At 42.4% G+C, this 116894-nt stretch overlaps 1 protein-coding gene and 2 pseudogenes across 4 annotated transcripts; 2 read left to right on the top strand and 1 right to left on the bottom strand.

Moving 5' to 3' along the window:
- Positions 1 to 49105: 49105 nt before the first annotated feature.
- Positions 49106 to 102229, top strand: XIAP (X-linked inhibitor of apoptosis). 4 transcript variants are annotated; one of them, XM_054709386.1, is made up of 8 exons: positions 49196 to 49388; positions 64162 to 64191; positions 77262 to 78170; positions 79694 to 79793; positions 80971 to 81049; positions 81960 to 82002; positions 91063 to 91263; positions 97685 to 102229. In XM_054709386.1, the coding sequence occupies exons 3-8, from the start codon at positions 77294 to 77296 to the stop codon at positions 97876 to 97878; spliced, it is 1494 nt and encodes a 497-aa protein (XP_054565361.1). In that variant the 5' UTR covers positions 49196 to 49388; positions 64162 to 64191; positions 77262 to 77293; the 3' UTR covers positions 97879 to 102229. The 4 variants fall into 4 exon arrangements, with proteins under 4 accessions (XP_054565330.1, XP_054565361.1, XP_054565284.1 ...); XM_054709309.1 differs by having other exon boundaries at positions 49323 to 49388; positions 64162 to 64232; XM_054709355.1 differs by lacking the exons at positions 49196 to 49388; positions 64162 to 64191 and adding an exon at positions 49106 to 49191.
- LOC103301906 (partitioning defective 6 homolog beta-like) lies at positions 70976 to 72309 on the bottom strand (annotated as a pseudogene).
- Positions 102230 to 115550: 13321 nt separating the features above from the next.
- LOC103301897 (40S ribosomal protein S17-like) lies at positions 115551 to 116034 on the top strand (annotated as a pseudogene).
- The last annotated feature ends 860 nt before the right edge of the window (positions 116035 to 116894 follow it).

Here is a 116894-nt window from a genome sequence, read left to right as displayed (position 1 = left end):
AGAGGATGGACTGTTGCCTGTGCCACTGAATTGCCCTGGCGGGGAGGAGACAGGGGCTCCGGACCATGCTGAACCCCAGCTCCGACTGCACTGAACCCCAGTTCCGGGCAAGACCCTGGAAAGCCAGGCTAATACTGGGGGAATAAGGGCTGTAAGGTGGAAATGCAGAGAAGCGGCGAAAGGCAGAGCACCGGAGGCGCGCACGGGAATGCGCACAGAGGATGGTCTGTTGACTGTGCCGCTGAATTGCCCTGGTGGGAAGGAGACAGAAGCGCCAGACTGCGGTGAGCCCCAGTTCCGACTACACTGAAACCCAGTTCTGGGCGAGAGTCTGGGAATCCAGATTCATTGGGGGAGAGACTGGACTGTTTGGCAGCGGGCGAAACTCCAGGGCTCTTTTCTCTCAGAGGTGTTTGCAGGGAGTGCGGAGGGACACTGGGATGCAGGAACCTCGTGGGGCGGGGCTGACGGGAAGCCAAGGCTGTAGGCTCCGCCCTGGGACTCCGCCCCATCCAGGCTGAGCACAGAGGCTTTTACAATTTTGCAAGTCTAGTTGAATAAGGCTGTCTCCCAGCATGGACGCGGCTGATCCTCACGGCCGGTTGGACTGGAGGTCAGGTCCTCCCAGTGTGCCAACGGCAATCAAGGCTTAACAACACCAAGACTTTGCACTCAGCCCACAGAGGGGGGTAACAGGGGCGACCGCCTGGGGAGATTGGGGAAACTGAGCTTGAGGGAGATTGAGGGAGGCAGCCAAGGGGTGAAGACACCAAGGCAGGTCACGAATGGAAGGGATGAAGGAAAGTAAACTAATGGACGACACAGTGTTTAGAACCACATTTGTGAGGTTACTTAAGAATCTTCTGGAGGACCAAGATGGCGGCATAGGGCAGACGCCTGATTGTTGCCTACCACAACAATTTTGAAACTACAACTGGAAAACAGAGCAGACACCATCCAGAACAATGGCCGGAGGAATCGCTGAGAAGGAATTGACCGATGGGAGTTGGGATCGGGAAGACGAGGCCCCGCTGGGTCCCGGATCCAGGTGCGCTCGCCCAGCGACTGGTCGCCCCTGCAGACCCGAGTGCCGCCGCAGCGACCTCGGACCAGCCCGCCGCCGTGCACCGGGTGCACCGGAGCTTCGCTGAGCCCGCTGCCCAGCGAGTTCCGCGGCAGCCGCCCCGGAGCTTTGAGAAAATGGCCAAAGGAATTGCTGAGAGGGAATTGACCAACAGGAATTGGGAACAAGAAGACGAAGCCCGCTGGGTCCCGGGTCCAGGTGAGGCCGTGCCCCTGGGTCCAGGCGAGACCACGCGCCCCTGGGTCCGGGTGAAGCTGGATCCTGGGTCCGGGTGAGGCCATGCGCCCCTGGATCTGGGTGAGGCTGGGTCCCGGGTCCGGGTGAGGCCGCACGCCCCCGGGTTCAGGCAAGGCCGTGCGCCCCTGGGTCCAAGAGAGGCCACGCGCCCCGGGGTCCGGGTGAGGCCACGCACCCCTGGATCCGGGTGAAGCTGGATCCTGGGTCTGGATGAGGCCGTGCGCCCCTGGATCCGGGTGAGGCTGGGTCCCGGGTCCAGGTGAGGCCGTGCACCCCTGGGTCCAAGAGAGGCCACGTGCCCCGGGGTCCGGGTGAGGCCACGTACCCCTGGATCTGGGTGAGGCTGGGTCCCGGGTCCGGGTGAGGCCGCACGCCCCCGGGTTCAGGCAAGGCCGTGCGCCCCTGGGTCCAAGAGAGGCCACGCGCCCCGGGGTCCGGGTGAGGCCACGCACCCCTGGGTCCGGGTGAAGCTGGATCCTGGGTCTGGGTGAGGCCGTGCGCCCCTGGATCCGGGTGAGGCTGTGTCCCGGGTCCGGGTGAGGCCGCGCCCCTGGGTCTGGGAGAGGCCACGCGCCCCCTGGGTCCGGGTGTAGCTGAATCCCGGGTCCGGGTGAGGCCGTGCACCCCTGGATCCGGGTGAGGCTGGGTCCCGGGTCCAGGTGAGGCCACGCCCCTGGGTCCGGGAGAGGCCACGTGCCCCGGGGCCCGGGTGATGCTGGGTCCCAGGTCCAGGTGAGGCCACGCGCCCCTGAGTCCGGGTGAAGCCGCGCCCCTCGGTCCGGGCGAGACCAAACCAGAGGGAGTCGGACCTGCATTACCACCATTTGTCCACCATCCAGAGCTGAAAAGTCAGTGCCGACATGTACACATAAGGAACTGGTGGTCATTGAAATTGGGTCTCAAAAGAACTGTTGGTCCAGAAAGAAACTTACTACAGACTGATTCATTTGCCTGTCAGCATAACTATTATTGCTCGTCTCACATTCGGTTCTTATAAGTATATTTCTAGTAACACATGATCTCACTCACCTAGGGGAAATGATGAACAACATAGACTGATGAACAAGAACAGAACCAGAAACAAGGAGGCATCGATCAGACTGTCGGGCCTCAGAGGGAGGGTAGGGGAGGGTGGGGGTAAGGGGGAGAGATCAACCAAAGGACTTGTGTGCATGCATACAAGCCTAACCAATGGTTAAGGACAACAGGGGGTGGGGGCATCCATGAGGAGGGGTGGGGAATGGGAATGGGGGGATGAGGACAAATATGTGACACCTTAATCAATAAAGAAATTTTAAAAAAAGAGAGAATAAATTCACATAACATAAAATTTGCCATTTTAAAGTGTATAATTCAATGTGTTTTTTGGATATTCACAAGGTTGTACAACCATTGCCATTATCTAATTCCAGAATACTTTTATTACCCTAAAAAGAAACTTTATGGCTCCTAATTTTCCCCTCCCTCCATCCCCTGATCTATTCTCTGTCTCTATAAATTTTCTTATTTTGGAGGTTTTGTATAAATTGAACCATACAATATTTTGGCCTTTGTGACTGGTTTCTTTCACTTAGCAAAATGCTTTCAAGATTCATCCATGATATGGCATGTATCAGTACTTTATTTCTGTGTATGGTGGAATAATATTCCCCTTATGGATTTACCACACTTATTTATCCGTTCATCAGTAATGGACATTTTGGTTGTTGCCCCCTTTTGGCTATTATGAATAATGCTGTTTATGAACATTCACGTACAAATTTTTATATGAACATATGTTATCAATATTCTTGGATATATATACCTAGAAGTGAGATTACTGGGTCATATAGCAACTGTATATTTAAATATTTTTTTATTTTTATTTTTTATTTATTTTTTAACATTTAAGGTACCATATTCCTTTTTTTCCCCATTTTTTTATTAAGGTATTATATGTGTTACATATCTCACCATTGCTCCCCCCCACCCCACTCCCATACATGCCCTCACCCCCCAGTGTTTTGCGTCCATTGGTTATTCTTTTTTTTAATATATATTTTTTTATTGATTTCAGAGAGGAAGGGAGAGAGATAGAGAGAAACATCAATGATGAGAGAGAATCATTGATTGGATGCCTCCTGCACACCCCCTACTGGGGGGGGATCAAGCTCGCAACCCAGGCATGTGCCCTTGGCCAGAATCGAACCTGGAACCCTTTAGTCCACAGGCCGACCCTCTATCCACTGAGCCAAACCGGCTAGGGCATATATTTAAATTTTTTAAAGGAATTGCCAAACTGCAAAGTGACTGCACTATCTTACATTCCTACCACTGTGCCTGAGGGTTCTAATTTCTCTGGATTCTTGCCAATAGCTATTTTCCATTAAAAAATTGTAGCCATGTTAGTGGATGTGAAGTGATATCTTGTCATTTTGCTTGGCATTTCCCTAATGACTAATGATGTTAAGCATCTTTTCAACAATATGTATATTTTTTGTTGTTTGTTAATTCTCATCAGAGGATATTTTTTCCCATTGATTTTTAGAGAGAGTGGAAGGGGGGCCAGAGACAGAGAGAGAGATACATCAAGGTGAGAGAGACATATATTTTAGATACTAGAGCATTTATTTTCATTAATAGTGAGATCAATAATTTGCACCTGATCTTGATGCCACACACCTTACTCCTGCTCAGTGCTCTTGCCATGGCCCTTATAGAGGATAACTGGAGCTTGCATCTGCCCTTTCTAGACTCCTTTCTATGAGACAGCCTTTACCTGTGATCCATATCCTTACTTTCTTGCTGTATTGTACCCCTCTTCTGTAATAAACTGTACATTTGTAAGCATAGTCATGTTGGGTACTCAGATATTTTTCCACTGATTTTTAGAAAAAGTGGAAGGGAGGGGGAGAAACATAGAGAGAGAAACATCAATGTGAGAGAGACACATTGATTGGTTGCCTCCCACAAGTGTCCTGACCAACTAGGGCTGGGGATTGAACCTGCAACCGAGGCACATGCCCTTGGTTGGAATCAAACCCACGACCCTTCAGTCTGCAGGCTGACACTTTATCCACTGAGCAAAACTGGTCAGGGTGGATGTCTTTGCATTTTATAGCTTTGTCTCTCTTCTGGGAACTGATGCTTAGAATGTTATTTTCCTTCCTCCTCTCCTCACCTCCCTCTCCTGCTCCCTACCTACCCTTAGTCCCTCCTCCTTCCTTTCTTCCTTCCCTCTCTTCCTTGTTTCTTTCTTTCCTTCCTTTTTTCATTTATTTCCTTCCCTCCTCCTTCTCTCCCTCCCTCCATTCCTTCCTTCCTTTCTTCCTTCTTTCCTTCCTTTCTTCTTTCCTTCCTGCCTGCCTGCCTGCCTTCCTGCCTTCCTGCCTTCCTGCCTTCCTGCCTTCCTGCCTTCCTGCCTTGCTCATCTACCATTGGGTTTCTCTGATTGTCTATGCTGTCATCTTGCAGCCCTGGGTTAATCCCACTACTTTACAATATCTGAAAAAATTGGACCCTAAGATTCATATTAGCCTCCTGCCAGCAACATTGCTGGAAGGGCATGAAAGACACTCCCTAGCCACCTCACACGTACCTGGCAGGCAGAGAGAGCAAACCAAGAGCTCTGCCCATGAGAGGAAAGAGATGGATATTTTTCTTTGGATCTCCTTATACCCCACAATCCATGCTTCACCTTTTTCTGCCTTGTCCTGTGCCCAGGAGGCTGTATCACATGGGCTCCCTTGCCCTCTGGTTTCTGGTTGTGTTTGGCCAGTGGCAGGCACTGACATGACATTGAATGGTAGGAAGAAAGAGAAGTCCTTAGTAGGGCAGTGTGAGTATTGGGTGTTTCCCTTGCTTTCACTGTTCCCAAGCTAGTTATATGGCATCCTTCATGACCTTCTGGAATGACAATAATCAATTAAGAAGATGACTATTTCGGGTCTCTTGGTTCGTGTTCATTGTTCCCATCGCTGGAATTCAACCACGTCTGGGCTTGTCTCATAACCTGGAGGGGCAAGCAACACAAATATATTTATTTGCATCAATATCAAATTGCTTAGGGCACCTGCGTAAAAGAGGTTTGCATGGGCACCTGGGGAAACATGAAAATAAAGAAGATGGTACCTTATTTTTCTTGGGTGTTGATTTCCCTGCCCAGCCTCAAAGACACATATTTGTGCCCTACAGAGAGAGAGGCTAATGGCACTAGCTTATGGATCTAGTTCCAAGCTGAAGTGTGATAGTGTGGGAGGGAGCACGCCCCTGACACCTCAATGATTTGCAATTTCAATGACATAATGAGGCTACACCCTTGACACAGATGTTTTTACGTGATGGTAAGAAAAAGTATGCAAAACTTGGAAATAAAACAAAAAGATGTATTTTTCATGTCATATTGGAGCATTGCCTAACAGGCCTACCCTAAGATGATTGTATTCTTTTTTTACAATATATTTTATTGATTTTTTTACAGAAAGGGAGAGGGATAGAGAGTTAGAAACATCGATGAGAAACATTGATCAGCTGCCTCCTGCACACTCCCTACTGGAGATGTGCCCGCAACCAAAGTACATGCCCTTGACCGGAATTGAACCTGGGCCTCTTCAGTCCACAGGCCGACACCCTATCCACTGAGCCAGACCGGTTAGGGCAGATGATTGTATTCTTGAGTAAAATACATTTTGTTTGATTTACTGTTGTTTAAAGCCAAGTCTCTATTAACTTTCAGACTTTAGTTGATAGACATGCAAATGATTCTGTTCAATAGAAAAGATGGCCCCAAAGGAAACATTTGTATTTACCTGTAAGACATTAACTGGTAGTGTATCTAATTTAGTAATCTTATTCTAGATCTAGAGGCCTAGTGCAAGAAATTCATGCACTGGAGTGGGGGTTCCTCAGCCCGGCCTGTGCCCTCTCACAGTCCAGGACCCCCTCGCTCCTCACCACCCGCCTTCTCACTGCTCTTTACTGCTCAGCTCGCTGCTCCTTAGCGCTGCCATGGAGGTGGGAGAGGCTCCCGCCACCACCGTTGAGCTCGCCAGCCGTGGGCCCAGCTTCTGGCTGAGCGGTGCTCCTCCTGTGGGAACACACTGACCACCAGGGGGCAGCTCCTGCATTGAGAGTCTGCCCCCTGGTGGTTAGTGTGCATCATAGTGACTGGTCGTTCTGGTTGTTCCGCCATAATGGTCACTTAGGCTTTTATTATATAGATTCTTTCTTTCAGTGCCTATATGTATTTCTTTTAAATTCTCTTTTGAACCAACTTACCACGCTGTTGTTTCCTCATTAATGAGTTAAATGAAATTTACAGGGGCTCACTTTACATTTTATATGAGTTACATTTTTAGCTTTCTAAAAGTAATACTTGGACAGTGGACACCTACCTGTGGCAAGGGTGAGATACTCTTAAGGTGTTTTATTGAGTGATAGATATTAATGAGAGGGCTGAAGCAAAGTGAGAAGGAGAATGGTGGGTGCTATATGTTAACTATAACTAACAAATAAGTTCATGAGAAGTTTAGAAACACCTGTTAGGGACTCCCAGGTATCACTTGGTAAAATATTTTACCCAAAGTTCCTGGATTCATCTTGATTATGGAGGCAAGGGGGAAGCTTCTGGAGTGGTCTGCCTTTTTTCTCGGACTCTTCTTGTCCTCCATGTAAGGGGGCCAGTTTCAGATTTCAATGGGAAGCTCCCAGGTTTGGAACCAACAAAAGGGTATACACATGTCCTTTATACTATTCTGTACTCTAGCACTTTTTTTGTTGTTGTTAATCCTCACCCAAGGATATTTTTTCCATTGATTTTTAGAGAATGGAAGGGAGGGGGAAAGACAGAGAGAAACATCAATGTGAGAGAGACACATTCGATTGCTTGCCTTCCGCATGTGCCCTGACTGGGGCCAGGGATCAAGCCTGCAATTGAGGTACATGCCCTTGACAAAAATCAAACTCGAGACCTTTCCATCCACAGGCTGATGCTCTAACCACTAAGTCAAACCAGATAGGGCTTATTCTAGCACTTTTTTTTTTTTTAAGGTGAGATTTCCTTCTTTTTTTAAATCTTTTTTTAAAATATATATATTTTTTAAAATATATATTTTATTGATTTCTTACAGAGAGGAAGAGAGAGGGATAGAGAGTTAGAAACATCGATGAGAGAGAAACATCAATCAGCTGCCTCTTGCACACCCCCAACTGGGGATGTGCCCGCAACCAAGGTACATGCCCTTGACCGGAATCGAACCTGGGACCCTTGAGTCTGCAGGCCTACGCTCTATCCACTGAGCCAAACCAGTTTCGGCTTAAAATATATTTTTACTAGAGGCCCGGTGCATGAAATTCATGCACTCCGGGGGTTCCTCAGCCTGGATTGCGAGAGGGCGTAGGCCAGGCTGAGGGACCCCACTGGTGCACAGTTGGGGCCGGAGAGGGATGTGGGAGGCTGACCAGCTGGGGATGGACCATGGGAGGGTTCCAGGGCGTGTCTGGCCCATTTTGCTCAGTCCCAATTGGCCAGACCCCAGCAGCAAGCTAACCTTTCTGGTCAGAGCGTGTGCCCCCTGGTGGTCAGTGCACGTCATAGTGACTGGTCGACCGGTCGACTGTCTTCCCCCTGGTGGTCAGTGCATGTCATAGCGAGCAGTTAAGCAGCCTTAGCATATCATTAGCATATTACGCTTTGATTGGTTGAATGGACAACCAGACAACCGGATACTTAGCATATTAGGCTTTTATTATATAGGATTAATTTCAGAGAGGGAGATAGAGAGAGAAACATCAATGATGAGAGAGAATCATTGATTGGCTGCCTTCCACACAACCCCTACTGGGGATTGAGCCCACAACCTGAGCATGTGCTCTTGACTGGAATGGAACCCAGGACCTTCCAGTCCGCAGGCCAACACTCTATCCACTGAGCAAAACCAGCTAGGGCTATTCTGGCACTTTTGATGTAAGTTTGAAATGATCTCCAAACAAAAAGTTTAAAACAAAAAACAATACCTCCATTAGAGTACTTACCATATTATGTTGTGATTGTGGCTTCACTAGTCCATGAGCAGTCATAAACATGGGCTATGTCTTATTCATTATTGCTACAGAATGGGGTGGGAGGGTGCCTTCACAAGGCAGGACAAATAATAGGTGTGCTATGAATGTTTGTTGATTGATCATAAGCATTCGCAAATGAATACTCTGCAAAGGGTATTCTGATGAGTGTTATTTCCTGGATGATGTGTTAGATAGGGGTTCAAGCAAGTTAGGAAATCTCTGCTGGTGCTCCTAGCAAAAGCATTTATAGGTTTCTTGATGTTATTGCCTCTTCCCTTCAGGGATGCATTTGATATTATAGTCATACCTCTGCAAAGCACGTGTTATGGATTCCTCAGTTCTGATTATGCTCAGGCTTCCCTAAAGTAAAGCCCAAACAATTCTGTGCAGACTCTTTTGAAGTTTACCATTTCCTATTATCTCTATAATTGAGCAGAAATGGAAAAATTTGTGAACACTTCCATACCACCTTCACAAAAAGATATGATTGTAAGCCACAAAGAGGTCCCGATTCAATGAGGAATCTATCCAAACAAATACCTGCCTCATTATATCTGCCTCTACTTAAGGGAATAACTCATTAGTATTCCATAATGGTTAATTATTTTTACTACTGCTTTTAACTATTTTTAAGGAGTCATAGTTCACTCACCATTAAGTAAATAAATAAATACTTGGTGAACACCTACTATTTGAGGGGTACTTTCTTGTTTGCTGAGAACATATCAGTGAACCAAACAGATATGTCCCTGGTGTCATGAAGTTTACAGTCTAGTAGGGAAGACAGACATTAGATAAGTAAATGCATCAGAGATGACCTTTGTAAAACTCAGCATTTCAGAAAAGATATGTGAGGGTTTTGGGGGGGTTTTTTTGGCGTAAGACTCAAAGTTCTTGGAAATTATTTCTTTAGGAAGTTTACGTGAACATATTTTGTGGTTTAACAAAATAGTTAGAGAGTTTTTCTATATATCTCCTCCTTGAATTAAAAGTTCATGCTGTTGACTTGTCATTAACAGAAGTAATAGAATTAACTTGTTAGGAATTTTCTCAGTAACATAAGAATGAGCCTGTATCAGTTAACATCCAGCGGGAACAGATGGCACACTCAGATTAAAACACACACACACATTTAATACAACAACTATTTACAAAATTTAGGTAGTGTGTAGGGAATCCACAAGTGATATTCCAAACCCCTGGCTAGTAAGGCTGTTAACACCCTGATACCTGAAGCAGCAAAGGGAGGGAGTGGTTTCTTGAACCTGGGTTGGGGGCGGAGGAGCAAATATCACTTGACAAGGGCTACCTGACAGGAGGAGCTATGATTTTCAGGTGAGGGAAACAGCTAGCCAGCCTACAGAAACCTCTCAGGGGAAAAATCATAGAAATAAGTATCCAAATTTTATTCTCTGCCATCCCTGCAATTTTTTACCTGTCCTCCTCATTGGCCAAACCCAACTAGAGGCAGTGGAATTCACTGATGTATGTATATACAGGTCAGTACAGAGCAGAGTGGAGAGGGGATCTAGAGGAGCAAATCAATGACCGCATTATGCAGCACTGGTCCCTATTACGCTTTTCTCACCACAGCCTAGGTCTTGAACTGTTGGCCTCAACCTAGCTTACATTTTATTTTCTGACCTTACCATCTTGTAATCCTCTTTAAAATTAAGACTAAAGATCATCTTGGAAAGCTAATGCTGTCATTGTGTCTTATTTGTGACTTAGAGGTTCCTTCCTTCCTCATCCTTTTGATCAGATGTTTTCATCTTTAGCCCTGGCTGGGTAGCTCAGTTGGTTAGAACATTGTCCTGATATGCCAAGATTGCTGATTTGATCCCCGGTCAAGACACATACAAGAATCAACCGATTAAAAGAAAACTAAAGATGTTTTCATTTGCTCTAGGTAGCCTTGCTCAGTTCAACAGACACTTTAGAACACTGTTGAGCAAGGACCCTCATAGCAAGTGCCCCTGCTGTATTTGCTTCGTCCCTGTAAATGGCAATTGGATGTGACAATGAGATGGGAAGCACTGATTTGTGTCAGACTAAGTCAGTCATCACTCCAGTTCTGTTTACAGCCACACCCGTGAATAGATTAGGATCATGGAGAACAAAGACACTGGACTAAAAACAACCAGGTTCAAAGGATACCTCATCAGAGGAGGGATGCAAACTACATGAACCTGAAGAACTAGTATTTCTTGTCCATGCTGGGTGATGAAATTTTTGAAAATTCAGGCTACTAAAGAGTTCTGGTATGCATGGGAAAAATAAACTCCATTTTCAGTACAGTGGATACCTCTGGAGCAGGAAGGAAAAGAGATCCGGGCAAAGTACAGAGAGAGCTCCAACTGGGGCTGTACTTTATTTCTTAATAACTGAAATTCTGAAGCATATATAAGAAAATGCTAGAATTAAATAATGAATGGTGGGGTGCTACTTATGAACTTCTTTGTACTTTTCTCTTTGTGGAGAGTATGGTTGAGGAGAGGAGAATGGGGGGACCTACACCAAGGAAAGCAGGCAGGCCCTCACCAGTTTGGCTCAGTGGATAGAGCATCGGCCCACGGACTGAAAGGTCTCTGTTTCAATGCCCGGTCAAGGGCACGTACCTGGGTTGCAGGTTGGATCCCAGGCCCTGGTTGGGGCGCATGCAGGAGGCAACCAATGTGTCTCTCTCACATCGATGTTTCTCTCTCTCTCTCTCCCCCCCACTCCCCTTCCCTTCCACTCTCTCTAAAAATCAATAGGAAAAATATCTTTGGGTGAAAATTAACCAAAAGGAGGAAAGAAAAGCAGACAAAATGTAAAGAACAGTGAAATAATATGTCTGCCAAGGTCCCAGTGGTGTTCTGGGAGCATGTTGCTTCAGTCCAGCCACAGGCTGAGGGTTCATGGGCTCTGGAATCATGATAACACTAACAGTTTGGAGATGCAACTAAATGTTGCATTCCTAGTTCTACCCTACAAAGGAGGTACTTCCCTGTAGTAGTTAGGAGCCAGTGTGTGGAGCCAGCCTGCCTGGAGTCAGATCTTGGTTTCAGCGCTCAATGGTTATGTCCTTCCACCTCTGTGGGTCTCAGTTTCTCCATCTGTTAAATATGATTAGACTGTCAACCTATATCAAAGTGTTGTTGAGATGATTATGGCCACAGACTGAATTTTATGCTATTATTCTCCCAGACAGGCTGACCTAATGGGAACAGTCCTCCAGCACTGGAATTGGCAAACTTTTTTCTGTAAAGGGCCAGATAGTAAACAGTTGAGGCTTTGAGGGCCTTATGGTCTCTGTTGCAACTACTCAACTCTGGTGTTGTAGTGAGAAAGCAATGATAGACAATACATAAACAAATAGGTGTAGCTGTGTTCTAATAAAACTTAATTCATAAAAATAGGCACTGTGCTGTGCCAACTCTTTCCCTAGCATTTTATTTTATTTTATTAATATTTTTATTGATTTCAGAAAAAAAGGGAGAGGGAGAGACAGAAACATCAATGATGAGAGATAATCATTGATCGGCTGCCTCCTGCACGCCCCATACTGGGGATCGAGCCCACAACCCGGGCACATGCCCTGACCGGGAATCAAACCCTGACCTCCAGGTTCATGGGTCGATGCTCAACCACTGAGCCACGCTGGTCAGGCTCCCTACCATTTTAAATACTTAGATGCTCCACTTATCTGTCAGAATGGTAGATGACATAGGCCAGTAGTCGGCAAACTCATTAGTCAACAAGGCCAAATATCAACAGTACAACCATTGAAATTTCTTTTGAGAGCCGAAAACCGACTTCTGCGCATGGGCCATGAAGTTTCAATCGCATTGTACATGCGCGCCCGCATGTGGTATTTTGTGGAAGAGCCACACTCAAGGGGCCAAAGAGCCGCATGTGGCTCGCGAGCCACAGTTTGCTGACCACTGACCTAGGCTGTTTGGGATGAATGGCACACAATCCTAGGTGCTCGATGGACCCTTACAAAAGAGGAGAAATTGTAAATTCTCAACACAAGCTGAGACTACATCTCAACCTTACTGAGTAGCTTCTACTTGTGACCTTCCAGTTGAATTATTCCAAGACTCAGGACTTACTCCCTAGTGAGAGGCTCAAAACAGTCTCTTTATAGTCACACTAGAGGCCCGGTGCATGAATTCATGCATGGGTGGGGTCCCTTGGCCTGGCCAGTGATCAGGCTGATTGGGGCTCATCTCACCCAGTCCCGATCAGCTGATCCGGGCCGGGGATCGGGGCCCATAGGGGTCGACTGGCCAGGGGGAGGGACTGCAGGAGGTTGGCTGGGGAGCACACTGACCACCAGGGGGCAGCTCCTGCATTGAGCGTCTGCCCCCTGGTAGTCAGTGCGCATTATAGTGACCAGTCGACTGGTTGTTTGGCCTACTGGTCGTAATGGTCACTTAGGCTTTTATATATATAGATCATTGGTACTTGAGAAAATTCTCCATCCTTTTTGAGTAATTATGGGAAGCTTTTAACTGGGGTACTTAAAACCTTCCCACAACTCAGGGTACACAGTCTACATAAATTCTACCCAAGATAATAGCATGAGTCAACCATTAGGTAGAGGCTAGATACACACTGAAAAGGCCTCTATCTTTAAAAGGGCCAGTTTTAAAAAATCTTTAAAAAAATTTTTTATTGATTTCAGAGAGGAAGAGAGAAGGGGAGAGAGAGACAGAAACATCAAATGAGAGTGAATCATTGATCGGTACCTCCTGCACACCCCACACTGGGGATTGAACCCGCAACCTGGGCATGTGCCCTAACTGAGAATCGAACCATGACCTCCTGAGTGGTTGATGCTCAACCACTGAGCCATGCCAATTGGGCAAAAGGGCCAGTTTTTAAATTTTTATTGATTGATTAATTTTAGAAAAAGAGAGGGAAAAAGGGATGTGAGGAAGGAGGGGGCAGGAGGGAGGGAGAGGAGAGAGAGAGAGAGAGAGAGAGAAAGAGAGAGAGAGAGAGATTGAGATTTGTTGTTCTCATTTATGCATTCATTGGTTGCTTCTTGTATGTGTCCTGACCACGAATTGAACCCGAAACTTTGGCGTGTTGGGACAACACTCTAACCAAATGAGCTACCTGGCCAGGGCAAAAAGATTCAGTTGAAAACTACCACTTCTGCCCTAGCCGATTTGGCTCAGTGGATAAAGTGTCAGCCTGAGGACCAAAGGGTCCCAGATTCGTTTCTGGTCAAGGGCACATACCTCAGTTGCAGGCTCCTCCCTGGCCCGGCCCCTGGGCAGGGCTCGTGCAGGAGGCAACCAATCAATGCGCATCTCTCACATAGATACTTACGTCTGTCTTTCCCTCTCTCTTACACTCTCTCTAAAAATTAATGGAAAAATATCCTCAGGTGTAGATTTAAAAAAAAAAAAGAAAGAAAACGACCACTTCTAAGTGTGCCAGGAGACAGGCTTAGTTCATACCATTATCTCCAGCAAATACCTCAGGAGACTTCACCAGCCAGAATTACATCATCGCTCAGCATCACTGCCAAGGACAGGACCTACGTACATACCCACAGACAGCACTTACCAAACCAGTTTGTGCTCAGACCACAGTTTATGGCCAATGCTCAGCTAGACACACTGTGAAGACAGCTGTCCCACAGAAACCTGTTCATGCTCCTGCTGAAAGGGCAGGCTTTGCCGAGACCTTCCCACGCATCACACTGTGACACTGACTGAACATGGGCCTGAGCACACATCCATGCCTAATCTAGTCCATAGTGCAAGACTATGAACTATCCAAGACAGGCATAGGCCATATCCAGATTCACAGACCCCAGCTCAAGTCCATGCAGAATGATCTTAGCTTACTTCCAGCAATTTAAGCATACACCTATCAAGCACAAGGTTCCCAAACCAGAACTCGGACCCTGCTCAGTCTGAGGCCTTCACAGCATACATCTACTAAACACAGTGACTCCAAACCAGAGCTGAGACCCAACTCGTTTAGGATAAACTCTCAAGAAGAGGGCCCAACCCATGCTACCTCTCAGTAGCCCTCCCTCACAGACTGGATGCAGACTCATTGTCCCACTGGGTACATCCAGATGGGGCTGTGACTCACACCAAGGCCCCCTTAATTTCCACTAAACAGCAGAAGGGAAGAGTGCCCTGCTTTAGACTGACACTCCCTGCAATGCCACCAACAGTGACCAACTGTCCAGGACTCTGTCCTGGTTTGAAAACTGCAAGTATCAGTTCTTGAGAAATCCCCCAGGCCCAGGAAAGCTGGGACGGTTGGTCACCCTGAAGGCCACCCTCCTTACTCCTGTGATGGAATGTGTATCACCCACTACTGTGGAGAGTGCTCCAGCTCTGAGTGCAGGGAAGGGCCTGGCCCCTCTCAGTGCCCAGAAGTCATCGGAGCCCCGCACTTGACCTGAAACTGTAGGGCCACTACTGCTCATTCTGTGGCAGCTGGGCACTTCTCCCTACAAGCCGCTGATGCCACCTCCCTCTCTTCTGCCTGCCAAATTATCTTTACTAACATTGGGAATTCAAGGGCCCTTCATGCCTCTCATGATGACTAAGTCTGCACCAACACTTCCCAGCTGATTCTACACACAATTACTGAAGCCTTACAGGGTCATTAGAGGTGGCCCTTGCTGCCATTTGCTGGGAGCGAGCCTGATTCAACAGCTCCTCCCTCCTCCTCAGCTGCTTTTCCAGCAGCAATAGGCAGGCCAGGCTGGGGTCTCCTCTCCCACCTGTTCCTGGGAGTTCAGGAATCCCAGGTGCAGGTCCCAGGGCTCCAGGCTTTCAGAAACACAGCCCTCCAGCAGGAGAGGTGCCCAGCTTTATTGAAACCTGTCGTGGGGACCCAGAGGCAAGCAACAGGGGTTTCCTGTCTGTGAGGACTTAAGATCTAGAGGGGTTGAGGTGTGCCTGGGAACACCGGGTCACACTGTGCTAGAGGCAAGTCTGGGTAGCACGGGTGGGATTAGCCAGGGCTTGTTGAGGAGGGGACACTTGAGAGGAGACTCATAGGTCAGTTGTGCAAAGAAGGGGATCTTGGTGGAGGTCTGCTAGGGCCCAGGGAACAGAATCCACAGGGACAGGGGATGGCAGAGTGGTGAGGGGGAAAGTAGGTAGAGGCAGGAACAGAATCCAGGGGCCTCAGGGAGGAGAGAGTTTCACAGAGAATGTTGGGACCCAGTGTCAGATCCCCCAACCAGGTCCAGTTGGGGAGGGCTGGAAAATCAACCTTTGGATGTTGTAACTGGTGATCTCAGGAGAGGTTTCACAGGTATGATAACAGAAGACAGCTTATAAGGGTAAAAGAGCCCTAGCTGGTTTTGCTCAATGGATAGAGCATCAGCCTGTGGACCAAAGGGTCCCAGGTTCAATTCCAGTCAGGGCACATGCCCAGGTTGTGGCCTCAATCCCCAGTGGGGTCCTGCAAGAGGCAGCTGAGGCAGCCAATCAGTGATTCTGTCTCATCACTGATGTTTCTACCCCTCTCTTCCTCTCCCTTCCTCTCTGAAATCAATAAAAAATATATATATATTTTTAATTAGGGTGAAGGAGTGAATTGAAAGTGAGGATGTAGTTCATCAAATGGTGGCATAGGCCCCAGTTTGGTCTGAGCTATCTCCTCATGTGTGAAGTACTGATCTGGAAAGGAAGAAATGGCCTTTCTCTGGGCAGATAGTGCCTCTTAAGTTGCATAGTTATAGAGTGACTATTGACCTTTGTGTGGGAAAGATTAGGCACCAATAGTGCTGAGGAGATGAGGGGATGTGCCCTAGACACTGTGTTAGCTGAGGGGCGGAGGTGTCTCTATATGGGTTGAGTGATGGTATAGATTTAAGTGTTTGTCTTTATTGGGGCTTTGTCCTGGTGTACCCAGTTCTGGTGGGACCACAAAGTGTACTCAAGGAAGGGTCTGCCTTCTGTTCCTGGTGTGTGGATGAGTGGTATGGGTAAAGGTTCTGTTCTAAGTTGGTACTGTCTGATAGTGAGCCATGTGGTTTGGAATGTCTTTATGCGCCCATCTGTCTGCTGGTGTGGGGGAGGTACTGCTATGTATCAGGGCTCAGTTCTTAACAGGGACACATTCCTTCTCTGGTCTACATATAGGCCCTATTTGGGTCCATGAGACCTTCCACTATGCTAAGTGGTGGTATGGGGAATTTCATGGTCTAGTTCAGATTTCTTTTTTTTTTTTAATATGTTTTTAATGATTTGGGGGCGGGGGGAGAGAGAGAGAGAGAGAGAGAGAGAGAGAGAGAGAGAGAGAGGAGAGAGAAACATCAATTGGCTGCCTCCTGCACGCCCCCTGCTGGGGATTGAACCAGCAACCCAGGCATGTGCCCTGACTGGGCATCTAACTAGTGACCTCTGGGTGCATGGGACAATGCTCAACCAACTGTGCCACACTAGCCAGGGCCAGATTTTGGTTTCATTATTTATAATGATATAGATGTAGGATCTTATCAAAGTGAGGGTTTTTTCCTGATGGGATCAGTGTGAATATAATTATGACAACTGGTCAACAAAGACTTTCTGTTGTGGTATATATTACCCCTTTTTTGTACAGGGCTTTTTCTCTTGGTTTGCTGAGAAGTGATCTGCAATATAGAATTTAGTCTTGTTAGGGAAGGTCTCCAAGTGTGATGAGTATTGGAATGGTTCTGGATTATTGTCCTGGGTGTGAAGTCCCTGATAATTTACTGAATGATGGGATATGTGTTCCTTGGTCTCTGTTTTGTAAGTTCTGTAGAATACTGAGATCTGGAAGAAGTTCAGATAGGTCTTGGCCTTTGTGCTAACCTTCCCATGATGTGCTAAACTTTGTCGCAACCCACAGGTTGAGAACCGCTGTTGTAGAGCCTAAGACCATCGGAAAAAACAGATACTTACATTATGATTCATTAACAGTAGCAAAATTACAGTTATGAAGTAGCAACAAAAATAATTTTATGGTTGGGGGTCACCACAACATGAGGAACTGTATTAAAAGGTCGCGGCATTAGAAAGGTTGAGAACCACTGTGCTAAAGCAAGTAGGTATATAGAATGACTCTTGCTTTTATCTGGGTTTGAACCTGTTCACTGGTATGCTGCACACTGGTATGAGTATGAGTTCTAGCCTGCTGGAGGGCCATTTCTTGGAAAACTTCAAAGATATGTGGATGGAGGACAAATTCTCAGGTAAGAGCTGTCTCCTGATTTGCTGAACTATATGTGGGTCTGAGCAGTGAGCAGTGATCTGAGCAGCACTCTGTCAAGGTGTATTGAAGGTTGGAATGGATTTAGGCTCTCCTGAGATATGACTGTCCCTTAGTGTGTTGAGAGGTGAAATATGCTCAAACTGTAGCCTATGCACAAGCTTTTGCTTAGGCTTGCTAAGTAGTGCTAGTGATACTACATGACCTGTCTTGGCGATGTATTGACTAGCAGTGAGATATAGGGCAAGATTGGTCCTAAGAGTTAAGTGATGTTATTTTGTCAGCCTTGGTCTGAGTTTGGGTGAGGTTGGGCCTTATCCTACCTAATAATAGACAAATATGCAAATTGACCGCACCTTCACTATGCAAAAGCCACGCCCACCAGCCAAGCCACACCCACCAACCAATCAGGATGAGTATGCAAATCACCCCAACAAAGATGGCGGCTAATTTGCATATCAAGACAGCGTAGAAAGAAGCCAAGAGATGCTGAAGGGAGCAAAGCTGCGGATAAGCAAGCAAGCCGGGGGGGGGGGGAGAAGGAAGGAGTGGAGGCGGGGCCGGGGGAGCAGGGAGGAGCGGAGGCGGGGCCGGGGTAGAGTGCAGCAGGAAACCCTATTGCAGGATTTTTCCTGCAACGGGAACGCTGGTGGTTTTATAAAGAGGAGTGTAGCTATAGGCCCAGTTCTGGGAAGGGACCATACTGTAATATGCTGAGTGGTGGCAGGGTATGGTCCATGTCTGGGTGGGTGCTACACATTCCATCAGTAGTACAACCAAGCTACCCATTTCCACACCCTAGATTTCCACCAGAACAATATTAACCCAATCCTCCATAAAACTAGCCCACTCTGAAGCAACTATGGTTTCCACACAGAATACTTTATTCTTCCCACATCGGTCGCATCAATAGCTTCAAGTTGAGGGCCAGGGAATCCTCCTAAACATTAATTCTTCTCAGATACTAAGAAATCTGAATAAGTAGTGAGGACATTTCCTTTAACCACTATCATTAACTTTTTGCCCTTCCTCTTTAGCTTCTCTACCAGTCACTTCTCTGCCATCCCCATTGGTAGCTTCAGAAATCCATAGTATACTTATTGTCCTGGTCATACCAGTTCTCAAGACAGTTCATTTTCCCTGTGTACTGAATAATGTCCCCCAAAATTCATGTCCATCTGAAACCTTAATGTGACCTTATTTTGGAAATAAGATCTTTGCAGATGTAATCAAATTTAGATGAGATCATATGGATTAGAGTGGGCCTCAAATCCAATATGCCTGGTGTATTTATAAGAGAGAAATTTGTACACAGACAGATGGAGAAGAGAATGCCATGAGAAGACAAAAAGGGATTGGAGTGATGGGTCTACAAGTCAAAAAATGCCAAAGATTGGTGACAACCACCAGAAGTTAAGAAGAGGCAAGGAGCCTAGAACCTTCAGAGGGAGCATGGCCCTGCCAAGACCTTGATTTCAGATTCCAGCCTCCAGAACTGTCAGAGAATGAATATCTGTTGTTTTAAGCCACCTAGTTTGAAGTAATTTGTTACAGAAGCCATAGGAAACAAATTCTCCTTGTTTCTATTTCCTTTCATTTTGTATAGATCTTGTTTAAAGGCCAAGGATTCCTTTTTATTTCTCTAGTAAGTTCCTCTGTGGACAAGTGAGTATAATTTAGCCAACTGGATTTCATCAAATATCTTCATCTATCAAGCAACTGTGGTTGTTAAAATATTACCAGTGCATGTTAGCCAAACAGTACCTATTTAAAATAGGGCCACATTTTGTATAGCATAAAGAGTGAATTTTAAAATTTCCCACTGATTAAAGTGCAGAAACATCTCTTACTCTTTGAGAGAAAGAACTTTAAAAATTCCTGGGGAGATGTCTTTCATCAATATTACTTGCTCTGGGTTTTTTGTTTGTTTGGTTTTTTGGTTTTTTGTGGTTTTTTTTTGTTTTGTTTTGTTTTTTATTGTTTAAAGTATTACATATGTCTCCTTTTTTCCCCCAATTGACCCCCCTGCAACTCCCACCCCCGAGGGCAAGCCCCCACTGCCCCAGTGTCTATGTCCATTGTTTATGCTAATATGCATGCATACAAGTCCTTTGGTTGATCTCTAATCCCTCCCTCCCCTGCCTTCTCTCTGAGGTTGGACTGTCGGTTCAGTGCTACCTTGTCTCTGGATCTATTTTTTTTTATATATATATTTTATTGATTTTTTACAGAGAGAAGAGAGAGGGATAGACAGTTAGAAACATTGATGAGAGAGAAACATCGATCAGCTGCCTCCTGCACACCCCCTACTGGGGATGTGCCCGCAGCCAAGGTACATGCCCTTGACCGGAATCGAACCTGAGACCCTTGAGTCCGCAGGCCGACGCTCTATCCACTGAGCCAAACCGGTTTCGGCTCTGGATCTATTTTTATTCATCAGTTTATGTTGATCATTATATCCCACACTAGTGGCCCGGTGCACAAAATTTGTGCACATTAAAAAGGGATTAATTAGAGGAAATATTTTAATATTGCTATTTGCCCTTTCTTTATAATAGAAGTGTCAGAGATGAAAGAAAATTAGTAAAATGTATATGAAAATCTTCCTCCTGTCAGAGTCTGGGGTGTGCCATGGGACCCAGAGTCAAGTCCCCGCCCACCCACTGTGCCTCAAAATCACACAAGACCCAGACCCAGCTGGCCCCACCCCATCAAGCCCCACCAGGCAGGGGGCGCAGCCTCAGGGCCCCCATCAAGCCCTGCTAGGCAGGGGGCGCAGCCTCAGGTCCCCCATCAAGCCTTGCTGGGCGGGGGGTGCAGCCTCAGGTCCCCTAGTGCACCCTCAGGTCCCCCAGCCCGGCACTGGGCCGGGGGCATGGCCTGAGGTCCCCTGTCAAGCCCCACCAGGTGGGGGACGTGGCCTGAGATCCCCTGTCAAGCCCCACCGGGAAGGGGGCACACCTTGAGGTCCCTCATCAAGCCCCACCAGGCAGGGGGCGCAGCCTCAGGTCCCCCGGGCCTGGCGCCAGGTGGGGGGCACAGCCTCAGGTCCCCCAGCAAGCCCCACCGGGAGGGGAGCGCAGCCTCAGGTCCCCGTCAAGCCACTCTGGGTGGGGTTGTGGCCTGAGGTCCCCCAGCCCTGGGTGAGGGGAGCAGCCTGAGGTCCCCCAGCCCAACACTGGGGTTGGCGGAACACCTTGAGGTCCCCCGTCAAGCCCTGTCAGGCGGGGGACGTGACCTCAGGTCCCCTGGCCTGGCGTTGGGGTGGGGGGCACGGCCTCAGGTCCCCTGGCCTGGTGCCAGGGTGGGGGGCATGGCCTGAGGTCCCCCAGCCCAGCACTGGGGCAGGGGGCACACCTTGAGGTCCCCCGTCAAGCCCTGTCGGGTGGGGGATGTGACCTCAGGTCCCCTGGCCTGGCGTTGGGGTGGGGGGCGCGGCCTCAGGTCCCCTGTCAAGCCCTGCCGTGTGGGGGGCACAACCTGAAGTCCCCCGTCAAGCCCCATGGGGGCTGGGGGGGGTGCAGCCCCAGGTCCCTGCTGATTGCTCATTAAGGCTCGTTAGGGGAACTCGGCCTCCACTGTGGGTGCAGCCATCTTGTGTTATGGAAACCCCGCCTCCGCTGTGGGCACCACCATCTTTGTGGCAGAGTGACTGTCAATTTGCATATTCCCTCTTTATTATATAGTATGTGAGTGAGATCATGTGATATTTATCTTTCTCTGACTGGCTTATTTCACTTAGCACAATGCTCTACAGTTCCATCCATGCTGTTGCAAATAGTAAAAGTCCCTTCTTTTATATAGCAGCACAGTATTCCATTGTGTAGATGTCCAACAGTTTTTTTGTTTTTTGTTTTTTGTTTTTTTTTTTAATATATTTTTTTTATTGATTTTTCACAGAGAGGAAGGGAGAGGGATAGAGAGCTAGAAACATCGATGAGAGAGAGACATCGACCAGCTGCCTCCTGCACACCCCCCACCGGAGGATGTGCCCGCAACAATGTACATGCCCTTGACCGGAATCGAACCTGGGACCTTCCAGTTCGCAGACCGACGCTCTATCCACTGAGCCAAACCGGTTTCGGCTGTCCAATAGTTTTTTAAACCTCATCTGCTGATGGGCACTTAGGCTGTTTCCAAATCTTAGCTATTGTAAATTGTGCTGCTATGAACATAGGGGTGCATATATCCTTTCTGATTTGTGTTCCTGTTTTCTTGGGATATAGTCCTAGTGTTGTAGGAATATATAGAAATGTTTAAAAATGCTTTAAAAATGCCTAAAAAATATATATATATTAAGAAAATGTTTAAATTAACTTTCCTTGAAACTCAAAGTTTGATATTAAGAACACATTCCCCACTTCCCTGAAGCGTGTGTAACTCATAGATAAGGATTTGAACTTCAGTAAATAACTCGGAGTGACTTGTCAAGATAACCACTTGAGTGAGTTAGATAACCACAATGAGCCCCTCGCCCTGTTTGAGATAAACATGTGTGCATTGACATAATTCATTGATAGCCACCGGGCTGCTTCAACTGGGGTACAGGCTTTGAACTGGGGACTAGACCAGCCAAAGTGCTCACCTGTCAAGACAGCCACAAAGGCACGTCCTTTTGCCAAGTGACGCTGCTCCACTCTCCTCTTCCTGCCAGACAACAGAAGAACGGCTAGTAACCCCCAATCGAGATGTGACCAAGCTCTCGGGTGAGGAATGCCGGCCCCCTGCATCCGGACAAGACCAGCCTAGCTGCCGGACCCCAGAGGACAGCACCAACAGGAATCCCATTTAAGCCTGTACCCACAGCACCAGGAATTGTGTGAGTAATAAAGTGCTGTGTGATTTGCAACTACATATGTTTCATGTGGTGTAATTCCTCCAGCAGTTAATTGAACTATTTTGTGTACATTTAAATTAAAGCTTCTGGTCCCTCTGGTCCTAAGCCTGCCCCCTTGGTCCTACTTGCATAGAGCAGCCTCTTTGCTAGCAACTACTTGAATGTCCCACACCTGCACAGTTAAAGTTTATCTCAAGGGACGCCTTAGATAAACACCCCAGATCCTTTCCCAGGATCTACTTGGGACACCTAGAAGTGGGATTACTGGGTCAAATGGGAGTTCCATTTTTAACTTTTTGAGGAAACTTCATACTGTCTTCCACAGTGGCTGCACCAGTCTTCATCCCCACCAGCAGTGCATGAGGGTTCCTTTTTCTCCGCATCCTCACCAGCACTTGTCATTTGTTGATTTGTTGATGATAGCCATTCTGACCGGTGTGAGAGGGTACCACATTGTTGTTTTGATTTGCATTTCTCGGATGATTAGTGACTTTGAGCATGTTCATGTCTCTCAGCCTGCTGTATGTCCTCCTTTGAAAAGTGTCTATTTAGGCCCTTTTCCCATTGTTTTATTGGATTGTTTATCTTCCTTTTGTTAGGTTGTATGAGTTCCTTGTAAATTTTTGAGATTAAGCTCTTATCTGAAATAGCATTGGCAAATATGTTCTCCCATGCAGTGGGCTTTCTTGTTGTTTTGTTGATGGTTTCTTTTGCTGTGCAGAAGCTTTTTTAAAATATATTTTTATTGATTTCAGAGAGGGAGGGAGAGGGAGAGAGATATAGAAACATCAATGATGAGAGAGAATCATTGATCAGCTGCCTCCTGCACACCCTCCACTAGGGATCAAGCTTGCGACTTGTGCATGTGCCCCCAACTGGAATCAAACCCGGGACCCTTCAGTCCACAGACCGACACTCCACCCACTCAGCCAAACCAGCTAGGGCTGTGCAAAAGCTTTTTATTTTAATGTAGTCCCATGTGTTTATTTTCTCCTTAGTTTCCATTGCCCTTTGCTCTGTTTTTTCATCTTACTAATTTTGATAATATACTTTTAATCCATTTTTAATAAATAAATCCATTTCATATTTTAGAGATTTATTGTGTTATTTAGAAATTAATTTCTCGCAATTACCTATTTGGGTTCTGGGTGCTAGAGGCAAAAACTAACAGTAGTTAGCATAATAAATTCGAGAAGTTTGTCAGAAAGCTGATGGACATCTTCAGCAGGGCTGAAGATCTGCATATTATTACCTGCTGCCAAACAGCTGAGGGCAACTCCCCCAACCTGATAATCCTTTATTGTTTACCAAACCTTACCTTTGATATGTATATCTGCTTTGCTAAAGGGAAAAATGTGTGAATAAAAAGCTGTGGGTCTGGAGATTCGGAGAGCTTAGTCACTAGAGCTAAGTTTCCATCTGGCTCCCCCAAAATGCCTTCCAAATTTATATTTCTTGTCTAGTCTCTATTCATTTATGCATGGTCCTTCTCCAGATTTCTGAACCCTAGCTGCGGAAAGACTCCAGCATCTGGCTACCATGTTTGACAGAGGGAAACCAGATATATAGCATTTTATACCATCTTCTCTCTTCTTTTTTGTAGTCATATGCTATCTTACAAAACACTCTTCTTTTTGCTTCATTCATTACCAAACACTTCAACAATATGCCTTCTACTATTCTAAATTCCCCAATTCACTTCTCCCTTTGCTGGTCTCCTGCCCTGACCCAATTTCTCTACTCCCTTTTCCTACCACATGCTATTAAAGAAACTCTCTAAATCAGACTGCCTAGATTCAGTACTAAGTCAGGCTCTCAAGCCTCCATAATGAGTCATAACAGATGGCCCCCTGGCTAGCAAATGGTTTGCCAACTTAATGTCTCACTTGAAACCCACTGTTTAAGGTTATACAATGTGATGGAACCTCAATTTATTCCTTGAGATTTAATAGCTTGCTGGCCTCTCCTTGATTAGATCTCAACTCCTGTCTGTTCACTCATCCATTGCCTAGTGCTGCCCCACCCCACCCCATTTCCCCAGTTATTGAACCTTGCCCAACCCTTGTCAGTTGCTTTGACTACTGCCATGCCCTGCCAGGACTTTGACTTCTCTATAGGGATCTTTTAAAAAAATATTTTTTTTATTGATTTCATAGAGGAAGGGAGAGGAAAAGAGAGATAGAAACATCAATGATAAGAGTTAATCATTGATCAGCTGCTTCCTGCACACCCCTTACTGGGGATCAAGCCTGAAACCTGGGCATGTGCCCTTGACCAGAATTGAACCCGGGACTCTTCAGTCCACAGGCCAACACTCTATCCACTGAGCCAAACCAGCTAGGGCTATAGGGATCTTCAAGAAAACTTTTATTGAGCCACATACTGTGCTAATTGCTTCATGTCCACTATTGCATTTAATACAACAACCCTATGAGGTATGAATTACCCTTCTCACCTTCAACCAATGACCATACTTTCCATTATGAGGATATCAACATAACCTTACCCAAGTTCCCTCTTCTCCACATCTAATAGGAAGCACCAAGAGCCTACCAACCAAGTTAAGAAGGCTTGGTTAAGAAAGCTGTTATCCAAGAAAATGCTGAAATCAAAAGACAAGGAGGAAGCCCAATAAGGTTTGGGGTTAAGAACATAGCATTTCTTGTAGGACAGCTTGCTGATTTCTGACAACACCCTTCTTTTTCATATGGAGTCAGCCAATGTGTACAGGTTTTACCCTTCAGTCTTTTCAAGGCACTACTCACTTTCTGTTCCCTGCTTTTCTACCTGCAAAGGTTAAACACTCAGATGGTTTTGATTTTATCTCTGAAACCACCCATTATCAAACACTTCAACAATATGCTGATGGCTCCACACCCCTCCTTGATCAGTTTCAAAATAATGACCAAGTGTTCCAGTTCCCCACCACAGCCTGCCTTAGGTTTGAGGAAAGCTAATATAACCCTTCTTTATATCATATCACATTCCAAGATGAAGCCCCTCTGATAACTAATCCTCTCTCTTCTTTCATCTCCACACTGCTCTGTGCTTCCTCACCCACCAAATTCCCACTGCACCTCCTCCTCCCCCCCCCCAGATTTTCAATTGGCCCTAGGTAATTTTAATTCAAAGACAGACAAACTTTCTTCCATGGAAACCCTCCCACTTTCTGGCTTTAAATGAAACACAGTTCTCCCCTCAATACACAGCTTCCCTGCATCTCCCTCCAGTGAAGGTTGCTTATTCATTTATTCTCCACATATTATAGGACCTAGAGATAAGGTTGGTATTCTCCTACTACCTTATCACTACTTCCAAGCCATAACTCCTTCAACACTGCATCTTTGAGGTTTATATCATCCATCTTTGCCGGGGCTGACCAGAAGCAGACCCTGAGCTAGTGAAAGATGAACAGATTACTCTGATACACATTTCTGCAAAAGAGAAGGCTAAGGGACTAGTTTGCTTTAGTAGCAAATAGCCCTGATTGCCTGCCTTGTTGGCTTTTTACTGTAACAACAGCTTGAACTCAATTAACCTCTAGATACAATCAGCAGGGTAAGTATCCTTGCGAAAGTATATGCTTCTACAAGGTCTGGTCTTTAACCCTTTGCACTCGCTTGCTTTTTTCTCGATTCCTTTATTCTACTCGGGATTTAATTTTTTAAATACCCCAGATTTTACAAAGCGCGGCAGCAGAATAAAAAACTGGAGTTTCTTTTCATACAAACTTATTTATTTGGATTTTTTTATATTTCAAATTATTGATACAATCAAAGAGTATAAAAAGAGCTGCTACCGATGCTAACCGTGTCGAGTCACACTCGACATCCGAGTACAAAAGGTTAAAGACTAAGCATAGAGATTCTAGCAAAGCACCCTGGGGGATCAGACTTCTTTGGAAAAGTCAAGGTAGGGGCTGCCGCCTTCGGCAAGGTCCTCTCAGAGGCCCCCAACCCTCCGGAGAATTCTCGTTACAGACATTCCAACCAAGTCCCATGCTTCCCCGCACATCTCTTCTTCATTATGATCATCTAATAATCTCTCTCTCTCTCTCTTTCTCTGAATATATTGCTGCTTGACTCACAGTCTCCCTCTCTAACAAACTGTCCATCATACTGAGCAACTTCAGTGTTCCTATTAATAAGCATTGCTCTTGGGCACCTAATGTCCAGATTGGGAAGTCTAATAAGGCAGCATTTGAATAGCCTCAGTTGACTGAACCTTGTGATTTCCTAGTGGTTTCTCAATGTAAAATGGATGCATTTGAACAGAAACTCAGCCTTGTGGTATCCAGGGTGGAGATTCCAGGATGATTGTAGTTTAGTAGACTTTCAATAGACTTTAATTTTTCTTAGCAGCAAATTTGGTCTCCAAGTACCTAATGTGGAGAGATTTCTGGGAATGGATATGCAAGCAAGACTTGCAACAGATTGAATCTAGGTTTATCTGGCTGGTGGCACTGTATTCACATTAGCTCTATTACAAAGAGACTTCCCTCTGAATTAAAGTTTCACAATGTTGATAAGTAAAAAATACTATTTCAACAAATATTTCCTGAGAACCTACTATGTATCAGGTACTGTCCCAAGAACTGAGAAAAGACAAAAAAAAAAAACCCTTACCCCACTGATTAAATAAGCTTATATAACATAAATCATTTATAACCAGATTGAAATAATGATACTTCACAGGGTTGTCACAAATATAAAGTGAATTGCTAAATAAATGGTAAGGGGCTAGTATGAACTCTTCTGCACTTCCCAAGGGCGACCACCAGGTGTCAGGCTCCCCTATGTAAACCCTACTAGGCCAAGGGTGAGCAGGTTGTCCACCAAACACCAGAGGAAGGAGCAAAGGACTTCCATGCAATTATTTGCCCCTCACCTACTCCTAATCGGAACTACTTGGCTGAAGAAATTTCTTAGTAGTGATTTTAGGCGAGAACTTGTGTGCCTACTGAATAAGCCCAGTTCAAAGTGTTCTGCAGTAGGCCTAGGCACAACAATTTGGAAATGACCAAGATCAGGTCAAGGAGAAACAGGAAAAGGACATTCCTGGCAGAGGAACAAAGCAATGCCAATTCAGGAACAGGCCAGAGAAAAAATGAAATAGAAGGAAGAAAGAAGAAACTGAGAGAGAGGAAAAGGTGAAATGTTTCTTACTCAGTCACCTCTCTAGGGCCTCACCCAAAGCTTTGCCAAAGCCCTCTCATTTAAACCACCAGCAATCTGAAACCCCCACCTCCCAGGCTCCTGCCACAGTCAAATCCCTTTTTAATCCTTGTAATCCCTGATTCTCTAGCTGGCTTTCTCCTGGATATATTTCAGAGAGGAGCTTTAGCGTCCCTAGCAAAGAAATTCTTTCTTAGTCCATGTAATTTCTTTGTATTTGCGCTGCTGTGTTTTCCAGACTTCCCTGTTCCCCTATTAGAAACTATATTTCCATTTTTTGAAAGACATCTTTTCCCCCCTTACAATATCCTCTTTGACTTTGCCAGTTAACCAAGCTGCATATTTTATTTCCCAAGTATCTAGTATTTTTTATTATTGGCATACATTTTCTCAGGCTTCTAATATGGTAGTTTCTAAGCAGTCCACAGGCTTCGTGTGGGTTATTGACTTTGTGAATGTTAGTCTTAATTTTTCCTAATGTGTTCTAACATGTGGCATACCCAAACAGGAATAAGCCTTGTTCAGATACCATCCTGAAGTAGAACTGTTGACTTAGTCAGCTCTCTCTGGACAGAAACCTGGCTGCAATTCTTATTCAGGCCCAACCACCCATTAAGAGCTCTTTCTTTAACATAGAAAGAGATCTTTGCTCAGGAATTTCTAAAGAAAACCCCCAAAATTAATTGAGAAAACGAAGCATATACTCTATAAAGAATATAATAAAAAGTAAAGCACATTGCAATTAATATAAAGGCCAAACTTGTACGCTACCACTAATTCCTTCTCTTCCTTAGCAATGTGTGGCAAAGGGAACTGAATCAATTTCTAGGACAACACAAGGATTCTAAGAACTAACATATCCAGTTACTTGAAAACTCTGAACTTGGATTTCCTCCAAATCATGATCAATCCAGGACATTGCCAGATCACTCAAAAGAGGCCTGAGTCCTTCCACTTACCCAAGGCTGCTGCTGCTACTGTTTCTATCCATTGTCAATAGAGAAATAGCTTTATTAAGGAAACCGCTCTGTCATGGCAGACATTGCATATAACCACATAGGCAAAGGCTTGAACTATCTGAGTTTTGGTGGAATGCCTTGTGATCCTCCAGGAACATGAGATGGGAGGCCTGTGAAAGCTACTATGAGGCCATCTCCCAACTTGCCTCCCTTCCTACCCAGGAGGCTGTCATGAGACAGCTTCATGTCACCTTCCCAGTTCTGATGAGGCCTGAAGCTTTCTGTCCTACTCCAGAATAGAACTGCAGAGCATTAAACTGCAGTCTAGAATGGCTACTCAGCAATACTGAAACACTATTGTTTCAGTGTTGTCCCTTTTACTGTGTGGGATAGGGATCACAGGGAGTTAGCACCTTAGGCCTATTCTACTTTATGCTGTCTACTTAAGAAATACAATCTCTAAATCTGGAAGAGACTCACTGTATCTTTACTGGCCAAATCAGTCAGGCCTAGACCTTGGTGTTGTCTTGTCTCATGGGCAAACTTGACAAACCTTGGGCCATTCCACACAACCAAGCTGTGATTGCATCCAAAGCATGAAGGGCTGAGGCTACAGTTGATGCCATTGACAAGTTCTGAGTCCTCCTACCCACTGAAGGCTGTTGTTCTTTTTTAAAAAATATATTTTATTGATTTTTTTACAGAGAGGAAGGGAGAGGGATAGAGAGTTAGAAACATCGATGAGAGAGAAACATCGATCAGCTGCCTCCTGCACACCTCCTACTGGGGATGTGCCTGCAACCAAGGTACATACCCTTGACCGGAATCGAACCTGGGACCTTTCAGTATGCAGGCCGATGCTCTATCCACTGAGCCAAACCGGTTTCGGCTGTTGTTCTTTATAACAGTAAATAAGGGGCCTATAAATTAATTTTTTCCCCTTCTGTACAGTTCAACTAAGATTGCTTCTGAGACACAATAACAACTTCAGCATTTTTCCAATTTTTAAATTGAGATATAATTTACATAAAATTATATGTAGCTTTTAAGTGTGGTGCTTGAAGAGTTTTCGACAAATAAATGTAGTCACATAAACACCACCCCATGTAGATATAGGACACATTAATCAATTAAACTTGCAACTAATAGATAAATAAGTCTTGAGAATCTAATACACAGCATAGTGATGATAGTCAACAATATTGTATTATAAATTTTAAAGTTGCTATGAAACTTGATCTCAGCTGTTTTTACAATAAAAAAGAAGTAGTTATGTGACATGATATGGAATTGAAGATCTAGAAGTCGATTCCTTCAAAGTTATCCATAGTCTTAAACACCTTCAAAAGTCTTCACATACCCCTAGAGAATGTGTGTAGCCTACACTGAAGATCACTGTCCTAGACTAGAGGCATAACGTACAAACCTCATGTACACTAACCATGACGATGCACATGATAATAAGTATTTCTATATGTAACCATCAGTATTTACATTAAGCTAAAGATGAGTTCATACTGATGTCTTCAACTCTAATCTATCATCATATGGATCATTCTAGCCTCTTCCTCTTGCTTATCTGTAACCTCTTAGTCTAACAGTGAGAATCATGTCTTCAGCCGTCCACTATCCACTTATTTATTGTTCAATCACAGTATACATGTCCAGCAGTTTCAAAATTGTTAACCTTTACCCCAATAGGAAACAATTTTGCCAACCAGAGTTCAGTGTTAATGTACAGTTTATTTTGCCTTTAGTCTTACTAATTTCCAAAAGTACTTAGATTAGCACCTCCCCCCACCCCCCGCTCTTTAGTAAGATTATGTCACCTATCCTACCTAATAATAGACAAATATGCAAATTGACCGTACCTTCGCTATGCCCATGATTGGCCAGGAGGCGCGGGGGGGGGGGCGGGACTCAGGGGGGCTGGGTGGCCGATTGGGCCGGCGGGACGCTGAGCTCACGTTGCCAGCGGTGGCCCGAGCTCAGCGTCTGCACCATGGCTGTGCTGCGGCACAGAAGGGGCCTCTGGGGCAGCGAGTTCATGTCCCGCCGCGGACCATCTAAAGCGTGGGAGCTGGGTGCCTGTACGCTCAGGCACCAGGCCTTTCATAAGCCTTCGCCGCACCAGAGGCTTCTGAAAGGCCTGGTGCACCAGTGGACAGACACCCAGCTCCCCCGTGATCAAAAGCGAAAGCATGATTTAATCATGCACTGGGCCTCTAGTATATATATAAAACCCTTAAATGCAAATAGACCAAATGGCAGAACAACCAAACAACCGGTCGCTATGACCACCAGGGGGCACATGTGGAACATGGCAGGCAATGGCTGCGGTGGGTTGGTGGAGCAGGTGAGCTGGGACGCCAGATCAAAGCGGGGCCCTGGTCACTGTCATCAGGGCGAGCCTCTGGAGGTTACTAAAAATTCTTTGCTCCTGCGCGCCATGTTACCACCAGTACTCACACCCACTGCTGGTGCCAGCCCCAATTGCTCCATGCTATCAGCACGTGGGAGCGGCAGTAGCAGGAGTGGGGCTGCCAGCAGACAGAAGACCAGGGGCTGCAGCAGGAAGGGCCGGGCAGGGGGCGCAGAGGATGGACCAAGACCCTCCCCTATGCCCACTGCAGCCTCGCGGTCCACAGTTCCTTTCAAGGTGCACGAATTCGTGCACTGGGCCCCTAGTACATTTATAATAAAGTTAGAGTCTTTTGTCATAGTCTTCAGTCCATCAATAATTGGAGAAATTTGAATATGGATTGTAAATTAGATTTAAAAAATTATAACAAATATTAAAATGTCTTGAGTGTTGTCCTTATATTGTGGTTATACAGAAGAATGTCTTTGCTTTAGGGAAAAACATGCTGAAGTATTTAGGGATTAAGTGCAATTTACTCTCAAGTGACACATAGATAAAGCAAATGTGGGAACATGATAACAACTGATAAAAGGTATATGGGCATTCATTGCATTATTACAACTTAATATTTTTTAAATAAATCTTTATTGTTCAGATTATTATAGCTGTTCCTCTTTTTTCCCCCCATAGCTCCCCTCCACCTGGTTCCCACCACACCCTCTGCCCTTACCCCCTCAACTGTCCTCATCCATAGGTGTATGATTTTTGTCCAGTCTCTTCCCGCACACGCCACACCCCTTTCCTCCTGAGAATTTTCAGTCCACTCCCTTTCTATGCCCCTGATTCTATTATATTCACCAGTTTATTCTGTTCATCAGATTTTTTATTCACTTGATTTTTAGATTCACTTGTTGATAGATATGTATTTGTTGTTCATAATTTTTATCTTTACCTTTTTCTTCTTCTTCCTCTTCTTAAAGAATACCTTTCAGCATTTCATATAATACTGGTTTGGCGGTGATGAACTCCTTTAGCTTTTTCTTACCTGTGAAGCTCTTTATCTGACCTTCAATTCTGAATGATAGCTTTGCTGGGTAGAGTAATCTTGGTTGTAGGTTCTTGCTATTCATCACTTTGAAGATTTCTTGCCACTCCCTTCTGACCTGCATAGTTTCTGTTGAGAAATCAGCTGACAATTGTATGGGTGCTCCCTTGTAGGTTAACTAACTGTTTTTCTCTTGCTGCTTTTAATATTCTCTCTTTGTCTTTTGCCCTTGGCATTTTAATTATGATGTGTCTTGGTGTAGTCCTCTTTGGATTCCTTTTGTTTGGAGTTCTCTGCACTTCCTGGACTTGTAAGTCTATTTCTTTCAGCAGGTAGGGGAAGTTTTCTGTCATTATTTCTTCAAATAGGTTTTCAATATCTTGCTCTCTCTCTTCTTCAGGCACCCCCATAATTCAGATGTTGGTATGCTTGAAGTTGTCCCAGAGGCTCCTTACACTATCTTCATATTTTTGGATTCTTTTTTCTTTTTGCTTTTCCAGTTGGGTGTTTTTTGTTTCTTCGTATTTCAAATCTTTGACTTGATTCTTGCAATACTCTACTCTGATGTTGGATCTCTGTATGTTATTCTTTATTTCAGTCAGTGTATGCTTAATTTCTAGTTGGTCCTTTTTCATATCCTTGAGGGTCTCACTAAATTTATTGGCAGTTTCTAGAAGATTCTTGAAAAACCTTATAACCATGGTTTTGAACTCTATATTCAGTCGTTTGTTTTCCTCCATTACTGTCATTTGTGACCTGTTTCTTTTGTCTCTGCATTTTGGCTGCTTCCCTGTGTTGATAGAGTGGCTTTGTGTGCTAGGTGTCCTATAGGGCCCAGTGGCTCAGCCTCCCCAGTTACCTGAAGTGGACACTCTTGGTGCACCCCTTTGTGGGCTGTGTGCACAGTCTTGTTGTAGTTAAGCCTTGATTGTTGTTGGTCTCACTGGGAGGAATTGACCTCCAGCCCAATTGGCTGTAAGGATCAGCTGTGTCTACGATGGGAGAACTTCTGTGCTGGAGACACCCTTATGGGGCAAGACTTGCTTCAGTGGGGCTTTGTTGCTCACTGAGTCTGCCCCTTGAGTGTGTACCTTATGGACCTGAGGAGTTGTAATCTGGATGGTCCTACTCTGACCCCTGGGTACACTGGCTCTTGGATCTCCAAGGAGGTGCAAATTTAGCTCTGCCTGAGGTCACCCAGCAGGAGCTATAGAGAGATCTGCAGATTCCTCTTCTTTGTTTTGGGTTTGGAGGTGCCCAAATGAGGCCCAGCTGTGAAGCAATGCAGGCTACTGTGGAGCCTTGGGCCTTCTTTTGGAAGTTCTGGGGCTCTCTGACCCAGCTGCAGTTTTTTAGGTAATTTTAGATTGCAAAGGGCCAGGCCATTCATATGCAAAAGCCTCTGCAATAGCTTGGGTGGGGCGGGGTCTCAGGGAATCAACAGGGCGGAGCATACAGCAATGGCTGACCTTCAGCCCTGCCCTAAGAGGCCCCCAGGTCTCAGTGTCCTGTGGTAATCGTTGCAAGCATCTCTGAGAGAAAGCCGCCCTTGAATTCCACCCGATGCCAGACAGTACAGTTTCTCCCTGTATGAGTCTGGATCCCCAGAGTCTCGCCCAGAACTGGAGTTCAGAGCAGTTGGGAGCTTGTGTCTCCCTCCTGATTGAAAAAGACAACCGCGTCCTCAGTTGCCAGCCCTTTCTGCGAGCACACCTCCGTACCTCTGCACTTTACTTCCACACCTCCCCTGAGTCTCAGTGTGCTTTTCTCTTTCCTTCTAGTTATAGAATTTCCACTCAGCCAGCCTTCCTGTGGTTCTGGATGATGTCTGTTTTGTCTTTTAGTTGTAGTTTTGAAGTGGTTGTGCGAGACAGCAATTTCAGGTGTTTACCTATGCCGCCATCTTGATTTCTCTCAACAACTTAATATTTTAATCATCTATATATATAAAAGCCCAAGTGACCATTATGGCAGAACGACCAGAACAACCAGTTGCTATGACTCACACTGAGTAGGCAGGCAGGCAGGCAAGCAGTTAAGGGTGAGCAGTCCTGGATTGCGAAAGGGATGACAGACTGCGGGGATTGGACCTAAACCGGCAGTCGAACATCCCCAGAGAGGTCCTGAATTGTGAGAGGGCACAGGCTGGGCTGAGGGACTCCTCCCCTTGCATGAATTTTGTGAACCGGGCCTCTAGTCCTATATAATAAAGAGGTAATATGCAAATTGACCATCACTCCAAAACACAAGATGGCCACCCCCATGTGGTCAAAGATGGCCATCCCCATGTGGACACAAGATGGTCACCACAATATGGCCAGCAGGGCAGGGCAGTTGTGGGCGATCAGGCCTTCAGGGGAAGACAGTTAGGGGTGACTGGGCTGGCAGAGGAGGGCAGCTGGGGGCGACCAGGCTAACAGGGGAGGGCAGTTGGAGGGGGGACCAGGCCTGCAGGGGAAGGCAGTTGGGGGGGGACCAGGCCAGCAGGGGAGGGCAGTTTGGGGGGACCAGGTCTGCAGGGGAGGGCAGTTAGGGTCAACAAGGCTGGAAAGGGAGGGCAGTTAGGGGTGACCGGGCCAGCAAGGGAGGGCAATTGGGGATGACCAGGCTGGCAAGGGAGGGTAGTTAGGAGTGACCAGGCCAACAGGAGAGGGCAGTTAGGAGCAATCAGACCAGCAGGGGAGCAGTCAGACATCGATCACGCTGGCAGGGGAGTGGTTAGGAGGTGATCAGGCTGGCAGGCAGAAGCAGTTAGGGGCAATCAGGCAGGCAGGCAGGCTAGAGATTGGGAGCCAGCAGTCCTGGATTGTGAGACTAAACAGGCCTAAATGGTGGGATCAGGCCTAAACAGGCAGTTGGACATCCCTCGAGGGATCCCAGATTGGAGAGGGTGCAGGCTGGGCTGAGGGACACACACACACACACCCCTGTGCATGAATTTCATGCACCGGGCCTCTAGTTTCCATATAAAAGATTATTAGAGAGAGCCATGTTGCAAAGAACATTCTTGGACATATCTTCTTGGGTATAGGAAATTCTAGGTTATATACTTAGAAGAAGAATTTCTGAGTCATAAAATATGAGCATCTTCAGCTTTACTAGGTATTGTTAAGCTACTCTCCAAAGTGGTTGTACCAACTTATGTTTTCACTATATTTCACCTCATCTTCACACATCACTCAGTTATTTATGCCAATCTGGTGGATGTAAGATAGTATCTTATTATTGCTTTTTCATTTTATTATGAAAAAAATATATAAACATATAGTAAAAATTTTTAAATTATGCAGTGAATTCAGGTGGTAGCTTCATGAGCATTTTGTCCTATTTGCTTTATCACATGTCCATAAGTCAAAATCAATCATATTTGGAATATATTACAAAAAAATTGAAAACATCAGTACTGTATATTCACCTCTAAACACTTCAGCATGCATATCATTAACTAGAGTTGAACATTTGCTTACAGACTTTTTAATATATATTTTTATTGATTTCAGAGAGGAAGGGAGAGGGAGACAGAGTTAGAAATATCAATGATAAGAGAGAATCATTGATCGGTTGCCTTCTGCACATCCCCAACTGGGGATTGAGCCCACAACCTGGGTATGTGCCTTTGACTAGAATCGAACCTGGGACCCTTCAGACCAATGCTCTATCCACTGAGCCACACTGTCTAGGGCATGCTTACAGACTTTTAAGGTAAAATTTATACACCATGGAATGTCCAAACCATAAGTATATATTCACTGAGTTCTAACAAATACATAATACTTGTGTAACCAGAGGAGAAACCAAGATGGCAGCATAGGTAAACACCTAAACTGCTGCCTCACACAACAAGTTCAAGACTACAACTAAAAGACAAAACGTCTATCACCCAGAACCATGGGAAAGCTGGCTGAGTGGAAGTTCTACAACTAGAAGGAAAGAGAAGAGAGCATTGAGACATGCACAAGCGCTGAAAAGCTGAGGTACGGAGGCGTGCTAATCGGGCTGGTGGCGGGTGATTGGATGTGCTACTTTTTTTTAACCCGAAAGGAGACAAGCTCCTGATTACTCTGAAATCCAGTTTCCAGGTAGATGAGGGGGACCCAAACTCCTACGGGGAGAGGCTGGACTGTCGGCCATCGGGTCAGAAAGTGAGGGTGACTTTCTTGCAGAGATGCACCCAGCAAGCATTGTTTATTGTGCTGGAGCACGGGACACGGGGACTTGGAAACACAGAAACTCAGAGATGGCTGACTGGCAGCCATTGCTGTTTGCCATACTCTAGCCTAGTGACGCCCTGAGACTCCACCCCGCACAATCTACAAACCCACCCCAGCTCCATGCAGCAGCTTTTGCATATAAATGGCCTGCCCTGTTGCAGCTTAACCAAACTAACTACAGCTCCGGTCAGACAGCTCCAAAACCTCCAAACCCCAAGCAAAGAGGAGAAAACTAGTTCTTGCTGTAGCTCCTGCTGGGTGGCCTCAGACAGTAGCTGACCTGCACCCCATTGGAGATCCAGAAGCTAGTGTATCTAGTGGTCTGTGTGAGACGACACAAGATTTCAACTGCTCTCATAAGGGACACATTCAAGAGGCAGTCTCAGTGAGCACCAAAGCCCCACTGAAACAAGTCCTGTCTCATAAGCATGTCTCCAGCACAGCAATTCTTCCATTATAGACACAGTGGGTCTTCACAGCCAATTGCCCTGGAGGTCAATTCCTCCCAGTGACACCAACAGCAATCAAGACTTAACTACAACAAGGCTGTACACACAGTCCACAAAGGGGTGCACCAAGAGTGTCCACCTCAGGTAACTGGGAGACTGACCCATTGGGCCATATAGGACACCTAGCACACAAAGCCACCCTACTAACTCAGGGAAGCAGCGAAAATGAGGAGACAAGGAAACAGATCACAAACGAAAGAAATGGAGGAAAACAAATGACTGGATCTAGAGTTCAAAACCACGGTTATAAGGTTTTTCAAGAATTTCATGGAAAAAGCCGATAAATTTAATGAGACCCTTGAGGATTTGAAAAAGGACCAACTAGAAATTAAACATACATTAACTGAAATAAAAAATATTAAACAGAGAACTAGCAGACTAGAGGAACGCAAGAATCAAGTCAAAGATTTGAAATACAAAGAAACAAAAAACACTCAACCGGAAAAGCAAAAAGCAAAAAGAATCCAAAAGGTTGAAGATAGTGTAAGAAGCCTCTGGGACAACTTCAAGTGTAACAACATCAGAATTATGGGGGTGCCAGAAGAAGAGAGAGCAAGATATTGAAAACCTATTTGAAGAAATAATGACTAAAAACTTCCCCCACCTGGTGAAAGAAATAGACTTACAAGTCCAGGAAGCGCACAGAACCCCAAACAAAAGGAATCCAAAGAGGACCATACCAAGACACACCATAATTAAAATGCCAAGGGCAAAAGACAAAGAGAGAATATTAAAAAGCAGCAAGAGAAAAACAATTACCTACAAAGGAGCACCCATACAATTGTCAGCTGATTTCTCAACAGAAACTATGCAGGCCAGAAGGGAGTGGCAAGAAATCTTCAAAGTGATGAATAGCAAGAACCTACAACCAAGATTACTCTACCCAGCAAAGCTATCATTCAGAATTGAAGGTCAGATAAAGAGCTTCACAGATAAGAAAAAGCTAAAGAAGTTCATCACCGCCAAACCAGTAGTATATGAAATGCTGAAAGGTATTCTTTAAGAGGAAGAAGAAAAAAACTAAAGATAAAAATGATGAATAACAAATACATATCTATCAACAAGTGAATCTAAAAATCAAATGAATTAACAATCTGAGGAACAGAATAAACTGGTGAATATAATAGAATCAGGGGCATAGAATTCGAGTGGATTGATAATTCTCAGGGGGAAAGGGGTGTGGAGGGTGCGGGAAGAGACTGGACAAAAATCATACACCTATGGATGAGGACAGTGCGGGGGAGGTAAGGGCAGAGGGTGGAGTGGGAACCGGGTATAAGGGAGCTATGGGGGGTGGGGGAGAAGGAGAAACAATTGCAATAATCTGAACAATAAAGATTTATTAAATTTAAAAAAATACTTGTGTAACCAAAACCTCCATAAAAAATAAAACATTACTATCTCCAATCCCTGTTCCTCACCCACCTGGAAACCACTATTCTGTATTTGTTTTTCCATGAGAGATTAGTTTTGTCTGTTCTAGATACAATGCATAATCTATTGTGGAAAATTTCTTCCACTCATCATAATGTTTTTTTAATTATATTTTTAATTTATTTCAGAGAGATAAAGGGAGAGGAAGAGAGAATTATCAATGATGAGAGAGAATCAAAGATCAGCTGCTTCCTGTACACACCCTACTGGGATTGAGCCCACACCCAGGCATACGCCCTGAGTGGGAATTGTACCGGTGACCTCCTGGTTCATAGGTCAATGCTCAACCACTAAGAAACACCAGCTGGGCCACTCATCATAATGTTTTAAGATTCATCCAGGTTGTTGCATTTATCCCTACTCTGTTTCTTCTTATTGCTGAGTAGAATTCCATTTTATGAATTTTTAAAGTTTTTGTTATTTTTTAAAAAAAAAGAAAGAATAAAGTTTTTGTTATTTGTTTTTCTGGTGACAGATAATTAGTCTCTTTTCAATTTGGGGGCATTATGAATAAGGCTGCCAGGAACAGTTTCATTAAGTCTTTTTTGTGAATATATGCTTTCATCTCTCTTCATTCTTATTGTTTTAATCTACAGGTTTCTGATTACTAGTGAAATTGAACATATTTTCATGTTAACCACATTTCATTTTATATGTTGTCTACTTGTATCTTTTGTTCATTTTTCTGTTGAGCTGTTTGTCTTTAATCCTTTTTTGAAGAAGAAGCTCTTTATTCTAATCATGCATCTTTTACATGTAAATAACTTATTGTATCTATTCTTATGCATAAGTTTTAAAATTTAATATAGTCACATTTACTAATTTTTCTTTTACAGGTTGTACGTTATACCTCGTCTAGGACAGTGATCTTCAGTCTAAGGTATACACATTCCCTAGGGGTATGTGAAGACTTTTGAAAGTGTTTAAGACTATAACTTTGAAGGAACCGACTTCTAGATCTTCAATGCCATATCTATTCTTCACTAAAACTGAAGGTGTGGTAGCCTTACTCTGGCTCTCTTTTTTCCATCTTTACTTGCATAAATGCCTGCATAACTTTCCCACAACCTGAATCTTAGTATTGTTATTTGCCCCAAGTATAAACCTCTGGTGACCCAAGCAAAGGGATAAATCAACATATCAGTGTTTAAAGAGTACATACTGTATTTATATGAAATTATAGAACAGGGAATCTGAATTTACAGTGAAAAAAAATAACAGTGGTTGCTTTTGGGTGGGAATGAAGATTGACTACCTCAAGAAAATAAGAGCAAATAATATGCATGTTGAAATATTTAGGAGTAAAGTGTACTAATGACTGAAGCTTTCTTTGAAATGCATAAAAATATAAGATGGGTTAATGGATGGATAGGGAAATGGATAGATGGAAAGATTGGTAAAAAAGTAAACATTGCAAAATACTAATTACAGAATCTAGGTGCCTAGGATATGGACATTTGTGTATAACTGTTAACTTCTCTATTTGTTTAAATTTTTCTATAATAACATGTTGTGGTGAGGAAGAGACAAAAACTACTGATGCTGAAGAAGCCTCCACTAATCAAACTCTTGTGTCTTTCTCTGCTCCTGAGAGACAGGTCCCTGACAACAAGGCAATGAGATTTTGGTAAGAAATATTGAAGGGCCAATGCCTGATTTCATCTAGACAACAAATTCATAGCAAGATTCTCTGACTCAGCTATCTGAGAATTAGAATTCAGAAATGAGATAGTTGTTACAAGGAATGCATTAACACAGTTTAAGATATTTTTTTAAAATATGTTTTTATTGATTTCAGAGAGGAAGGGAGAGAGATAGAAACATCAATGATGAGAGAGGATCCTTGATCAGCTGCCTCCTGCATGCCCTACCCTGGGGATTGAGCCCACAACTCAGGCATGTGCCCTGACCAGAATTGAACCATGACCTCCTGGATCATAGGTTGATGCTCAAGCACTGAGCCACACCAGCTGAGCACACATTTTATTTGAATTGAGAAACAAGTCCAGACTTTTTAAAACAGAGTAGGACTGACTCTGCCAATTAGATTATATGGTGGGCATTTTCCATAAATTAAATAAACTTAAACCAGGATGGTAGGGCCACTAGAAGCCCAGTTGGTGGGGCTAGTGGATCGCCTATGAAGGTTCAGTGCTGGTCAGGTTCACAGGAAAGTGGGGGAAATGAACCCTGACCCTAAGCCACATAACTCAGTCACTGACACCCCACTGAGCCTGCCACCTGGGCCCAGGCAGATGATTCCTCAGCAGGGTGTGATCTCCACAGTGTAAGGTGACAGGTATTCCAGAGGGTAGGACTATTGCATTCCTCCAGGATGATGCCATAAGGAGGGGAATACTCCACCCAAGAAAGATGGCATCTGCGGTATGGGAGAAGTACTCAGCACAAAGATCCTGGTGATTGTCCCTTCAGCTCCCTTCCCAGAGCCACAAAGCCCAGTCTCTCTTTACAGGTCTCTAGTCTGCTCCTCCCTCCCCCTTCCAGAGCCCAGGATGAATGGCTGTGAATGAAATTTTGTACATTGACCTTTGAAGAGGGCTCATGTTTCTCTTGCAGACTCCTGTCTCTCCCTGGTGGACAGAATCCCTGCTGGATCTGATGCTCTGAGCTGGGCAGCCCAGCATGGAGTTGATACCTCATGCTACTCAGGGGGAACCTTTGCAGCTGAAATATCCCACCAGAATCTCAGCCACTGTCCGTGGCTGTGGGGTCAACCCTTTTTGTGTCTCTGCCCTTCCTAGCAGTCTCCATGTGGCTTCTTTTGTAAATCCTTGGTTATAAGACATCATTCAGCTGGTCTTCAGTTAGTTATTCAGGTTGATTGTTGTATACATTAGTTGTAATTCCAGTTCTGTCCTGGGAGGTGGTGAGTGTACCCTCCACCTACTTTGCCACTATCTTGGATACCCTGTATTCTTCATTTCTGACTGTGTTTTTCTTTATGGTTTAGTTGAAGTTCTCACTAAATTCCTTGAGCATCCTTATAACCATTGTTTTGAACTTCCACCTACTCTACCACTATCTTAGATCCTCCTGTCCCCAGTTTTCTTGTTCCTGGGGTTGCAAATGATTAAATGTGATCATCTGTGAAATGCATTTAACACAGTACTAACATTAAAACATTAGTGGCCCCATGCATGAATCCATGCACATTAAAAGGAAATTAATTAGAAGAAATATTTTAATATCACTATTCGCCCTTTCTCTATAATAGAGTGTCAACCAAATTCATGATCAACAATGACAGATCGAAACACAGGCATGCAATTGGCACCAACGAGAGCTTTATATGTATCGTGCATGCACTAGTCAACTTTTATATAGAGAGAATAAACTTGCTTAATTAGACTTGCTTTCTGATTTAGCTAAACTTTTTCCAGCCCAGTGAAGCACCCCAACTTCTCTTTCAGGTAATTGTCAGCAACACAGCAGTAAACATCAACATGAAGCAGATTATTATTGTAGATCACACAGGGAGAACAAAGGGTAAAATATTTAACTGCAGCAGTGTTTGACTATATTCTGCGCAGTGAGAAAACCTTAAGTCATTTTCAAGGTTCACCATTTCTTACTTCTTTTCAGTCGGGTCAAGTTTCTAAACTTTCTAAATCTCTGTTTTCTGGCTAATGAGTCTCCTATCTATCTACTCCAGGACTTCTGTGAGGATCAAATGAGATGAGGCATGGGAAAACGCTTCACAGACATTTGGTTAAAGTGTGAAATGATTGCACCTGGCTATAAAGCAAGTTGTGTTCTGGGCTGAAGAAACTCCAAGGAGGCTAATCGCTAGGAAGAGGAAGCCAGGCGTTGCTATGTGATGTCATTAGCCAGCGCCCACAGCAACTGTTTCTGGGCTGGACTGGACTATGGGCCGCATTTTGCGCCATGGGATCTCAGCAGCGTCAGCTGTAATTTGGTGGACTGTTTCTCCACGGTGGTGGCAGGGCCTGTGTCCCACTTGGGGGAAGCCAAGTGTTGCTTTGTGGGCGCTAGGTCCACAGTGCTCTTTCTTTGTAAATGGCCAGTGTTTGTCACAGCAGCTCCTACGTTGAGCATCTGCCCCCTGGTGGTCAGTGCATGTCATAGCAGCTGGTTAGCAAGTTGGACACTTAGCATATCAACCTTTTATATATATAGATTCAATAAATGTTAGCAGCTACACTCAGCCATAAGGCATTAACTTCCATTCCTCAAATGCATGATGTTTTCTTTCACTTCCATGAGTTAGCACATGATGACATGTCTGGTTAGAATGCCTTGCTCCTACTGCAACCACTTGCTTGGTTGTCCTTTAAGACTAAAGTCCTGCCCTAGCCAGTTTGACTCGTGGATAGAGCATTGGCCTGTAGACTGAAGGGTCCCAGGTTCAATTCCGGTCAAAGGCACTTACCTCAGTTGCAGGCTCCTCCCCGGGCCCTGGTCAGGATGCATGCAGGAGGCAACCAATCAATGAGTTTCTCTCACATTGATGTTTCTCTTTGTCTTTCTCCCTCTCTTCCACTCTCTCTAAAAATCAATGGAAAAACATCCTCGGGTGAGGATTTTAAAAAAAAAAAAGGACTTAGAAAAATTAATTATCTGTGAATAAAATGTTTAAAAAAAAGACTGAAGTCCTGGTGGAATTCGTTCTAATCCACCCTCTCCCAGTGGAGCCCTCTTCTGGGCTCCCATAGCACCCTGTGCTTGCCTCCACAAAATAAGAAGCCATTGCAGGGTTAGATCTGGCTTGAATAACTACCATATGCCAGGCACCATTCTAGATTCTGAGTCAAGTTAAAAATAAAATGAACACTTAGCTCATAGGGTTACTGAGAGGATTGTGAGCGATAAAGTGTGCCAAGCACTTAAGACAGTACAGTGTCTGGCATAGGATAAACAGTCAGTAAATACTAACTATTATCAATCTATATTTAGGGCACTTCCTCACATCATTGACATCTATGGCTTTTGGTTCAGTCTTCCTCTCTAAACACAAATCCCACTACCATTCTTGGGAATGACTCCTCCAATGCTAGCCTCTCTCCTGGACCTCAACTCCAGTAGCTTTCACCTCCACTCTACTCCAGACACGCCATGACAACATCCTGACTGGACATTGTTGTTGGAGTGCTGGATTTTTGCAGACTGAATAGATTGTGTATAACCATACGAATGGATTAGATATAGAAAGCCCAGGTGAAATTTTCCATTAGCTTGAGACAAAAGTGAGCTCTTCCGTCTCCACCCCAAACAAACAATCAAAAAAAGTCTCTTCTGTATGCCTGGGTCCCTGGAAGATAAAGGCAGAGATGGGAAAGGGAGGGCTGGCTGGAGGTGCTAGTTTTGCCAGCACAAAATAAAGTCAGGCAACTTTTTTACTGCTTAAAGAGAGGAAATATAATTTCAGTCTTTCTGGCAGCAAGGAGGTAGTGAGAGTTAGCAATCAAAGCACCCAAGTAAAAGTCAGAAGAGGGAAGGGCACGTGTGCCAATACACGCTATTCAACATTAATGATCACAAAGGTTGTGCTCTGATAAGTCAAGAGTAATCCTATGCAGGTGTACACCCCTTCCTGCCAGAAGGTACATAAAACTAATGGCTCCAAGGGCAAGGTCTGGAAGTCACCCCACCTTCCTTCACTGAAAGCAACTCTGCTCTTTATTTTATTTATTTGTGCTTTTACTTATCACTGCTTTTGTAAAAAGTGTTCTAATGCTAAAACTTTGCTGTCTTCTCAGCAGATAACTACACAGTTTACTTTCCAAAGAATCCAGTTGCCATTGAGGTGTGGTGACCACCCTCAAAATTTCTACTTATCTACATTGCATGTCCTTTGGCCTCTGAGCCTTTTTTCTGTTCAAGGATAATGCCACTACTCAGGCTTGATCTCATTTCCACTGAGTCTTTTTCTTAAATATATTTTTATTGATTTCAGAGAGGAGGGAGAGGGAGAGAGAGAGAGAGAGAAACATCACTAGTGAGAGAGAATCATCGATCAGCCACCTCCTGCAAGCCCCCCACTGGGGATCGAGCCTGCAACCCGGGCATGTGCCCCTGACTTGAATCGAACCTGGGACCCTTCCGTCCACAGGCCGACACTCTATCCACTGAGCCAAACCAGCCAGGGCCCTCTGAGTCTTTATGTGATGAATTTTTCTTTCTCCTATTAGGTTGACCCACAGTAAATTGCTGCTGGTGCCTTAGCCAGGTTGGCTCAGTGGATAGAGCCTCAGCCCAGTATCCTGGGTTCATTTCTGGTACCTGCTGTACCTTGGTTGCAGGCTGGATCCTGCACCCTGGGGCGTGTGCAGGAAGCAACCAATTAATCTGTCTCTCTCACATCTCTCTCTCTCTCTCTCTCTCTCTCTCTCTCTCTCTCTCTCTCCCACTCTCCCCCTCCCTTCCACTCTCTCTAAAAATCAATGGAAAAATATCCTCGGATGAGGATTAACAAAAAAATTTTTTTAAATATATTTTATTGATTTCTTACAGAGAGGAAGGGAGAGGCACAGAGTTAGAAACATCAATCAGCCGCCTCCTGCACACCCCCTACTAGGGATGTGCACACAACCAAGGTACATGCCCTTGACCGGAATCGAACCTGGGACCCTTCAGTCCACAGGCCGTCGCTCTATCCACTGAGCCAAACCAGTTAGGGCCAAAAAAATTTTTTTAAATAAATTGCTGCTTGGGACATTTGGCAATGATGGAATATTGGTATTTTCATATGGTTCAAGCTAATATATCTCCGTTCTTTTCCTCTCCAGATGTTTCTTCTCAACCAAAAATAATTACCGCCCCCCCAAAAATAATAAATCCTCGTAAAGGTAAGAGTAACCTGTCCATAGATTGTGTTCTTCTAACTTTATGCCTCTATGTATTCCTACATATAAAACCTAGACACCACAGCCCAAGCAGCTTTGACTCAGTGGATAGAGCGTCGGCCTGTGGACTAAAGGGTCCCAGGTTCTATTCCTGTCAAGGGCACGTACCTCAGTTGCAAGCTCCTCCCTGGCCTGGGCCCAGGTCTGGCTTATGCAGGAGGCAACCAATCAATGTGTTCCTCTCACATCAATATTTCTCTCTGTCTTTCCCTCTCTCTTCCACTCTCTCTAAAAATCAATGGAAAAATATCCTCAAGTGAAAAATACTGGGCCCATAAAACCTAGACACCACATCTCAAGTATACATGCCTTTGCTGTCCACATCTCCCAACTGACAATATACCCAACAAGTATTTACTGAGGGTCTGGCATTTTTTTAAAATATATTTTTATTGATTTCAGAGAGGAAGGGAGAGGGAGAGAGAGAGAGAAACATCAATGATGAGAGAATCACCGATTGGCTGCCTCCCTCACACCCCCCACTGGGGATTGAGCCCACAACTCAGGCATGTGCCCCTGACCGGAATTGAACCCGGGACCCCCGAGTCCGAAGGCTGACGCTCTATCCACTGAGCCAAACCGGCCAGGGCAGGGTCTGGCATTTTTATGTAATTTTTATTCACTCATTCAATAAATATCTTTTGAGGGCCTACACTGTGCCAGATTAAGCAGTTAGACATTCTAAGCAGTTAGACTAGATCATTGAATAAAACAAAGATCCCAGCCCTCTTGGAGCTTATACTAGTATTCTGGCAGATGCGAGAGGGAGGAGATACAACAATAAATAAACATAACAAACAAGAAAACCATACAGTGTTTTAGAAAATGATAGATGCCAAGAGAAGAACGACTGGGAGTGACAGAAGGAGAAGTTGTAATTTTAAATATGGTGATCATTGGCAGCCCTTGTTGAGAAGATGACAACTTAGCAAAGATTTGAAGGAGGTGAAGGAGATATCTGGAGGAAGTGTTCCCGTCAAAGTAAACAGCAAGTAAAAAGGTCCTGAAGCACGGAAACTAGAGGAAAGAGGGGAAGGAGTAGTAGGAAATGAGGATATAAAGGTAAGAAGGGCTCTGGCTCAGTGGTTGGAGCATTGGCCCACGCACTGAAGGGTCGAAGGTTCAATTCTTGATCAAGGGCATGTACCTAGGTTGCAGGTTCGATCCCCAGTCCCAATCAGGGTGCATGTGGGAGGCAACCAATTGGTGTTCCTCTGTCTCTCTCCTCTCTTCCCCTCCCTCCCTTCCACTCTCTCTAAAAATCAATGGAAAAAAATATCCTCAGGTGAGAATTACCAAATAAATAAATAAATAAAGGTAAGAAGGATGTCTATTATGTAGGATCTTTGTATCCGTTATCTACTTCTAGGTAACAAATTGCCCTAAAATTTAAAACAACAATACACAGGATTTAAAAGTGGCTTGGCTGGTTGGTTCCAGCTCTAAATCTCCAGAGGTTGCAGTTATCTGAAGTCTGGGTCTGAAGAATTCTCTTCCAAGGTGGCTCACTCACATGGTTGGCAAGTTGGTGTTTGTTGTGGTTGGGGGAGAAGGAGAGGTGGAGAAGGAGAGGACCCAGTTTTTCCCTGTGTGGTCCTCTTCACATGCTGTTGGAGTATACTCATGACATGACATCTTGCTTTCCCCAGAGCAACCAATCCAAGGGAGAGCAAGGCAAAACCCACAATGCCTTTTATGACCTAGCATTTTAAGTCACATGCCATCACTTCCACTGCATTCTATTGGTTACACAGGTCAGCTCTGGTTTATTGTAGAAGAGAACTACCCAAGGGTATGAAAAGCAAGGATAAAGATTACTGAAGATCATCTTGGTGACTGGCTATATCAGCCTTTGTAGGTGGTTATAAATCTGTGGCCTTCACTTTGAGTGAAATGGGGAGTCATTGAAGGGATTTGAGCAGATAATTGACAATGATCAATGGGATAACTCTGGCTTTTGTGTGAATAGACTGGAAAGGGGCAAGGATGTAAGCGAGGAAACTGATAAGGAAGCTTTTACAGTGCAAGAGAGAGTAAACTAGGGGCGCAGTGGTGTTGATGGGAATTGGTGATATTCTGTCTATATTTTGAAAATTGAGATGACAGTATTTGCTTATGGATTAGATATGGGATAGGAGAGAGTGCAAGTAAAGACGATTCCAGCCCTAGCCAGATTTGCTTAGTGGTTAGAGTGTTGGCCTGCAGACTGAAGGGTCAGGGGTTTGATTCTGGTCAAGGGCATGTACCTTGGTTGCAGGCTTGATCCCCAGCCTCAGTCGGGGCGTGTGCAGGAGGCAACCAATTGATGTGTCTCTCTCACACCAATGTTTCTCTCTCTGTGTTTCTCCCCCTCCCTTCCACTCTCTCAAAAAATCAATGGAAAAATATCTTTGGGTGAGGATTAATTTTTAAAAAAGATGATTCCAAGGGTTTTGGAAGAATTACCAAATTGAGTAGATAGAGATCTTGCTACAAATTAACTTACAACATAGGTGAGATAAGGCATGTACACAGTAGTAACCCTGTAAGGCAGAAAGCACTGTGGTCCATAACAAAGGTACAAATTCAAGTGCCAAGTAAGATGTAAAAGTTCTAGAGATGGATGGGAATGTGTATAATGCCACAGAACTCCACACTTAAAAATGGTTAAAATGGCAAATTTTATGTTATATACATTTAACCAATTCTTAAAAGATGCTAACAAAACCAAAAACAAAAATTCAACTGCCTCGAGAGTTCAAGGAGAGAGTGAACATGAAGCCAAGTAGTTTTACCATTATCCTGGAGGCCATACTGAATGTTTTAACTCAGATGGCCTTGTGCAGACTGGATTGTGAGGTACCAGTCTAGGGGTAGTGAGACTAGTAAGGAGACAGGGTATTGATCAGACAGGCCTGTAATCAAATAGAACTAGGTTTGAATCACTGTTTCAGCTCCAACACATACTAGCAGGGTGACTTTTGCAGCTACCTAACCTCTCTAAACCTCAGTATCTTCATCGGTAAAATGAGAATGATAGTTACATATTTTATAAACTTGCTGTGAGAATTAAATGAGACAAATATTTTCTTGCAATTACTATTATCATATAAGTCAAAGTGAGATTCCCAGAGCTGTGACAGTGGGAGAGGATCAGAGGTGATACTATCAAAGCAAATGCCAACGAACCAAAAATCAGTCTTTACTCCCTTCAAGTTCCCTTTTCAATGAAGGGCAGCATCATTTGAGGATGCAGGTGATACTTAGGATCTTCCCCTTGAAATGAAACCTTCTCATTGAAAACCTCTCATCTTACTACACTAGCCTGTAGGAAGCCCAAGTTTCTGAAACAAAATTTATCTTTGGTCTGACAATCCTACAGCATATTTGAAATAAATCTAAGATAGAATCAATATTTAATGTACACAGATTTCTTGTTTCCCTTCTTTCTGTGTTCTGTGCTCTCTATTCATTTTCCACTTCATTTTCCAATCCCCTCCTGCCCTACGAATTGTCTTCCTTTCTTTTTCCTTTCATCCTTCCCTCCTTGAACACAGGTCATATTGTAATCTCAGTTCCCTCGTTTATTAGCTGAGTCCTACTGGGGGAGTTATCCTCTCTGGGCTCAATTTCCTATGTAAACTGGGTTTAATAAGAGAGTGCCTATCTCATAGAGTTGTCAAAATTACAACGAAGTACACGTTATATGGCTACCACGGCGCCTGGTCTATAGTTAGAATTCAACATGTTCCCTCTCTTCTGTTTTTATCCTTAATCTCTGTTTTCCTATTCCTCAACCCTAGAACCCTGCAGGCAAAAACCGTGGGAAAAAAAACACCTCGAAGCTAAAAGAGGAAATGCTTGAGCTGGGGGCGGGGACTGCGCGGTGCGCATAGCGCATGCGCGCCTGCTCCCTTGGGGTCTGGTTTCCAACTTGGGGGGTGGGGGGAAGGGCTTCGTTTGTCCCAGCAGCCCCCTTCCCGCCCGGAGAAGTGGCGGGACCTCCGCGGCGCCCCGGGTGGGCTCCGCGCTCCGCGAGGGACACCCGGACCCTAGGGGTAAGTTCGAAAATGGCGAAGGGGGAAGAAGGCGGGGCTTTTTTAGGGCGGGAAGCTGGCTTCCAGGCGGGGGTGGCGGGAAGGAGACTGCGGGGGCCCAGTGGCCGGGCCGGGGCGGTGAGACAGATGGACTTCGCCCGGTGCCTCTTAGACGTCCTTTGAGGCCCTCGGTAATCCTCCGTGGGTTGGGCGGTCTGGTGGGTGCTAGTGAGGGAGACGAAGGGACTTCCGTTTCCTTTTAGGCCGGGCCGGCCGCCGAATAGAGTTGGCATTTCCAGATTGGGGCTTGGGCCACCCCTCCTCCAGGACCCACCCCTCGGAACCGCGCCGGGCACCGCGGGTGATCCGGGCTGGCTCTCCTGGCGCGGTAGGTACAGCCTGCGCGGGCTTTCTCGTTCTCCTCCCCTTTCTTTTCTCCCTCCCCTTCCCCCGCTCGGGCCCTGCGTTACGGGGGGAAGGCGGGAAGGCCGCCCTTGCCAGGCGAGGGTGGCCAGGCCAGGCTTCTTGGCCCAGGTTTCCGGATCTGTCGAAGGAGGGCGTGGGCGGGTGGGTGCCAACCTGAACCCCATGACCTCTAAGGTAAATCGAGTCAAGGAACTTTTTTAGTATTAAAGGGACCCTCCCATCCCCCCATCTGACGCCTGTGGCACGTTAGGAACTGGATGGAATGTGTGCGGTGAGGGCGTGTGAAACAGAAAGAATGGGAGCCAAAGAGCTTCCGGGAGAGGAAATTAGCTAGTAATTCTTTCCAATCTTTGCTGCCTTAGTCACCTCCCCAGCATATTCTGTAAGTAAAACGAAAATCAGTCTTTCAGTTTCATGATTTTAACTCCAAAATACACTTAATTCTTTTCTTTTCGGACGGAGGGGGTGGTTATTACTGAAACGAAGCCACAGCCCTCCTCCAAAAAAAAAGGAAGACGTCAATCAAAGCTTTGTAAAAAAACCTATCCGATTTTTAAAATCTGCTACTTTGCTTTCAAATATAATTATATCACTAGTTCTATCACAACTATACCTTGATTGTTAATGACGCATAGAAATTTACTTTGGTAAGACCGGAGGTCGCTATAGTATTTCTTCTCTTTTTACTTAATATTTGTTTCATCCAGTTCCGGAGAACACCGTAACAGACGGCCATTTTAGAATTATAAAATTTTAGAGTTGGAAGGGATCTTAGTCCAGCCGTTTACAAAAGCTGTAACTAAGGCACAGAAAGATTTCATGGCTTGCCTAAGGGTACTCGACTACTCAAATTAGAACCCAGGTTGACTGGCTTCTTGCTAAAAGCTCTTTCTGCGCAACTGCTCCAAGCAAGAAAATTAAATGTATTCAGTTCAACGCACATTTCTGAAGCAGATACCACTTTGATCCATACAACTCTGGTACTACTTTCAGTGTTTTTAACATGCTTATGAAGCCTGTGCTCGAGACATTTTCTTTCATCTTTCAAGAAGTGGCAAAATTTTAGGTTAAAAAGATTTATATACATAAACATATGTAGACTTGAATATGCTTAGATAACTAATTGAAGGATACATAAAAATATTAACAGTAGTTACTCATGGAAGATGGAGAGAGGTGGGACACTTTTTCCTTTGCACTTCACATGTGGCCTAATAAACAGTTTGAATTTCTTACAATGAACAAGTATAATTAAAACAAGTTTTAAAGTTCACATAATTATATGTATATCAATATAAAAAAGTATATATCAATGGTGTGTATACATATTTATATACATATATGTATTTATGTATCAGTGGTTTGGGGGTCTTTTTTTGTTTATTTCTTATCAGTGGGTTGTATTGTAAAATCCAGTGTGGTTTATGTCTGCCAAACTGGCAAAACATGCTTGCATTTCTTCTTTGGTTTTCTTCTACTGTTCCTAATGTAAGATGGTAAAAATTATGTTACTAGTCTTAAAATATTTTTACAAAATGTGCTAAGGTTTTTTTTGCTTTTTTGTTGGGTAACATTGGTTAATAAAATTATATGAAAACTAGAGGCCCAGTGCACTGCATGAAATTCGTGCACTTGGGTGGGGGATCCCTCAGCCTGGCCTGTGCCTTCTCACAGTCCGGAAGCCCTTGGGGGATGTCCAACTGACGGCTTAGGCCTAAGCCACAGTTGGACATCCTTAGTGCTGCTGCAGAGGTGGGAGAGGCTCTGCCACCGCCGCTGCACTGGCCAGCATGAACCTGGCTTCTGGCTGAGCTGTGCTCCCCCTGTGGGAGTGCACTGACCACCAGAGGGGAGCTTCTGTGTTGTCTTCCCCCTGGTGTCAGTGCATGTCACAGCAACCAGTCGTTCTGCTGGTCATGCCGCTGTTCAGTCGATTTGCATATTAGCCTTTTATTATATAGGATATGCTAAGCTTTTGATTATCGAATAATGTACCAAACTAACATTCAATATATCAAATTTGACACAATGAATAAAATATGAATGTAGAATCTTTATGAATAAGAATCATTTAAAAATTAAGACTGGAAAGGTCCCTTGTGATTAGTAGTTCAGCTCTTTTGTTTTTATGAATAGATTAATTAAGACTCAAAGAAGAAAAAGTGAATTTTCCAAGATTATATATTTGACTATTAGCAGAGCTTGGTCCTAGTCCAGTGCCCCTTGTACTATACCTGTAATTCTATTGCTTGTTAGTACATTAGATGACTCCCAACTACGCAAAGTAATGGTGACTAAAGGTTAGTCAGGCCCATTTCAGTAGATAAGAATTACTGTAATTGCCTGGCCAGTGTAGTTCAGTGGTTAAGTGTCGATCCAGGAACCAAGAGGTCACCGGTTCGATTCTGGTGAGGGCATGGACCCGGGTTGCAGGCTTGTTCTCCAGTAGGGGATGTGCAGGAGGCTGCTGATGTCTTCTTCTCTCTCTAAAAATCAATAAAAACTTAAATATTTTTTAAAATATATTTTTATTGATTTCAGAGAGGAAGGGAGAAGGAGAGAGAGATGAGAGAGTCATTGTTCGGCTGCCTCCTGCACGCCCCCTACTGGGGATCGAGCACGGACTGAAGGGTCCTGGGTTCGATTCCAGTCAAGGGCACGTGCCTGGGTTGCAGGCTCGATCCCCAGTAGGGCGTGTGCAGGAGGCAGCCGATCAATGACTCTCATCATTGATGTTTCTATCTCCCTCTCCCTTCCTCTCTGAAATTAATTTTAAAAAACTTAAAAAATTACTGAAATTAATGTAAACATTACTTTGTTTAGTGAATCATTGTTTATATTATAAATGCTTATATATTCCCAAATATGAAATGATATATTTCACTGTTTTTGTTTGGACTTGTGTTTATGGTAGCTAGTGCTAACAGGAAAAAAAGCTTTGTTTTCTGTAAAAAAAAAAAAATATATATGTATTGAGCATCTACTATGTGCCATTCATTGTACTGTGTGGTAGAGTTCTAAAGGTGAATATGGCAACATAGATGCCTTTGTTATTTTGAGGCTGGAAGAGTATCATGAGCAGTCAATTCTTAAACTAAATCTCTGATCTAATCTGATAATCTATACTAATAAAAGCCTAGGTGGTCCTCGCGCGACGCCCTCACGTCATCACAAGATGGCTGGCAGGGGGAGGGCCGTGGGGGTGAACAGGCCAGCAGGGGAAGACAGTTGTGGGCCATCTGGCCGGCAGGGGAGGGCATTTGGGGGCGATCAGGCTGGCAGGGGAGGGCATTTGGGGGCAATCAGGCTGGCAGGGGAGGGCAGTTGGGGGCAATCGGGCTGGCAGGGGAGCAGTTAGGCATCGATCAGGCCGGCAGGGGAGCAGTTAGGGGGTTATCAGGCTGGCAGGCAGAAGCAGTTAGGGGCAATCAGGCAGGCAGGCAGGCGAGCGGTTAGGAGCCAGCAGTCCCAGATTGTGAGAGGGATGTCTGACATCCCCCGAGGGGTCCCAGATTGGAGAGGGTGCGGGCCAGGCTGAAGGATGCCCCCTTCCCCATGCACGAATTTCATGCACCGGGCCTCTAGTCTATATAGATAAAAAGCCAGCAACCAGAAGGCTCTAACCACCAGAACAACCGGTCACTATGACACCCACTGCAGCCAGCAAACCGGCCGATTGTGGGTGGGCCTGGCAGCCAACCTCCCACGGCCCGTCCCCCTGGCTGGCCCTGCCCCCGATCAGCCCCCACCACCCCAATAGGCCTGTGGCCCCTCCCCCAGCCAGCTCCATGGCCCCCCCCATCGGTCCTCCCCACTCCAATCGGGCAGGGCTGGCCGGACAACCACCCGCAGCCCCTCCCCCTGGCTGGCCTTACCCCGATCATCCCCAACACCAATCAGGGGCGTGGCCAGACATCCAACCCCCCATGGCCCCTCCCCCCAGCCGCTGGCCCATATGGGCCCTCCCACCTCATTTGAGGGCGGGGCCTGTCGGCCAATCACCCACGGCCCCTCTCGCCTGGCCAGCCCGGCCCTGATTGGGCCCCAATCAGGGCAGGCCGGCTGGCCAACCTCCTGCCATCTCCTCCGGACAGGCCCGGCCCGGCCCTAATCCACCCCGATTGGGGCCAGGCCGGCCGGACCCCACCCGTGCACGAATTTGTACACTGGGCCTCTAGTCCTATCTAATAAAGAGGGAATATGCTAATTGACCATCGCTCCGTTACAAAGATGGCTGCACCCACAGCTGAGGCCAAGTTCCCATAAGGAGCCTTAACAAGCAATCAGCAGAGACCTGAGGCTACGCCCTCCCCTGCCCCGTGGGGCTTGACAGGGGACCTCAGGCCACATCCCCCACCTGGCAGGGCTTGACAAGGGATCTCAGGCCATGCCCCCTACCCGGTAGGGCCTAACAGGGGACATCAGGCTGTGCCCCCCATCTGGCAGGGCTTGACAGTGGACCTCAGGCCGCGCCCCCCACCCAGTGGGGCTTGACAGTGGACCTCAAGGTGCTCTTCCCATCCTGGTGCTGGGCTAGGGGACCTCAGGCTATTTCCCCTGCCCCAGCTCCAGGCTGGGGGACCTCAGGCCGCACCCCCACCGGGTGGGGCTTGACAGGGGACTTCAGGCCGTGCCTCCCGCCTTTGCACCAGGCCGGGGGACCTCATGCCATGCCCCCCACCCGGCAGGGCTTAATGGGGACCTCAGGCCTTACCCCCTGCCCTGGGGCCAGGCTGGGGGACCTCAGACCGTGATCCCCGCCCCGGCACCAGGCCAGGGGACCTGAGGCCACACCCCCCGCCTGGTGGGGCTTGATGGGGGACCTCAAGGTGCGCTTCCTGTCCTGGTGCTGGGCTAGGGGACCTCAGGCCGCACCCCCTGCCCCAGCACCGGGCCAGGGGACCTGAGGCTGTGTCCCCCTCCTGGTGCTGGGCCAGGGGACCTGAGGCAGCACCCCCCCACCTGGCAGGGCTTGACAGGGGATCTCAGGCCACACCCCCCATCCTGTCGCTGGGCCATGGGACCTGAGGCTACGTCCCCTGCCCAGTGGGGTTTGACAAGGGTGGGACTGGCTGGGTCTGGATCTAGCCCAATAAGGGGGGGGGGGGCAGCGGCCGGGTCTGGGTCTCAGGTGATTTTGAGGCGCATGTGGGTGGGCAGGGCCTTGACTCTGGGTCCCGTGGTGCGCCCCAGACTCTGACAGGAGGAAGGTTTTCATATACATTTTACTAATTTTCTTTCATCTCTGACACTTCTATTATAGAGAAAGGGCAAATAGCCATATTAAATTATTTCCTCAAATTAATCCCCTTTTAATGTGCACGAATTTCGTGCATCGGGTCACTAGTGGTATTATAAAATGTAATCTGTAGCACTTTTTAAGGTCATTGTGTGAGTAGATTTTAGGAGACAAAAACAGTGGTAAAACAAGAAGTTGGTATGGAATTGAACAAATGTTAGATTTGTATCATGAAGGCCATGTGATACAGTGGAAAGAGCCTTGATTTGGATGCCTGTGTTCATGCCTTGGCTTTGTTTCCAGTTAGCTGTGTAATTGTGAGCAAATCACTAAATCTCAGTGCCTCCATATTTCTTTTAATTTATTCCATTTAATTCAAAACATAAAAAGTATTTTATATTATAAAGGAAATATGATTGTTATAGAAAATTTATGAAATTAAGAATAGGCCCTAACTGGTTTGGCTCAGTAGATAGAGCGTCGGTCTGTGGACTAAAGGGTCCCAGGTTTGATTCTGGTCAAGGTCACATGTCTGGATTGTGGGCTCAATCCCCATTAGGGGGCATGCAGGAGGTAGCCAATCAATGATTCTCTCTCATCATTGGTATTTCTATCTCTCCCTCTTCCTCTCTGAAATCAATAAAGAAATATGTTTAAAAAAAACTTGTTGGAGGTGTATGTGTATCACCTCCAACATGTATCATTACTATGTTAGAAGCTGACCTATTTAGTTTAATTTTGTAGGATGGGTATATAATAGCTTGAAGAGGGAGAAAATGGGCTTCTGAGTTTGATATTTTGGGATTATCCTAGCACAGAGGAGAGAAAATTTGTAGAAGCTCAGGAGAGTTCAATAACTTGCCCAAGATCCAAATAGCTATTAAGTTGCAGAAGTAGGATTTCAATCCAGATTCCTCTGATTCCAGTCAGTACTCAGGTTTTTCTTTCATTGCATGCTGTATTTCAAAAGATTCCTTCCTTCCTTCCTTCCTTCCTTCCTTCCTTCCTTCCCTCTCTCTCTCTCTCTCTCTCTCTCTCTCTCTCTCTCTCTCTCTCTCTCTCTCTCTCTTTCTTTTTTTCCTCACCCGAGGATATGTTTTACTGGTTTTAGAGTGAGGGGAAGGGAGAGAGAGAAACATCGATCAGTTGCTGCCCACATGTGCCCCCACTGGGGATCAAACCCGCAACCTAGGTATGTGCCCTGACCGGAAATCAAACCAGCAACCCTTTGGTGCACAGGAGAACGCTCCAGCAACTGAGCCACACTGGCCAGGTCTCTTAAACATATTTCTTAATGGTATTGCATTGATCGAAATTAACCAATTTGGTAGTTTTGAGTAAATTGAGAAGCTAAGGTGAGAAATGTTGAGATAGCACTTTAGGAAAATAGTTTTTAGGCTGAGATTACCAAACTAACACACCTTGAGCTGTATTGACTAACAGTGGCTGATGTAGAAAGTAGGTGCCTGGTGAAAAATTGTTGACTGAATGCTACTACTTGTTACAAAGAAATGTATTAAAGGAAAAGGGAAAGTGTAAACTTCCAAGGCCCTCCAGATAATCTAAAAGAAAGGCCTTTCTATTGTTGTTGATTAGTAATTGTATCTACCATAAGAATTTGAGGCCTGCCGTGACCGGTTTGGCTCAGTGGATAGAGCGTCAGCCTGTGGACTGAAGGGTCCCGGGTTCGATTCCAGTCAAGGGCATGTATACCTTGGTTGCGGGCACATCCCCAGTAGGAGGTGTGTGGGAGGCAGCTGATCGATGTTTCTCTCTCATCGATGTTTCTAACTCTCTATCCCTCTCCCTTCCTCTCTGTAAAAAATCAATAAAATATATTTTTTTAAAAAGAATTTGAGGCCAGCCCTGACCGGTGTGGCTCAGTTGGTTGAGTGTCCTATGCACCGAGAAGTTGCTAGTTGATTCCCAGTCAGGAGGCTCTATCCCAGGTAGGGGGCCTGCAGGAGGCAGCCAATTTATGTTTCGCTCTCATCTCTCTCTCTCTCTCTCTCTCTCTCCCTCTCTCCCTCTCTTCCTCTCTCCCTCTCTCCCTCTCTCTCTTCCTCTCTCTCTCCCTCTCTCTCTCCCTCTCCCTCTCCCCCCCCCACCCCCTTCCTTTCTCTTAAAAAAATCAATTAAAAAATAAAAAAAAGAGTTGTGGCTCAGCTGGTTGAGCATCATCCCATGTCCTGAGAGGTCCCCAGTTTGATTCCTGGTCAGGGCATATGCCCAGGTTGGCAGCTTTGATCCCCATTAGGGGCATGCAGTTGGCAGCTAATTGATGTTTCCCTCCCCTCTCCCTCCCTCTGCCTCTCTCCCTCTTCCCTTCTCAGTCGCTCTCAAAATCAATAAAAACATTTTTTTAAAAAAAAGAATGACATGTTTTATCTTCTCTGTGTATAACTTAATAGTAGGTTGTCCTTTGTGTGATACAAGCATATTTATGTCCATTTTGTAGGACTTGTCATGGGCTTTTATTATTTTTAATTCTGATATAGTTGTAACTCTGCTATTTGATACCTTTTGGGATTCTTTTGGTTGTTGTTAATCCTCACCTGAGGATATTCTTTGCATTGATTTTTAGAGAGAGTGGAAGGGAGAGGAAGAGACACAGAGAGAGAAACATTGATGTGAGAGAGACACATCATTGGTTGCCTCCCGCACATGCCCCAACAGGGGCCAGGGATCAAACCTGTGGCCCTTCAGTCCGCAGGCCGCCGATGCTTTCTCTACTGAGCCAAAGCAGCTAGGCCTGGAATTTGATGTTGGTGTGATTGGTACGCAATCTTTGTTAAGAATACATGTAAGTCACTTAGCATGATCTGCTTTTATAATATGTTTCCAAGGATATGGGTCATGGTGAAAAGTGTGGTGTACCTGTGTGGAGGAGGAAAAATAATTTTCCTCTACCCTTCTGAGTTCTTCTGGCTGGTTTAATAATCAAATTGACATGAGACAGATGAACAAGAGAAAATAACCAGATTTATTACCTGTGCACATATGGGGGCTCTGAGAATATGGGACCACAGGACAAATTGGGCAATTGAGGCTTATATGCCATTCTGGACTAAGGAGAGGGAGGCGGGGGTCTGAGACTTCAAAGGGAAAGGAGGCAATTCACAGGTAAATGGGAAGGAACAAACATATAATAAATTCTTTCCATGCCACCCAGAAACAGTGGGAAGTCCCCAGACTTTCCAAGTTTCTCTCTGTCACACTTAGATTATATTATGTTAAAGTGATAGCTCATTTCCTTTAAGCAGGTTTTTCTATCTGAATTCCTTCAGGCCAATAAGGGGGAGGGTCAAAGGTTCTTTCCTCTTTTGTTTCTTTTTTTTTTTACTATATATATATACATACACACACACACACACACACACACACATCTTTATTGATTTCAGAGATGGAGAGAGAGATGGAAACATCAGTGATGAGCCAAAACCGGTTTGGCTCAGTGGATAGAGCTTCGGCCTGTGGACTCAAGGGTCCCAGGTTCGATTCCGGTCAAGGGCATGTACCTTGGTTGCGGGCACATCCCCAGTAGGGGGTGTGCAAGAAGCTGCTGATCGATGTTTCTAACTCTCTATTCCTCTCTCTTCCTCTCTGTAAAAAATCAATAAAATATATTTCAAAAAAAAGAAAAAGAAAAGAAACATCAGTGATGAGAGAGAATCATTGATCGGCTGCCTCCTGCTTGATCGGGAATTGAGCCTGCAATCCGGGCATGTGCCCTGATCAGGAATCAAACCATGACCTCCTGGTTCATATAGGTTGACATTTAGCCACTGAGCCACCATGGCCAGGCCGTCTTTTGTTTCTTAAAAAAAAATAACCAGTTTACAATAATGTTTTAAAAAGGCATATTTTGGAATGGCAAGCTCTGCTTCCCCTCTTCTCACCTGTATAGACTGGAAATAGCTTGAACTCAGATGGTTAAACATAGGGTAAACTGAGTGAAGGCTGATTTCCTAAACTGGGCAAAGCTGGTGCCACTGTGCATTCCCTGGTATATCTAAATATTTATATGTTGTTTGAACTTTTAAAAAATATTTTTTATTGATTTTTAGAGAGAGGGGGGGAGGGAGAGGGAGAAACATCCATGTGAGAGCAGAACATCTATCTGCTTCTTCCTGCACACTCCCTACTGGGGTTCGAGCCCGCAACCTGGGCTTCGAGCCCGCAACCTGGGCTTGTGCCCAGACAGGAATCTAACAGGCAACCTTGCGATGCACAGGATGACACTCAACAACCACACCAGCTTGCGCTATACATACATTGTTTGAACTTTTATACTTAGTATTCCTGTAATAATTTTGTTGACCTCAAAACACAGTCCTCTCAGCATATATTGCTGTGCGATTTACCTTTCTGTGGTTCCAGTTAATTTTTCAACCCTGTATGGTCAAGGAGCCTAATATTTTCTGTTACCTCACTGAACTACCCCTTCTGCCAATAATTCTTTGCTTTTAATTTTAAAAATATATATATTTTATTGATTTTTTTATAGAGAGGAAGGGAGAGGGATAGAGAGTTAGAAACATCAATCAGCTCCCTCCTGCACACCTCCTACTAGGGATGTGCCCACAACCAAGGTACATGCCCTTGACCGGGATCGAACCTGTGACCTTTCAGTCCGCAGGCCAATGCTCTATTCACTGAGCCAAACCGGTCAGGGCCTGCCAATAATTTTTATAGTAATTTCCTTAGACCTGTGTTGGTCATAATCACTGAGTTTGATTTTTGACTGTTATTTACTGGTTGTGTGATCTTGGATGAGTAACAACCAACCAGTCAGAAAATCAGTTTCCCCATATTTCAAATGGGAGTTATGATATGTTGTATAGGTTAAATTAGAGACCATATACGAAAACATTATAAATTGTAAAGTGCATTGCATATTTTAGCTATTATCAGATAACTAGAGGCCCAGTGCATGAAAATTTATGCACTTGGCGGGGGGGGGGGGGGGGTGGGGTCCCTCAGCCCAGCCTGTGCCCTCTCGCAGTCTGGGACCCCTCGGGGGATGTCCGACTGACAGCTTACGGGGAGTGGGCCTAAGCCATTAGTTGGACATCCTTAGCACTGCTGCAGAGGCGGAAGAGGTTCCTGCCACCACCACTGCACTGGCCAGCCATGAGCTGGCTTCTGGCTGAGCAGCGCTCCCCCTATGGAAGTGCACTGACCACCAGGGGGCAGCTCCTTTGTTGAGCGTCTGCCCCCTGGTGGTCAGTGCATGTCATAGCGACTGGTCGTTCCAGTCATTCTGTCCTTAGGGTCAATTTGCATATTACCCTTTTATTATTAACTAAAATATGGTAAAAATAAAATATGGTGAAAAAAAAGGTGGGCTGTGGAATCACAAGTTCATGCTTAAATTTTGACCTTGTGTTAAATAGGATTAGAGATTTTTAGTTTAAATTCAGCATGTTTTAGTAGATTAGAGTCTATATTTACATGTAGCTAAAATGATGGATAGAGAGAAATGAAAAATTGTAGATAAGTGTTTAGAACACGTGGGCACTCATTAGATATGTTGTACTGTTTTAATTTGTCCTATAGTCACTTATTGTGGCAAAGTTTACTTTGTGTCATTTTTTAAATTCAAACCCAGACAGAAGACAAAACTGTTAAATGTTTGCATATGGGCAGCAGAGTAATTTCCAGATTGAAATAAATATTTTTACTGAGGAAAAAGGAAAAAATGTTGGCTTTTATCAAGAACTTATTTCAATACTTGCTTGAGATCCTAACATGATTATGAGAATACTTAATTATGAAAAGTATCTAGTATTACTATTTCCCATTCACCAAGTCATCCATTACACTTGTGGAACCATCTGACTTTTAAGTACTACATCCTAATCATTCTGTCAGGATAAGTTATCTGGTAGAGTAAGTAGAGTAAGTTCCAGTTCTGTGCCACTAATCAGCTGTATGGCCTTAGTCAAATCATTTAACTTCCTTATGTTTTAGTTTCCTTATCTTTAAAATGAAAGAGTTATTTCTTTTGTTCTCTTCAGCACAAACATAGTTATGGTGAACAAGTTTTGCTTGTGGGTATCTATAAAATATAATGATTTTTTCAGAGTACTTGATTTGAGCTGCCCTTTTGTAAAAATTATTTTTTAAAATATACTTTTATTGATTTCAGAGAAGAAGGGAGAGGGGGAAGAGAGAGAGAAACATCAGTGATGAGAGAGAATCATTGATGAGCTGCCTCCTGCACGTCCCACACTGGAGATCGAGCCCACATCCCGGGCATGTGCCCTAACTGGGAACAGAACTGTGACCTCCTGGTTCATAGATCGATGCTCAACCATTGAGCCACGCCGGCCAGGCATGTAAAAATTATTTTATTTTATTTTTATTTTTAATATATATTTATTGATTACAGAGAGGAAGGGAGAGGGAAAGAGAAATAGAAACATCAGTGATGAGAGAGAATCATTGATTGGCTGCCTCCTGCATGTCCCCCACTGGGGATCAAGCCTGCAACCTAGGCATGTGCCCTTGACGAGAATCGAACCCGGGACCCTTCAGTCCGCAGGCTGACGCTCTATCCACTGAGCCAAACCAGCTAGGGCTGTAAAAATTATTTTAGGAAAACTTTTTGCCAAATATCAGGAGAGGCTCTTTTTTTCTTACTAGGCCCCAAATTAATTATTTTTACAAGGCAGTGAGTGAACAGTTCAGAACTCTAGCAATAGACATCACTCAGAAACATTTTTCAACAAAGTCCTTTTATTTTCAATTCAAGTAACAATAAGCCTCAATCAGGTATTACCTGTGTTTCTCAGCCCTCTCTGCTGGTGATATAATGCCACCCAAGCAGTAGCCCAAAAGCCATTTGTTCATGGCCAACCACCGTAGACATGACCTAATTACTACTTTTATCTCTAAGAGTTGACTGTATCCCTCTTTTTTTTTAACCTGATGATAAATTTATAATTTCTCTTTTTTTCATCAGAGTTGCTCATCTAACAGTAATATTACAAAGTAAGAAACTGGCAAAAATTCTCAATAGGCAAAAATAAGGACCAGGAACATATCCTTCCCTCTCCTTGTTGTAAGTTATTATCTTCTGTGAATGAAAAGGCAAATTTTTGCAATGCCAGGCCCTGCTATTGATAGTTTACTGGGACAATATTTTCACAGATGGAGGAAGCATTGTCACATGGAAAATAGCCAAATAACACCCCCAGTCTTCTCGACAGGATTGTGTAAGGGCTCTGACTAATCAAGAGCCCAACTGCTTTTTTCTTTTTTTTAATTTTCTTTATTGATTAAGGTATTACACGTGTCCTTATCCCCCCATTGCACCCCTCACCCACCCACCCCGCTCATGCTCTCACCCCCCTGGTGTCTATATTCACTGGTTATGCTTATATGCATGCATACAAGTCCTTTGGTTGATCTCTCCTCCCTTACCCCCATACTCCCCTGCCTTCCCTCTGAGGTTTGATGGTCTGATAGATGCTTCTCTGTCTCTGGATCTGTTTTTGTTCATCAGTTTATGTTGTTCATTATATTCCACACATGCTTTTTTCTTTTCATTAGCATCTAGTATATTTGCTGGAGAAAATTTCAAAAATTAAGAAAAGTACCAAGAAGAAAATAAAAATTAATTTTCTCACTGACCAGAGAGAACCACAGTAGAATTTTTTAAGTCTTTTTTTTTTTAAAGAGGAAGGGATAGAGAGATAGAAACATCAATGAGAGAGAATCATTGATTGGCTGCCTCTTGCACACCCCCTACTGGGGGGGATCAAGCCCGCAACCCGGGCATGTGCCCTTGGCTGGAATTGAACCTGGGACCCTTCAGTCCGCAGGCTGACACTATCCACTGAGCCAAACCCGCTAGGGCCACAGTAGAATTTTAATGCATAATTTAACCTAAATCTCTCTCTCTCTCTCTCTCTCTCTCTCTCTCTCTCTCTATATATATATATATATATATATATATATATATATATACATATATATATATTATTATTGGGATTATACTGCACAGTATTATTTTACTGCACTGTATTTTTATTATTGGGATTATACTGCACAGTATTATTTTGTAACCAGCTTTTTGCATTTAATACAATATCACAAACATGTGTCCATGTAGTCTTCTGCAACCTGAGTTTTTAATGGTTGCCTTTTATCCACATATCCAAGTATTGTCGCATTTGTTGGACATTAATTTTTTTTTTTTTTTGTCTTTAGAAATAGCACTGTATTGAACATCCTTATATATAAACTTTTTAAAAATGTCCCTGGTCATTTCCTTAGAGTTAATACTTAAAACTAGAATGGCTTGTTCAAAATGTAATGGTATATTTAAGACTTTTAGAACATATTGCCAGATTACCCTCTAGAAAAGGTATACAAATTTTTAGTTTCACCAGCAAGAGTGCCTGTTGTCCCATACCTTCCCCACAGCTGAATTTTTTAAATATATTTTTATTAATTTCACAGAGGAAGGAAGAGGGAGAGATAGAAACATCAGTGATGAGAGAGAATCATTGATCAGTTGCCTCCTGCATATCCCCCTACTGGGATTGAGCCTGCAACCCAGGCATGTGCCCTTGACCAGAATTGATCCTGGGACCCTTCAGTCCGCAGGCCGATGCTCTATCCACTGAGCCAAACCGACTAGGGCACCACTCAGTTTTTACTGTTGGTAGTGATGGCAGTCTCTGTCACACTGGACAAAAATAGTAGCTTCTAAAATGTTTATTTCTTAGCCCTAGCCGGTTTGGCTCAGTGGATAGAGTGTCGGCCTGCTGACCGAAGGGTCCCTGGTTTGATTCCAGTCAAGGGCACGTAGCTTGGTTGCAGGCTCCTCCCTGGCCCAGGCCGTTGTTGAGGCGTGTGCACGTGGCAACTAATTGATGTGTTTCTCTCACATCGATATTTCTCTCTGTCTTAGTATTCCCCATGTGTAAGTTTGACTATTTCTATTGAGGTGTTTATCTTTTTCTTAACAGATTAAAAATGCTTTCAAGCTTTTTCTTGATTTAAAAGGAGGTGGTGATACGACACAATCCTGTTTGAGACAAGTTAATATTAGTGTTAAAAAACAAATAATGACTTAAGCAGGTTTAGATAGGACATTCATGCCAACAGTTTTTTTAAAATCCTCATCAGAGGACATTTTCATTGATTTGGGTGCGGGGAGAAAAAGAGAGACATCAATGTGAGAGAGAAACATCAGTCGGTTGCCTCTTGCACGAACCCAAAACCTAGGCATGTGCCCTGACCGGGAAATGAAGCTGGGACCTTTCTGTGTATGACACAACACTCCCGACTGAGCCACACCAGCCAAGGCAACATTTTGTATAATAGTAAAATGTTACATAGTTTTTATACAATAGTATACAGAAGTATAGTAGTGAAATATTGCTAGCTTTCTAAATGTCTAGCAATGAAGTTGCATACCTGTCCATAGAATATGTTAACATCTTGTTTTTTAAAATGCTCATACGTGCATTTATATTCATAGACCATCTCTGGAGGAATACACAGAAAACTGGTAAGAGTGATTGCTTCTAGGAAGAGAACCAGAGGTTTAAGGTACACGGGTGGAATGGATATAACTTTTGTGCCTCTTGAATTGTTTGATCATGTGGGTATTATCTCTTCGAAACAATATACATCTAAAATTAATGGTCAGAAATATGGATTTGGTGAGGTTATGATACATTCATACATCCATTTAAAATAATGTTTCTAATCCAGATAAAAATGGATGTGGGAAGATGTTTATATTATTAAGTAAAAAAAAGCAAGTTATAAAACACCATGTACAATAAATCCCCTTTAGAAATAATTATAATGTGCATGTGTGCATGCACACAGGAAAGGTTCTTAAAGGATAAATATTCTAAAGTGTTCACAGCCTGGGTAGTAGGATTTTTCTGACCCCTGTCTTTTAAAAAGGAAAACAGTTGTATTCAAGATTGGGTTGGTATCCATCTTGAGGGTTTTTTTTCTGCCTGCTCTGATTTTAGCAAAGGTTTTCATCTGAGATCTGAATAAGCATAAATAGTATTTTTTTTAAATCTTTAATGTTGAAAGTATTACATATGTCTTCCTTTTTCCCCCCATCAAACCCCTCCAGCCCACCCCTGCTCCCCGCCCCAGGCCCTCACCACCCCACTGTCTTTGTCCATAGGTTAAGGCATAAATAGTATTGATCTATGCCATGGATCTACATGGTTTGTCTCTAGTACAAACCCAAAGACTACTGATTAATGAGCACTATAAATTATCCTAAGTTCTGAACAATTTTCAGTGAAATGAAAGGGGAATAATAGTGGTCTTGAGCTTTTTTATGCTCTTGAGGGAATTCTTGAGCCCCAAACCTGTGTATCTTCATGCAAAACATTCTTTCGGAGGAGCACAGTTATATAATTTGTTGAAGAATAGATGTGGGAATGCCTTACTGTGTGTTTATTCTGAGGGAGCTGTTCCTGAGGAGTTAATTATTATGAATAATTTGTCAAAGATTGGAGTTCTGTGCTCAAATTCACGTATTACTATGACTTTATAAATTAAGTGTAGAACATATAATTGATATTCTTTTTGTTGGTTCTCAGTATGCCCTTTCAGGTATTTACAGAAATAGACTTCATGATCAAGCATACATTGTATACAGCAGTGTTAGTATAGGCTAAGTGCTCATTAGTGCCGTTCAGTTATTTGAATGACTCCAGTGGGTAAGTTTAGGGAAAGAACTTGTGATTTGATTGAATGTAATTAACCTCAAAAATGTTTTATCGGCCAAAACCGGTTTGGCTCAGTGGATAGAGCGTCAGCCTGCGGACTGAAAGGTTCCAGGTTCGATTCCGGTCAGGGGCATGTACCTTGGTTGCGGGCACATCCCCGGTGGGGGGTGTGCAGGAGACAGCTGATCAATGTTTCTAACTCTCTATCCCTCTCTCTTCCTCTCTGTAGAAAATCAATAAAATATATTTTTAAAAAATGTTTTATCGGCCATTTAACTTAAAGTTAAAAGAAAATATGCTTGCCCTAGCCAGTTTGGCTCAGTGGCTGGAGCATCAGCCTGCGGACTGAAGGGTCCCAGGTTCAATTCCGGTCAAGGGCACATGCCCAGGTTGCAGGCTCAATCCCCAGTGGAGCATGCAGGAGGCAGCCAGTCAGTGATTCTCTCTCATCATTGATGTTTCTATCTTTCCCTCTCCCTTCCTCTCTGAAGTCAATAAAAATATTTAAAAGAAGAATATATGCTTCACAATATGAATAATGTCAGTATAGTATAAATGAACAATTTGCTTAAATGTTGAATTTTTATGTAAATGTATCATAGTATGACAGCTGAATTTGAAAAATGATATTCCATTTTTGTTTAGGGCATATCATTTTAAAAATTCAGCTTTTTTATGCTATGATACATTTACACCAATATATGTCCTAGGTACTACAACATTGTAAATCATAATGCTATTTCTAAGCAGAGAACTAACTGGCTAATATTTTAAGATAATTAAAAGAGGATTTGCCCTACATTGGGTCAGGGAGAATGCTGCTTATTTGACCTCTATAGAGGAAAAAGCTAGTGATAAGAAAAACTTGTAATATTTGAGCAAAGAGAGAATCTTAAGATAAGTTTTATATTATTATGGTGTGGGGTTTTTTTGGTTAGCACATTAAGTTTTTATAGTGTTACTATGAAAACTTTTATGAATCCTGTATTTTTTTGAAATGTGATTTTAGTATGGGTTTTTTTATCACTGAAGAATTATCCTGTTTACATGGTATGTATATATTTCCTATTTCGGTCACATTTCCAAGGCACAATGGCATATTAACAATTTTTAGTACTCACAGTGATTTCAAGAGTCCAAGGGATGTGGTGGTTGGGATGTGCAATAATAACAGCAGTAGCCTAATAGAGGTGGTTCAACAGTTATTCTTTTTTTAAAAAATATGTTTTTATTGATTTTCAGAGAGAGGAAGGGAGAGAGAAACATCAATGATGAGAGAGAATCATGGACCAGCTGCCTTCCACATGCCCCCTACTGGGGATCAAGCCTGCAACCCCGGGCATGTGCCCCCACCAGAAATCAAACTGCTACCTCCTGCTTCATGGGTCAATGCTCAACCGCTGAGCCACACTGGCTGGACTCAACAGTTATTCTTTTGCCTAATATTTATTAAGCACTACTATGTGCTCTGCATTGCATTAGACATTGGGAATACAATTGTGATAAAAGTCCTGTCATAAAGGACCTTCATTCTAACAACATACATACACACACACACACACACACACACACAAACACAAACATGCATACCTCCAGATATTATTAAATCCAGTATACTTGAGTCATCAGCAAATTATGTAGAGGATACATGGGGGGCACAAAGAATAGTCATTGTCCTGGGGTTTTGAGTGGGAGAACCAGCAAAAATGTCATAGATGAGATTCTAAAAATAACTGTTTTCTGAGTTTTAAACAGGTGCCTTTATTTAATTATATAATCAGATAATGTTTCAGTTAGCATGATAGTAGTACTATAGTGGTAGCTAATAGAGTTATATTTTATGCATAATTTTTTTCATATATTTTTTTAAAATATATTTTATTGATTTCACAGAGGGGAAGAGAGAGGGACAGAGAGCCAGAAACATCGATGATAGAGAAACATCGGTCAGCTGCCTCCTGCACACCCCCCACTGGGGATGTGCCCGCAACCAAGGTACATGCCCTTGACCGGAATCGAACCCGGGACCCTTCAGTCCGCAGGCCGACGCTCTATCCACTGAGCCAAACCGGTCTCGGCTTTTTTCATATTTTTAACACTATTATATTAGTTTCTTTGGGCTGCCATAACAAAGTACCATAAACTGAGTGGATTAAAACAATAGACATTTATTTTCTCACAGTTCTGGAGGCTAGAAGTCAAAAATCAAGATGTTGGCAGGGCCATGCTTTCTCTGAAGGCCCTGGGAAGAACCTGTTTCATTCCTTTTTCTTACTTCTGGGGTTGCCTTTGATCCTTGGTGTTCCTTGGCTTGTAGATGCATCATCACTGCAGCCCTTGCCTCCATCTTCACATGGCTGTCTCCCCTGCGTGTCTCTGTTTCTGTGTTTTTCTTCTCTTATAAGATTGTCAGTCATATTGTCAGTCATATAGGTCACACTATAATGACCTCATCATAACTTGATCACATCTCCAAATATTCTTTTTTTAAATAAAATCACATTCCGAATTGGTGGTTAGGACTTCACATCTTTTTTTTGGGGGGGGGGGACATAATTCAACCCATAACAATTACTTCATTCCCTTTGTATAGTGCCTCATCAATATAGTTACTTAAATGTTTTGTTTTCATGATGAGAGGTTAACAAAGCCCTTGGTTGCAGAAATAATGGTATTTGTAGTTTATTAAGTGAGCCTGTAGTGATTGGAGGAATTTCTTCCAGAGATAAGAGGGTGTCTCTTTTATTCAAGAGACAAGACATACACATTTTTATATACACACATACTATAGTGCTCACGTACATTGTCGAGATCTATGAGCTTGATAGAAAAAAAGACTAAAGGGGGAAAAAAGGACTTAAAGGTTTTGCCACTTAGTTGTTAAGAACAGTGATTTGCCGAAGCCGGTTTGGCTCAGTGGATAGAGCGTTGGCCTGCGGACTCAAGGGTCCCGGGTTCGATTCCGGTCGGGGGCATGTACCTTGGTTGCGGGCACATCCCTGGTGGGGGGTGTGTAGGAGGCAGCTGATCGATGTTTCTCTCTCATCGATGTTTCTGACTCTCTGTCTCTCTTCCTCTCTGTAAAAAAAAAAAAAAAAAAAAAAAAAGAACAGTGATTTGCTATTCAGGAGCTATTTTGACTTTAAAAGTTTTAATGGGTATTTATAATTAATTTTCAGTCATCAAAGATAGTTTCCTAGTTAGCCACCTTAAATAAATTTGTATTAATCTTCAGAGTCAAAATTACTTTCTTCAGTATCTGGTATGCATATGAAACTGCTTGCTTATTTTTTTCTAAGATGCTATGATAACTGAATCTCCTGGTATTATGGAATAAATTGTGTTTTTTAATTGCTTAAGCCAGACATACAGCCAACATCATACTCAATGGGCAAAAACTAAAACCATTTCCCCTAAGAACAGGAACAAGACAGGGATGACCACTGTCACAAGTCCTGTTTGACGTAGTACTGGAATTGCTAGCCATAGCGATCAGACAAGAAGAAATAAAAGGCATCCGAATTGGAAAAGAAGAAGTAAAACTGTCATTATTCGCAGATGACATAATATTGTACATAGACAACCCTAAAGACCATAAAATTGCTTGAGCCAGTAATAATTGAGTACCAAATAGCTTTTGTTTTTTAAATCTTCACCTGAAGATATGTTTTTTATTGATTTTAGAGAGAGAGAAAGGGAGAGGGAGAGAAACATTGATGTGAGGGAAAAACATAGATTGGTTGCCTCCTGGACTTACTCCAACGGGGGGGGGGGGGGGGGGGGCGGGTGCATGAAACCTGGGTATGTGCCCTGACCAGGAATTGAACCCGTGACCCTTTGGTGCACATGACGATGCTCCAACCAACTGAGTCACACTGGCCAGAGCAACATTAGAATTTTCTTCAAATAAGAGATTATTTGTGTGGGGTTTTTTTTGTTTTTTTTACCACTTAGAGAAGTTAATCCTTCAAAACCATCATTTGATTCTGCATTGATTTAATAACATACAACTGTTATAAAGGCATCCACACTACTCCTACCATAAAATTAATAACTTTGGAGGGAATTATCCATAAATCATAAGGAGTTAATGTGCTTTATAATATTCTTAATTTCTATATACACACATAGTGCTCACGTACATTTTACAATGATAAATATCAAAGAAATCAGGCCAGAAATGAATGTCAGCAGCCTTACTCTTACTTGTTCTAGGTAGATGTGTGGGAAATAGCCTAATGAAAATAATATATATAAACTCTTACCTGTCAATGGTCAATACATCTTTTTCCTAAAGTCTAGATCGTGTTCCTAGAATAATCCCACTGAAGAAAATCCAAAATCTTTGTATAAAAAAGGGCACATTTGTCTTGTGTGTAAAAATCTCTTAATCTAGGTTCATTTTGTATGTAAACAATTCACATTACTTGAATAATTAGAAGAGTTCAAAAGCACACCAACATATATATATATAGAAACATGCACCCAAAACAAAAGGAATGTTTTCCAATGAGATTGGGAATGAGGATAAGAATTAGAGGAGAGTCTCCTATATTACCAGGGTCAATGGAATTAACTGCATTTTGAAATCATAAATTATACACATTTGGAATTTGTTTATAAATATGTAAGCTACAGAATTTCCTAATTCAGGAACATAGCTTCAGTGCTTCATAATATGAAGAAACTTTAGGAAGTCAGTTGAGCCCAGCCGATGTGGCTCAGTGGTTGACCTCAACCTATGAACCAAGAGGTCACAGTTTGCGCTCGATACCCAGTAGGGGGCTTGCAGGAAGCAACTGATCAATGATTCTCGTCAGTGATGTCTCTCTCCCTTTCCCTTTCTCTCTGAAATCAATTTAAAAAATATATATATTTTAAAAGCCATTTAGTTTGATTTCTTAGAAGTTAAAAAATGCATTTCAGAAAATGATTTGTAACAATTAGCAACAGAAGAACAACATTAAGAAATAAAATTCTGGAAACACAAGAACTGAGATCCTCAGAGTACCAAAAGAGAGAATCAGATTTCACAGAATTTAAAGAATGTAGTTAAAGGAAAACTTAACTAGAATCTTTGCAACAGGTTAAATATTTAACCACTTTAAACAGAAATGATTTGGTAATCTTACATAGTTCTGAAAATGTACTGTAACATCTAGTTTTTCATATCAAAAGCACATAACTTCATTAGCAAAGATCTCTTTGTTTTAGATTTAAGATGACCTCTGCTCCATCAAAGTGTACACTAACAATTAGCAAACTATTAATTCATATACCATAAAATTAATTTGAAAGTGTACAGTTCAGTGGTTTTTAGTATATTCACAGAGTTGTGCAACCATCACTACAATCTAATTTAGAATATTTTCATTACTTTAAAAAGAAACTCAATAACCATTTGCGGTTGCTCCCCATTTCCCCTCTTCCCCCAGCCTTAGGCAACCACTAATCTACTTTCTGTTTCTATTTATTTTTATAACATTTTAACTTGCAACATTATTGTTCTCATGCCTATTCCAGGTCATTGGATCAGAGGTTTAAAAGCTCTTAAACCAGCCAAATGTACATGTCCTGTGACATCCTCACTCAGAAAACATTCAAAGGATGGTTTCCTGATGTAATGATTGTTCCATATTCTAAGGGTTTTTGATCTGCAACATGTGTTTCAAATTCTCTTCTGTTTGTGCCACTTGTTAGGGGTACTAAACTCACTTAATTAGAAGGAATAAAACTGTTCCGTCCAGACTCATAACTGTGTTTGTTCTATTTGTGTTAACCATTCCAAGGCCTTCGGTATAAAGAACAGCTTTAGGAATCTTTTGTGGCACACCATTATCTTCAATAATAATGTCATCTTCATCACTGTCTTCATCCTTTGGCTCAGTGTTTGGTTCAATCTGCTGTGTATAGCCTAGAAGACTATTTTCAGTAGGTTGGGTGGAGCTGCCAGAAATCTTACTGTTCCTGACATTATTCTCCTGGTTTATCTTGCTGCTATGATGATGTTGCAGCTGTTTGCAATCATCATGTCTATTACTTGATCAAAACTCTTCCTGTAACTTCTATATCATTAATTTCTGAAACTCCATCATTAATAGCCAATAGACTTGTGCCATGAACCAGACCCCCTGGAACAAGCAAGGATATAAAGAGATCCCTGGGACCTTCTCTAAGCCATGTGGTATCTCCCTTAGGCTGAAACCATCCCAGCTGTAGGGTCCTAGGGAGTGTTCAGTGTGGTGTTTAAAGGTGAACTTACCCTACAATGTGTTTCTGGGTGAATATCCACATCTGTAATTAAAGATAGGTGTGAAGTCTTGGGGCATACCAGTGACTGACTGGATGTTGCTTTTTTCTGTGGTTGACAGGACACAGTGAATTGGTTTAAAACATTTTACTTCTTCATTAGAGTGTTTGTACCAAAGGTACTGTTGTCTGTTTCTTCCTTCTTTTGTATTAAAATCGTAAGCAGTGGGTTGGCTGTATTTATCAGCATTATTTATAGGTAATAAGTTTCCCTGGAGGTCTGCATAGCCTAATAAAATGTCAACATTAAGTATCTTATGAACATGTTGTAGTAATCCATAAAACTCCTCAAAATGCCTAAATTTTGCTCCTTCTAGCAAAAACATGAAATTCAGTGCTCTTTCCCACCAGGATGCCCCTGCAGCGACGGTCATGCTGAGTGTGGGGCTATCCCTCATGAGCGCTAGGTGGATGCAGCCTAGGAGCCTACAACTCACCAAGTGCACCTGCACTGGTGACTTGGGTTTCAATGCTGAGCTCCTCTGAGCTTCATAGGGCTCATTGGTGGCAGGTGGAAACATAACTCCCTTCTGCCCTCCCTCCCTCTGCTTTGGTGGCTGCAGGGCTCCTGTGGAGGAGGATGAAGCAACTAGGCCATCCACCTCCTTGCTCATCCACCTCCCACACAGCTGGGCTTCTGGCCCAGGCCAGAGGTACCATCCTGAGAAACATTAAGTGAAAATATTATTAAAGTCACTTTGGAGAAAAAGATCACCTTTAATCCTGCCACCTTAACACATTCTACCCATTTATTAAAAACTAGAGGCCCAGTGCACGAAATTTGTGCACTCAGGGGGGTCTCTCAGCCTGGCCTGCACCCTCTCACAATCCAGGAGCCCTCGAGGGATGTCCAATTGACAGCTTCATGGGGAGTGGGCCTAAGTCGACAGTCGGACATCCTTAGCACTGCCACAGAGGCAGGAGAGTCTCCCACCACCACCACTGCACTCGCCAGCTGTGAGCCCGGCTTCTGGCTGAGCAGCGCTTCCCCTATGGGAGTGCACTGACCACCAGGGAGCAGCTCCTGTGTTGAGCAACCAGTCGATTTGCATATTAGCCTTTTATTATACAGGATATTCTTTTTGTATTAATCCTATTCATGAATACTTTTTCATGTTATTTAAAATTTTCACAAGCAACATTTTTAATGACTGCATATCTTCTTTATCTAATCATGCCTGTACAGTTATTTAGTTTGCTTCCACCTTTCACTATTATAAATAAAGCCATGACAAACATCTTCATGTATAATATCTTTCTCACATTTCAGGTCATTTCTTAAAGTAGATTCCTAGATATAGATTCTGATAAGCATTATAACCATTGCCAAATTCCTTTCCCAAAAGGTTCTACTTGCTTACATTTTTTTCAGCATGAGTGAGCATGCCCATTTTCACCACACCCTTGACAGCTTGACGGCATAATTGTTTTTGTTTTTTTTAAATTATATTTTATTGATTTTTTTTATAGAGAGGAAGGGAGAAGGATAGAGAGCTAGAAACATCAATGAGAGAGATGATCAGCTGCCTCCTGCACACTCCCCACTGGGGATGTGCCTGCAACCAAGGTACATGCCCTTGACTGGAATCGAACCTGGGACCCTTGAGTCCACAGGCCGACGCTCTATCCACTGAGCCAAACCGGTTAGGGCAGCATAATTGTTTTTAATTTTATAATTTAATTGCCTTCTAGGTCTTGTCTATGAGTATATATTTTTATATAGTATCAGTCTGATGTACCTCCTATTTTATATTCCTCTCCCCCATTAAAATCGCTTTTATTTTGTATATGTAATAATAAAAACCCAGGGAATAGAAACTTTTGTACTATATGCAGATACCAAGTAGGTGGGTCTTTTGTGTGCATTTTTCTCTCTCCTCCAACAGCCCATATTCCCACATTATCACTAAATTAGCAGTCAGCCTCTTCTTGGCACCTGCCAATGGCTATCTTTACCTAGTTGACTAGGCTATATATACATATACTGTGTGTGTATCTATATTTTAAACACATCTCACATCTTGAAGTCTTCCATACCCCCCATATAAACATGTACCTGTACTTGCTGATTCTTTTTTGCCAGTGTTTGCTTCCATAGTGCCATTTTCCCAAGCACCGTTCCCCTAAAGATTTTTTTTTCTGTGCCTTCTTACCTTTCTGCTTACCCAGTACAAAGACCGAATATGCTTTTACAAAGAAGACTTAAATTATCTCAACATACTTTTTTTAACTAGCAGTGAATCTTTTTTAAAATATGTTTTTATTGATTTTGTTTTGAGAGAGAGAGGAAAGGAAAGGGAGAGAAACATCAATGCATCAACATCAATCAACATGCCTCCTTCGGGGAATCTAGCCTGAAACCCAGGCACGTGCCCAGACCAGGAATCAAACCAGCAGACCTCTTGGTGCATGGTTCAACACTCAACCACTGAGCCACACTGGCCGGGCTTAGCATACTTTAATGCATTCAGACCTTTTTATTCTCAAAAAACATTTTATCACCCTTCTCCAATACCCATACCTATTTTATTCTGTATTTACACTTCCTGTGCTCTGTGTATACTTACTTTCTAAATATCCTCTTCCACACCTTCATTTCACTTAAATGTTTTTGTTTTGTTTTTTAAATTCTCCCTTTCTTTTGGAATCTTCCTCCAAAGCCAAGGTTTCTGTCTTTTGTCAGTCATCGTTCTCCCTTTCACTTTTAACTTCTTTGGTAATTTCATTTTCTCACCCTTCTCCAGAAGCTCTCACTCTGATACTATATATGTAGTGTTGAGTGCTTCTGAATAAATATCTGCTTTTTTAAAAAACATTTTTATTGATTTCAGAGAGGAAGGGAGAGGGAGAGTTAGATAGAAACATCAGTGATGAGAGAGAAACATTAATCGGCTGCCTCCTGCATGCCCCCCACTGGGGATTGAGCCTGCAACCCGTATGTGCCCTTGACCAGAATCAAACCCGGTACCCTTGGGTCCGCGGGCCAATGTTCTATCCACTAAGCCAAACTGGCCAGGGCAAAAAATATCTGCTTTTTAAAACAGTGAAATCTAAACTATTAGCATGGAAATAACCCCTGGGACGTTGAGGTCTCCATTTAAAAGCTTCAAATAGAAATTCTCCTGTTAATAATATTGAATGGTGGTGTTCTATATAATATCTGAAATAAGGTGGCTGCTTAAACCACACAAAATATACACTATTGTGAAATGACAATGAATCATTGATTTTACACTTCTATTTTGATTGGCCTGAGAAATAAAACATCTCAGAGAAGGTAATTTTTATATGGATTATATTGAGCATTAATTCTTCAGGGTAATTAGGACTTAGAAATGTTTAATACTCTCTCATAGTCAATGTTGAAGTACCTTCCAATGATGTAAGGAACTCATATTCCACAAGGCATTCCAACTCATTTTGTACTGCTATTGATTATTGTAACGGCTCATCCTTGTATTGGGTTAAAATCTATAGTAGTTATATTTCTTTTTTAAAATATTTTTATTGATTTCAGAGAGGAAAGTAGAGGGAGAGAAAGATAGAAACATCAATGATGAGAGAGAATCATTGATTGGCTGCCTCCTGCACGCGCCCTACTGGGGATCAAGCCCACAACCCGGGCTTGTGCCCTTGACCAGAATTGAACCTGGGACCCTTCAGTTCACAGGCCGATACTCTATCCACAGAGCCAAACCCGCTAGGGCTAGTTGTGTTTCTTGATTTTAATTCTGCCCTCACGCTTCACAGAATTTGGATCCCTTTTCTATGTGACAGCATCTTAGATATGTAAAGGCAGTTATTCTATCCTCCATATACCTCTCCTCACAATTTTTTTCCCTTTGAGATAAACACACTCAGCTCTTCCAACTATTTCTCATAGGACATCATTTTCATCATCCTGATTGCTCTTTAGGGACAAAAGTGTAAAGTCCCTTCTAAAATTTGTTCAGAATTTAAAATAATACTCAAAGTATAGCTGAATTGGCTCTGGATGTTGCACATCTGGACATTAATGCAGCCTGAAGTCACTTTAAGTTTTTTATCAGCCATGTAATGTTGGCTCATAATGAATTTGTAATTAACTAAAATCCCAAGATTTTATTCTGCTTTGCCTTAACGTGACTTCTTTCCAAATCAAGTTTCCATCTTCCTTTAGTTGTACAGCATATTTTTCAAGTCAGATTATAAAACTTTACACATATCCTTGTTAATTTATCTCATTAGCCTATCAGCCTGCCTTGGTTTCTTTGAATCTTGATTTTTGACATCCAGTTTACGCTGATTGAACAAAGGACCTTGAAGCTAGTATCAGAATATTTTCAGATATCTGAGAAACAATCAAAAGTCATGGAGATTATTCCAAAAATTGTATGCAGTTATAACTCAGCTTTTGAGGTATATATGAATTAATACCATTGTAAACTGACATGGTCAAGAAGGACTGATGTCCATTGCCAGCCCACAAGACAGAAGCCTTGTTGAACATTAAGAGGGATAATGTTCCAAGTCATACTGTACCGACATAATGTCAAAAGAGCTGGTTATTCTTCCTAAGAAATCAATTAATGCACTTATGAAGTAGAGACAGAGTCATTGTGACTGTTCTTTTATTTTGCATTTGACAAGCATATACAGAGTACAGTGTTAGGAACTGTGTGAAATTCTGGAGAATCAGGTTTGCCCGAGGCAACTCGGATTCAGCCTATTGTCCCAGGGTAATTATTAGTAGCATCAGTTTTCACTTTCAAAAAGTGTCTAGGTTTTGAGGATAAGTAACTGACCATCCTTCTCATAATCCATCTAGTTCCTCTTGGGTTTTTTTTTTTAACCTGGGTTAAAGATTACACAGTTATGATTTGGCAGATGTAATGAGGCTGCAATGGTACTTATATTTGAACTTCCTTGACCATGGGAAGTTGACAGCAAAAGGAATTACACATACTGTACTTAGTATTCCTCCTGAGCCACCCTCTAGAGGGCAGTAGTATATACATCTAAAATGATCCAATTTCAATGAAAAATGCCCTCTGTTTATGCATGAAAATCAGAAACTTTTGATGTTCTTAAAGAACCCATTGGAATCATTATTGTGAATATTTTCTCTTTTGTTAAGCAAAAAAAATATTAAAATTAATTCATTAGCATTCTGAACATTCTTTTTTTAAAAATTGTAGAAACTGAACTTTGATGCCTCGAATATATAATAATCCATTATAACAATTATGCATAGACTTTAAGAATCTGCATATTTTATGCTTTCATGTCTTCCCTAATTAATGATTTCACATGGTTAATTTTAATATATTCTGCATCACAGTTTCTATATTTGTGTGAAAATAAGCACTTAAAAATGAATAGTTCTGTTCTACTTGCTTAAGTATTACTTTCCTCTAAAAGAGAAAACAAAAATTCTAGATTTTACTTTATGACTTGAAACATGTGGGAATGTAGAACTCTAGTATTTAGAATTAGAATGGTTTTTAGATTGTGTAATTTTATAAGTGGGTAATTTGTTAGTTCCTAATATCAAAAGTGATTTCCTAATGTAATGTTCTCTTTTTAGAAAAGGTGGACAAGTCCTATTTTCAAGAGAAGATGACTTTTAACTGTTTTGGAGGATCTAAAACTTGTGTACCTGCAGCCATCGATAAGGATGAAGAATTTGTAGAAGAGTTTAATAGATTAAAAACTTTTACTAATTTTCCAAGTAGTAGTCCTGTTTCAGCATCAACGCTAGCACGAGCTGGTTTTCTATATACTGGTGAAGGAGACACCGTGCAGTGCTTTAGTTGTCACGCAGCAGTAGATAGATGGCAGTATGGAGACTCAGCAGTTGGAAGACACAGGAAAGTATCCCCAAATTGCAGATTTATCAATGGCTTTTATTTTGAAAATAATGCCGCGAAACCTACCAATTCTGGTATCCAGAATGGTCAGTACAAAGCTGAAAACTACCTGGGAGACAGAAATCATTTTGCTTTAGACAGGTCATCTGAGACTCATGCAGACTATCTTTTGAGAACTGGACAGGTTGTAGATATGTCCGACACCGTATACCCGAGGAACCCTGCCATGTGTAGTGAAGAAGCTCGATTAAAGTCATTTCAGAACTGGCCAGACTATGCCCACTTAACCCCAAGAGAGTTAGCTAGTGCTGGGCTCTACTATACAGGTGTTGATGATCAAGTGCAGTGCTTTTGTTGTGGTGGAAAACTGAAAAATTGGGAACCTTGTGATCGTGCATGGTCAGAACACAGGCGACACTTTCCCAATTGCTTCTTTGTTTTGGGACGGAATGTTAACATTCGAAATGAGTCTGATGTCCTGGGTTCTGATAGGAATTTCCCAAATTCAACAAATTCTCCAAGAAACCCAGCCATGGCAGATTATGAAGCACGGATCATTACTTTTGGGACGTGGATGTACTCTGTTAACAAGGAGCAGCTTGCAAGAGCTGGATTTTATGCTTTAGGTAAACTTTACTATAAAACCAGGCTAATAAATAACTTTCCAACTATCCCAGGGCTCCTAAAAAGTAAATAGATTCCTTTAGCCCCTTGAACTGGTAAATATTTAGGTATGGTCTGGCATGATTATAACATTATTCTGTTAACCCTTATGTTGAATATGTAATGTAACCACTGAATTTATGTGAAAGACTACTGTATTATGAGTCATGTTTATCTTCATGTAATTGTTTTTTGGAGAAGGATGACATGCAAAAGATTATAGGTATCCCTGATAAAACAATGGGTCTGATAGTAATACTAACTATAATTTATTGAATGCGTACTCTATGTGCTATATATATATATATATATATATATATAATATGCATTTTCTCTGCACCTCTCAAGAAGAGTTAATATTAGAGAGTTTAGTTTTGCTCTTAGTAAGATTGATATTAAAATTGGTATCTGCCTTTTGTACAGAGATTATATTTGAAAGCTGCCCTGTATGATGCTTTATTGCTTCAAATGAGTGCATTTCAAATTGACTACCTTAGACATGTCAGGAAGAGCCATTAGTGTGATGGCTTCAAGGGATTTTCAGAAAAATTTACACCATTATATATCTGATCCATTTACTTTAGGATTGAATAGTGCCAAAATACCAAGTATTTCAATATTTTATATAGTCTCACATAGCAATCTTGAAGGTTATTGTCATGTAGCTACAACCTTATCTTTTAACTTCATTATGCATTAAACTTTACTATTAAAGTTTCACAGTTTGAAAAGGTATAGTATTGATGGCCTCAAATATCATGTTTAAAAAAGAATATAATAGCCCTGGCTGGTGTTGCTCAATGATTAGAGCATCAGCCTACGCACCAGTGGGTCAAGGTTTTGATTCCTTGTCAAAGGGCATGTACCTGGGTTGCAGGTCTGATCCCTGGCCCCATGTGGGAGGCAACCAATCAATGTGTCTCTTTCACATCAATGTTTCTGTCCTCTCTCTGTCTCCCCCCCTCCCTCTCTCCCCCTCTCTCCCACTCTGAAAATCAATGGAAAAAATATCTTCACTCCTCGAGTGAGGATTTTAAAAAAAAAGAATAACAATTTTAATTTTCCATATAAAAATTGGGCTATTTTACTTTTGTATTCTGTAAAATACCTCAAGTTGAATTAGTGAATTTAATGTGTATTTCCTCTCATGGTCATATCTATTACTTAGATGTGAATTTGAATGTCTTCTTTTAAGCTGTGAGGTTTTTATGTAAATTTAGAAATGCTTAATTTCATGGTGTTAAAACGGGTTTTTTTATTCATTTTAGAGAGAGAGAGAGAAATATCAATGTGTTGTTCCACTTATTTATGTATTCATTGGTTGATATCTGTATGTGCCCTGACTGGGGATCAAACCCGCAACCTTTGTGTAGCGGGATGATGCTCTAACCAACTGAGCTACCCTGGCCAGGGCCTAAAAAGGGTATTTTTGTGTAAGCTTCTGATTGTACAAAATACATGTATTTTTACTTGTGTGTTTTCTTAGGTGAAGGTGATAAAGTAAAGTGCTTTCAATGTGGAGGAGGGCTAACTAATTGGAAGCCCAATGAAGACCCTTGGGAAGAACATGCTAAGTGGTATCCAGGGTAAGGTTTTTCAATATTTATTCAGTAAAAGCCAAATTGGACAGTATGCAGTGGGAAGACTTGAATAACTTTTCACCTCGACTATTTTTGCCTTCCCATGGCTTGAAATTTACACCTGGTTTCTAAAAAATGGGGTCACCTACTTTATAGGAGAAAAACACCTAAGCCTTCTCTGGTGATGAAAACATTATTGCTTGTATATTATATTTATGACATTCAGATGATTCCATTTCTAAACACATAAAGTATGCATAGGAGGAATGTATACTTTAGCTGTTGGAAGTAGGTTCTTTTACAATGGGCACAAGGGAACCCATTGCCAAAGAGATTCCTAAAGAACCCATCACACCCTTTAGCAAACATTATTGTTTCTCACTGATTCTAAGACACAATTGTGTACATTTTCCAATAATTGAAATCAGGATACATCTGGTGGTGGGCCATAAGTTAATTAGCAACAATGGTACATAAAGCAATCATGCTTTGTACAGTCACTGGCATCTTAGAGTGATGATGACATACTCTAAATGTCTCTGCCATTTTGCCTCTTTATATTTTTTTAATTTATTTATTTTCCCCCATTTTTGCCTCTTTAAAATAAAGTAACATATACAGAAGTGGTATGCATTTTTTATCTACAAAATAGTACAACTTGAGAGTAATCATTTGAAAAGAAATCTTAACCTTAAACAGCTTTAATAGGAAATGTTGAAAGCCTAAAGAATTCTTTTTGAATGCACAACTGGTTAATCCTCTAAATAACATTTGTTAAGATTAACTAAAACTTAGAAAAAATGTTAAAGTGATAATTTAATAATTTGCTTAAAAGTTGTAAGTTTTCAAGTTGATTTTTTAAAAAAATTTTTTAATTGATTTCAAAGAGGAAGGAGGAGGGAGAGAGAGAGATAGAAATGTCAGTGATGAGAGAGAATCATTGATCAGCTGCCACCTGCATGCCCCACACTGGGGATTGAGCCTACAACCCTGGCATGTGTCCTGACTATGACCTCCTGGTTCATTGGTTGATGCTCAACCACTGAGCCATGCCAGCAGGGCAAGTAACATTTTGTTTTGTGGCTCCTTAGAAATACTGAAAAGCAAGTTAATGGAATTAAGATTGTGGATATTATACACTTTACTAATTTTTCAGATACTAAAGTTTAACCTTCTTGTTTAGGTGTAAATATCTGTTAGAAGAGAAGGGACAAGAATATATAAATAATATTCATTTAACTCATTCACTTGAGGAGTCTGTGGTAAGTCAAATATTGTAGAATATATATTTTCAGGTATTATATAATTTGTTTTGCAATGATTTCTTGGTGTAAAATTCACAGTGTCGTATTTTAAATTAATAATGTATGGTGAACTTTAAAGGGGAAATCTTGAAAAGTGTTATTGTTTTTGTTAAATATTTTTTGTTGATTTCAGAGTGGAAGGGAGAGGGAGAGAGAAATAGAAGCATCAGTGATCAGAGAGAATCATTGATTGGCTGCCTCCTGCACACCTGAGGACTGAGCCTGAAACCCAGGGATGTGTCCTGACCGGGAATCAAACTGTGACTTCTTGGTTCATAGGTCGACATTCAACTACTGAGCCACACTGGCCAGGTTGTTTGTTATTCTTAATCTGAAGCAAATTTGTGAAAAGGGGATTAGGATGAACTGATTTAATATCACTATAGGCAAAAATGGTCTTGAGGAACTAAAATACTTGCATCTCTCAATCTTTTGAAATTTGTTTTGTACAGTGTGTTTTGTACTCATAGTTTTAAACTTTCCACAGACAATAATTAAAATCTCAAAAAGATATCTAAATTGATATTGTCACCTAGGGTGGCCAAGGCATCAATTAGTACCATGTGAAAAGAGGCCTGGAGTAGAATTGAAGACCAGAGTTGCCATTGTTCTGCCATGAGCTATATTGCCTCAATCAAGTTGTTTAATCTTCCTGAGTGCCAGCTTCTTGTCTGTAAAGTGAATGGCGTGGGTTAGATGATCTTTTAACTTCCTTCTAACTTCAGCAGGCTATGCCTCTTGTGAATATTCATATGTTGAATTGGAATAAGGCCAATTTTTAAGTTCATGATTAATGTAACTTTTCAAATTGAGGTTATTGCCTTCTACCAAGAAGAATTTTAACTTACAATTCATATTTCTATTTTAGGGAAGAACTTCTGCAAAAACACCATCCCTAACTAAAAGAATTGGTAAATATGCTTATTATGATAAATATACTTTTAATTTCATTGCCAACTTTATAGGGTAGAAAGGTAAACATAATCTTTCAGGTTCACCAAGGTGTGTTTATTTGAGATGAGATTGCTATAAACTTAAGAAGTAACAACGTACCTATAAATATCAATAGGATATTTATATATTCAGAACATTCTTGTGGAGGTTAGACAGTTACCTTTCCAAGTTTGGAAGGAGCAGCTAACTATAGGTTGTCCATCACCACTTCTGTTACAATCACAAAAGGAAGGGTTAGATATATTTTTGTCCCTGGGGCTTATTTAGTTAGCCAGGATCATGAATCCAGTGCTTTACTAATGTGCCATCACCATAATTAACCCTAACCTACCTGTCTAATTATTCCATGCTATCTTTGTGCCTTGCCCATCTTCTTCGCAGAGGAGTATGGTTAAGCTTGTATGTTTCCTATTACCTCACAGAGAGGTAGAAGTTTTTATCACAAAGATTATTTATTTATCATAGACATCTTTAAAACCAGAAATGTAATATGTTAAGCAAGGAAGATGTTGTTATCCCCATAGTTCAGATGAAGAGAAAGAGTCAGAAAGGTTAAGTGACCTGTCCACAGTTACATTATAAATCATTAGTGGAACTAGGGGTGTAAGCAAGGTATTCTGAATTCTACATCACACTACAGATCTCATTCTCAACTGAGGCATCATGTTTCAAATATAGTAGAAAGTTTAATTTAGAAGATGTCTGGTGATTCCCCACTCCCTATACTCATAGCATCGCCTGTTTAGTATCTTAAGGATTTCAAGGCAAGAGAATATTTATATTTATAAAGAGATCCACTTTAATGTGGGTTTTGTAATGGGAATAAATAATACAGTTTAAGAAATCATTCATTCCAGCCTATATTTTTTAAATTATCCAGAAACAAACATTCTATAACATTTCTTGATAATCATCCTTACAATGCATACTATTCTTGTTATGATTAACTAGAGGCCCAGTGACTGCAGGACTGAGTTCTGCCATATGGGCCCAGCACTGACTGCTACAGGGGCTGCGATCAGACCCTGCTTTTCTCTCCCAGCCTCTGTCAGGGCCTGATCGCAGCCCCCTCAGCAGTCAGTGCTGAGTCGCCTTGGCTGAGGCGCCTTGCAGTCAGTGCTGGGTCGCCACGGCAACCGAGGGCTGACTACAGGACTGATTTCCAGTTGGTTGAGCATCCGGTCATTGTGGATGTGATAGACCCAGGGTTTTTATATATTAGGATGAGATTGGTGTTTTGGTTTCGGATTAATGTTTTTAAATTGAGATGAATTTATTTTAAAATATTCACCATTTTAAAGTATGTATTTTGGTGGTTTTTAGTGTATTTACAAGGTTGTGCAACCATCACTACTATTTAATTACAGAACATCACAATAAACCCCATACCCATTAGCAATCACTTCCCCTTGCTGCCCCCCACACCCCAGCCCCAAACAACCACTAATCTACTTCTGTCTCTTTAAATTTGCCTATTCTGGACATTTCATATTAAATGGAATTATAATGGCCTCAAGATTCACTCAGGTTGTATTCATATATGTGTGTTTATTGTGGTGGAAAACTGATTTTGTATGGACAATACATCTTATTTATTCATTTGTCACTTGGTAGACATAGCTGATACTGCTATGAACATTTATGTACAAGTTTTTTTGTGGACATGTTTTTAATTCTCTTGGGTATATATTTAGGGATAGAGTTGGTAGGTCATATGGTAACGCTTATGTTTAACATTTTCGGTAAACTGCCAGTGTTCAAAGTGGCTGCACCATTTCACATTCCCACCACCAGTGTATGAGGGTTCCAGTTTGTTTCTCCACATCCTTGTTAACACTTGTTATTCTTTGTCTTTTTATTACAACCATCCTAGTAGGTGTGAAGTGTATCATCATGGGTTTTTTAGGGGGGAACTTTTAAAAATGTTTTTATTGATTTTAGAGAGAGGAAGGGATTGGGAGAGAGAGAGAGAGAGAGAGAGAGAGAGAGAGAGAGAGAGAGAGAAACATAGATCGGCTGCCTATTGCACACCCCTACAGGGGGTCAAGCCCACAACTAGGGCATGTTCCCTGACCAGGAATCAACCAACGATCTCTTGGTGCATGGGTAAACACTCAACCACTGAACCACACTGGCCAGGCCCTTATCAAGGTTTTGATTTGTATTTTCCTGTTTGCTAATGATGTTGGGCAATTTTCATGTGCTAATTGGCCATTTGTATGTCTTTGGAAAAAATGTCTGTTCATCTCCTTTGACAGTTTTTAGTTGGGTTATTTGTGTTCTTATTATTTAACTAGTGGCCCGGTGCATGAAATTCGTGCACAGGAGAGCGGGGGGGTCCCTCAGCCTGGCCTGCACCCTCTCCAATCTGGGACCCCTCAGGGGATGTCTGACTGCTGGTTTAGGTCCAAATCCATAGGGGTCAGACATCCCTCTCACAATCCGGGACCGCTGGCTCCTAACCACTCACCTGCCAGCCTTCCTGATTGCCCCTAACTACTCTGCCTGCCGACCTGCTCACGCCAACTGCCCCCCGCACTGGCCTTCTCACCCCAAACTGCCCCCCGTTGCCGGCCTGCTCGCCCCCAACTGCCCCTCCTGTCGCCAGCCTGCTTGCCCCCAACTGCCTTTCCCCCAGCCCCCGCCAGCCTGATCACCCCCAACTGCCCTTCCCTCCTGGCCTGATCACCCCAACCACCTCTGCCTCGGTCCCGCCACCATGGCTTTGTCCGGAAGGTCTCCAGTCTAATTAGCATATTGCCCTTTTATTAGTATAGATAGGATATGACATATCGCCATAAGTATAACATATCTACCAGTATTACTCTATGAGAATACGTACTTCATGCGATAGGAAGGCATTTAATACATTACATTGTATATGTTGTAAGTAGTAGGAAATACTGTATTCATAGCAATAGTATACACCCTGTGACTTCCCTTCCTGATTTGGGAATGGTTCCCCAGTTCTTTGAACGTTTCCTGGTCCCTGATGTATTTGGAAAGAAAATAGCTCTGAATTTGGAAAAATTAAATTACAATCATGACTCTAATTCAACTGGCTCCTGTACTTCCAGCCAGATAACAGGAAAAACATGCCAGGGCCAACGCCTCCTATGGCTGAGCTCTGGAGTGAGGGCCCGCGGTCTAGCGCTGGGCGGGTGACAGCAACTGGAGGCACCTCCGGTCTGTCCTGCTGTCAACCCGGCAACCGGGGCTCTCTGCTTCAAGCCCCTCCTGAGCACCGGTGCCTCCTAACAAGGTCCTGGGGCACAGGCGTCCCATTTTCATTAAAATGTTCAACCCACACCCACTACATCAGTGTCTGCAGGCAGTCTGGGGGCAAAAAGTGATCCTGGGGACAGACAGTGATCCTGGAAGCGCTCGCTGCCCCCGCCAGAGCTCAGCCACAATGGTCCAGAGTGAGACAGCTCCACCAGGCCCCGTGGCTGCGACTTTGACCCACTTCCTTAACCAGGGACCTGGTGCTAGGCAGGTGGCAGCAGTGCTTCCTCCCCAGCCCGTGCTGGAATGGGTCCCTGTGGTTTCAGAACCGAACTCTGCGGGCCTCCCCAGGCGGCAGCGGCCCTGAGACTGCAGGCTCTCCCTCAATCCCACCAAGGCTTGCTTCTCACCCTTGCTTCTCACACTTACTGAAAACTTTCTCAGTCCACTTGCCATAGTAATCTCCGGCAGGGCTGATGGGCACCACCATCTTTGTGGCGGTGCGATGGTCAATTTGCATATTCCGTCTTTATTGGATAGGATTGTAAGAGTTCTTTTTTTTAAATAAATCTTTATTGTTCAGATTATTACAGTTGTTCCTCTTTTTCCTCCTATAGCTCCCCTCCACCTGGTTCCCACCCCACCATCTGCCCTTACCCGCCCCCCCCCCCCCCGCCCCACTGTCCTCATCCATAGGTGTACGATTTTTTTCCAGTCTCTTCTCGCACTCCCCACACCTCTTTCCCCCCGAGGATTGTCAGTCCACTCCCTTTCTATGCCCCTGATTCTATTATATTCACCAGATTTTTCTGTTCATCACATTTTTTATTCACTTGATTTTTAGATTCACTTGTTGATAGATATGAATTTGTTGTTCATAGTTTTTATCTTTACCTTTTTCTTCCTCTTAAAGAACACCTTTCAGCATTCCTTTTTTGTTTGTTTGTTTTTAAATATTTTTTTATTGATTTTTACAGAGAGGAAGGGAGAGGGATAGAGAGTTAGAAACATCGATGAGAGAGAAACATCGATCAGCTGCCTCCTGGACACCCCCTACTGGGGATGTGCCCGCAACCAGCGTACATGCCCTTGACCGGAATCAAACCCGGGACCTTTCAGTCCGCAGGCCAACGCCCTATCCACTGAGCCAACCCGGTTAGGGCACCTTTCAGCATTTCATATAATACTGGTTTGGTGGTGATGAACTCCTTTAGCTTTTTCTTATCTGTGAAGCTCTTTATCTGACCTTCAATTCTGAATGATACCTTTGCTGGGTAGAGTAATCTTGGTTGTAGGTTCTTGCTATTTATTACTTTGAATATTTCTTGCCACTCCCATCTGGCCTGCATAGTTTCTGTTGAGAAATCAGCTGACAATCGTATGGGTACTCCTTTGTAGGTAATTAACTGTTTTTCTCTTGCTGCTTTTAATATTCTCTCTTTGTCTTTTGCTCTTGGCATTTTAATTATGATGTGTCTTGGTGTGGTCCTCTTTGGATTCCTTTTGTTTGGGGTTCTGTGCGCTTCCTGGACTTGTAAGTCTATTTCTTTCAGCAGGTGGGGGAAGTTTTCAGTCATTATTTCTTCAAATAGGTTTTCAGTGTCTTGCTCTCTCTCTTCTTCTGGTACCCCCATAATTCGGATGTTGGTACGCTTGAAGTTGTCCCAGAGGCTTCTTACACTATCTTCAACTTTTTGGATTCTTTTTGCTTTTCCGGTTGGGTGTTTTTTGCTTCATTGTATTTCAAATCTTTGACTTGATTCTTGTGATCCTCTAGTCTGCTGCTGGATCTCTGTATATTATTTTTTTATTTCAGTCAGTGTATGCTTAATTTCTAGTTGGTCCTTTTTCATATCCTCGAGGGTCTCACTAAATTTATTGGCCTTTTCTAGAAAATTCTTGAAAAACCTTATAACCGTGGTTTTGAACTTTATATCCAGTTGTTTGCTTTCCTCCATTTCTTTCATTTGTGACCTGTTTCTTTTCCGAATTTTGGCTGCTTCCCTGAGTTGATAGAGTGGCTTTGTGTGCTAGGTGTCCTATAGGGCCCAGTGGCTCAGCCTCCCCAGTTACCTGAGGTGGACACTCTTGGTGCACCCCTTTGTGGGCTGTGTGCACAGTCTTGTTGTAGTTAAGCCTTGATTGTTGTTGGTCTCACTGGGAGGAATTGACCTTCATACGAGTTGGCTGTGAGGATCAGCTGTGTCTACGATGGGAGAACTTCTGTGCTGGAGACACCCTTTTGAGGCAAGACTTGTTTCAGTGGGGCTTTGGTGCTCACTGAATCTGCCCCCTGAGTGTGTACCTTATGGATCTGAGGAGTTGTAATCTGGATGGTCTCACTCTAACCCCTGGGTACACTGGCTCTTGGATCTCCAAGGAGGTGCTAATTTAGCCTCTGCCTGAGGCCACCCATCAGGAGCTATGGAGAGATCTGCAGATTCCTCTTCTTTGTTTGGGGTTTGGAGGTGCCCAGATGAGGCCCAGCTGTGAAGCAGTGCAAGCTGCTGTAGGGCCTTGCGCCTTCTTTTGGATGTTCTGGGTCTCACTGACTCAGCTGCAGTTTGTTAGGTAAGTTTAGAATTCAAAGGACCAGGCCATTCATATGCAAAAGCCTCTGCGCTCAGCTTGGATGGGGCAGAGTCTCAGGGCGGAGCAGACAGCAATGGCTTCCTGTCAGTCCTGCCTTAAGAGTCCCCTGGGTCTCTGTGTCTTGCGGTAATTGCTGCAAGCACCTCTGAGATAACGCCGCCCTCGAGTTTCACCCGCTGCCATACAGTCCAGTTTCTCCCCGCATGAGTCTGGGTCCCCAGAGTCTCGCCTGGAACTGGAGTTCAGAGCAGTCAGGAGCTTTTGTCTCCCTCCCGATTGAGAAAGCCAGCCGAGTACTCAGTTGCCAGCCTTCTCCGCGCGCACCTCTGTACCTCTGCCTTCCGCAGCTCCTGTGAGTCTCAGTGTGCTTTTCTCTTTCCTTCTAGTTGTAGAATTTCCACTCAGCCAGCTTTCCTGTGGTTCTGGATAATGTCCGTTTTGTCTTTTAGTTGTAGTTTTGAAATTGTTGTGCAAGCCCTGGCCGGTTTGGCTCAGTGGATAGAGCGTCGGCCTGCGGACTCAAGGGTCCCAGGTTCGATTCCGGTCAAGGGCATGTACCTTGGTTGCGGGCACATCCCCAGTAGGGGGTGTGCAGGAGGCAGCTGATCGATGTTTCTCTCTCATCGATGTTTCTAACTCTCTATCCCTCTCCCTTCCTCTCTGTGAAAAATCAATAAAATATATTTAAAAAAAAAAAAAAAAAAAAAAAAAAAAAAGAAATTGTTGTGCGAGGCAGCAGTTTAGGTGTTTACCTATGCCGCCATCTTGGTTTCAAGAGTTCTTGATATATTCTAGTTCTTTTTATATATAAGTTCCTTATCAGATATATGTTTTGCAAATATTTTCTCCTTTTCTGTAGATTGTCTTTTCATTGTTGTTGGTGTCCTTTAAAGCAAACACGTTTCTGATTTTGATGAAGTCCAATTTATCTGTTTTTGGGTTTTGTTTTGTGTTTTTTTAATCCTCACCCAAGGATATTTTTCCATTGATATTTAGAGAGTGGAAGAGAGGGAAAGACAGAGAAAAATATTGATGTGGGAGAAACACATTGATTGGTTGCCTCCTGCACACGCCCCAACTAGGGTCTGGTTCGGGGAGGAGCCTGCAACTGAGGTAAATGCCCTTGACCAGAATTAACCTGGGACCCTTCGGTCCACAGGCCGATGCTCTATCCACTGAGCAAAACTGGCTAGGGTGATCTGAGTTTTTTGTTGCTTTTGCTTTCTAAGAGTTTTTTGGTTTTATCTCTTACATTCAGGTCTTTGATCCATTTTGAGTTAATTTTTATATATAATATGAAGTCGTGATACATTTAATTCTTTTTCATGTGGATATCCTCTTGTCCTTGCTTTTGGTTTTCAGCAAGATGAGCTTCAGGTACCTGTAGAATATTCAACTTGGTGAATATTAAAACCTGGAACTCATAAAAATGAGGGTAAAATTGTGGTAGTAGGGAGAGTATCCAGAGACATTGTAAAAAAGGGAGGAGGGTCAATGAGACAGTGGAAGGGAATCATCAATATCTAATCAGGTGGGCAGAAGGGGCCAGCAAAGCAAACTGGGGGAAAATAGTCAAGAGTTAGTAGAATCAGGAAAGAGTAGTGTCCAGCTGATCTGGACATCTACACTTAGAAATCTCAAGAGCAGTTTAAAGTCAGCATCTCTGAAAACCACTCAGACAAATTTAGCCCTGCTCTATTCCCTCCCTGTGTTAGTTAATAGTATCACAATTCACAGAGTCGCTTTGTAATTTGAGTCATTTTAAGCTCTTTGTTTTCCTTAATCTCTCTACATTTAATTAATCACTGGGTCTCATAAATTATACCTTTTTAATATTGTCTAAAATCTACTGGTTCTGCCCTGGATCCTGCCCTTATTTTTTATCCAGGCTATTGTAGTAGTCTCCTAACTGTTCTTTTATTTCCATTATAGCCTCCTGACAGAATTTTTATCAAACACAAATGTTAAGTTACTTTCCTACCTAGAAAATACCTTTTGTTACTTACCATGTAATGTTTCTTTCAATCAAACCCCTTTATGTCCCAATCAGTATCCACCCCCAAGTTATATACTGACTTTTATTACCATAGATTAAATTTAGAACCTCTTATAAATGTAATCATATGCTATGTAATCGCTTGTTTTTGGTTCATCATTAAGATGATGTTTTATTCCTGTCTGTGAGATTCATCCATGTTGCCTTTGGCAGTAGTTTGTCCTTTTTTGCTGTGTGGTATTTGAATATACCACAGTGTACTTAGCCATTCTCACCTGATGATGGATATTTGAGTTGTTTCCAGTTTGGGACTATTATAAATAATGTTGCTATGAATATTCTTTTGTATGTCTTTGGTAGATATGTGCATTATTTTTAATAACCCAGAGTGGAATTGATGAATCAGAGGGTATTAATATTCTCTTTAGCACTTTCTTACATAACCGGTATTCCTATTCTGAGTACTGTTAAAGTGAGTTTCTATTTGCTTCCTAGTTTTTACCTAGTTCACCCCCTTTAGCTATAGAAACTAAGTCTGAGAAATAGGAAACTCATACTTTCAAGGTCACAGACTTCCCCCTGTTTCCCATTATTTTTTCAAAATAATTGCTAGGGACACAATAAAGACATTCGTTCTTTAAGTGCCTTAACTTAGTTCTCAATGCGTACATCTGATTTCGAAAATGTTCAGATTTTTTTAAGCACTTAGCCCTTACCTGTTTTACTTTATCTTGCACTATTTTATCAAGTCTTTATTTTTAAAATATATTTATTGACTTTACAGAGAGGAAGGGAGAGGGATAGAGAGTTAGAAACATCGATCAGCTGTCTCCTGCACACCCCCACTGGGGATGTGCCGCAACCAAGGTACATGCCCTTGACCGGAATCGAACCTGGGACGCTTCAGTCTACAGGCCGACGCTCCATCCACTGAGCCAAACCTGTTAGGGCTCATCAAGTCTTTTAAACAACCTAATCTCACTTCACAGTGATCCAAAATACTCACTGCATTTTCAGTTATTGTAAAATTCTGAAAGTGATCCATCAGTGCCTAAACATCTCAGAGTAGTTTGGGTTTGCTGGTTTGTTTTTGGTATTTTTTTCTTCCTTAAATTTTTCTTTTTAACTATACTTTGTGTTGAGTTCTATTAATGAAAATAATTGTTTAAACTCAGTTCTTTTTGCTCACCAATTTTCATTTCAGATGATAACATCTTTCAAAGTCCTATGATACATGAAGCTATACGAATGGGATTCAGTTTCAGAGACATTAAGAAAAAAATGGAGGAAAAAATTCAGACATCTGGGAGCAACTATAAATCACTGGAAGTTCTGGTTGCAGATTTAGTGAGCGCTCAGAAAGACAGTACACAACATGAATCAAGTCAGACTTCATTGCAGAAAGGTATGCTTGATTAGTTTTAAAAAACAAGTTACACCTAATAGTACTTCATTATGGGTAGTATTTTATATGGTTTTGTGACCCATTCATTTCCCTCCTCCCACATCCCCCTTAGAATAAACAATTTTTTTACTTTTTATTATGAGCAATGTCAAGGAGCCCTGCCGATGTGGCTCAGTGGTTAAGCATCAACCTATGAACCAGGAGGCCACTGTTTGATTCTCGGTCAAGGCACATGCCCCAGTTTCAGGCTCAATCCCCAGTGTGGGGTATATAGGAGGCAGCCAATCAATGATTCTCTGTCATTGATATTTCTCTCCCTCTTCCTTCCTCTCTGAAAGCAATAAATATATTTTTTTAAATGTCAAACACACTCAAAAGCAGAGAGAACAGTATAATGAACCCTGATGTACCCATCAACCAGCTTCAGTAATTTCCAACACTTTTCCAATTTTGTTTTCATTACTTCCCCCAGTGTGGTTTTTTGTTTGTTTGTTTTGTTGTTTGTTTGGGTGTTTTTGCTATAGTATTTCAAAGTAAATCGCAGACATCCTATATATCATTCACCTATAAATACTTCAATAAGTATCTAACAGATAAGGATTTTTTTTATAATTAACCTTAATACTATGTGTTAGTCTGCTTGGATTGATATAACAGAATACCATAGGCAGTCAATAGACATTTCTCACAGTTCTGGAGGCTGGGAAGTCCAAGGTCTAGGTGCAGGCAGATATGGTTCCTGATGAGGACTTTTTCCAAGCTTACAAATGGCTGCCTTTTCTCTGTGTCCTCACATGGCTGAGAGAGAATACTCTGGTTTCTATTCCTCTTTATTATATATTTTCCTCTTTAACATATTTTTATTGATATCAGAGAGAAGAGGAAGGGAGAGGGAGAGAAAGATGGAAACATCAATGATGGGAATCATTGATTAGCTACCTCCTGCACACCCCACATTGGGGATCGAGCCCATAACCTGGGCATGTGCCCTGACTGGGAATCCAACCGTGACCTCCTGGTTCATAGGTCGACACTCAACCAAAGAGCCACACTGGCCAGGCTATGCTCTATTTTAGATAACGAACAACAAAGGCTAACTTTTATCATTGTGTGTAGAATAAGTTTATATAGTTGAAACTGGATTTAGAGTGTTCTGCAACTTTTCATATGAGATAAACATATAAAGGGGTCATATTACTAAATAGAGCTTGAATGAATGGCACCTTAACCTTTTGTACTCGGATGTCGAGTGTGACTCGACACGGTTAGCATCAGTAGCAGGAATCGAGAAAAAGCAAGCGAGTGCAAAGGGTTAATACCGTGCATCATATATAGAAAGTGTATTAAATAATGTAGAAGAGAAGCATATAACTCCTTTCAGGGAAAAAAAAAAGATTAAAAAAATGCAGGTTCCTCCTTTAAGAATGACAGCTACTCTGGTGCTTGCCAGCAGCACTGAATGTTAAAGAAAAGGTATCAGACTAAATGCATTTATTATAATTACTAGAGGCCAGGCGCACGAAATTTGTGCATGGGTAGGGTCCCTAGGCCTGGCCGGCAATCAGGGCCGATCTATGGCGCGATGGGGGGGGGGGTCTCGCTGGCACCCACCTTGGCCGGCCTGGGGCCTGTGGGCTGGAGGCAGCTCATGCGTTAAGCATCTGCCCCCTGGTGGTCAGTGCACATCATAGCGACCAATTGTTCCACTGGTGGTTCGGTCAATTTGCATATTAGGCTTTTATATAGGATTGTTCTCTAAGCTCTTGACCACTTCTCCCAAAAGACGAGAATTTTGTAGTACTAAATAAACCTAAATATTTACTTAATTTTTTATGTTAAAGATCCTTGTGATCTTTAAGTCATTTCAGATGTCTTTGAAACATTACTCAAAGAATTAGGAGTCATAAAACAGTATAACATTAATGATTTTTTAAATTACATCAGTTGATGTAAAAGATCCAGCAGAAAGCCTAAGACTCTTTTCCTAAAGTTGCATTTATTTAAAATATGTAATAGCTCTACTTGCCTTAGCCATGGTAAAATAAATAATTTACTTTGTTATCTTTCTACTGCAGTAGAAATACAAGTGATTGTGTCGTTTTTCTCTGTATCTCAACCACAACTCAAGCTATTTAAGTTTGAGAGTAAGGTGTTAGTTTTTATGCCTCAAGTTGTCTGCAACAGAAGGATTTTATAGGTTCAATAGGAAGAGAGTCAATGGGTTCTTATTATCACAGAGACTACAAGCTAGAATGGTGAGGGAAGGAAGGTCTAAGCAATGGAAGCTCTTAGGGGCAGGGGTTGCAATTTATTGGTTGACCTCTCCTTAGTCTCACTAAACTGAGAGGCAGGTAATTGATACCCGCTATCTTCTCATGCTAGGGTTGCTGCTTATTTCTCCTTCCAAAGGCTGATGAAGAAAAACTGGCACTAAAAATGTTTTCATTCTAGCCTGGCCAGTGTGACTCAGTGATTGAGTGTCGACCCATGAACCAAGAGGTTTCTTGTTCAATTCCTGGTCAGGGAACATGTCTGGGTTGCAGGCTCGATCAGCTGCAGGGGGCGTGCAGGAGGCAGCCAATCAATGATGTTTCTCTCTCATTAATGTTTTCCGTCATTTAAAAATGAGTTTTTTAATTCTATACAAAATAGCAGGGGTGGGCCTAATTGAAGTAAAACAGGTAGAAGTTTTTGTTTTGTTTTTTGTTGGTTTTTTAATATATTTTATTGATTTTCCACAGAGAGGAAGAGAGAGGGATAGAGAGTCAGAAACATCAATGAGAGAGAAACATCGATCAGCTGCCTCCTGCACACCCCCTACTGGGGATGTGCCCACAACCAAGGTATATGCCCTTGACCAGAATCGAACCTGGGACTCTCCAGTCCGCAGGCCGACGCTCTATCCACTGAGCCAAACCGGTTTCGGCTAGAAGTTTTTTTAGAAAACTACAGTGTAACTGTTGCTTACTGAGAACTCCTAGGTAAAATACTAGCTTTTATCCCAGTGGCTGTGTGACAGAAAAAGCCCCAGTAAGTAGTATTCTAAAAATAACATCAGCCCTAGCTGGTTTGGCTCAGTGGATAGAGCATCGGCCCGAGGCCTGAAGGGTCTCAGGCTTGATCCCCAGTAGGGGCATGCAGGGGGCTGCCGATCAATGATTCTCTCTCATCATTGATGTTTCTATCTCTCTCTTCTCCCTTCCTCTCTCTGAAATCAATAAAAAAATTTTTTTTAAGATTTTAAAAAATAAAAATAATTACATAGTATGATATAAAGTCCTTTACTTCCTCCCGGCCGGTGGTGCTCAGTGGTTAAGCATTGACTTATGAACCAGGAGGTCACAATTAGATTTTAGGTCAGGGCACATGCTAAGATTGTGGGTTCAATACCCAGGAGGGGATGTGTGGGAGGCAGACAGTCAAATTATTCTCTCTCATCGTTGTTGTTTCTATCTTTCCCTCTCCCTTCCTCTCTGAAATGAATAAAAATGTAGTTTTTTAAAATTACCCTATGTTTGAGCCTATAGTTTTGATTATGCTCAGATAGTTGTCTTTGAAGAAAAAGTAGATTAAATAATCCTTTCTTACACCTCTAGGGAAACCTTTTTGAAGCATAAATCTCAACATATCTCTCTCCAAGTTAAAACCTTCACTGGCTCCCAGGGCCCTGAGGATCAAGTTCAAACTCCTTTACATGGGTTGCCAAATATTTCATAATCAGGCTCCTCCTAACCTTCTTTAGCCTTATTTCTTGCTATTTCCTCTTCAAATTCTATTCCCAAGCCTTACCTGTGGACTTGTAGGCCCTGTTCTGTCTCTTCCTTGGAGCCTACTTATGTCATTCTTCTACCTAGAACACCCTTCTTCCTCTGCCCCTGTCCCCCAAGGACTCTCCCTCTCCCCAGTTTATTCCTACTCATCCTTTAGGACTCAGTTTAAGTATACTTTCCTCCAGGAGGCCTTCTCTTTATGTGTTCAAACATGTACCCATCCTTCCTATGTTCTTCATAACACATTGTAACTACTTTTATCATCACACTGTACTATAATTTCATGCTTACTTGGGTTCCTTACTTGTCTGTGAATGATCGGGGGCCCAAGGTCTATATATATAATTGTTGTATCTCTAGTGTCTAGAACCTAATTAAGTGTTCAGTATCTGTTGAATAAAATTAAACCACAATTTCCAAAACTTGTTTTCATAATAGTGTTCCCCACTATTGTTAAACATGAAAAAGGAACTCTGTAGTTAGGTAGGGAAATGCATTATGAATTTCTAAAAGTGGACAAAAACTATATTATACTTCTCTGAACTTGATAGCATTGGTTTCCAAATGCCAGTAGGCTCAACCCAAAAAATTTTAGATTCAGTGAATGGAGCCTAGAAATCTATTGTTACAAATGCTTCCAGTGATTCTCATGAAACCAGATTTGGAAACCATGGTATACAGTGATTACAAAGATTGTTAAAGTATGTAATAACATTTGGGATAGTGCCTAGCACATGGTAATAACTGCTGTATTATTGTTAACTGCTGCTATTGTTAATTGTAGTTATATAAGACCACAAAACACATTTTTTGTGGCATATGTGTTAATATTTTGCAAAACCTGGTTTGGGAAAGGCTGAATTAAGCAAAAACTTCAATACCACCCATATGCTGATGACACCCAAACTTCTATCTCTAATGCTGACTTTTTTTTTCTTTTTTAAAATTTCTTTATTGATTAAGCTATTACATATGTGTCCTTATTTCCCCCCCCCACACACACACACAGTATGTATTACTACCCCCCAGAGTATGTATTCTTATCTGGCTTCTTTTTTTTATTTTTTATTTTATTTTATTTTATTTATTTATTTATTTAAATTTCTTTATTGATTAAGTTGTCACATATTTGTCCTCATCCCCCCATTCCCATCCCACACCCCTCCCCACGGATGCCCCAACCCCCTGTTGATCTTAACCATTGGTTAGGCTCGTATGCATGCACACAAGTCCTTTGGTTGATCTCTCCCCCCTCCCCCACCCTCTCCTACTCTCCCTCTGAGGCCTGATAGTCCGATCGATGCCCCCTTGTTTCTGGTTCTGTTCTTGTTCATCAGTCTATGTTGTTCATCATTTCCCCTAGATGAGCGAGATCATGTGTCACTAGAAATATACTTATAAGAACTGAATGTGAGACGAGCAATAATAGTTATGCTCTCAGGCAAATGAATCAGTCTGTAGTGAGTTTCTTTCTGGACCAACAGTTCTTTTGAGACCCAATTTCAATGCCCACCAGTTCCTTATGTGTACATGTCGGCACTGACTTTTCAGCTCTGGATGGTGGACAAATGGTGGTAAGGCAGGTCCGACTCTCTCTGGTTTGGTCTCGGCCAGACCCAGAGGCACGGCTTCACCCAGACCCAGGGGCACGTGGCCTCACCCAGACCCAGGTGCGCGCGGCCTCACCCGGACCCGGGACCCAGCCTCACCCGGATCCAGGGGCACACGGCCTCACCCGGACCCAGGGGCGCGTGGCCTCTCCCAGACCCAGGGGCGCGCGGCCTCACCCGGACCCGGGACTAATGCTGACTTTTGACCTCAAGATTTGACTCCCCATTGGCCTACTAGACATTTTATATAGATGCCCTACAGACACCTCAAAAATATCTTGAAAATCCCAAACCTGTACTTTCTTTTATATTTCCTATTGGCATCACTGTCCTCTTGTCAGCCACACGAGAAGTCTTGAAATCAACTATATTTCTTCTTTCTTCCTCATCCCTCACCTCTAGGCAGTCATCAAATCCTATTTGTCCCACTTCAGAAGTGCCCCTCAAATCCATCCCTCCATTTCTGGAATAAGCCATGCCCTTTCATATATATATAGTTTTGTTGATCTCTGAGAGAGAGAAAGAGATAGAAACATCAATGACGAGAGAGGAGAACCGTGACCTCCTGGTTCATAGGTCAACACTCAACCACTGAGCCACGTGGGCCGGGAGCCATGCCCTTTCTATACACTACTTCTTTTGTGTAACCCTTGCTTCTCTGCCTGGCAATTGCTGGTCATGTTAAATGTCATTCCTCTACTTTCCACTACCCCCTCCCAGCAGCTGCCAACCCATGAAGCTTTCCCCAGTTAGTCTGAATAGAAGAACTTATTCTCTCATCTTGTCCCCGAGCACTTTGTAGATAACTTTATTATGGCACTTATCACTTTGTCCTTTGTGCTTACTTTTATTGTCTCCGCTCATGTCCTTCTCTCCTACTAGCATTCGAGCTACTTAAGACCAAGCATATACCATGTGTGAGTCATCCTATTTCCTAACACTTGATTAGTACTTGGCACATAGTAGGGGTTCAAATTGTCTCAATGAATTTAAACAACTAAGAAAGTCTATAATTAACTCATTTCTTTTCTTTTTGTGCAGAGATTAGTGCTGAAGAGCAGCTAAGGCTCCTGCAAGAGGAGAAGCTTTGCAAAATCTGTATGGATAGAAATATTGCTGTGGCGTTTGTTCCTTGTGGACATCTGGTCACTTGTAAACAATGTGCTGAAGCAGTTGATAAATGTCCTATGTGCTACACAGTCATTACTTTCAAGCAAAAAATTTTTATGTCTTAATCTAACTACAGTAGCTGTGTTATATTCTTATTACTCTGATTGAATGTGTGATGTGAACCAAATTTAAGTAATCAGCATTGAATTCCATTTAGCATTTGCTACCAAGAAGAAAAATGTAAAGCTGCAGTGTTGTAATTGGCAATCTAAAATTTTAATTTCTGGATTTTTCATAATATTAGCTGTATTATCTATTTTTTTCTATTAATTGAAACCCTAGACTAAGAGCCATCATATTGTAACTGATCACAATGTGTATTTGTAGTGCACTGACTTGGCTTCTAAGTGTAAGCGAATTTCAAATAGGCTTAACATTCTGTGTAAACGTGGAGAGTAATCTCCCCAATCACATAATTTGTTTTGTGTGAAAAAGGAATGAACTGTTCCACACTGGTGGATAGAGGTTATTTTTAGATGTTAGTCTTTGTATTGTAGATTTTGTCGATTTTAAAATTATACATACATACTTGGATGGATGATTTTTAAAAGATGATTTTGTCATTGTTAAAAGGGTATTTAATGATAGCATGCCATCTAGCCTACGTGTATTGACATGGAAAGAGTCAAAGCTATAAATGTAAAATGCAAGTGGCAAAACACTGTGTATCAAATGAGTCAAATGAAGGTTGTGTGCGTTTTGTATATGTATAAAACAAAAGATTTGGAAAGATGCACCAAACTGTTAAATATGGTTTCTCTTAAGGGGGGTGGGGGGTGGATCCAGAGGGGCTTTACCGGGGCCTTTCACTTTCTACTTTTTTTATTTTGTTCTGTTTGAATTTTTGTAAGTATATGTTACTTTTGTAATCAGAATTTTTAGAAAGTATTTTATGATTTAAAGGCTTAGGCATGTTCAAACGCCTGCAAAACTACTTATTGCTCAGCTTTAGTTTTTCTAATCCAAGAAGACAGGGCAGTTAACCTTTTTGGTACCAATGTGAAATTTAAATGTCTTTATGTTTGTCCTGCTTTGTGGATGAAAAATCTTTCTGAGTGGTAGTTTTCTGACAGGTAGACCATGTCTTCTTCTCTTGTTTCAAAATAAATATTCCTGATTTTGTAAAATGAAATATAAAATATGTGTCAGATCTTCCAATTAATTAGTAAGGATTCATCCTTAATCCTTGCTAGTTTAAGCCTGCCTAAGTCACTTTACTAAAAGATCTTTGTTAACCCAGTATTTTAAACATCTGTCAGCTTATGTAGGTAAAAGTAGAAGCATGTTTGTATACTGCTTGTAGTTGTAGTGAAGGCTTTCCATGTTGAGATTATAATATCATTTTTGTATTGTAAAGTTTCATGTGAGTTTTTACCGTTAGGATGATTAAGATGTATATAGGACAAAATGTCAGGTCTTTCCTCTACCTAACTTTTTATTTTGATGACTAGTAATAGTAGTAGATAATTCTGAAATAAATGTTCTCTTAAGATCCTTAAAAACCTCTTGGAAATTATAAAATATTGACAAGGAAAGAAGAACAGTTGTTTAAACATTAAAGAGAAAATAAAACTTGAGTAAGATTCCATATAGATAAAAGTTTCAAAATGCTTCATAGAACACCCAGGCTTTATATTACAAGATTCTCACAACAACCTGTTGTAGAGGTGAATGAGGCATTTTACTACAGAGAAAAGTTGGAGAGTAAAACCGTTAAAAATTATAGTTGTATTTTCTAAGAGAAAGAGTATCGTCATTTTCTCCTAACCTCTGTTGATTACTACTTTAAGTGATAGTTGTTTTTCAATTGCACTGCAAATTTAAATGACAATTTAAAAAAATAATGACTGTCCTGGTTTTGTTTTACTATTAGTTATATATCCATTAAATTTTACATGTGTAGTCTAAGATTTAAATTTAAATTACAAGGGGAGAAAAGTGTTAACGTTTGTAAACTGTGCTTTCAGGACCTATCTGCTCCAAGTCAAGTAGTTAGTTCAATCTAGTTATTGGCCAAGGACTGAATTGTTTTAACATAAGGCTTTTCCTGTTCTGGGAGCTTCAGTCCATTAAAACTCTTAAAACTTGTGTGTTTAGAATTAAGCAAGACCTTTTTTCTCCCCGTGAGTTGTGAAATTTAATGCATGAAGCTGATGTGACTAACAAGTTTATTTTAAGAATTGTTTAGAAATGCAGTTGCTTCAGGTTCTTAAATCACTCAGCACTCCACCTTCTCGTCAATTTTTTTTTTAAGACTTACCAATGTTTGTCTGTGTTCACACTATAAAAAAGCACTGGACCCTTCCCATCTAATTATGCAAAAAATGATCACTTGCAAGGTCAAAAATATAACCGGATCCAAATCTCTGCTTCCCCCTTTCCCAGAATAGTTCTCAGTATCTACATGTAGACATTCCTTTTCTGTATGAAGTTCATGCTAAGATTTCCAAGTGACCACCAATTTGCTACTTGTAGTCACATGAAGAGTCAAGTTTTGTAATAGTTATCTTTGTTTGTAATAATTTGGTATGCTGATTAAAAGCCTTGTCTTATTTTTTAAGAAACGACTTTAGTGTTTATAAATTCCAGTTTATTAATTAATGTCTTTGTATTGCCTTTCCTGCTAGATTTGTTTTTTGTGTGTGTGGTTTTGCTTTTTTTCCCTTTGGTTAGGGTCTAAGATGGGGTAGGGTGGTTGTAGTGAGTGTACATATGTAACCCTACATATTATGATCTTTTCTTGTTTTTCTTGTTTAATATTTAAATTTTGGTAGTTGCTTTCTCTTGTTTTCATTTTAGTGAATAAAATTGGTATTTTCAACTCTTTGAACTCTCTGAATGGAAGACTACCACCACAACATTAGTTGCATGTATTGTACCCTTAAGATCCAAACATTGTTTTATTTCCTGATTACTCAGGTGTTGCATATGGAGAAGGCGGTAGAGGAGTGGGAGAAATGGGATTGGTTGTGTATCATTTCCATTAGAGAAATAAAACTGGAGAGAATATTTGACAGATGTAGTTATTTTTAGTGAAATCTTCTTTTTAAAAAAAGAGGTTGTCATTTCTTCATCTGTAAAAATGAGAATAATACCTGACTTACAGTTATGAGAGTTCAAGAGATCAGGTATGTAAAATACCTGCTATAAATGTTAATTCCCTTCCTAACACTGTTACCCTCCTGGTTTGCCTTTGACTCTGGAAATTTGAGCTAAAAGTTAGGTGATAACTCTTTCAGTGACTCTTACTCACCTTTTTTGGTGTTTCTCATAGTTAAAATGTAAATTACAATAAATCAATAGGTCAAGTCCTTAAAATATTTACTTTTTAAAAAAACACTTGAAAAATTTATCAAATTTGGGTGAGCTTTCCTAATAGGAACAATTGGCTAATTCCCACCTTCATAATCAGCTTCAATTTGACCCATATACAGTACTTAGCACGATGTGAATTTCATTTGCAGCATAATAGAATTATAGGGGAGAAAGTTAGAAGTGACCTTAGAGAGTATCTAATTCTTCCCCCTCATTTTACAGATGAGGTAATTGAGGCTCAAAGGTGAAGTTATTTGTTCAATGTTGTATAGCTAATTAGTGGTAGCCCAGACTGGGACATAGTTTGAAGGTGAAAAACTTCAAGCTACCTTTCCTGGAAGGCATCAAAAGTTTATTTTTTCAACTATTCTTTCTTCTATACCATAACTTTTGTCACTACATATTATTTTTTTTAAATATATATATTTTTATTGATTTGAGAGAGGGAGAGACAGACAGAAACATCAATGATGAGAGAGCCTCATTGATCGGCTGCTTCCTGCACGCCCCCTACTAGGGATCAAGCCGGCAACCCAGGCATGTGCCCTTGACCGGAATCGTACCCGTGACCCTTGACCCGGCCAGGGCTGTTGCTACATATTAAATGACACTTTATAACTAATACAATAGGACAATCTTAAATACCTATATCTTCAAATTGTACAATACTACATTAATGTTTGGGTGGTAAGATTCTATTTTGAAGTCTAAAGTTTGCAGATTGTGTATAAGTATATTTTGTCATTTTGTGTATACTTAGTAACAAATTTGTGTTTTTTATTTGATGTAACAGGCTTTTATGTAATTTTTGTTAGAAGAATTTGCATTTTTTTGTTACTGTTATACTTTATCTAACCTGAGAGAATGGCTAATTATTACATCATTGTATTAGTGTTGTGAATAATCGTGTGAAATGTTTTGAGATAGAGTACTATATTTGTGAGTATAATTTTATGGCTTCTTCCCCATATAGTAGAAACCTTTCCATCAGCATGGAAAACTAAGAAAATTACTTTCCAATGCATAATCTGGCAGTCATAGATTAAAGCTTATTTTTCTGTGAATAAAATGTATTCAATAAAGTACTATTCTTTAAAATGATCTTATTACTTTGTATATGTACTTTTTCAGAAAAAAATAGAACAGCCCTTTTTAAAATACTAAAAATACAACCTAAATGCACGTTTTTAAAATATATATTTTATTGAGTTTTTACAGAGAGGAAGGGAGAGGGATAGAGTTAGAAACATCGATGAGAGGGAAACATCGATCAGTCGCCTCCTGCAACACCCCCTACTGGGGATGTGCCCACAACCAAGGTACATGCCCTTTACCAGAATCGAACCTGGGACCCTCAGTCTGCAGGCCGACGCTCTATCCACTGAGCCAAACTGGTTAGGGCCTAAATACACTTTATGCCATTGTGCTAGGCATTAAGGTACACATCAAGTCATCATTTAAAAAAAGAGACATCCATTTTCACATTAATTTATAGAATTCTATAAATGCATGAAAAGTCAGGGGGGTTTTTTGTTTATTTTTTATTGCTTTCAGAGAGGAAGGAAGAGGGAGAGAGAGAAACATCAATGATGACAAAGTATTATTGGTCGGCTGCCTCCACGCCCCCCATTGGGGACTGAGCTTGCAACCCAGACATGTGCCCTTGACCAGAATTGAACCTGGGACCCCTCAGTCTGCAGGCCGACACTCCATCCATTGAGCCAAACCAGCTAGGGCAAAAAGTCAGTTTTTAAAATATAAAAATATGAACCATAGTAACACTCCCCTCCCCACAAAGATTGGCCTGGTTGTCCCAAGGGATAGTGTCTATCCTATATAATAAAAGAGTAACATGCAAATTGACCATACCTCCGCTACACCTACAAGCCACGCCCACCATCCAATCAGGAGCGAGTATACAAATAAACCCAACCAAGATGGCTGCAGCCACAGAGAGCAGGAGGGAGGCTTGGGTTTCCCTGGCAATGGAAGAAGCCAAGCTTTCTGCCTTCCCTTGCCTGCCTAGGCCTCCACTCAAGGCTACAAAGTTTCAATGATAGAAGATAAATAAATCTAAACAGAAATGGCGGCAGCCACGAAGCTGGAAAGAGCAGGAGGTTAGGGTTGCCCCTGGCGATGGAGGAAGCCACGCTTCTGAAGCCCTGGCCTGCCTTGGCCTCCGCTCCAGGCTACAAAGTTTCAATTATAGAAGATACATAAATACCAACAGAAATGGCTGCCGCCACGGAGCAAGCAGGAGGCTTGGCTCCACTCCAGGCTACAAAGTTTCAACTGTAGAAGTTAAATAAATCCCAGATACCAGGGCCTCCACTTGGGTCACTGGTGGGCGTGGCCAGCCTGCAAACCACCACAGGCCCCTCGCCCAGGCCGCCCCACACCCCAAGGGAACCCCCACCCTGATCCGGGACACCCTTCAGGGCAAACCAGCTGGCCCCAACCCATGCACCAGGCCTTTATCCTATCTAATAAAAGAGTAATATGCAGATTGACCATCACTCCAACACACAAGATGGCTGCCCCCATGTGGTCAAAGATCCTGCCCCCATGTGGACACAAGATGGCCAGCAGGGGAGGGCAGTTGGAGGGGACCAGGCCAGCAGAGGAGGGCAGTTAGGGCAAACAGGCTGGCAGAGGAGCCGTTAGGCATCAATCAGGCTGGCAGGGGAGTGGTTAGGGGGTGATCAGGCTGGCAGGCAGAAGCAGTTAGGGGCAATCAGGAAGGCAGGCAGGCGAGCAATTGGGAGCCAGCAGTCCTGGATTGTGAGAGGGATGTCCGACTGCCCATTTAGGCCCGATCCTACCGGGATCAGGCCTAAATGGGTAGTCGGACATCCCTCAAGGGGTCCCAGATTGGAGAGGGTGCAGGCTGGGCTCATGGACACGCCCCCCCTCCGTGCACGAATTTCGTGCACCGGGCCTCTAGTATCTTACCTTATAATAGACAAATATGCAAATTGACCGCACCTTCGCTACGCCCAAGCCACGCCCACCAACCAAGCCACGCCCATCAACCACGCCCACCAGGAAACCGTTGCAGGGACGCTGAGTGTGGCGGAGCCCAAGGCCGGGAAAGCCGCCCGAGGCTTTCCCGGCCTTGGGCGCCAGCGGGGAGCCAGCGCCGATCGCAGGAGACCACTGGGGGTCAGCTCCTGTGATTGGTAGCAGGGACGCTGGGTGCAGCCGAGCCCAAGGCCACCGCCCAGGGCCAAGCCCAGACCCAGAAAGAAGGCAGAAGGTGGTGGCCACAGCCAAGGCCTGGGTCCCCGGTGCCGGCAGAAAACTGGTGCAGGCAGCCAGGTGAATGAAGGTCTATTGCACGAATCTTCGTGCAAACGGGCTACTAGTCCTATATAATAAAAGGCTAATATGCAAATTGTCCCCACGGGCAGGAGTTTGACTGACTGGGAGTTAGATGTGTGCTGATCACCAGGGGGCAGCACGGAACATGGCAGGCGTCGGCGATGCTGCGCTCGCAGCGGGTGGCAGTGGAGGCACTGCCGGCCCTGATGGGCCCTGATGAGAGCAGGAGTGCAGTGGGATGGTGGAGCAGGTGAGAGGGTGGTGCCAGGCCAAGGCAGGTGCAAACGGGGACCCCAATTGCCCTGCTGGTCGCTCCACAGACAGTGACTAGCAGTGATGGTGGGGGTGAGGCCGGCAAGCGGGCAGCACCAGGCCAAGGCGGGTGCAAGCGGGGACCCTGATCTCCCCACAGATCGGCCCTGATCGCCAGCCAGGCCTAGGGACCCTACCCATGCACAAATTTTGTGCACTGGACCTCTAGTGTATATATAAAAGCCTAAGCAACTGTTAAGACTGGAACAACTGGTCTACCAGTTTCCATTATGGGCACTGACAACCAGGGGGCAGACGCTCAATGCAGGAGCTGCCTCCTGGTGGTCAGTGCGCTCCCACAGCAGGAGCACAGTTCAATCAGAAGCCGGGCTCATGGCAGGCAAACGCAGCTGTGGTGGCAGCGGGGCTCCTCCCCAGCCGCCTGCTGCTTTGGCACTGCTATGTCCCTCGGGGGGGATGTCGGACTGCCAGTTTCGGCCTGATCCGGCAGTCCGACATCCCCCAAGGGATCCTGGATTGTGAGAGGATGCAGGCCAGGCTGAGGGACGCCACCTGTGCATGAATCCATGCACCAGGCCTCTCGTAGTCACTATAACAAAGCTTAAACAAGCAAGGGACCTAAAAGCCACTGCCCCTTTGAAGCAGGTGGTAAAGAAGGATTTTTGTGAGTCTGTAGAATCAGTGACCCAGAGAGTTTCAGAAGCTGCAAGCAATCTGATGGGATAAAAAGGTTGGGAATAAAGAATCCTTAAAGGCAGAGAGTTTAGAAGTAGGTACAGTAGGCCCTGGGGTTACATCGGAAATCCGTTCCTACGGCGCGACATAACACGATTTTCACCGTAAGTCAGAACCCACCTACATAAGCACCTACGTCATTCACATGGAACACATACACAGCAGTAATGAAGTGAAACAGTAAAAAAAAAAAAAATTAAAAGAAAGATAACAATTCCTGACCTTTGCTTGTGGTAAATAAATAATAAAAAACATAAAGCACATATGTACATACGTCAAAATGACGGAACTTTTTTTTTTTTAATAAATAAATGGGAGATGGCAACGTAACCACGAAACGACATACGTCAAGTCCAACATAACCTGAGGACTGCCTTGTATTTCAACTATTTCTCCTACCCATTCCTGCCCACAATGGAGAGTCCTAAATTAAGAGTTGTATTTCAGGCCTCGTCTATTATAATGACTATTGAGTCCTTGACTATGTTATCTGAGATGACCATAAGAATATTTTTAGTTGATTTGAGAGAGAGAGAGAGAGAGAGAGAGAGAGAGATTAGTGTTCCACATATTTATACATTCATTGGTTCTTATGTGCCCTGACTAGGGATTGAACCCATAACCTTGGTACATCAGGACGATGCTCTGACCAACTGAGCTACCTGGCCAGGGCCATAAGAACCTTGTTTTAAATGCAGTCCACATTTTTTCTTACATGGCAACTATACTTTCAATGAATATCAATGAAGATGTGAATTTTGAAAGCTTTTTCTTACAGAAATTTTCAAACTTACACAAAAGTATAACTCGTCATTCAACTTCAACAAAAACAAATATAAATATTTTGCCAATCCTGTTTTTTCTAGGACTCCCCCTCCCTTTTTATTTTTGCTGACATATCTAGAGCAAATTCTAGACATGTCATTTTCCCTGAATTACCTTATAGATCTATATCAGATTAGAATATTTTTTAGCCCTAGACGGTTTGGCTCCATGGATAGAGCTTCGGCCAGTGGACTGAAGGGTCCCAGGTTGAATTCTGGCCAAGGGGATGTACCTTGGTTGTGGGCATATCCCCAGTGTGGGGCATGCAGGAGGCAGCTGATCAATTATTCTCATCATTGATGTTTCTATCTCTCCCTCTCCCTTCCTCTCTGAAATCAATAAAAATATATTTTTAAAAAGAACATTTTTATATAAATGTGTGAATTTTAACACTGTTATTACTGAATTGTAATGGGCATCTAAAAATTAAAATCAACTTTATTCCCTCTTCTCCTATTTGACGATTAAGATCAATAAACCCCCTCAAAACTGATACTATCATTTAAAGTTACTTTTAAACTAGGTTCTCACTATTTTAATTGTAGTTTGCTTATAGACTGTAGAATAAAAGTGGTACTTATGGAAAGTTAGTAGGCTAACTGCATGGTATATGGGTACCTAATGGTTCTCAAAATGTTGTCCAGGGACCAGCAGCATCTGCACCACTTGGGAATTTGTTAGAAATGCAACTTATTGGGCCCCATTTCAAACCTGCTGAATCAGAAACCTAGGTGTGACCCAGCAATCTTTTTTACAAATCCTCCAAGTGGTTTTGATGCAGGCTAACGTTTGAAAGCCACTGCAACATGGTATGGGGTCAGGTCTGAATCCAAAAAAAACGAAATGGTTATAATTTATAAATCAAATTGCTCTGCAAATGACTGTCATCCTCACATTTCTTTCCTTATAACTTGTTGCTGATCTAGTCCTGTGTATTTTCTCCTACCAAAACGTGAAGGCATAAAATGCAACACCCTGAATGTCCCCTCTGACTCTACTTTGTTGTTGTTGTTGACAATATTATATAGATGTCTCCCATTTTTCTCCCTTTTCCGCCTTCCACACAACCCTCACTCCACCCCAGACCTTCCCCATGCTATTGTTGTCTATGGGTTATGCATATATGTATATATGTTTTTTGGTTAGTCTCTTCCTGTCCCCTCCCTTTCCCCTGAGATCTGTTATTCTGTTGTATGCATCCATACCTTTTATTTTTTTAATATATTTTATTTATCTTTTACAGAGAGGAAGGGAGAGGGATAGAGAGTTAGAAACACCGATGAGAGAGAAACATCAATCAGCCGCCTCCTGCACATCCCCTACTGGGGATGTGCCCGCAACCAAGGTACATGCCCTTGACCGGAACCAAACCTGGGACCTTTCAGTCCACAGGCCGACGCTCTATCCACTGAGCCAAACCGGTTTCAGCTGCATCCATACCTTGATTGTACTTTTCAACAAAACTTTCCTGCATACAGTACTCTTTGAAGTGTGTAATGAGAATCAATCTTCAGACCTTTCACTGCTGAGTTCATAATAGCCCCAGTGTTCATTTTCATTAAACTATACTCCAATCCAGAAATGAAAGAATTAAGTATTTGAAGACTCATAACTGCTAGTGAAACAACAATCAGTTGAAATTGTACAGACAGACCCGCACTTCTAGAAAGAGCCAGAGCTTCAGTGAAATGTGAGCAGTTAACCTACAATGATAGAATTTAAGAGTTACAAAGATCACCCTATCTAAATCATAATAACTAACAGTTCTGAATACGCTTTTAGATCCGAAAATTTTAAGTAACTGGCACAAAAGACTCAAAGAGAACTCATGTAGCAGTCTTAGAACTCTAAAAGGCCTTCAGAGTTGCATAAATCCATACTCAGGTCAATATTGGTCTCTAACTGTCACCAAAATAAAACTCTTAAGGTAAGTAAGGCTAGATGAAGGTCAGTGGATCTAGTTTTCTTTTCCTGCAATCCACTAATTTCCTTATAACAAATATTAAATAACTAGTAATTCTAAAATCAAATTTTAAAAAATTTGATTTTAGAGAGAGAAACATTGATCTGATGTTCAACTTATTTATCCATTCATTGGTTGCTTCTTGCATGTGCCCTGACCAGAGTTCTAACCCACAACCTTGGCATATTGAGACAACACTCTAACAAACAGCTACCCGGCCAGGGCTAACCATTTGGCTTTATATAGAGCTGGTCTGCATAGAAGTTTTGTTCCCAATATTATTCTGTTTAATTTGAGATTTCCAAGACTGTAGGCACCATAATTAATGACAACATAAGAAATCTTTTCATAGGTCTATACTTGTTAACTTCAGTATTATGAATAAATATTGGTTCAGAACAAATAAAGAATAAGAACTTCAGAGAAAACAAACTTTGATTATTCCCCCTTTTAATTTCCCAGAATATAAATTTGAAAAAAAAAAACCAACTAGGGTACAATGAGATGATAGTATATCCACAATGATCATGCTACAAAATCTAATTCTTGTTTCACTAAATTGAACAATTCCAAAAATATATTTACATATCAAATTATAGATGTTCATTTGGTACATAAACTTATATTTTGAGAGTTATTTTTCTTTAAGTCGGTGTTGTGTTTCTTTAACTTTTTTCTGTTACTAGTTACTAGAGATTTCTTTTTAATTTCATTACCTTATATAAGGGGCTTTGCATTTTTGGCTAAAGCACCAAAAATATTTTTTCTCATTAAATATTGGACTTTTGTTTGGCAGTGATTAGGTTCTGCTTCTGCCAGATACTGACAATTGTACTGAGAAATAAACAAACAGGAGTATGTTCATGAACACTTGACATTTTAGAGGAACTTATATTAGAAATAAAAGTCCCCTGCCCTAGCCAATTAGGCTCAGTGGATGGAGTGTCGGACTGTGGACTGAAAGGTCCCAGGTTCAATTCTGGTCAGGGGCACATGCACGGGTTGCAGGCTGGGTCCCAGTGAGTGCAGGAGGCGTGCAGGAGGCAGCGAATCACTGATTATCATCATTGATGTTTCTGTCTCTCCCTCTCCTTTCCTCTCTGAAACCAATAAAAAAAATATTTTAAAAATAAAAATAAAAGTCCCCAAATCTTGCCAAGCCAGTGTAGCTCAGTGGTTGAGCATGGACCCATAAACCAAGAGGTCACCAGTTCAATTCCTGGTTAGGGCACATGCCCAGGTTGCAAACTCAATCCCCATTAGGGGGATGTGCAGGAGGCAGCTGATCAATGATTCTCTCTCATCGGTGTTTCTAACCCTCTGCCTCTCTCTCTCTAAAACCAATAAAAACATTAGTTGTTTAAAAAATAAAAAAGACCCCAAATCCCCCCTATAAAATTCATCTAAAGTAGAAAGAAACTTGCTAAAAATTATTGTTTTTTAATTCTTTATTGTTGAAAGTATTACATATGTCTCCTTTTCCCCCTATTGACCTCTCCCAGCCCGCTCCTGCTCCCAGCACATGCCCTCACCCCCCTGGTGTCTGTGTCCATTGGTTATGCTTATATGCATGCATACAAGTCTTTTGGTTGATCTCTTACCCTTCCCCCACCCTCCCTTGACTTCCCTCTGAGGTTTGACGGTCTGTTTGATGCTTCTATGTCTCTGGATCTATTTTTGTTCATCAGTTTATGTTGTTAAAAATTATTTTTATTAATTAAACATTGTGCATGGATTTCCTAGTAGAAATTTAACAAAGGCCTGTGTTAATGATTCAGAGAATGACCTAACTCACCTGGAAAAACCTGTTTTTCTTTCAACAGATTTTTGTTTGTTATTTGATTACTAAAAAGAATGTACTCTACTGTACTTGTACCTTTCTTGGTTTTCTACTGTAAACTTTTCAGATAGATAATATTCTTATGTGATCTATAAGAATTAAGTGCAAAGACCTATACTAAGTATTGAGTTATAAATCAATATTTGGTAAGTTATATGCAGTGTACCAAAAATATTAATACATAAGGATAATAATCCTTGCTCCACCTACCTCAGAGGATTGTTGCAAGGATCATATGAGTAAATGTACATGAAAGAGCTTCAAAAAGTACAAACCCTCCATATAAGCCCAAGGAATCATCTCTCTAATTAGGGTTTACTGGGCTAATTATGGGTTAGTTTCACACAAAATGAAACAGTCATGGATCAGTATCTGATTAATCAGGGGTGTATAATGATGAAATTCATTTATATAGTTTCTTGGCCATTTCCATGGCTCTCAAAAACCTTTACATACATTATCTCATTGGTTTCTAGTCTCCGCATGGTTACTCCTGTGTTTAAATCAGAAGTATATGGGTAATGGTGCAGAGATAATTGGTGAAATTGTTGCTGTGTACAGTTGTGGAAATTGTATTCATAAACCCTGCCATTCAAGTGGCCCTCAAATAGATTTACTTGGGCAGTTAGGTTAGCTCTGTTTTCTAACATGTGAAAATAAAGAATATATAAAACAGATAAATTTAGGGACGATAAAATAATTGGTTCAGTACTCTTGCACTATGCCATTGTGTCTCTCATTCATTATATTCCTAGCATCTCTGTAATTTAAAGTTGAAGAATCCCAGACATAGAGGTTATGTGACTCACCTAAATCATATGTTGAATCACAAGTCAAGCTATTCTTATAGGCAATGAAAGTGTTTCTAGCTAATTTTTGGCATGAATTAGCTAAATTGGCTGCCTCACTGTCTGAACTTAGACTATATATGTCCAAATCCAGGCTCTTTTTTGGATGACAAGACCTGGCTGACCATATGATAGCAAACCACAAAACCAAATAGAAGTAATAAATAGGTATATGTAGTTCTTAGCATGTCTACTCAACTAGAACTGAAAAATTAAAGTAATTCTAAAACACCAAAATTTATAACTATGTTTCTTTTTTAAAAAATATATTTTATTGATTTTTTACAGAGAGGAAGGGAGAGGGATAGAGAGCTAGAAACATCGATCAGCCGCCTCCTGCACACTACCCAGAGGGGATGTGCCCGCAACCAAGGTACATGCCATTGACCGGAGTCGAACCTGGGACCCTTCATTCCGCAGGCGGACGCTCTATCCACTGAGCCAAACCGGTTTCGGCTATAACTATGTTTCTGATCTCAAGAATTTGGAAATGGGGCGAATGCGGGGTGGAGGGAATCAATGCGAAAAAAATGGAGGGACATCTGTAATACTTTCAACAATAAAGATACATTTTTAAAAAGAATTTGGAAATGAGAGAGCATTTCACTACATTGCCAAGGCAAACCTTGGATGTTGGGAAGCATATTTCCCTAATCACTGTGTCTCCAATGACTAGCAAGCTGTCTAGCCCATTAATAAGCACTGAGTTAATTTTTCAGTACTTAAATGTATGAATGCAGGAATGGGTAAAGAAAATAAATGAACAGAGTGAGAAAACCTCATCTCAAAGTTGTGCATTGAGAAATATAATACAATTTGGAATGAATACTGATTTTCTACAAGTATTCTTTTTTATTGAAGAAACATTAAACATCTTCTATGTTCCAGGTTCTGTGCTAGATACTAAGAAGTCCATTCTGTTGCAGGGCACTGAAGGGTAATATGAGGTGTACCTAATTCAAGCTAAAAGGGTTATCTAGCTAGCTTAATTAGGAAGATTTAGGGAATAAAGGGGGTCCATGGGAGAGGAATGCATAGATGGAGACTTAAAGAAGCCAAAATACTTATCTTACTTATACAGAGGATACAGAAATGCCATAAGAAGAAGGGGTCCAGGCAGATGGAAACATTCCTGGCCTGAGCAATTAGAACAGCCATAAACCATGACAGACAGGAGTATCTCTGGCCTGAACAGCCAGGAGATCAAAGGCAACTCCAACCAGCAAGATAAGGGGGAGAGAAAGAGGAAGGTACCATGTGGGCATTGAGCTTTGAAACTAATTTTATGTAGCAGAATGACCAATGAGGAAAACATGGGGGTCCCAAATTAATGACAGGGACCAATAAGAAAAGGTCAGATACAAAGAACTGCAGCATATATAAAATGGAGACAAAGGGACACGAGGCAGGATTTTTTTATTTTCCCATTAGAGAAAGAGAGCAGGCTTTTCCCATATGGGGGCCTCTCCCCATGGGGTCCCCTTTGGGGACACCCTTTCCCAGATGGACTTTGTATCTGCTTCCAATAAACTTCGACATTTAAAAAATTTTTTTCTTTATTGATTGATTAAGGTATTACATATGTGTCCTTATCCCCACATTGCCCCCCTCATCCCCCCGTTCATGCCCTCACCCTCCCGTTGTCTGTGTCCATTGGTTATGCTTATATGCATGCATACAAGTCCTTTGGTTGATCTCTTACCCTTACCCCCACCCTCCCCTACCTTCCCTCTGAGGTTTGAGCATCTGATTGATGCTTCTCTGTCTCTGGATCTGTTTTTGTTCATCAGTTTATGTTGTTCATTATATTCCACAAATGAGTGAGATCATGTGATATTTATCTTTCTCTGACTGACTTGTTTCACTTAGCATAATGCTCTCCAGCTCCATCCATGCTGTTGCAAATGGTAGGAGATTCTTCCTTTTTACAGCAGCATAGTATTCCATTGTGTAGATGTACCACAGTTTGTTTTAAAATATATATATATATATATATATACATATATATATATATATATATATATATTATTGATTTTTTACAGAGAGGCATAGAGAGTTAGAAACATCAATGAAAGAGAAACATTGATCAGCTACCTCCTGCACACCCCCCACTTGGGATGTGCCCACAACCAAGGTACATGCCCTTGACCGGAATCGAACCTGGGACCCTTCAGCCCGCAGGCCGACGCTCTATCCATTGAGCCAAACCGGCCAGTGCTGTACCACAGTCTTTTAATCCACTCATCTGCTGATGGGCACTTAGGCTGTTTCCAAATCTTAGCTATTGTAAATTGTGCTTCTATGAACATAGGGGTGCATTTGTCCTTTCTGATTGGTGTTTCTGGTTTCTTGGGATATATTCCTAGAAGTGGGATCACTGGGTCAAATGGGAGTTCCATTTTCAGTTTTTTTAGGAAACTCCATACTGTTCTCCACAGTGGCTGCACCAGTCTGCATTCCCACCAGCAGTGCACGAGGGTTCCTTTTTCTCCGCATCCTCTCCAGCACTTGTCATTTGTTGATTTGTTGATGATAGCCATTCTGACAGGTGTGAGATGGTACCTCATTGTTGTTTTGATTTGCATCTCTCAGATGATTAGTGACTTTGAGCATGTTTTTATATGTCTCTTGGCCTTCCTTCTGTCCTCTTTCGAAAAGTATCTATTTAGGTCCATTGCCCATTTTTTTTATTGGGTTGTTTATCTTCCTTTTGTTAAGTTGTATGAGTTCCTTGTAAATGTTGGAGATTAAACCCTTATCGGAGATAACATTGGCAAATATGTTCTCCCATGCAGTGGGCTCTCTTGTTGTTTTGTTGATGGTTTCTTTTGCTGTGAAAAAAGCTTTTTATTTTGATGTAGTTCCGTTTGTTTATTTTCTCTTTAGTTTCCATTGCCCTAGGAGCTGTATCAGTGAAGATATTGCTTCAGCATATGTCTGAGATTTTGCTGCCTGTGGATTCCGCTAAGATTTTTATGGTTTCCCGTCTTACATTTAAGTCCTTTATCCATTTAGAGTTTATTTTTTTGTGTATGGTGTAAGTTGGTGGTCTAGTTTCATTTTTTTGCATGTATCTGTCCAATTTTCCCAACACCATTTATTGAAGAGACTGTCTTTACTCCATTGTATGCTCTTGCCTCCTTTGTCAAATATTAACTTCAACATTTTTTATTAAAGAAGACTTTTTGTCCACAAGTTTATTCTTCGAACTTCATGAGGACAAGAACCCATGGGAAGAAAAGTCTGCACCCTGAACCTCATGTTTCAAAGCTGTTTGGGGGGAGGGTCTGAGGGAAAGTTTTCTGGAGGAGGGAGTCCTTGAAGTAGTCAAAGAGGTAGAGGAACGGAGTTCTGCCTAGGAGAGAAGTACTATTATGTGCAGAGCTCAGAATCAAGAAAGTTTGAAGAACTAAAAATGGAAGTTTTGAATGAGAGGCATTTATTGAGACTCCTCAAGGGCTCTTTATGTCACTAGGTCTCCTTGGTACACATTTTGGATAAATTTGATCCCTCTTCCCCATACAGATTAGATAAATTCAAGCTGGTATAATGGGTTTTGAATTTCTGAGCAGGAAACTACTAAGTTATCTTCTAAAGCAGGTTTTGTGAGGTATGTTGGGGGATAAGCAAGAGGATATTTATTCCTAGGCAACCATCAACAGTTCTAAACCTTTGCTGGGGCTGGATGGAATATATGTGTCTCACATAGGTTCTTTTTTATTTAAAGTACTACATATTCTAATTCAGGCACCTGTTTAATGAAACCTTGTTTCACTTCATTGTTGGTCTCCACCTACAGAACTTAATCCTACTGTTATACTAACAATGCAGTGCACTCGAAAGTTCTGGGAGGTAGTGAAAGGAAAAAATAAGACTCATGCCCTAACTGGTTTGGCTCAGTGGATAGAGTATTGGCCTGCAGACTGAAGGGTCCCAGGTTCGATTCCGGTCAAGGGCATGTACCTTGGTTGCAGGCACATCCCCAGTAGGGAGTGTGCAGGAGGCAGCTGAATCGATGTTTCTCTCTCATTGATGTTTCTAACTCTCTATCCCTCTTCCTCTCCCTCTCTTTAAAAAATCAATAAAAAATATTTTTTTAAAAAAGAAAAAAATAAGATTCAGGCTGGGTCCTCCTCGAGTTTACAGCAAGCATGTCAAACTCAAAGGCTAACACGGGCCAAATAAACAAGGTTTAAGTTTATGTGGGCTGCAAAAAACCAAAAGCTTCAATTTTCATAGAACCGTCGGTTTATTTCAATAGAGACATGCTGCATACAAAGGGCTGAAATAAATGAGTCATTGTTAACATAAAATAATAGAACATTTTAATAAAAATTAATATTTTCCCTGAACATTAACTTACCAGATACTGAATAACTGCACAAATTAATAAGCGTAACACAAATAAACCTATTTTTCTTGTTCTCCAAAAGTGAAATATTTCCTGTTGTGCACACCAAACAAGTCCATCCAAGACTAATGACTTGGCAATTGGCTGCTAAAATATTCTCTGCTAGTATGAGTGGAGAGAAATGGTGCGCCTGTGCATAAGGCGTGTAAGGGAAATGAATGCAACATGATTATAGTAATCAGTCATTAGCGAACGTTGTAGTTTGTCATTAATAATTATGGCCCTACCAGGGACCCGCCAACATGGGCCGCATTCGCACCAAGACCGTGAAGAAGGCGGCCCGGGTCATCATCAAGAAGTACTACACGTGCCTGGGCAACGACTTCCACACCAACAAGCGCATGTGCGAGGAGATCGCCATTATCCCCAGCAAGAAGCTCCGGAACAAGATCGCGGGCCATGTCACGCACCTGATGAAGCGGATCCAGAGGGGCCCCGTGAGAGGCATCTCCATCAAGCTGCAGGCGGAGGAGAGGGAGAGGAGAGACAACTATGTGCCCGAGGTCTTGGCCCTGGATCAGGAGATCATTGAAGTTGATCCTGACACTAAGGAAATGCTGAAGCTCGGACTTTGGCAGTCTGTCCAACCTGCAGGTCACTCAGCCTACAGTTGGGATGAATTTCAAAACACCGCGTGGAGCCGTTTGAATCCTTTGCTGTGCTGTAATATTATCAATAAACCATGGACAACCTTAAAAAAAATACTAATTATGGCCCTAACTGGTTTGGCTCAATGGATAGAGCATCGGCCTGCAGACTGAAGGGTCCTGGGTTCAATTCCGGTCAAGGGCACATGCCTGTGTTTCAAGCTTGATCCCCAGTGGGGGACGTGCAGGAGGCAGGAGGCAGCCGATCAATGATTCTCTCTCACCATTGATGTTTCTATCTCTCTTTCCCTCTTCCTTCCTCTCTGAAATCAATAAAGATATATTTTAAAAAATAACTATGTATAACAGGATATTGTAAAAATTAAGTTATGAAATTTTTATTAAAACGTTTCTTACATACCGTTATATTGGCTGGGCCGCAAAAATATTCATTGTGGGCCGAATGCAGCCCACAGGCCGCGAGTTTTACATGCTTGGTTTACAGTCTTGTTCACAGGAATAGATTTACAGTCATCATTCCCCCATTCTAAACATAATGCATGGGTCATTGGTAACCACTGTGTTGTTTAACTAAAAAAATAACAGGAACAAAAGAATGTAAAAGAGTGATACAGTGCTAGATCGTGTGGTATAGACTATCATTATTACTGGGACACAGAAGGACAAATGAGGGTGTGGCCAATACTTAGAGAAGGTTTTGTGAAAGTGGTGCAACCAAAGCTAGAGACATTGCTGAAAAATAAAATAAAAAGGGATTGTTGAAGGCCATTCCATATACTAAAACTTGATTTTATTTTTTAAATATATTTTATTGATTTTTTTACAGAGAGGAATGGAGAGGGATAGAGATTTAGAAACATCGATGTGAGAGAAACATCGATCAGCTGCCTCCTGCACACCCCCTACTGGGGATGTGCCCACAACCAAGGTTCATGCCCTTGA

The sequence above is a fragment of the Eptesicus fuscus genome, chromosome 1 (genome assembly GCF_027574615.1).
Source record: "Eptesicus fuscus isolate TK198812 chromosome 1, DD_ASM_mEF_20220401, whole genome shotgun sequence".
NCBI lineage: Eukaryota > Metazoa > Chordata > Mammalia > Chiroptera > Vespertilionidae > Eptesicus > Eptesicus fuscus.
The sequence above is the reverse complement of the archived record's forward strand: the minus strand, read 5'-3'. Positions and strand labels throughout refer to the sequence as shown.

What these genes read in the sequence shown, in the direction of transcription:
- XIAP (XM_054709355.1), top strand. Translation starts at nt 77,294, where the DNA reads ATGACTTTTAACTGTTTTGGAGGATCTAAAACTTGTGTACCTGCAGCC. An exon ending in ATCCCTAACTAAAAGAATTG is followed by an intron (nt 82,003 to 91,062) that starts GTAAATATGCTT and finishes TTTTCATTTCAG; the next exon opens with ATGATAACATCTTTCAAAGT. An exon ending in TCAGACTTCATTGCAGAAAG is followed by an intron (nt 91,264 to 97,684) that starts GTATGCTTGATT and finishes CTTTTTGTGCAG; the next exon opens with AGATTAGTGCTGAAGAGCAG.